This window comes from Acartia tonsa, chromosome 2, assembly GCF_053477335.1.
Source record: "Acartia tonsa isolate MP-2025a chromosome 2, ASM5347733v1, whole genome shotgun sequence".
NCBI classification, from domain to species: domain Eukaryota; kingdom Metazoa; phylum Arthropoda; class Copepoda; order Calanoida; family Acartiidae; genus Acartia; species Acartia tonsa.
In genome coordinates, this window is record NC_137261.1 from 42,769,891 (window position 1) to 42,903,096 (window position 133,206).

The following is a 133,206-nucleotide window of genomic DNA, read 5'->3' on the forward strand; positions in this document are numbered from 1 at the left end:
AATATTTGCTGAATATTCATATAGACCAAATAATTTTCAAGTACAAACAAAACGTTTTCATGGAGGATGGTGTTGTAGGTTTTTCATTGCTTATTACTTTATTTGAATACTAGTAACTCTAGGGGCACTTGAGGGTTGTTGGCTATTTTGGAAAGTCGACCTCTACCCCCCCCCCCCCAATATTAATTTTGTGTTAATATGAAAAAGTAAAATAATTGTGTTTTTTTTTTTTTGGGGGGGGGGGGCATTTTTTCTAGGTCTAATTTCTCTTTGGGGGTTGGTGGTACTCTCCCCCAAATAGTTCTAAACCTTCGCAGGACCTATGAGAAGTTACACTGTTACACAGAATCAGACACTGATCCCGTTACTTTTGTATAGTATATTGGGTACAAGGTAACCCCGAAGGGTTAGGGCACCGCAGGTATAAGCCCTAACGTTTTGGGGGTAAGGGGTGTTTCAGTTGTCGACATATATATATTGCTTATTAATTAAAACTGCTTTACTACTGTTGGACACAATCGTTTGTGTTTAATATAATAAATTTTAAGTAAATAAAACAATAAATCTAAAAATATTTTTTATAATGTTTATATATTTTCTTCTAAAGTATCTCTTTGAAAGTTGACTAGAAAACTATTCTTGGAAAGATTTTCATCCCAGTAAGGGAATGGTTTTGCATCTTTGTGAACAAACAGAACATCATAGTAACAAACTTTACTCATCTCCTAAAATATAAAAGGAAATTATTTAATCAAGAATGACTCTCTAAATAAGTAGCGAATAACAAAGAAATAAAAAATGGACAAAATAATTTAAAGGTAAGATCGTATTGGGAAAAAATCACGAAACCTTTACTTGTATTTTTACAGAATACTTAAATTTTGTTTTATGATTGAAATATCGATGTACAAATTAAATTACATACTAGATGCTAGTCGTAGTTATCATTTATACGCCTTAAGTTATGACGGGGTTTAACAAGAAGCGTATACTGCTGTTAATGTGCAGTAGCTTAAGTTGTAGGAAAAGCTTACCTGAAAAGAAATAGGCCAGGGAACATGTGGTATATACCCATTCCTCTCCAACAGAGGTAGAAACTCAGTGTGAAATGTCTTTACACAAGGACTTGCATATCCAAAATTAGAGTACTTATTATCTGAAATATTTTATATAGTAACAGTGGCGTGCACAACAATTCATCAAAGGGATGTGAAATTGTAGAGCGATGAAAAAAGGGAAAGTCCGACATTCATTATCAAAGCTATGAGATTAGAAATTTAAACTTTTTGGATGAACTATAGGACTGCCACTTGTAGCATCCAGTCCAAAAGTAATTTTATTGGTTTAAGTCAATTAAAAGTATAATCTATAATCATGCAATAAGCTAAACTATTTTTCTAATTAGTTTGCTTGTCGGTTGTACCCTACTTATGAATCAATATACAGAAAACTTCACACCCACTGTTTTTTTTTAAATTGGACATTCCTTTTATTGTAAACAAGGCAATAAACTGATATATTTTAGAGTGTATTAACTTGAAATATTAATGAACTTAATTTGGTCATAAAATTTGTTAAAAAGAATACTTACTTTCTTACACATACACTTATGTACATATGTATAAAAATCAGATTTTAAATATAATTATAATCATATTTGAAGAAAAATGAGACTCTTCTCTATAGCCAGAAAAAGTACGGATAGGTAGAGTAGCTTCGCTTTTCAATATTGAGATTACCTTTTTCACAATGCATTATCATTTCCATTTGAATGTAAGGTACAAATTTAGGTTTAGCTTCCATCTCTAGAAATTGTCTCAGCACCTGTAAAAGAGTTATGTATGTATTTTAGCCAGTGTCAAAATCAATTTTTAAAGGTTAGTTCAAGGAGATTTTTACAGGGCAATTATATACATCGAACAACGTTGCAATTTTACAAAAAAAAACTTATAATAGGTAAACCTTTTAAAAGATCTTACCAGAATATGTAGGTTTAAAAAGCAACCAATTTTTATAGTAAATACTAGCTTATAGCATCTAAGCGTATTGTAAGGTGGAAGTAAGCGGACAGCAAAATAGCCCTAAAATCATTCAAAGATTTTAATCTAAATATAGCCTTGAACCAACCTGGAACCTATGTGACACTTTCCTAAAATGGAGAACACAATATAGGGTCAGTCAGTGTAAGCGAGACCTTAACCAACAAACTAAAACAACCTACTTTATGTAATAGAATAAGAATTTGAAATTTTCTTAGAGCCATACATGTTATGGGATATTAACTCCGAAACCTCTGAAAACCTAATAACTTAGAATAAAACCTGATCAAAAGAGGAAATAAAAAGAGCTTTTACCTTACACTCAAACCCTTGAATATCAAGTTTTATTAAAAAGGTATCTCGATCTGTGTACAAATTATCTGAAACAAAACCAATATCATTAGATGTTATCAAAAGTTATACTTTAGAATTTGTATGTTATTATGAAAGTACTTTTTACGGAACATTTTATTCTTCTAGATTTAAGATAAAGTTTTCCTATATCTAAGCATGGTTACTAAAATTCAGTAAAAATATAGAAAGTTGAGCATAAAAACACTAAAGAAACAAATCTAAGTACACTCTGAGTTGACACCTTTAACATTTTTCAATTTTCTATACAAGATTGATTTAGATTTCTGTGAGTTATTGAATGGTAAATTTTCTTGATCTTAGAATAGCCCTTGACTTTTACTTTTTTAAAATTTGTTTTCAAACTTATTCTTTAAAAGGGCTTAATTACATTTTTCATATTCCAACTATACAAAGTAATTAAAAATACATTTTAGGACAGCTGGCATCATCACTGCATTTTTTATACAAGTTTTCGCATCCATAGAATAACTTACCAAATATATCCAATATTGTAATGGATGTTAAATCAAGATTCAAGGATTCTGACAATTCCTAAAATTGTTACTTGTATAGTTGAAAGGGTACATATTTATATAATTCATATATGTATTATCTTATATATGTACTAGAGATGCGCCCCCTGACCTAGAGGCTCTCTAATGGAAGATAATAGAATAATAATAATAATGAAATAGCCCAAAAACCATTTATAAAATTCAAATATCATAAAACCATCCCTAAACTGGAGAACTCAATCAGTTCGGTAGATATTCAAATACTAAGCTTCAGACAAAAAAAACTTTATTACTTTATAAAATAGGATATATTTTATAAACTTACAAACAAGGATGAGAACACATATAAAATACATAAGAAGCGAAGCTCATGTGCATAAATCAAAGACAGGTACAGAGATTGTCAATCATAAGAAGATTCAAAGTAGATCTTTTTTAAATGGCATCCAAAAAATAATATTCCCTTTTAATATAGCATAAAATCAGACGGTCTTACATTCAAAATTATGAAATATACTTAAGTTGATACCTCATTACTTTTATCCGAAGGATCCATAAGTGTGCCATGTCTATTTGTTTTACTGTATTCATAATTACCATCACTGAAAAAATTATCAATATAACAGAAGGGTTTTCAAGAGTCCCATGTTTATTTTATCACTTTCAGGGAAACAGCTTCAAAAGCCAGTAGACTTTAAAAAAGTGAAATCATAATGTTAGAAAACTTGTTAAAAAACTTAAACTAAGGATTTCAATATTCTGTCTTCTTTGTGACAAAATGAATTTGGACAAACCTCCAATATCCAAGGGTTCCTTGTTAATTTACTTTATTGTGCTCATAATTAAATTTGTCAACAGAGATGACAACATCCATTAAAGCAAAGATATCTTAAACAAACAAACAAACGAACATTACGCTGACAATGGTTATGAAATTGTAAATTTAGATAGAGTTGAAAATACCAAACGGTCAGTTTAAATCAGCGCATCTTATTTTTTAGATGTTGAGCATCTCTGTAAATATCAGCTCTTGTTACTGACTGACTAAATAAAAAGTGTTGTATTCTGCTTTAGAATGAATGCTATAAGAGTGCCTATAGAATCATATAGAATCAAAGCTATTAGAGTATATTAGAATATTTTCTTATTATGATCTTCTTTTATTGTTGACAGAATGAATTTACTATTTTGTAATGTCTATTAGATTGTACACTATATTATATAATAATAGATCAATACCTGATAGGATTTAAAAGTTGAATATTGTCATCACTAAGCTCACTTAACACTACATTAATATTTAGATTATTTCCTATTTAAGAGTTAGGGTTAGGAGATCCAGGTAGGGGTAATGTAACACAGGGTCAGAGCTCAATATAGGGGCTTTATAAATATTTATAAAAACGCCATAAAAAGTATAATTAACAAGGATGACAACATCCATAAAAGCGAAGCACTGAAACGGTAGGACAAACGGACATTAACACTTATATAGTGTCAGAACTGAATAATCAGAATATAAATGTATAAGAGTCGAAGCAAAATTGTAAGTTAATTTGTTAAAAAACTGCTCGATACAGGATAATGTGTATGGACATATTTACATTTTTAGGACTTGATTATAGAGTTGCTTCGCTTATAACATTATGCTTTGTTGTCCCAGGAATAAGTATACCAAAAATCAGATCAATCGGAAGATTATATCACATAAAAATTTGTTGTTAAAAAAGTAAAAAATCAACATGTTTAAAATTGACATACGGACATTCTTGTAATGATTATAGAGTTGCTACGCTTTCTAAATCGTACCTAACTACTAAAGGAATCACCATGCAAAGTTTGAAATCGATAGGACAATTCTAACATGCCTAAATTAACGAAAAAGCTATCCGTTTGTGGCGGACGGACGGACCTACCCTAATCATAGAAAAGCTTCGCTTTTAAAAACGTAAAAGTAGCATCATTTTGGAAAAAACAAGAAAATATTTATTACTACATAGCTTCTAATATCTATATAGTAATCTTACCTAAACTATTGAATAGTAGAGCCTGATTATGTGGGTCCATATCAACAGATATTACAGGATTATCCATAGCTCTGCTAGCCAAAGTATAGGCTCCTATATTACTTCCAATATCTGAAAAAGATGAATGTTTGCCTGCATGAAAAAAATTCAGAAGTTTTTTTATAGTGCCTATAAAAATTGACGTCATACTGGCCTACCATTGGTCCATTAATAATTTAGTCTGTGCATTGGCCTATCTTTGGTTATTTGTATTGTATGACGTCATTTTTATAAGCACTATAAACAGCTTATAAATTTCATATTCTTTGAAGAATTTTATCCATGAATTATTTAAAAGGTTTAAGTTAATAAGAAAAAAAAACAGTTTAGGTCATTTTATGGTTCCAATAAATTTAAATTCACTGGAACAGAAATTTATTTGTAGTTATGACTTCATAAAAATAGACAATACATTTCTAAAAACCACAAGAGAGAGAGAGAAAGAGGGAGAGTAGAAAAGATAGTTAGCATTTTGCAGTAATGACGACAGAGAAACACGATTACTTAAAGAACAGTTTCAAGAATTTTAAAAAAAAGTTACCCTCTCCCAGGGGCGTCCAAGCTTTTTAATTTGGGGGGCGGGGGGGTAAAATTTTGAAAATAAAATTTTTTGGGGGGGGGGTAATCTTTATTTCATAGAGGCATTTTTTTTATTTGGGGGGGTAATCACCCCTTTACCCCCCCCCCCCCCTTGGACGTCTATGCCCTCCTCCAAAATAATGATAACCTTTTCTGGACAGACAGGCATATATACAAACAAACAAATTATTCCTGATACTTTTATACAAATGATTATACAGTTATAGAATAGCTATGCTATTAAATTAACATACTTACCAAGAACAACTGCTTTAGGATAATTATGTAGCAAAGTCAACCAAACATTTATCAAATGCTCTTCAAACCTATAAGATTATAACAATATTTTTCCAATTACCAGTAAAACAATTCCCTTTCATCTTTCAGAATATAAGTGAAATTCTGCCTCTCAAAGCTGATTTCACTATTTCGCTAATTTTTACTATCGGGAGGAGGGTGGTATACATAACTTTTAACGAAAGATGTAATAACCCCTGTAGGATTGGAGCTCAGTATGGCTATGGCTCAATGCAGTAGATAGAAAAAAAAGATGATTTAAAAAGAAATTTAAGGATAAAAAATTCGAAGTTGCATTTGAACAGTACATATTATATTTAAAAATCAGAAATATGAAAAAAATAAAAAAAACTTATACCTTAAAGAAGTGCCTGTATTATTGGATTCCGCAAATCCTTTCATTGCCATATCTAACACATTTTTTAATTATGAAAAAGTATTACATAATAGTTTTAACTTTGGTTTATCCCAAGCCCTCGGTACTCTTTCCTTAAATTTATTCTTCAGAACGTGAATATGGGTTGGCCAATCCATCTTGAATCTCAAGTTTCTATTGCAAAGTTTAAGTTGTGACCACAGTGACAGAAGCAATCAAAGTTTATTTAAATCCCGGAGGATTATATCTTATATCTTGAATTGGCCTTTATCTAGGATGTCAAAGGTTTAATTTTTTGGGGGGAGGGGGTACGAAAAACCGCACAAAAATTATTAAAAGACCTTCCTCTACTAAAAGTGGCTTATATTTTTATGGAGGGACAGGGATAATTTATAATTAACCTCAAAAATCTGTTAGGGAACATTAATATCTACACAGTGATTCAGAAAAAAACTGCGTTTTCCGTTTTTCTGACACAACCAGAAGGAATACAGAAAAAAAGGGTATATGTCCTTGTTCTCTGTAAAAAAGTAAATCAAATTTATAAAGGTGTTTGTCGTTATCTCTAAAAATGCGGCCTCTATGATAGGTACATAGTTTCCAAAAATGCTTTATGTGAAAAATGTTGTGCAAGAAAAATCAGATAACTTTTCTATTATGTATAAAAAAATCCTAGAATTTCAATATTATTTTAGAAAAAGGTCCAAGAAAAGTACCTTAATGAGTTTTAAGGTGAAATGCTTTTTAGCTCTTCACAAAAGCATTTTTAATAAACTGTAATTTGTCATTTTTTCACATTACTTGATTGGGATGCTTTTGCAGAAAAAAAAACTTTAATAACATAGCTAGTAAAAAGAAAAAAAAATTTTTATTTGACAAAAAAATCTCTTAAGACAAAAAAGTTATTGAAGTATGAATTATTTTTTATAAAAAACATTTAATTACAAATCATGGATAAATTATGAGATTATATTTTAATCTGTCAATCAAATTAAAGGATTATAGGAATAAATATAGATAAATCGATAAATATAACGCCAGGAACCTATATAAAGCTTACCAAAAATAGGGAATGTGTGAGTGGTGATATCTTAACTGTTTTAAGTTTTTTTCCATGTTAAAAAATGCCATATTTACTATGAAAGAATCAACAAAATTAACTTCCGCTCCATGCCATGTGTCAATTTGTAAACAGGACTTATAGAAATTTAGGGTTTTGGATTTTAAATGTAATGTTGATCTGTCAGTTCAAAACATTTACTAATTTCAATAAAGAAATAAATGAGTTTCTCATTTTAATCCTAATACTTTTAAAAAGGGTAAAGTTTTTTCCCTCCTATTGTCTACTCTTTATAATTTCTGCCAATCGATATATTATTACTTGGATGTTGCACCAGATTTCCATGTACTATGATAAAGACTAAAGTAATGCTCGAAGTAGGCTAAAACAACGATAATCACCATCCACCCCTTTTACCTGATCCTCCTAACTCCTGCTGGATGAATAAACTGGCCAAAAAATGAGGTGTATAATAGCAAGCTAAATTGACGACAAATACCCTGTCAATACAGGGTGTTTTTTTTTAATGGAACAAAAGTATTGCTTAATATAACCCACTTGCCATTGACAGAAATTAATAATCTATATCTTAATTTCTTCATTGGGTTGGGGCATTTTGTATAAGAAAAAAATATTTAGCGATTTTCAACAAATTATGCCTTAAAAACCGGTTTTTTCAAAGTACCTATTTTTGGAAGATTTTTGGATCATGACCAATTTAAAGAGTGTGCAAAAATGCGTACATTTTTAAAAATCAAATTGTGTGGCTTGTGTTAATAGTAGAAAAATGTTATGCATACCGTTAGAATTGTCATAAACTCTAGTTTTTGGAAATATTTATATGTATTTTATTCATGCATTTTGTAGTATAGAAGCTACGTTGGAAAATGTGAGAAAGGTTGAAAAGTTTTAAGTAAGTTGGGACATTTTACCACGTAGCTCCTAAACTATACGTAGCACAGGATTAGTTCTTAAACACCCAAAAAATAGAGTTTATGACGATTCTAACGATATGCATAACATTTTTCTACTATTAACTCAAGCCGCGCAATTTGAATTTAAAAATGTACGCATTTTTGCACACTCTTTAAATTGGTCATGATCCAAAAATCTTCCAAAAATAGGTACTTTGGAAAAACCGGTTTTTTAAGCATAATTTGTTGATATTTTTTTCTTATACAAAATGCCCCAACCCAATGAAGAAATTAAAAAAAACACCCTGTTTATCCACGAACTTATATACTAAATTCATATCCCTGCCTATTCAAAAGGGTTAACGACAACTTTATCCAGACAAATTGAAAACAAAGTGTTTGTGTGGGTGTGCGTGGGTATTAGTAGGTGTGTGTGTGTGTAAGTCAGTGGGTGCATGTGGGGATAAAAAGATTATCGTGTGTTTTATTTGATGTCTTTAGAATATCAATATTGTGTTCTTTTAGAGCGTTTTCTTTTAGTAGTTTAAACAAACTAAAATGATATCATTTATATAATAAAAAGTTTGGCGATTATTTATAAATTAAATTCGTAGCACTCGATTGGAGAGGGAGGGTCGACTCTCCACTTAACATTTTAGTTTTAAGGTGAAAAAGTAAAAAAAGGATTTTTTAGGGGAGAATTTTTTTTGGGAGGGTGGAGGTACCATAAGAAGCTTCACTTTAAAGAAGAACAATATCGGTAAAGTTGTTAGCGAGATTTTAGGTAATACATATACACAGACAAACATCCTGTTAATTTCATATAAGGATAAAACCAAGAAATTAAAATCATATACTTACATCCATTTGCTAGAAAATATGTAGACAGCATCTAAAAAAAACATTAGTCAGTCGTACAAACATCTAACATTTTAAGCTATACAAGACTACATTAATAACTTTTTTTAATGTATATGTATAACATAATATTTTTTATAAATTATTGTGTTAAAAAGTGCTCTATTGAAAATAATTATAAAAAAAGAAGTCCAAACCTACAAATACCAAAAAAAGATTACCGGATCAACTGCAGGATCTTTGAAGCAAATAATGAATGAAACATTAAACTGGTGCCTGCTGTAGGGAAGTGTTTCTTTACACGCGTAGGCCTTGTAGTTATCAAGTGCTTCCAGTAGTAAATCTAAAAAAGTAAATATTTCAAGATATTTCAAATTTAAAATATGTGAAGTTAAGGATACATTTATATATACAACCGAGCAATTACAAAATTGTTAAAGTACTTGTTGAGCACTGATAAGCCTCCCCCCCCCCCCCTCCCTCCTGTTAATTCTGAAAATAAGGGAGCCCTGACACTGTAAGGTCTACATCTGCGGTGCTCTAACCATGCTGAGCTACACAGTACTCGTCAATATTACATAATTTAACCTTACATCAATTATAAACAAATAAAAAAATCACCCTTATTTTCAATTAATTTTAAAAATAAGGAAGGCAGGAGGTGGGTTTAAGAGCGCAATAAGGTACTATAAAGATACTACGCAAAATCATCTAAGATTTAAAATTGATAGAAAGATTAAAATATTTCTAAAGAAGTTGTATCAACTTTTTTGCTTTTTATTTAAGATAGCTAGCCGGTCCTTTCAGTAAGTAGTAGATGTAAAATTTTTCATAGAATTCAGATATGCAATCGGTTTTTTTGTAGACCTCTTATTTTTTAAGTAATTTAAGTTTTTAAAAAAAAATAATTAAGTCGGTTTTAAGGTACTAAAACGCAACAAAATAAAAGAAGAAAGTGGCCAGTATGAACAAAAATAGTAAGATCTTTAATTTGACACCTTACTTTTAAAATTCTGTTGAGTAATTATTGAAAAAATCAATTTTTTTAACCTCGGTTTAATAAAAACTTTAGACCTAAATATTTTCTCAAACAGACATAAAAAACATGGGTTCATATATACCTTTAGAATCAGAAAAATATTACGAATCTATTCTAAGCAAAATTGAAAAAGTTTTATAAAACTATAATAAAAAAAATAAGTTTATTTTAAGAATCATAATTTTCGGCTTTAAAGGGTTAGCTTGAACCAAACCTGAACCAAACCTAAACAAAAGACAATGCAATGTAGCAGATATTTTTTAAACACAAGAAACAATAATGTATTTTTAACTGCATTGTTTTGAAGTTTATAAACAGACTGATGCATATTTGTTCATAATTTTTCATTCTTTACATGTTCTTTAATATCACTATATTTATTGTAGTATCTATTGTATATATTGTATGAACGTTCTCCTTTTTTTCTGGCAATTCTATAGGTTAATTTTATAGATTAAGCTTCCCGATTCGTCAATTTTTGCGATTTGTGATTGGCTAGTTTAGTAGTTACAATTCTTAAAATAACTTTTTTATTTTTTCTATTTTTTATTACAATTTTTTAAAACTTTTTCAATTTTGCTTACAATGGATTCATATTATTTTTCTCATTCTAATGGTATATATGAACCCATATTTTTTATGTCTGTATGAGAAAATATTTAGGTTTAATGTTTTGATTAAACCGAGGTTAAAAAAATAGATTTTTTCAACAATTACTCAACAGAATTTTAAAAGTAAGGTGTCAAATTAAAGATCTTACTATTTTTGTTTATACTGGCTATTTTCTTCTTTTATTTTGTTGCGTTTTAGTACCTTAAAACCGACTTAATTATTTTTTAAAAAAACTTAAATTACTTAAAAAATAAGAGGTCTACAAAAAAACCGATTGCATATCCGAATTCTATGAAAAATTTTACATCTACTACTTACTGAAAGGACCGGCTAGCTATCTTAAATAAAAAGCAAAAAAGTTGATACAACTTCTTTTAGAGCATAGCTGTTTCTCTTTACGATCAAAGGTTTGTACATATCTAAATGTAGAGAAGCTCAACTTAAATAACAATAACAAAGACAATTACGTTCAAGAGCATTTTTTTTGTTGAAATCATATAATATAATAAACCCTACATTGAGAGCATTTGAGTCAACATTAATGATTGACAGGCAGGCAGGCAATAGATAGACAAAACTCCCCTAGAGTAGCTTTGCCACTAAAAACCTGAAGAAAAAAAATGTATAATTTACCCTTTCCATTTTTATGTTGTTTGCTTGTATGACTTTGTAGAATATTCTCTTTCCTATAAAAAGATAATTTTATTAGTTGTCGTTCAATGATATGTGTCTTAGAAGTAGATAATTATATTGCCTTATACTATTAGGGGCATTTAAAGGAATTGCCCCTAGAAAAAATAGCACTCCATATTTTTAAGTTAACTTTCCTTTCTAAAACTTATACTTACAGCGTCGGGTCAACCTCTCCCTCCCTCCTCCCAACCTCAAAGTTCATCATGGGCGTAGCCACTAGTTATTAAAATTGAAAGTACTCACCTTACAAGAAGGAACGTATTTATCATTAACAATAGGAAAACTGCAATGCACAGATTATATATTCCAGTAATTGTCATTTTTCTCTTTAAGTTCATTTTTTTGAAAGGTTTAATACAACTGAAAAAATTAAAATTATCAAAAAATCAGAAACATGACCAAAAGTTAATTTCTATTTTTTTCGAAAATGATAAATAAAAAAAATACATAATCACAGTAAAAATATTTTAAAATAATTAAACTACTTAGAAGAAGCTTTGCCACACTAATGATACATTATCGTTCTTGTTTACTTAACAATCGGGTTAACTGCAGTTTACGGTAAAATGTTCTTGGCAACGAATATTTCCAAAAATCTATGAACTTCTAAGGCTTCTAACGGCAAAACGGTGGAACGTATAAATTGTGCTACAATTTTAATATTACTCTACAATAGAAGGTCTACAAATAATCTGAAATATTCATTAATCAATAATCCACAATTATCTCGCAGTTCATTTAAATGCGCAAAAAAGACTCAATTTTACGCGTTTTTTTTCAATGTAGCTTTCCGTGTGCATCATAGTATCTTGGCAATTCCAGATTATTTTTAGACCTTTTTAGGCTTCTTATACAATGGTATGCGGGCATAGTATGTATGTTCAGCCGTTTGGCAGCTAGAAGCTTTTAAAAATTGAAGATATTCGTTACAAGGAACATTTTTCCTTGCACTGCGCTACTCTTTTAATGTTCAAAGAATGGCTGAAGATTTTAAAATTGTGTTTCTTGCACTGTGGTGTATCCAAACGAGGTTGTCATATTCATCCAACCTAAAATTCATAAATAACGAAGTAAAAATTAGTCAACGCCCATAAAAAATAATTGAATAGAAAATAGAAAATAACAAAACCTTTATTTATAAATCGGTCCATTTTTTCTTTCATGACCGACAGACCGACAGAACAAGTAATTTAATATACTGAATGCTTATTGGTAATAGGAATCTTCAAGTTTCCTCCATTTCATTTATTATGGACGTACTGACGGACGTTTCCAATGATAAGGTTGCTTCGCTTTTAAAAATTTCACATGCTAGTTTTATATCAGGGGATATAGAGACAATTGCCGATAAATTAATGTACATCCTCAATGATGATACACAAAGCTACACCTTCAGGAGATTACAATTAGTAGTTAAAATTTTGGACACTAACTTAATGAAAATACCATTCAAAATTAAATCAAATTCCCCAAAGTTATATTAAAACCGATAAATGTTTGGGGAGTAGTGTAATAAACAGCCCAATGTCCCCCATTCTCCCTCTGAAAAAACCGCCTTCGTTTTATATACAAGTCTACTGATATAATAATTATTATTTTAGATATCAAAATGATAATTGTATTACTTGGAAGTGTTTATTGGTTGCTGAAGTGATTCTTTTAAAAGTCCCTCGTTGTAAGCTGTATATCCAGCCAGCTCGAAATTCTAAAAAAAAACATTATTTTAATACAATACATATACATATTTACTGCAAACCAACAGAAAACAAGGATTACAACATCCATAAGTAGCGAAGCTCAAAAATTATGAATGGATATCGGGAAAAAATTACAATAGAGCAGTGTCATACAACAAACATTAAACTTGATAAAATAACGAAACCTTTAAAATCTCGCAACCTTTAAAATCACGAAAAATTAAAAATCTAGGAATCGATCTAGCACTGCAATTAATGGACAAATCTTATTGAAACTTGATGGATATTTGTAAAATATGGGCATAATCATTCCTTGATAATTTCATCCATCAATCCTGAATAGGAATAGAAAAAATCTTGAAAACCTAAAAATCTAGGAATCGATCTAGCACCCCAATTAATAAACAAATCTTCATAAAACTTGGTGAACATATGTAATGTAAAATCAATTTATCCCTGAAAATATCATCCCTTTATCTTGAAAAAGAATTGAGAAAATCACGAAAACTTAAAAATCTAGGAATCGATCTAGCACCCCAAATAACAGACAGATGGACAAAAAATGTACAGATTAGATGGGCATATGTCATAGGATCTTCCCTAAAAATTTCAGCTGTCTATCTTTAATAGGAGCCGAGAAAATCACGTTTCCCAATTCATTAATTACGGACAGGCGGACATTCGGACTTATAAAGTAGCTTCGCTACTAATAATCCACAAGATATTATATTACTAGTAGTTTTAAGGAGAAGCCAAAGACTTTGCGACTGGCTTTTGGAATATGTTAAAATTACCAAAGATGGATTTATGGCTTGCCCCCCGAAAATCTACTATACGTGTTGATTATTTCATTTTAGTTTAGAGTTCAGGGAATAATAAACATTTATTCAAGAAGAAAGGGATATTTGTATGATTTTTCAGCATCAAGCAAACCTAAATACAAATGACATGACTAAAGAGGAGGTTCATGAACAATCTTCCCATAAAAAAACACCTTAATTAATTGGCCGGGATTAGGGCAGAATCCATTGACATTAACCTTGACCCAAGTCCATTCCATCACAATATATGGCACATAGTAATTCTAAAAAAATAATTTATTATTAACAAGGATGATAACAAAATGATAACAAAAATAATGGATTAGACAAACGGACAAAGAAAGATATAGAGAAAATGTTCAGTAATTTAGTTGTCATAACAAAGAAAAAAAAAGATAGAGATTATATAAAATCTTAAAGTTAATCACGAAACCTTAAAAAAATATGGTTTATGTCTTTTAAAACATGACCGACATACAAAAAGGCAAATAAATGTATAGACTGGTTGCGCAGTTTTCATAGGAACCTGTCTTCAATAGCAGCCGAGAAAAGGAAAAAAAGACAATTAACTGCACATTGTATTTGGTTTTCAATAAAAAATATTTTTATCAATTTCTAAGAAACTACACATTTGTTTAAAGCAAGGATTATGTTAAAAGTCAGCTTAACCGTCAGGAAAAATAGAGAACTATGTCAAAAAGTTTAGTTTTAGCTATAGAAGGAAAAAAAGACAAAAAACTGCACATTTATATAGTCCGGAATTTTTTTCCCCAATCTTGGACGTAATAAAAATCGGCGGAAAAAGCCGTTTTTTAAGGAAACGAGAAACAGTTTTGCCCTATCTTTGAGATTATATGAATGAGAGGATGTTAAGGTTTGATAATCTGATAAGAAATTTTCTCGTTTACAGTCCCTTTAAGAGCCTACCTTGTCGGGAGATTCAAGAAAATTGTTGAGAACCTAAATTTAAAAAACATTTTAACTTCGAAAGGTTTATAAATTAAAAACAAAATATATGTTTTAGGTTTCATTTTCAATAATTAAATACTTTTTAAAATATAACTTTTTAAAATCCAAATTAAAAAAATATAGGGCTAAAATTAATAAGTTAATAAGTGCATATTATCTATTAGCTTAGTATACTGCATAAACAATTTAGATATTGCATTTGAAATCTGAGTTTAAGAACATTAGATTATGTTTGTATTACCTTGCACTCAAACCCTTCAACATCCACTTTAAGAATAACTGTGTCTTCCTGGATATGGTTTAACAATTGATTCAACGTGACTGTGCGGATACCAGGTAGGGTTTTTAGTTTCTAAAATTATAAATATTTTCATTTTTTTTCTAAAAAAAGGGTCTTCTACATGTAAAGTGAAATAGATTTAGTGAAGGGATGAGAAACGAAGAGCGACGGGGAAAGAAAGTGGAGGAAAATAGAAAGGAAATGTAAAAATTCTAAGAATTTGAATTTAAAAACCATCTCACATTACTGATAGACAAAAGGACAGATAGTTAAATAGACAGACAGACAGGCATTGAGGGCTTCCTGGTACTAAATTTAACCTAACCTACCCTGTAATAATAATAAGAAAGTAAAAGAATCTCTGCTAACCACTGAACTAAAGTGGTTCTCCTTTACAGGGTAGATTTTCATAAATACTAGGAAGGTTTATAACTATTTTGGGTGGAGGTTACCCCAATCCTCCCAGGAGAAATCGCCCCTCTAAAAAAAATGAGATACACCAAAATAAGATCTCATTGTGCATCCCGTCCACCATAAGCTATTTAAGGCAATGTATTAATGTTAAAACATAAGTTACCTCGTCATAAGTTAGCTTGTTGTACTGTTCTTCTGTTAGCATTGTGACCATACCTAATATACATATCTTTTATGAATTTATCAATTTTTATGAAATTTTAGTATATACATTGTTTTGTTCGTCTGCCTGTCGTTCATGCCCCAAAAGACAAAAATACTTATATCTAAAAAGTTTTTGTTTTTGTTTATTCTTTTTATACCTTTCTTTTTATGACAATTCAACATCTGCACTATAACTCACTTTGTCCTTTTGTCCATTCATTTATTTAAACTGTTACGCCACTTATGGATATTTTCATACTTGGTAATTTAGATAATGTTGAGGTTATGCTAGAATTTATGGCGTGTACAAGGTTTTGCTAGGAGCCGAGGATGTGAAAATTTTGACAAAATCGAAAGGAGGTGTAATACTGAATATAAGATTTGAATAAAAATTTTGGCCCCCAGCCATAATATGGTTGATTTATGCAAAATAATGACCCATGCAAAATAGTTTTTCTGTAATGTAAAAATTGCGATGGTACAAGCACTGCAAAGTTTTTAAAATTTGCCAAAAAAACCTGTTTTTAAAGCTCTTGTACCATCTAAATTTTAAAGATTTTTACAGAATTTCAAAAACTATTTTGCATGGGTCATTTTTTTTGCATAAATCAACCATATTATGGCTAAGGGCCAAAATTTTTCTAAAACGGGACAGGGTAATGAACACGCATCCGTTCATTTGTTGTTGCTCTCTTTCTTTTAGACAAATATGTCCATGTTTAATTAAAATCATGAAATCTAATTTAAGTATTATTTTTTTACCTTCATTTTCGTGAAATTGGTTGTATGGGATGACTACATTATTTTCGTCACTAAAATTAATAGAAACAAATATAAATCACAAAAATATTCTGGATTAAAAAATAGACAAAGCTAAGTAAATTAAAGAGCAAAAGCTCCATCCTCTATTCCCTTGGGCAATAAATGTTCCTCCCTTACCATTATATTGATAACTAGCGGCTTCGCCCCTAGCCTCTAGGGGCTTTGCCCCAAGAGGTATAATTACATATTCTATTACTTACCTAGCAGAACGGATTGCAAATTTTCGCACCTACCCAGCTGGAAAACATTTTCTCGTTTAAATAACGAATTCGCAAAATTCGTAAAAAAAATAGTCTAATGTGTTCTCAAGAAAATTACTACTGGTGCTGCTCATAGTCTAATGTGTTCTCAAGAAAATTTTTTTTTGTTTTTTTTTGGGGGGGGGGTAAATTTTCATTTTTGGGGGGGTTGGTGGTGTCCCACCCCCCAAGAAAATAGCTTAAAACCACCACAGGACCGATAGGTATATACCCTGAAGAGTAGAATTCAATCGGTTCAGTGGTTACCGAGATCTTAAGCTTCAGACGGACGGACAGACGGACGGACAGACATCAAGCTACTTTGTATTATAGATAAATAACTTTATTAAACCAAGAATGTTCTTTTTCTTCTTATAAACTATTTTGTTAACTTTTTATAATGATCTTGTAAAACTATGTTTACCTAATTGCGTTATTTATCAAAGTAATGTTTCCTGAAGTTCCACTCAATTCACCACTTTTTCTGAAACAATTAAAAGATTTCAAAGTATATAAAGATAATAATTATTATAAATATTATAAAATAATAATTTATATGTTTTATTACATAAAAGGAGGGAATGATGGACTTTAAAATATTCTGGTACCTAAATATATGGGCTCAAAATCTTTAGGTACTATTATTGAATTTTGATTGGTTGATTCCAAACTAGCAGTCACCAAATTTTTCAAACAATTATTTTTTTTCTATACAAAAGGAGTAATTTCAACATCATCTGGGTTATAAATAAATTTATTGTTCATTTTCTTGTCCCTTGTTCCTGGGTTAATAAACATGAACAAACCGATGCTACATGTAAAAAACTTAGCCTATGTTTCATATTTCATTTATATAATTATCTAAACCACTGTAAGTTTGTTAATGTCTTGTGATATAATTGACCTATTTAGAAAATTTTGCTAGTTAAAAGTAGTTACCTTATGTAAGCCAAATTCTTTAACACTGGATCTATTGCATAAGCTCTAAAAAATATTATCTCATGATTAATTGAATTATTTAATTTAAGTAATCAACAAGTCTAAAAACATCAAAAACTAACGCAGCATCAATAAATCATAGACGGAAAAACAGACAAAGTGATTCAAATAGCAGATGAACATAAAAATAAGACATGAATAAAATAGAAATATTCTATATTTGTTTCAAACCATTTAAAAATCATAAAATGGTCACTCATTCGGGCATATTAACAAAAAATAAGCTGTCTTCTATCTATAATAGAAACTGAGAAAATTCCATTTCCCCTTTAGCTGGACGGAAAGGCGGACTGACAAAGATGGTTATAGAGTAGGCTTGTAACTAAAAAAACTTTAGGATTATGGGGATGGAAATGCTAGATACCTGTGACCAATAGAAGCTGCCATCAAAGAATAATAACCCAGGTTACTTCCAACATCTCAATAAAAAAAATGTCCAAACAAATTTCAATTATTTTTGTGCCAAAACTACTCTATAATTCTTTTTTAACTGTTTGTCAGTCAGTAAAGTCATTCAGTTATTGTCTCAGTTGTTATTTAAAACAGGTTAAATTTTCTGTAGATTCCTATGACATGTGAGCCTCTAATCCATACAATGTTTTGTGGCTCCAGGACAAACGCAGGAGTCCCAAACGTCGGAGTGGACAAACACAGGAGTGTTAAAATATTAATTTAGTATTTCTATACAGATTAGGTTATGTTAAGATATGAACGAACAAATAAGCCCCCCGCATTTAGGCATTTAGGGTTAGGCATTTAAAAAACCTATAAGATGGTCTAAAATATGTTAGGTTAGGTTAAGTGTCCACTCCGATGTTTGTCCACTCCGACGTTTGGGACTCCTGCGTTTGTCGTAGGACCTCTTTTGTTGTTTTTGTAGCTGTCTGTCGTTCGAATGCTTCAAAAGACATAAAAACTTTTGTTAACGGCCTTTGAATTTCTTTGATTTTTATCTTATTATCTAACATCTTCTCAATAACTCACATTGTCTCTTTGTTCTTCCATGGTTTTATATGCTTCGCTACTCATTTACGTTGTCATCCTTGTTTCCATATATGTTACTACTGGATGTGCCTTTTCCCCAGGGCGAAATATATGTATATTTTCAATTTTTGTGTGTGGATGAATACACACATTAAATTTTACTTGTGGCTACGCCCCTAGAGGCTTCTAGAGGCAATTGAGAGAAGAGCGCAGGGAGATGTTGATCATCCACTTTTAAGTTATTATTTCTGGGTGTCATTTTGTTCTTCGGGCGATTTCTCTTAGAAGGGTAGCGTTTTTAAACCTTTTTTAAAATAATCATATTAATTCAGCGATAAACAATACCCTTCGCTTCATACACAGTGAACGACACCTGTTACTTTTATATTAAAATACTAAACTAAAACTACTATACCTAGAAAAGCTGCTCTAGGAAAAATAAGTAGAGCCTCATAGACAGAACAGGCTGTTCCTTCTTCTACAACTAGATAGATAGATAGATTGATAAATGGGTAATAACATGGGTAGAAAGATAGTGTCAACATACAATTAGACTTACAGGCTGAACTGTCAACTTTCCCACAAAATTTCATGATAATCTTGTGTAGAAACCACAGTCGTGTGAACCTCTAAACACACACCAATCCCCCTTTCTACCAGACGGACGGTTTAGTTAAAATATGAATATTCTCAAAAAAAACATTAGTCTGGTAACTGGAAAAATAACATTTCCCTCTTTAGACATGACAAATTATACAAGTTATAGAGTGGCTTTGCTACTAAACAGCGTATGGTGAAATGTTTGCGTTTAGTCTATACATTTTCCGTAACGTTAATACATCAATTATGTGTACTAGAACAAACAATTTCAAGTATAGCAGATGCACATAAATGTTACCCGCGTTGTTCATTGGTTGAGGAGTCATTTATCTTAACTTGCTTTGTCACCCAGTCTTACAGTCAGACGGATATTTATTATAGACAAATTAAAATGCAAAGAAATATATCTTAATTAGAACTTATGATCTATTTAATAGTGACACAATTGTCTTCCATCAATAAAATGTTAAAAAAAATAACCTCTGTGTTTATATATGTAAATACTTTTGTAATATAGTAGCTCCGCTATTAAAAAGTGCTGAGTCATCCTATATCTAAGATTTATGTATGATTTAGAACTTTTTTGATGAATTTTTTTTAAAAAAAGAAAGTTTTGTTTGTCTTTAGTTATCGGACTGCTTATTCAGTATTATTTCTTAAGATCTCGCTAAACACTGAACCAGTTTCAGGGAAGTTTTAAATAGGCCCAGAATTGTTTTGGGCTATCTTATTTTTAATTCCTGAGAAGGTTTTAGCATATATATTCATGTACACTCTTTGTCTCTCTTTGAATAAAAAGCCCTAGATTTTTTGGCGCAGCCGATAGTTTTGATGAATACTATTGGATGCAATTAAATAAACTGCTAAATTTTTCCATATAAACTATATTCATTGCTACTAACCTTCAAAATCTGCATATTGATTACTCATATGCTAAAATAAAGAAAACAAAATCTAATTATTAAAAAAAAATAACTTCCATAAAAAGCGAAGCAAAAATTAAGGAGGAAGTGAGTTATGGAGCATATAGCCAGTGGCCATGGAAATCTATGGAAATCATATATAAAGTAGTAAGCTTTTTTGTCTGTAGCTTAAGATTTTGATAAGGTATTAGGCTATTTTACTAATTTCCTTACTCCTTTAAATACAGAGCTCCTAAATGCTTGGAGCACAGCTGCTAGTGGAAATCATAAAGAAATAAAAAATATAGATATTACCTCATTAATATCTTTAACACAAATTAACCAATTTATATTACTGTATTTTCCCATTAATCTGGTTCTAAATAAAAACAAGTTTTAATATTTTGAATCTGAGAAATTTCACTCAAATTTTTTTTTGTATTTCATTATGAAGATTGAAATCTAAATTTGAAGTGGGAGGGAGAGACAAGATTTAAAAAATGCCAAGCTGTGGCGTGCACAGAGATTCATCAGTGGGATTTACAATCATTTAGGGGTAAAAAAGGGGAAGGTAGGCCTTCCAAATTTAAATTTTAATGGGGTATTAACACCACCTCCTGCACGCCACTGATTCCAAGACTTCAATTAACAAAAGACATTTGTCTAAAACAGTTACATAATAAGCTTACCTATAATTGAGACAAAAAAAGACAAACAAAAAACCTTACAACTTCATCTCTGGTCAGGTAAAGTTGGAATGAAATAATCGTTAAATTAACTGGTATTAATTTTATTATTTTTATTTTGTTAAAAACGCAGAAAATTGTTTATAATAAAATGTTACATGATTTTTTAGTATATCTGAGAACCGGTTCTAATCCAGCGGATATTAATAAGGTTTAAATAGTGTTACTTTAAAAAAAATGAATGAATTAAAAAAGATAAGTAAATTACTTGTCACATTTTCTAATTCTTCTGTTTATATCAGGAAGATCTTTTTCTAAAAAAATGAATAATATTAATAATTCATGAATGTTATATATGGCAACGTATTGAAAAAAATATTATTCAGACAAGAAGTTCTTTGTAATGCCTTAAAAAAATTACGTCATATTAAAATAGTCCATTATTATAATTTAACGTAATTCGGAATTTTTCGGCCAAACGTTTTTAAATTTAGTGCCTCAAAAAAATATAACTTTTGAACAGATAGACAAACGTCCAACTAATTCTTACAGAAAAATATCAGGTTTGCTGTCTGCTTGTACCGAAGGATCTAGCTAACCTCTCAACTGATATGATTCCCCTTTGCAGCGAAGCTCTTCATAGGTCTTGTGAAGGTTTATAGTAAATTTGGGGGATGGTAACACCTCCCTCTCACTGCGGCTCGCTCACTTATAGAAATGGGAAACTTATAAAAGTTTTACTCAACACACGAAATCGTAACAATTTTAATGAGAAATACGCATTTTATAAGGAATACAAAACGCTCTAATTTTCGTTCTATTTAACGTAATTTTATAATTTTTTTTGCTTTTTATTTTATTTCACATATACTTTTATCATTTTATCAAAAAAAAATTTATCTTTTTTCATCATTTTTTGGAGAAATTAATGCTTAAACTAAGGGTATCTTTAGACGCAAAATTGACGCACTTAGAATAAAAAATGCGTATTGAGTACAAAGGGGGGATAATTTCAAGTCATGAATGTTCTAAAAATATCTTTTTTTCCATAAAATTTTAATGTTTAGTCCACCCCACGTCACCCCGAAAATTATATATCAATTTAGGAAGATAATTTTTGTAGAATAATTACAGAATTTACAACTTTATGGACTCAGTATAGTTAAGATCAAAGGCGTGCAAAAGGTTGGTATAGGGGTTGTTTACACCACCCTTGTAAAATTAAGGGGGATGGATACACCTCCCTAGGTGTCCACCCATGTCCACCCTCTTGACAAGAGCCTACACCCTCAGATACACCCCTCTATAAATTCCAAGGGGGTGTAAAGGAAATAAATTTACACCCCTTAAAATAAAGTGGGGTTGGGGTTGTTTAAGGAGGGTGTATATAAGCAAGTCACAGATTCAGATAATTATATGCTATCTATTTTTAGATAAATTAATTACCAGACTTTACTAAAATAATCTTGCAATATTCTGTACAACTGTACTGTACAACTTTTAATTAGTAAATTGATACATGAGGAAGCTCTCATACATATGTAGGGGGGGGGGGAGTTAATGCAACCATCCCATAATCAATTAATCCAAATTTTGTTATGAAAATTGGCATGTGTAATCCTTGGTAGGTCTGTTTTTCAAAATGTAACAAAAAGTTAAGCTTAAGGGGGGGGGGGGGTTAAGGCAACCATCACGTAATCAATGCACAAATGGCACTTAGAATTCGAATTTCATTACAAAACTTGGCATGAGTAATCCTATTTTCCCAAAATGGAACAAAAAGTTGGAAAAGTAATGGCTAATGGCTGTTTGCTTAGCTGTTTAGCCGTTTTTGGGCTATTTTCAGGGCAAATCCATCAATAATCTTGTAGGAATCATCCATTAGGGATAGGTTTTAATGGGTGCTGAGCTGAAAAATACTACCAAAAATAGTGGCAGCTGGGTAATGGCTTATAAGGATATAAAAAAATGAATATTTCCATGGAATTAAACTTTTCTTAATTAACATTATTTACTAAGTATATTTGCGATAACTTTTATTTAATAGATTCTTCCAATTTTTAACATTTACAAAACAGCCTGCTTTATTGCTTCAAGATCCATGTCAGATCTATATAGGAAATAAATGTCTATAAATGAGCTCAAGTCTTCCAAGAAAGAAATGTTCAAAACTCATAGTGCTCCAATAATCCTCATTAAACTCTCATTGACCAAAGCGATAAAACCTTTATTCTATTTGTTTATGGAATGAATAAAGTTTTTCAATCCATGTTGATATTTGAATTACATTGAAGTATATAATCTTGATTTAATAAACAAAAAATATATGTTCATAATATAGAAAATCAAAGAAAACTCTGTTTTAAAAAAATTCGATTGTGGCGACACTTCCGTAGTGTTCAAATATTAAAACTAAAATTTTAATCATATTAACCCTTTGGTGATGGTAATGTAAATAAAAAATATAATTGAAGAAATCTTTTTCAAAATCATTTAAATTATTAAATATTTACTTCTTTCTTTTAGATAGTAATTGCGAGGGAGGAAAAGTGAAATAGATAAATAGATATGTACTTATAGAAAACTAGCCAATAGTGAGATAGTTATATCGAGCCAACTCTAGTAACTTTATGTCATGGACATATTACTAAAAGAACTTTTTTTAATTTCTAGATTTCGCTGTCATAACAGCTAAAAACTGCCAAAAATGGCCGAGAACAGCTGTCAACAGCCAAAAGTATATATTGTAGATTAAATCATCCCACCCTGGAAAAATTTTGATAAAAGTTTTGCCCCCAGTAAAAATTGGTTGATTTAAGCAAAAAAATGACCCATGCTAAATATTTTTTCTGTGATGCAATAATTGTGACCTCATGAGCACTGCAAAGTTTTTGAAATCTGCAAAAAAAATGTTTTTTTAGTTCTTTTGTGTGATCTCAATTTTAAAGATTTTTACAAAATTTCAATTCTAGTATGTCAATATAAACCTGAAATTTACCAAAAAAATGGAGCAGTCTCAATTATAACATATTGTATTTAGTATTTATAGTAAATTATGACCTTGAAAATTGAATTATATATGTATGCAATTTTGACTTTGGAAGATGTGACATGTCTAGGGTAGGTTTTTTTTAAAAACATACTTTTGCTTTAATGTATGTTAAATTATACCAATAACCATATTTTAATTTTCAGTACCACCCACTTAACAGCTAGAACTGGCTGGAAACAGCTGGGAGGGGTCAAGAGTATGATGAGTAGATAGGGCTTTTGATGTGTCTAAGGGTAGGTTTTTATGTGTGCTGAGCTCAAAAATACCACACAAAATCCATATGGCAGCTTGCTAACAGCCCCAGCTCAGCTGGGAGCGGCCAAGAGTAGAATGAGTAGATAGGGCTTGTGACGTGTCTCTAGGTTGGTTTTTAACAGTCTGTGTAACAGCCCCAGCTGCCAAATGGATGGACCCCCACTATTTATAGTAGTATTTTTGAGCTCGGTACCAATAAAAACCTACCCCTAGACATGTCAAAAGCCCTATCTACTCTTCATACTCTTAGCCGCTCCCAGCCTTTTTCAGCCAGTTCTAACCATTTAGCAGCTGGTACAAGAAATTTTAAAAATGGATATTTAAAGCAAAAATATGTTTTAAAAAGTTGATTCCTATGTAATTAATGACAGTTTTGCCCTGAATATAGCCCAAAAACGGCTAAACGACTAAGCCGCCAGCTGTTAGCCGTCACTTTTCTAACTTTTTGTTTCATTTTGGGAAAATAGATATACCAAGGATTACTCATGCCAAGTTTTGTAATGAAATTCGAATTCTAAGTGCAATTTGCACATTGATTACGAGATGGTTGCATTAAACCCCCCCCCCCAAAAAAAAAATTGAATTAATTCCTTTAATGATCTTGATAGATATATGTTTATAACTTTTAATATATTTTACAATAGTGCTCAAAGTTAATGTTGGGAGGGAGAAATATAATAGACAATTAATTAGATAAAATCCAATAGAGAACCTGTGAATGATCAGACAGACGGAGGGATAGACAGACGGACAGACAGAGGGACAGGTAAATAGTAATAGACAGTCTTTGAGGCATTAACAAATTACAATTAGGCTATGCTAGATGATTCATTGAAATCCAAAAGAGAGGCAGTTAGACAGATAGACAGACAAGTGGTGGGACAGACAGACAAAAGGACAGACATACAGATGGACAGACAGACAGACAGACAAATGGGTATTGCCTAAAAACAGTTTGGCTGCTATATGAATCATTAAAACCCACAATAGAAAAGAAATTTACATTAGTTTCTTTTTTCGATACTCAACGCCCCCCCCCCCCCCCTCCCCCACTCAAAGGGGTTTATTATTTCTTAAAATCAATAAGTGACTTCTCAGCATAATAAAATTGAATATACTTTTTATTTCATCAATTTATCTTAAATAGAACGAAAGTTATAATCAATTTATTGTCTACATGAAATATGCCTTGAGTAAAAATCAACCTAATTGTCAGTAAAAACGTCATATTTATGCATATTTACACAGTAAATAAATTTTAAAATTGTATTTTATTGTAATGAATAACTTAAGGGGGTTGTATGAATTATCAAAAACCTAAAAAAAAACTAATTTGGTTAAATTAGTCCAAGTAATGATTGATTTAGTACAGCACATATGAATATGTTGTCAATTTCCTATCAGAGTCGCAGTGCTCTCAAAAGAAATATCCCAATTAAAAAAATTACTCATTAAATAATTTTCATTTTTAATAAAATCTAGAGGGTCGCCTCCCCCCCTTTCTTCCTCTTTCAAGTGCACCTAGAGGCCTCTAGGGGCTTAGCTGCTGGTTCTATAGAAACTAAAAACGTGTTTTACCTGAATTTATTATATTTATCAGGTTGTTATTAACTGTATTGATCAACAAATCTATAAAGAAGGTGTATCAACTATTTTTTTTATAGCTAGCCGGTTCTTTTAGTAAGTAGTAGATGTAAAATTTTTCATAGAATTCAGATATGCAATCGGTTTTTTTGTAGAGCTCTTATTTTTTAAGTAATTTAAGTTTAAAAAAAAAAAAATAAGTCGATTTTAAGGTACTAAAATGCAACAAAACAAGGATGACAACATCCATAAAAGCGAGCACCGAAACGGTAGGACAAACGGACATTAACACTTGTATAGTGTCTGAATTGAATAATCAGAACATAAAAGTATAAGGGTCGAAGCAAAATTGTAAGTATATTTGTTGAAAAACTGCTTGATACAGGATAATTTTTATGGACATACTTACATTTTTAGGACTTGATTATAGAGTTGCTTCGCTTATAATATTGTTATTTGTTGTTCCAGGAATCAATATACCAAAAATCAGATCAAACGGATAAGGGGGGGGAAGTTTTGACACTTTCGCTTACTCCGTGATTATTGGGCTAGGTATTAAAGTTAGACTATAGGTTATTTGGGATAAAAGTTTACTTTTGGTTAGTACTTCACGGATTTTTAATCATTTTTTGGATAACCCCCCACCCTAGCCCCCCGGGGCTCAAAATCCCCCTAAAAATGAACCTAACCTTAATTTTCTCAGGAACCATTTGACCAACAGAGATGGTTTCTTAAACTTAAGCTTTTATGCTTATAAACTAACTTCTGATTTAGAAGTCACCCCCCTGCCACCAACCCCTAGCCCTCCGGGGCTCAAAAAACCCCTAAAAATGAACCTAACCTTAATTTTCTCAGGAACCATTTGACCAACAGAGATGATTTCTTAAACTTAAGCTTTTATGCTTTTAAACTAACTTCTAGTTTAGAAGTCACCTCTTGCCGCCAACCCCTAGCCCTCCGGGGCTCAAAAAAACCCTAAAAATGAACCTAACCTTAATTTTCTCAGGAACCATTTGACCAACAGAGATGGTTTCTTAAACTTAAGCTTTTATGCTTATAAACTAACTTCTGATTTAGAAGTCACCCCCCTGCCACCAACCCCTAGCCCTCCGGGGCTCAAAAAAACCCTAAAAATGAACCTAACCTTAATTTTCTCAGGAATCATTTGACCAACAGAGATGATTTCTTAAACTTAAGCTTTTATGCTTATAAATTAAGTTTAAGTTTAGAAGTCGCCCCCCTGCCGCCAACCCCTAGCCCTCCGGGGCTCAAAAAAACCCTAAAAATGAACCTAACCTTAATTTTCTCAGGAACCATTTGACCAACAGAGATGATTTCTTAAACTTAAGCTTTTATGCTTATAAACTAACTTCTTGTTTAGAAGTCCCCCCCTGCCACCAACCCCTTGCCCTCCGGGGCTCAAAAAAAACCTAAAAATGAACCTAACCTTAATTTTCTCAGGAACCATTTGACCAACAGAGATGATTTCTTAAACTTATGCTTTTATGCTTATAAATTGAGTTTAAGTTAAGAAGTCACCCCCTTGCCGCCAACCCCTAGCCCCCCGGGGCTCAAAAAACCCTAAAAATGAACCTAACCTCAATTTTCTCAGGAACTATTTGTCCAATAGAGATGATTTCTTAAACTTAAGCTTTTATGCTTATGAACTAAGTTTAAGTTTAGAAGTCACCCCCCTGCCGCCAACCCCTTGCACCCCGGGGCTCAAAAAAACCTAAAAATGAACCTAACCTTAATTTTCTCAGGAACTATTTGTCCAATAGAGATGACTTCTTAAACTTAAGCTTTTATGCTTATGAAGTAAGTTTAAGTTTAGAAATAGCCCCCCAGCCGCCAACCCCTTGCCCCCCGGGGCTCCGAAAAAACCCAAAAATGAACCTAACTTTAATTAAAATTTCTTATTTGAAGAGTTAGAGGTACACTTATTAAACCAAATATGCTTCTTTTTGGAAGTTATTGACATATCTGCTGAACAAAAATATAATCGGCCTCCAGGTTCAGGTGCTGCAGGCCTCCAGGTCCACTCAGGAGACAGGTAAAAATTTAAATTTCTTATTTGAAGGTTTAGAGGTACACTTATTAAACCAAATATGCATCTTTTTGGATGTTATTGACATATCTCCTGAAAAAATTAGAATTGGCCTCTAGGTTCAGGTGCTGCAGGCCTCAAGGTACACTCTCGACAGGTGAAAATTAAAATTTCTTATTTAAAGAGTTAGAGGTACACTTATTAAACCAAATATGCTTCTTTTTGGATGTTATTGACATATCTGCTGAAAAAATTTGAATCGGCCTCCAGCTTCAGGTGAATATCTAAAATAGTTAGTTTAAAATTTAGAGGAAATATATTTAAATAGAGTAAGGTTAAAGTAAACAATATAGTCAAATTTATTGTTTACGGCTTCAATATGTGTTCCTGACAGGCTCCAGGGGCCTGCTCAACAGGTAAAAATCCTTATGTGTAATGTTTGAATTAAGATGAAAGGTTACTAAATAGAAATAAAAAATATGTACAACAAGAAACTTAATCAAGGTATAAAAGATCTAAAGTTATCCTATATGATAGCTACTTATTTCCAGTGAGCAATATTATCGCCATTTTAGAACTCTGAAAAAAATACCTTGCAGATTAAATTATTTGTTAAAAAATACAAAAATACAACTTACTTAGGGTGGGTCGATTTTGGAATTTCACATTAGTAGACATTGGCAAGGGTTACTAGGCCAATATAAAACCCTGTGAAACTTGAAAGAGGTTTTTAAATTCAAAAACAACGGGTGCACGGAGGGTATAAAATGTGCCCAATATGAAGATATGTCAATAACATCCAAAAAGATGCATATTTGGTTTTATAAGTTTACCTCTAATTCTTCAAAAAAGAAATCTTAATTTTTACCTGTCTCCAGAGTGGACCTGGAGGCCGATTCTAATTTTTTCAGCAGATATGTCAATAACATTCAAAAAGATGCATATTTGGTTTAATAAGTGTACCTCTAAACCATCAAATAAGAAATTTAAATTTTTACCTGTCTCCTGAGTGGACCTGGAGGCCTGCAGCACCTGAACCTGGAGGCCGATTCTAATTTTTTCAGGAGATATGTCAATAACATCCAAAAATAAGCATATTTGGTATAATAAGTGTATCTCTAACTCTACAAATAAGAAATTTAAATTAAGGTTAGGTTCATTTTTAGGGTTTTTTTGAGCCCCGGGGGGCTAGGGGTTGGTGGCAGGGGGCTGACTTGTAAACTAGAAGTTAGTTTATAAGCATAAAAGCTTAAGTTTAAGAAATCATCTCTGTTGGTCAAATGGTTCCTGAGAAAATTAAGGTTAGGTTCATTTTTAGGGTTTTTAGGGTTTTTTTGAGCCCCGGAGGGCTAGGGGCTGGCGGCAGGGGGGTGACTTTTAAACTAGAAGTTAGTTTATAAGCATAAAAGCTTAAGTTTAAGAAATCATCTCTGTTGGTCAAATGGTTCCTGAGGAAATTAAGGTTAGGTTCATTTTTAGAGTTTTTTTTAGTCCCGGAGGGCTAGGGGTTGGCGGCAGGGGGGTGACTTCTAAACAAGAAGTTAGTTTATAAGCTTAAAAGCTTAAGTTTAAGAAATCATCTCTGTTGGTCAAATGGTTGCTGAGAAAATTAAGGTTAGGTTCATTTTTAGAGTTTTTTTGAGCCCCGGAGGGCTAGGGGTTAGTGGCAGGGGGCTGACTTCTAAACTAGAAGTTAGTTTATAAGCATAAAAGCTTAAGTTTAATAAATCATCTCTGTTGGTCAAATGGTTCCTGAGAAAATTAAGGTTAGGTTCATTTTTAGGGTTTTTTTTGAGCCCCGGAGGGCTAGGGGTTGGTGGCAGGGGGGTGACTTCTAAATCAGAAGTTAGTTTATAAGCATAAAAGCTTAAGTTTAAGAAATCATCTCTGTTGGTCAAATGGTTCCTGAGAAAATTAAGGTTAGGTTCATTTTTAGGGTTTTTTGAGCCCCGGAGGGCTAGGGGTTGGTGGCAGGGGGGTGACTTCTAAATCTGAAGTTAGTTTATAAGCATAAAAGCTTAAGTTTAAGAAATCATCTCTTTTGGTCAAATGGTTCCTGAGAAAATTAAGGTTAGGTTCATTTTTAGGGGGATTTTGAGCCCCGGGGGGCTAGGGGGTGGGGTTATCCAAAAAATGATTAAAAATCCGTGAAGTACTAACCAAAAGTAAACTTTTATCCCAAATAACCTATAGTCTAACTTTAATACCTAGCCCAATAATCACGGAGTAAGCGAAAGTGTCAAAACTTCCCCCCCCCCTTAGATCACTTAAAAATTTGTTGTTAAAAAAGTAGAAAAATCGACATGTTTAAAATGGACATACGGACATTCTGGTAATGATTATAGAGTTGCTACACTTTCTAAATCGTACCCAACTACTACAGGAACCATCATGCAAAGTTTGAAATCGATAGGACAATTCTAACATGCCTAAATTAACTAATAAAAGCTATCTATCTCGAACGGACGGACGGACGTACGGACCAACCCTAATTATAGAAAAGCTTCGCTTCTAAAAAAGAAAGAAAATGGTCATTATGAACAAAAATAGTAAGATCTTTAATTTGACACCTTACTTTTTCAATTCTGTCAGGTAATTATTGAAAAAATCGATTTTTTTAAACCCACGAGAATAAAAACTTTGAACTTACTTTTATTATTTCACAGGTAAAAAAATATGGGTTCATATATACCTTTAGAATCAGAAAAATATTACGAATCCATTGTAAGCAAAATTGAAAAAAAAAGTTTACAATATAGTATATAAACTACAATAAAAGGAATTATATGAAAATATCATATTTTATTGTACAGGCAACGTCTTAATTCTTGAATTGAGTATAAAAATAGGAAGGGGGTAAAGAGGGGGTAAAGAGGGGGTAAAAAAGGGAAGACGATAGTGTTGCCTGAACAAAAAATATAATTGGCCATTTGTTTATTTTTTTATTTTTTTACTTTTTTTCAATTTTGCTTACAATGGATTTGTAATATTTTTCTGATTCTAAAGGTATATATGAACCCATGTTTTTTATGTCTGTTTGAGAAAATATTTAGGTCTAAAGTTTTTATTAAACCGAGGTTAAAAAAATAGATTTTTTCAATAATTACTCAACAGAATTTTAAAAGTAAGGTGTCAAATTAAAGATCTTACTATTTTTGTTCTTACTGGCCATTTTCTTCTTTTATTTTGTTGCGTTTTAGTACCTTAAAACCGACTTAATTATTTTTTAAAAAAACTTAAATTACTTAAAAAATAAGATGTCTACAAAAAAACCGATTGCATATCTGAATTCTATGAAAAATTTTACATCTACTACTTACTAAAAGAACCGGCTAGCTATAAAAAAAAAGTTGATACACCTTCTTTAAGAATTTTAAAATTTTCGAATAAGAGTCAAGGATGACAACATCCATAAGCATATATCATTTTTATATCAGCTTAGCAGGCGGACTCACTCAAAAAAGTAATTGCCTAATATTTTTTGGCCTGACATAATGCTAAAATAAAGAATGATCAAATTAAAGCAAATGAAATTCAAAAGAAATATTTTCCAGCTATTTTCAGCAAAACACCTTTAGGATGACACCCCCTAACGACTCTTGCTATTTGTAATACACCCCTCTGTTCCCTCCCAAAATTTAATTTTAGGATGCACTTTTTACACCCCCCTCACAATACAGTGCGCACTACATATGAATTTTCAAAGTTCTAATTTTAAACAAATTATTGACAATTTACCTACTCTATAAAAAGGGCTGTCGGGTATAGTTTCTTTCGTGACAACGCCTCTTAAGGGGCGTTTCGTCGCATTTTTACAGTAGCTTTTTATAGGTTAGGTTAGGTTAAAAAAATGCCCCGTAGGGTTAGAAATATTAGAAAATCTACTGTGAAAATACTACGAAACGCGTTTTCTGAGAGGGGCGTTTTTTTGAGATAGGCGTTTTTTGAGATGATCCTAAAACGCCCCTTTAGAGGCGTTGTCACGAAAGGGACTACACCCAAAGGGTCTTTATGCTTTTAATAACATTCTTCAGTTTTGAAAAAAAATGTTTAATTAGATTAATTGTTTATATAAAATTATTGTTCAATATATAGTAACGATTCGTAGGTATATTTTTTGTGTTAAATTTACTTACATTGTGTTATAAAAAGAAATCCTAAAAAGAATGAAATTTTCTTAAAAATATTTAGTAAAACTGATCTTCTCATTTTTAATCTGAAAATTAAAATCAAATCTGGTAAAATATTATATATTTTTTATAAAAATTTTAATTGTCATCTCAAACTTTAAAGATTATCTTTGAAGTTAATCAAGAATATGTACAGGAAGGGTGGGTGGGGGGGGGGGGGCAGTAGGTTTTTCCCCTATATCTAACAATAGAGCCTAAACTTGCGGATGATAAAATCCCTGTGGGGCTACCCAGTACCCAATTTAAACTAACCTAACCTATCCTAAATGAAAAAAAAACAAGGAAACCAAAACTACACCCACCTCCCTATAATGCTTTCTATCTATTTTAAATATGAGAATTTGGAGGGGGAGAGGGGGTATTTATAGGGCGGGGGGTCGATTTACAAGCTTTTTGAGATTTTCACACTAGTACACATTGGCAAGGGTTACTGGGCCAATATAAAACCCTGTGAAACTTGAAAGGGGCTTTAAGATTCGTAATCAGCATTTCAATACGGTCATTTTGATAGGAATTTGAAAGAATTTAAATTTTTATTTTTTAAGGGGGTGGGCACATTTTATACCCCCCGCGCGCTCGTTGTTTTTGGATTACAAAACTCCTTTCAAGTTTCTCAGGGTTTTATATTGGCCCAGTATCCCTTGCCAATGTGTACCAATGTGAAATTCCAAAATCGACCCACCCTACAGTATTAAATACTATTTAGCTCAACCAGCCACTTCGAGGATACAAGTGGATACAACTTTCTAGTCTAAAAAAGAATAGAATCAAAACCATGAAAAAGATTATTTATCATCTATTAATTATCATATTATGTTACACAAGATCAAACTCACAATTATAGTTTGCCTGTCTATTATTATGTTGTAACATTGCTGATAATCTCATAAACATTAATCATTTTAAACCCATCTAACTTATCATGATTTTGTCCTATTGCGTTATACAGTTAGGGAGTTGAATCCATTTTTATAGAAGCAGAAATATAATCTATGATTTTGGTTTGGACCCTCTAAAAGTGTAATCTACCCTTCCACTTTCCCCTCTCTTGGTGAAGATATCTTCAACGCCGATACGATTTTTGAAATATAAGATTCCACTTTTGTCTCTCTTGTTGAAGATATCAGAAAATAATTCTATCTTATCTATCAGTAAATTAAATGATATGATTTCATTCGTAAAGAAACACCTTATACCAACAACAAAATTAATTAGATAAATCACGAAACCTATACATAATTTTTGCTGTCGCTGGGGGCTACCACTTATTAAAATTGACGACCTGTCATCTGTACCCCAAGTATTATTTTAGATTTATTTCGCTTGTCATGAACGGACGGAAAGAGACATATTGTAGCTACGCTAACAACATAAGAAAAAGTATTTATTGCGCTAAGCCAAGTTTAGAAAGTTAACCAAATCTCTTTGCAAATATCTGGTTTAGAAAGTTAACCAATTCTCTTTGCAAATATCTGTGTACGTGTCTTTCTCATAACGCTACATCCACGCTTTTCAATGTAGGCCAGTGAAATTTAATTAGTTTTAGAGTAAAATTTAAATATTTCCATGTAAAGAACATAGACGTCCAAGGGGGGGGGGTTAAGTGGGGATTACTTCCCACAAACGAATTTGGGGGTGCCGTTGGTACCCCCAAACATTTTTTTCATTTTACCCCCCCCCCCCCCCAATTTAAAATTTACTCTTACCCCCTAAACATTTAGGAGGAGGTATTTACCCCCCCCCCCCCAAACAATTTTGGGGGGGTAAATACTTTATGGTTGTTGTCACACTTGTTTATTTCATTCTACAGACAAACGGGCAAAGTTATGGAGTAGATGTTCAGTGTCGTAAAAAATAAATAAAATAAAAATTACATAACCTTTTTATATATAATATGTGTACTAATGTATGTGTAGTGGACTGACCCGAAATAAAGGCTAACTAAGCAATAATGATTTCCTTGTAAAAATGGGTCCTAGGACAAACGCAGGAGTCCCAAACGTAGGAGTGGACAAACGCAGGAGTGGACACTTAACCTAAACTAACCTATTTTAGACCAACTTAAAGCCTGCGGGGGGCTTATTTGTACATTCATAATCTAACCTAACCGAATCTGTATAGAAATACTTAATTAAATTAATATCTTAACACTCCTGCGTTTTTCCACTCCTACGTTTGGGACTCCTGCGTTTGTCCTGGAACCTAAAAATGAAGTTTACTATGTGATTCTTCCCAAAAAGAGAAGGAAATCGCAATTATTTGATTTAACCCAATCTATAAAATGATGTATTTATGTGTGTGTTCCCTGCCCTACAAATATACATAGAGCAGGGATCTAGTATAGTCCATTTAACCCACCCTAAAATAGTAATTTTTATATTTGTTTCATTTTTTCCCCAAAATATATGAAATGGAGAAAATATATTCCATTTTAACCTGTCCTTAAACTGTAAATGTTGGAGTTATCAGGAGAATTCCTTCCCCTAAATATGTAGATAGCAGGGATCTAGCTATTATGATCACCCTTAACCCATCCTATTTATGTAGAACTGTCCCCCAACTTATCAACTGTTAATACATAGGTGGTTTAGAATTTCATGAATTTTACAAATTTTGCTGGCCAAAGCACATCTACTATATAGAGGCTTCTAGGGGCACTTGAGAAGAGTTCGAAGAGGTAGGTGGTGGTCTTCCCCAAAATAGTCATAAACCTTCCCAGGATCTATGAGAAGCTATATTGTAAAGATATCGGTTAAGCGGTTAGCAAGATCCGTCGATACATACAGGGTGAGTCAGAAAAAACTGAGTTTTCCGATTTTCTGATACAACCAGTAGGAATATGGAAAAAAACAATTATAGGTTCTTGTTCTCTATAAAAATATACATTAAACTTAGAAAAGGTGTTTTTGAATATCTCTGAAAACAACGGCGCTTTTTAGAGCATAAAGATTTCAAAAAGTGTGTGTGATGACTTTTTCGGCCATTATTTTGTACTTTTTAGGTAGATTTATGAATAATAAAAAATGTCTACCATTCTAAAAAGATGAACAAACATATTTCTTGATTATCAAAATTTGTATTCAACAGATTGTAAATATTCAACATCTTAAAAATACAATTTATTTAAATTAAATTATCAGATTATAAATCAAACGTTTTGTTGTAATCTATTGTTAAGCTATTGTTAAGATTTAATGCTCCATGACCGGAAAACCAGCTCATGACCGGAAATATTTCATCTTGTTACCTAAATTCCTACCCCCTCCCCCTGAATTTCCTCTATATTTAGTGCATGACTGGATTTAATCTTTAAAATCTCCGCCCCCTTTTGACAAATTATACTTGTGTGTTATAATCCATCATAATAACTTCATTTAAATAGGGTAGGGTTTCTAAAAGGCATTTTCATTTTAAAAATTCAAACCTTGATAACTTTTTTATCTTAAGAGATTTTTTTGTCAAATAAAAAGGTTTTGTTTTCTTTTTACTATAAGCTACGTTATTATAGAAGATTCTTTTAAACCACATGCATCACAATCAAGAAATATGAAAAAATGACAAATTGCAGTATTCTAAAAATGCTTTTGTGAGGAGCCAAAAAGCATTTCACCTTTAAAACTCATTAAAGTACTTTTCTTAGACCTTTTTCTAAATAAATATTGAAATTTTAAGATTTTTTTTATACAAAATAGATGAGTTATTTTAATTTTTCTTGATCAACATTTTTCACACAAGGCATTTTTTGACACCATACACCTATCATAGAGGCCGCATTTTTAGAGATAATGAAAAACACCTTTTACAAGTTTGATGTGCTTTTGTACAGAGAACAAGGATATATAATTATTTTTTCTGTATTCCTTCTGGTTGTTTCTGAAAATTGAAAAACTCAGTTTTTTCTGACTCACCCTGTACATAGACAGATTAACACAGTTATAAACTATCCCAGAACCTATGAGAAGCTACATTGTAAAGGAGAAACATATTGGGTCAGCAGTTAGCAAGATCCGTCGATACAAGACAGACAAACATCCTGTTACTTTCAAATAAGGATTGTCTTATCCCTGATCAAACAATGATTGCAGTATTTGTGATAAGACTGCGTTAGTTCCTTTATCAACTTTGACTAAATTATCCTAATTAACCAATACAAGAACTTTCAGCAGCAAAGATAACCAGTTTCTGAAATAGAATGCGGCAAAAAAAATTGCTTAAAAGCAGTCTGTTCGACATGGGTATTTTATACTTGATGTAATATTAGTCTCACTATTGCCTTTTTTTGAACTGAAGACAAAAGACAAATAGTGCCTTTTATAGAAATTAGAAAGTTTTTTTTCGATTTACCTTGTAATGTGAACAGAATATTTAGAAACATACACAATTAAACTTACTATGTATCACGGATACGGGGGGGTGGTCACTTTTTAGTCACTATTGAAAGAAGTTAGTTTTCAGGCATACTGAAAAATCATATATAGCATCAATTTACAGACAATTTTTGTCGGCCCGGAATAAAACTGTGTATAGATTTTAGGAAGAAAGAGCATACATTTTTTCATTTCGTTAGCATAATGAGTCAGCTATAAATAGAAGCAACGCACAAACATATTAAAGATGTCAACAAATTAGTCAACATTTCACTTTGTCACTTAACAGTCGGGCCCCTTGCCGCACCTTAATCGGTTATCTCAGTGCCTATTAGAGCTAGAGGGCCTAACATTTTTGTGCAAGTCCCCTGTTTGATAATGAATTTCCGACCTTAAGAAAGGCAAAGTTAATTTTCGCTTCCTTCACCCTTTTATTTAACAACCTTTGTTTTCGGGTCCTTTTTCACTTAAAAATATCAAACTGCTGTAATTTTCGGGTACCCAAATTTTCTTATTTTTTAAGCTAGAAGAATTTTTTTTGGCAGAAAATGTTTATCTTTATGTAAAATTTATACTGGAATTATCAAACTTAAATTTCAGCGGCCGCAGCTGTACTTGGCAGCTGCCAGACGCCGCAATCGGTGGTCGGCGGGAAAACCTGCAGGAACATATCTGAAACTTGAAATTGACTTGAACACCTGTATTTAATATTAGGAGGTACTACTAGAGAATATTTTAGTATTTTGGAAAGAAAAAATGCTTTGTTTAAGGCAAAAAAATATTTTTGCTCTTTACCTGGATGACCCTGCCAGGTTTGTTGGCATCCTGTGCCTGCCAGGATCGAGATATTAAAAAAATCCAACTCTCAGTTATGTGTCATACTAATACTTAGAAAGTCACACAGTTTAAGCTCATTATCTTTCACACACAGAAAATGAGATAGAACCCCCCCCCCCCCCCACCGTTAAGGGTTAAATGTCACATTAAATTTATCACTAATAATTTTTATAACAACATTTAGATTTTTATATTCAATGAATTTAAAAGATCAAAACATGTAAAAATTGGCCTAAATATTCATGGAAATTGAACATTTAACAATCTACGTCCTATCAGCATAGAAAACCCTAACCCTTACAGATCGGGCCCCAATACCCACCTTAATAGATCGGGGAGGGGGGGGGGGGGGCTCTAAGAGCCCCCCATCTATCTCGGCTCCTGTTACATATAGAGATGTAAAAAAATGTTTCTAGTCATAGCGGTCAGACCTCTTTTTAGCGGCCAGCCGCTAAATATTAAAACAGCTGAAGAGCGACTAATTTTAAAGCTAGGATAACCAAATTTTAGGACGAACTTTTATTTTTAATAACAAAAAAATACTTTTTCTGACCATCATTGAAAAACGGTAAATAACGGAAACCGCCATTTTCGGCGGTTACGGCTGTAAAACGACAGTTGGCGGCGCCAATTGATATTTTCATCTGTTTCTTATTGCTCAAGGATTTACCAAAAAATTATTGGTCTCTAGCTGTAATAGAAGCCAGAATATTTATGATATATGTCCATAGTAAAAGCCGGACAAAATATCGGTCATAAAATCGGCCAGGGAGCGGTCAAACGGTCATAACACCACTTTTCTCAGATGTCTAAGTAAAAAAATTAGGTCTCTACCTTATACACAAATTATATTATATATTTAAAAAGATTTATTATCTTACCTAAAAAAAAGACATTAAAAAAAACTAAAGCCCCCCCCCCCCCCGATCTGTAAGGGTTAAACTTCTGTTTAACTTACTTTTTCAGAATTATTTTCTAGTTTTTTCCAGTTTTTATAATATTTTTTTGCCATTTTACCTTTGAGAATACTTTGTTTACAACCGTACTTTGTACATTATCCCTATATAAATGTAACAGGATGTCAGTGTGTGTGTGTGTGTGTGTGTGTGTGCAGTGAAGGATCTTGTTAACCGCTGAGCCTAGCAACTCTATAATCAAGTCCTAAAAATGTAAGTATGTCCATAAACAGTATTCTGTATCAAGCAGTTTTTCCAACAAATTTACTTACAATTTTGCTTCGATTCTTATTCTGATTATTCAGTTCTGACACTATACAAGTGTTAATGTCCGTTTGTCCTACCGTTTCAGTGCTTCGCTTTTATGGATGTTGTCATCCTTGTTTTCTTTAGTATTTATAAAACTTACTTTTACCCCCTTTCTTTCACTCAAGTTTACCTACAAGCTTATGGGCGTAGTGGCTCGTTAAAACTATTGTGCAACACTAATAAGTTATCAATCTTTTATCTTTCTCAGAATAAAGAATGCTTAAATGTTTTTTTTTGCAGATTTTGTGTGGTTATTTCTTTTATTCGAAGGTTAGCGAGATCTAAAGGGGAGAATATTACATAAAAGATGTTATATAAACAAGGACAATCATGTAAAGATGACAGTAAGGTAGTGTAAGTGTAATAATTTGAAACCTAGTAAATTTTAACGTACAAACCTTAAATATAGATAAGTCTCCTACACATTTAATTTAAAGCACATCATGAGAAATTAAAAGAAGTTGTATCAACTTTTTTTTTTATAGCTAGCCGGTTCTTTTAGTAAGTAGTAGATGTAAAATTTTTCATAGAATTCAAATATGCAATCGGTTTTTTTGTAGACCTCTTATTTTTTAAGTAATTTAAGTTTTTTAAAAAAATAATTAAGTCGGTTTTAAGGTACTAAAACGCAACAAAATAAAAGAAGAAAATGGTCAGTAAGAACAAAAATAGTAAGATCTTTAATTTGACACCTTACTTTTAAAATTCTGTTGAGTAATTATTGAAAAAATCTATTTTTTTAACCTCGGTATAATAAAAACTTTAGACCTAAATATTTTCTCAAACAGACATAAAAAACATGGGTTCATATATACCATTAGAATCAGAAAAATATTACGAATCCATTGTAAGCAAAATTGAAAAAAATTAAAAAATTAAAAAATTACAGAAATGGCCAATTATTTTTTTTGTTCAGACAACACTATTGTTTTCCCTTTTTTACCCCCTCTTTACCCCCTTCCCATTTTTATACTCAATTGAAGAATTAAGACGTTGCCTGTACAACATAATATGATATTTTCATATAATTCCTTTTATTGTAGTTTATATACTATATTGTAAACTTTTTTTTTCAATTTTGCTTACAATGGATTCGTAATATTTTTCTGATTCTAATGGTATATATGAACCCATATTTTTTTATTTGTGAAATAATAAAATTAAGTTCAAAGTTTTTATTCTCGTGGGTTTAAAAAAATCGATTTTTTCAATAATTACCTGACAGAATTGAAAAAGTAAGGTGTCAAATTAAAGATCTTACTATTTTTGTTCATAATGACCATTTTCTTTCTTTTTTTTGTTGCATTTTAGTACCTTAAAATCGACTTAATTTTTTTTTTTTAAAACTTAAATTACTTAAAAAATAAGAGGTCTACAAAAAACCGATTGCATATCTGAATTCTATGAAAAATTTTACATCTACTACTTACTAAAAGAACCGGCTAGCTATAAAAAAAATAGTTGATACACCTTCTTTACAAACATACTCCAATGCCGTGCTTTTATTCAAAAATAAAGGTACTAATAATTCTATTTATTCAAACAACTACAACCTTATAATAAAGTAACAGGATGTCTGTGTGCTTTTATGTTTTTACCGAAATATGTCGTTAACCGCTGGAACGATCGGGTTCTCCTTTACAGGGTAGCTTCTCATAGGTCCAAGGAAGGTTTATAACTATTTTGGGGAAGGGCACTACCACCCTCCCAAGAGAAATCACAAAAAATCAAAAAAAAATTCTGCGTAGAGACCTGAACGCAACATAGACAATTATTTCTCAAATTAGATATTTGAAATAAAAAAAAACATTTAAAGTGCCACAAGAGGCATCTAGGGGGCGTAGCAGCTACAGGCCTTAATAAATAGATTAATAATATTTACCACGTACTATTTAGATCTAAAAGGATGATTGTATAAAGGCGAAGATTTTCTTTAATAAGGGTAAGTAACACGGTACTTGATATCCTATTTATTTAAAACTTGAAAATGAAATAAACAGAAAAAGACAAAACAATTATCTTTATTTAACAATTAAATAATAAAACAATTACAAATTTTTATTATATTGTATATATAATTATATTTTTGTATGCCAAGACATCTTTTACTTTCTAGAGTATTTCTGCGCCCATAGCTTTTTTTATTCAAAGGGGTAAAAAGGGGACAGAAAAAAGCCTGAAACCATCCTAATGCTTAAAACAAAAACTAAAATAGCCCGAAAACCATCCCGGGATCTATGTGAATATCCCCTACAAAGGAGAACTTAATCAGCAGTTATTTAAATCTTAAGCTCTAGACAAAAATAGCTTACAACTTTAAAAAAAAGGCATATCTATAGTACGTCTGAGTGAGTTACAGACACATTTTACCAATTTATGGATCGTATAGATGACTTTAGTTTATAACCAACAAATATGTGGCATTCATTGGTATTAATTACAAAATCTTAATTACCCTAGAGTTAGAAGTGTCTCAACTTTATTAATAGTATCTATAATAATTATTATCATTAATAATTTGCAAACCGAAATTGACTAAAATTTAGCTGTAATTAGCTATAATTTATTGTTATCTTTATATTGCTTCGCGACTAATGGATATTTTTGTCTTTGTCGGGACCAGTGGCGAGCATGCTGTTTTCCCAAGTATAGTATATCTTTTTTTGGGGTAAAAAGGGAGAATGCCATTCAAATAAATTTTAAATGTGGCATTGACACCAGGAATCTAAAGGGATAAGGCAATGGCCGATAAATTGATGTACATCTCCATTAATGATACACAAAATAAACCTTTCTGTAGATTACATTTAGTGGTTAAACGTTTGAACACTCAGCTTAATGAACCAACTAATCAGAATTCACTAACCAGATGTGCCCGATGTTGTTAAGCCAACGAATAAGAAAACGATATTATAAAACTTTGGAGACTTTGGACCAAATCCCCCCCTTCTCAAAGCTTATTGGTTAATACTCTTTATGGATCTACGGTATCAGAGAACACGCTTTGACCATCTCTTTGTATTCCCCGTCTTTCCTTCTCCTCTCGTATGGCCGCGTAAAAATTCTCTTCTGCAGCTCTAAAACAAAACAATGATAACAAAATCCATGAAATCAAAGGTCAACAACTAAGACAGTAGGAAATGGGAATATGAAATGGTGACGGCGCTTTTATTTAGAATTGCATATGGACATACCCATTTTCTAAGAATTTATCTTACAGGCTAGTCGTTTAATAAATATTATGCCCAATAATCATATGAATCAGAATAATTATTCTAGAAGTTCAAGAAAAAGTTAACTTCGCTATTAAAACTAGAAGATTTCATCATATTGCAAATGAACCCCAAAATCTTCCTTGAAATTTCTTTCAAATGCTTATTTTAGGTAAAGTTTGTTAAGGGCTAGGAGCCTCTTGCAGAGAAAGCATCATGTACTAAAAACATGGGCCATATGGAAAACCTACTTACTGAATCAAAGGCCCGATGTCAGGTCCATCTTGGTTCATAGATGTAAACGCTGTGGTCAGTTTCTAAACAAATATTGTTTCTATAATCGCTTCAAATTAACGCTATGATTATAGCTGGCGGGTTGACATAATTTTGAACGTGTAGGCCTTCAGCTTGTTGGAATTCATCCAAAACCCCTAAGAGGACTATGTGATGGATGCACAAAATCAAATATTACCAAAGTACCAAAAGGCCAAACAAATTAACTGTGAGGAATTATTTATAAAACAATGGTTGACCACATCCATAAAAATTCATAAAAGCGAAGCTCTTAAACGGTAGGGCAAACGAACATTAACACTTAAGTAGAGTGCCATAACTGAATAATCAGAATATAAATGTATACAATTAGAAGAAAACAAAATTAAGCAAACTTGATAAAAAACTGCGCTAATACAGGATAATGTTTAAGGACATACTTACATTTTTAGGACTTGAGTACAGAGAAGCTTTGCTTATAACATTGTACTTTGTTGTCCTAGGAATCAGTAGGTATTTCAAAAATCAGATCAATCGAATAATTCTATCATATAAAAATTTGCTGTTAAAAAAGTTAAAAATCAACATGTTTAAAATGGACGTACGGACATACTGGTAACGATTATAGAGTTGCTACGCTTTCTAAACTGTACCTAAGGACTACAGGAATTACCATGCAAAGTTTGAAATCGATATGACAACTCTAACAAGTCTAAATCAACGAAAAGAGCTAACCGTTACGGACTGAATCTAATTATAGAAAAGCCTCGCTTTTAAAAATAAGGAAAGTTATGTCAATAAGCAGCGCAGCAATTGATGCCTAACTAACATACCTGCGTCGTTAGATGTCAAGTTACATACGTACGGACATAAACAAATTTGTAGCTGACTTTAATTTATAGTGTAACTACACTGTGTATATCAATATCATATTATTCAATCTAGAATTTGAATGCGTTACAGACATACAGTACGTCGATCCGATTGATCTTAATAAACGCACCTTAAATCTGCCAGTGTTAATGGCTGTTTTCAGAGTTCCCTTCGCCTTCTTTCTTAGCAAGTTCTCCTAAATAAAAACAAGAATGAAAGCACCCATAAGAACAGATTCAACGTAGCCAAAAAATATGGATGGACCAACGAGCAAAGTGATTCATTTGATTATTGGAACAGTTATTCCAATGACTATTGAGTAGAATGTTTTAAGCGAAGCGTTTCTGTAATACTGTTTTAATATTTAAGCATGTCCATTTAAACATCTGTCTGAATTGTTGAGATTTATTAAATATGATTATATGTTTACCTTATTTAAACTGCAAAGTATTCTCTCACGTTTAGACTCTCTCTCAAACATATTTGTTACCTAATAATTAATTATTTATTAAAGTTTCATAAAAAAAAACAAGGATGACTACATCCATAAAGCTCTGAAACGGGAGGACAAACTAACATTAACTCTTGTAGAGTCATATGAATGAAGTTTTAACAAAATTTTTCGAAATTTATTGCAAAACTGTTATATACAAGAATCTATCTCTAAAGAAAGGACATACTTACATTTTACTTCTTACATATAATATGAAATATACTATGAAATCCTCGATTTTAAAAAGCTCTATACTAAAGTAAAATGATATCTATTTATATCATTTACGATTACACATCGTTTCAACCTCCAATCCATAGACGTCCAAGCTATTTTTTTTTTTTTTTGGGGGGGGTATAAAAATTTAAGGGGGGGGGTAATCGCCCCCCCCCCTTTGGACGTCTATGCTCCAATCCCATCTTGTAATCAAGTTCTTTAAATATAAATAAATTTGATAAATATAATACTTACAGCCATTTTTTCATTTCGGGAACAGGTTGCTGCGATAAAAGAGAAAATTTTATAAACCAGGGAAGGAGGGGACAATAAGCTTTTACACTAGTACCCAAAGATTTGAAACTCTATTTTTTTTGTTGGATCGAAAACTTTGGGTACCGTTTAATTGATTTGGTTCTGAACTAGTATTGTACAAATCTTTCAACTAATAATTGTAATATAAACTACAATTTTGTTCATACTTATTGGGGAGGTATATCAATTTCTCGTATTCATTCGAATCCGGTGGATAGGAACCGGTTCTCATCCATACGAAAAAACTATGTCCCATGCCATGCCTTCGGCATCTCGGGGCTAAAAAACTGGTTTTAATCTTATAATTGTACATTCTATATCCGCGGAAAGCCGTTTATAATACGATGAAAGAAATAACTATTATCATCCAATGTCTTATCCCTGAAATAAAGATAATTGTCCCAGAATAATTTAATTTATCATAAATTGATTTTCTCATTTTCCTAGATTAGAAGATAATTGTTGAATGTGGACTAGTCCTTCATCATCTATAAATAATAATTGGATGTTATCATCCTTGTTTAGGGAAAAAATATACAGACTTTGCTTATTAACAAAATGTCTGATAGTTTTCAAAGCCTTTTTGCTATGTTTTAATTCTTCTATCCGTGAGATGATAAAGTTTTGATGTATTTTCGTTAAGATCTCTTTAACTACATAATTGAATAAGCTCTCAATAAAGTTTCATCAAATCAGTTCTGTCTGTTTTTGTATATATTTATAATAAAAATTTCTGTTGCATTTTTAAAGGTCTTTTTATGACACAGTAAAGACAACTTGCGGGGTTTTTACCTCCAACTGCTAGAAGTTCTCCATCTTCTTGAATAGCCAGTCTCAGCAAAGTGTTATCAGTTATCTTCTTGGTTATTGTGGGTATCTTCTGCTTGTATATTATATCCCATATCTTAATAAGATATAAAATTATCTATCTATATTGTAATTGTAGGTATCTTCTGCTTGTATATTACATCCCATATCTAAATAAGATATAAAATTATCTATCTATATTGTTATTGTAGGTATCTTCTGCTTGTATATTATATCCCATATCTAAATAAGATATAAAATTATCTATCTATATTGTAATTGTAGGTATCTTCTGCTTGTATATTATATTCCATATCTATATAAAATATAAAATTATCTATCTATATTGTTATTGTAGGTATCTTCTGCTTGTATATTATATCCCACATCTAAATAAGATATAAAATTATCTATCTATATTGTTATTGTGGTTATCTTCTGCTTGTATATTATATCCCATATCTAAATAGGATATAAAATTATCTATCTATATTGTTATTGTAGGTATCTTCTGCTTGTATATTATATCCCATATCTAAATAAGATATAAAATTATCTATCTATATTGTTATTGTGGTTATCTTCTGCTTGTATATTATATTCCATATCTATATAAAATATAAAATTATCTATCTATATTGTTATTGTAGGTATCTTCTGCTTGTATATTATATCCCATATCTAAATAAGATATAAAATTATCTATCTATATTGTTATTGTGGTTATCTTCTGCTTGTATATTATATTCCATATCTATATAAAATATAAAATTATCTATCTATATTGTTATTGTAGGTATCTTCTGCTTGTATATTATATCCCATATCTAAATAAGATATAAAATTATCTATCTATATTGTTATTGTAGTTATCTTCTGCTTGTATATTATATTCCATATCTATATAAAATATAAAATTATCTATCTATATTGTTATTGTAGGTATCTTCTGCTTGTATATTATATCCCATATCTAAATAAGATATAAAATTATCTATCTATATTGTTATTGTAGTTATCTTCTGCTTGTATATTATATTCCATATCTATATAAAATATAAAATTATCTATCTATATTGTTATTGTAGGTATCTTCTGCTTGTATATTATATCCCATATCTATATAAGATATAGAATTGATAATAAATAAGTTAATATATATTACGTATTTATTAGGAAACAAGGATGACAACAATTATTATAGAGTTACTACACTTTCTTAATCGTACCTATCTGTTATAGAAATCATCATACTCAACATATTAGTTCTAACATATCTAAATTTTTGAAAAATGCTAAACGTTTCGGAGGGACGGATGAACCAACCTTAGTTATAGTAAAGCTTCGCTTTAATAAATAGTAAACTTAACAAAGCTTATGAAAATATCCCTCAAATTTCAATTTTAGGGACGGATGGACTTATGGCGAATGAACATAACATAAATTAAATTAAAACTTTTAATTTTGATTGGTTTAAACTACCTGTAAATGACCATTATCTAGAGCTGTAAATAAGACTGAAGGCCTTGTCGAACTCCAACATCCATCTAAATATATAAACTAGTTGCTTCGTCCCTAAACTTCCGAGATCTTTAGCTTAATGTAAAAAAACCTTTCTACTTTATATCAAATAATAGGGTCATTTCAATAATCTTAATAATAAATAAAAACGTTTTCGTATGAAAAGACATCCACCTAAAAATTTTAAACAATTTAAATATATGATATTGAAATACTTATGATTATTCTACACAAACATTCTAACATCATAATAACGTTTAAAGGGAGTGTGAATGAAAAAATATCTCATCCTATTATCAAATCTTAACATTTTCTAAGCACCTTTTAATAAACTAATCAACCAAAAACGTCCTATTAACCCTTACAGATCGGGGGGGGGGGGGGGCTCTAGTTTTTTCATCTCATTTTTTTTGTAGGTATGACGGAGAGCTGTATTTTCATGACTTTTTAAGTTTAGTAATTATACGTCGGCAAGAGTTGATTTTATTAGGATATCTGGTCTGTGTCGGTCTTGGTGTCCGGTAAAAGTCGGTTGGGTAGCAAAAAAAATTTGAAAAAATTCTAAATAAATCTTAATTTCTACATTATGACTTTTGTGTATAAGGTAGAAACCTAAATTTTTATGGTGAATACTTAGATATCAATGACCTTCTGAGAAAAGTGATGTTATGACCGATTGACCGCTCCCTGACCGACTTTATGACCGATTTTTGTCCGGCTTTTACTACAGACATATATCATGAATATCGTGGCTTCTATTACAGCTAGAGACCTATAATTTTTTTGGGTAAATCCTTGAGCAATAATTAACAGATAAAATTATTAATTTGCGCCGCCAACCGCCGTTTTACCACCGTAACCGCCGAAAATGGCGGTTTCCGTTATTTGCCATTTTTTGGCGATGATCAGAAAAAGTAATTTTTTTGTTATGAAAAATAAAAGTTAGTCCTAAAATTTGGTCATCCTAGCTGCAAAATTGGCCGCTCTACAGCTGTTTTAAAATTTAGCGGCTGGCCGCTAAAAAGCGGCTAAGGAGCGGTCTGACTGCTATGACTAGAAAAAGTAATTTTCTCTAAAAATACACATGAACCACCAGGAGCCGAGATAGAGGGGGGGGCTCTTGGAGCCCCCCCCCCCCCCAATCTATTAAGGTGGGAATTGGGGCCCGTAAGGGTTAACAAAAATATCAAGGATTTAAGCCTTGATTTTTCGGTATTTTGGGAAAGAAAACTGGAAGAACAGGGAAAATCTGAACGTTTTTCTTTATTAAGAATTTTCTAGAGATATTTAACTTGTCATACATAGTTTAAACAATTTACTTACTGTTAAGCATTTATTTTATGACATAAAATTGTTAATTCATGTTGTAATAACATAGAAATTAGATAATAAAGATTTATTTTAAATTCGTATTATTGACAAAAAAAACCTCACTGTCTACAAAGGGTTGAATCTCAGAGGTTATTTGAAATGATAATATCCTTTTTTATTGTGTCGGACAATAAATAACCCACTCAGGAGATTTAGATTACACTTTTACCAGACTGTTTATATGAAATATTGCACCTTTATTATTTACAAATTTGTAATTAAAGGTGGGCGATATATGGGCCAATTAAAGTTACTTGGATACTTAAAACCTGTTTTTTGCTTTGTTATTGTATTTGATATTAAATAAAAAATATTGCTTATTTTATCAATTTCGAAGTAACTATACATTGGTTACAAGCAAGGATTGTGTTAAAAGTAGGCTTAACCGTTAGGAAAAATAGAGATTCACAAAAGATTTAATTTGAGCTATAGAAGAAAAAAAAACAATTAACTGCTCATTTATATAGTCCGGAATTTTTTCCCCTAATCTTGGATGTATTAAAAATCGGCGGAAAAAGCCGTTTTTTAAGGAAACGAGAGCCCGTTTTGCCCTAACTTTGAGATTATGCGAATGAGATACTGTTAAGGTTTGATAATCTGCGGAGAAATTTTTTCGTTCACAGTCCCTTTAATGATATCTTAGAGAAAATACAGTTATTGTCATACACTTTGTACTTTAGTATATACAATTGCTATCACAAGATTAGATATCAAAGCAACTTTATTTTTTAAAAAATACAAACGTTTATCAGCTTTATAAAAAGCATAGTACCTTATCCACCCCCTTCATATGATTTTAAATAAACTGAAAATAAAGGGTGTTTTTTTTCTTTATGCCTAACCCTGCGAAGCCTATACTTTTGATGCCTTATTCCTGCATGGCTACCCTGTACCCGATACTAACCATAGGTAGTGGTTAGCGCACTACGCTGTGGTTGGGAGAAACCGAGTTCAAGTCCCCACATAGACTTTGAACTTGGTTGACAAATGCTGTCGCAAATTGTCAGATTATGATCTCGCAACCTTCCCTAAGATGCCCTAGGGTTGTAAGGGAGAGATTTGTAGGAAGTTAGGATTCTACAAATCAAGCAGCTCTAACCATGCTTTCCCTCATCTATGCTCCTCGTATGGGAATGTCATTAATTAGGGTGGCTTAATATGGAACACCTGCCAAAACTCTAGGCCAGGGTGATGTAATAATTGAGTAGCTTCCACGAGAATTGCGGGTCAGCTTGTAATGCAACATAGAATACAATCAGCTGTGCGCCAAGCTTACCAATCTAAGATTGGCCAAAGGATTCTCACTTCCAGTCTCCGTGTGCATCTGAGTCCTAACTTCAGAGAATCATGGCTACAACAACAACAACCCGATACTACTAAACCTAATCTGACCTAAAGTAAAGCACAAACTCAAGAAAAACAACCTATACAATATAGATTTAAATTCAAAATGAATTCTTAGTTCGACTAGGTAATTTGAGGATACAAAGTAAAAAGAAGGAAATCATTATTAGATATAATAATCTTATAAATATTACTCAATTTCTACATAAAAAATATTTCCATATAACTATATAATCAAATGTACTTTGGTGGAATAATTTGCAATATTGCACATTTTTTCCATTTGTTTGAATCATTTGAAAATGATCCCAATTTGTTTAAATGTACTATCTATTTAAAATATATTCTTGTTGTCAAGTTAAAGAAACTCTTGGAAAGGGATATGGAACAAAATAAATCGCATGATTTGTTAAGTCTCCTTAAGTTTATTCTGTATATTTTTTGTTGATAAAGAGTAATAAAGGAATAATAATTAAATAGATCTAAAACTCATAAAATCAAGGAATTATTTTGTCTTTCTTCTTATATCTAGCGAGCCGAAATTCTTTAAGTAAAAAGAATTACCCAAGTGAAAATTTACATTGGCAGGGCAATGGTTAATTACCCGCATTTTTTTTGTGTATGTGAAGTTTGAAAAAATTCGCCTGATTTGCGAAAAGGGTGGAACCCGCCCAAAATATATGAATAGGGGTTGAAATCTAATATATTGGAAGGTAATACAAGTTTGTCTAATTCCTTATTTAGACGTATATATTTCAAATATAAATTTATTCATTCAAATTGAGCAATTAAAAATTGTACTGGCCTATCATTGATAATTTGTATTGCATGATGTCATCTTTTTTTGGCACTATAAGCTGCTTCAAGCGTAGATGCAAACCAAAAATCAACATTCAAAAATTAAGCAAGTCTTTACCCTCCCTATCAAGTGATAAGTATTTGCTATTCGAGCATGTAAATAACATTGCTAAGGTGATTTAAGGTGAAAATCAATTTGACTCTTTAAAAATCATTTACATATCTCTTGAGCTATTTAATTATTTTAGTTATAAAACTAAGAAAGTATCAAATTTACATTTATTCAGCATTGCATTTAAATATTTTCATCCACAGAAAGTTGTTTTAAAGCTTAAATTTCATATTTTAGATTCAGTCGCCTTCCAAGTTGCTAGAAAGTTGTTTTACAAAAAGGAAAGTATTCTAAGTTATTAATATTATCAATTGAGATGTACTACATAAACGGGCACAATAATGTTCAAAATTAGTTAACACACAGGGAGGAAGGGACATTTGGCTGTATTCTATACTGTACTGGTTCCCAAAGTAAAAAAAGCCTGTTATTTCTTTGGTCTTAATAAAAAAAAATACTTTGGGCCCTATAATTATGACTAGCGGCTACGCCCCTAGAGGTCTCTGGTGGAACTTGAAAATGGGAGAGTTGAATTCGATAACCAAATTTTCTATTTTAGATTTTTAAAAAAAGTACAAAAAAACATTGGGGCCTTTTTTTGGAGGGGGATCGACCACCCCCCTCTTTTTTAAATTTTAGTTTTTAAAAGAATAATTTTTTTATTTTTTTTGGGGGGGGGGGTGTTTCTAGGGTCGATTTTCCTTGGGAGGGTGTTGGTACCCTCCTCAAATATTGTTATAAATACCCCAGGACCTATGAGAAGCTACCCTTTAAAGGAAAATCATACCGATTTAGCGGTTAGCGAGATCCTTCGGTACAGACAAACAAACATCCTGTTACTTTATTATAAAGGATAATATATAGTGGAAGAAAAAATAAGAAAGTAAATTTATACAAAGAAAAAAGAAATCTCAAAAAGTGATAGGAAGAACGTAATGGTTATATAGTAGCTTTAAATTTATTAACCGCGATAAAATATATATCATTCATAAAAACAATGGCAAATCTATTACAATTTTTTTCAGGGAGTCAGTGTATATAAAAAAATACCTTTTCGTCCATTTAAATAAAGCCATCAATTAAGCATTGTATTTTTTATTGGTGATAATTTTTATATTTGACAAATAAGATAATTTCCCCCCCCCCAAAAAAAAAAAATTTACCCCGGGGGTAAAATTTACTTTAGGGGGGGGGGAGATAATTACCCCCCGTGAATTCTGTTGGCAGGGGTAAATCTTGTTTACCCCCCCCCCAAAAAAAAAATTTACCCCCGGGGTAAAATTTATGGGGGGGTAACTTAAATTTTATTAAATATTTAATATTAAAAATGCGCGCGTATTAAAAATGTTGGGATGTACATCAAATTATCGGCCATAATCTTATCCCTTTAGATTCCTGACTTTGTACAGATTTTTATTTAGGTTATTGATAATTATTGTATATTGCATAAATTTTTATTTTTATAATCAACAACATAATGTCGATGAGTGTAATGATTTCGAAATTATTAATTTAGTATTTCCGAACGGTTTGTGGACACAACATTGAAAATACTAAATATTTAAGTCGTTATATTTTTGTCTATATGTTTGTGTGTTTGTACCGAAAGATCTCGCCAACTTAAATTGTAATTTAGTTAAAATAGCAAATTATAATTTGAATGAATACAAACATTAAATGTTAGAATAAGCGAAGCCCAGTAAGTCAGACGGACAGTCATATAAACATTAAAAACTTTCAAATTCAACATTATCTAGAAGCCTGAGAAAAAATTTCGTATAAATCAGTTCCATTATACAGGATGCTTAATATGAAAATACTTAAATACTTGTAAGACTTGATCAAAGAGTTTATTGGTCCATAAAGACAAATAGATGTAAAACATTGTACAAAACAAAAGTAAGGACAGACGAGCAATAACACTTGTAGGGCGTCTGAACTTAATAATCAGAACATTATTTTTAAGTCTAAACATAAGTGTACATAAATTTGTTGCAGGAAAGGAAAAGGACATTCTTTTATTTTAATGGATTTGAAAATAAAAGATGCTTTGCTTATAATATTGTATCTTGATGTTCTAGGAATTATTATTCCAAAATTATATAAATAGGATAATTATATCACAAAATTTTTATTCAAAAGGTTAAAAAATAGCATCCTTTAAATTGACGTACAGACTTTCTGGTAACGATTACAGAGTTGCAACGCTTCCAAAATTTGTACCTAATTGTTATAGGAATCATCATGCAAAGTGTGAAATCAATAGGATAAATTTCACATGTATAAAATAACTTCTAAAATGTCAAAATTAGCAATGAGAGCTATCCATTACAGTCAGACGGACGGCCAGACTGTAGAAAAGCTTCACTAAAAAAAATAATTAAACGATTTGATTTTGCAATTCTAGGAAAAGTAAAGCATGATACAAATTTAAAAATGATTTGGTAATTGGAGCAAAGCACTGCGTTAATTACTTTAAAAAATCACAATATATATTTAACATGTCCGTCGGTATTGATGTCTTTCTGATCGTCTGTCCTGCTATCCGTCCATCCCTCTTTCAGTCAGTCTGTCTATCCATCTGTTTGTAAGTTTTTATGTCCGTCCGTCTCTGTTATTATCCTTTTCCCTTTTAAAACTGTAAAAGTTTGTGTCCAACACAACCCCCCCCCCCCCCCCCTCCACTCTAATTAAAATAGTGTCTATAGTGGCCTCTAAGGGCGCATCGAGATGTTTACTAAAAATACCCAATTTCTGACTTATTTTATTAATAATTTTATACTTGTTTATGCTGTTTTTATGCCTAGGACCCTAGATCCACGTTTTAAACAGACTTGGGTCTAGGGCCTGTCTAAATACAATAACATGCACTTACAAATACAATGTACTAACTATAAGGGATAGGATGATGAAGGATAAATTTATAAACATTCCGAATGATGATAAACAAAATTACACCTTTTGTAGATTGAAATTATTAGAACACAGTAATAGTGTCTGACTAATTATGACGTAACAAAAAAAAATAGCCAATGAGAGGCCGTTGTTGACCAATGGTAAAATTTATAGTGGCCTCTCATTGGCTAATTTTTTTTGTTACCTCATAATCAGTCAGACACTATTACTGTGTTACTGCTTTAAAATTATTACCAGATGGCATTCTGACGGTCCCACTTATTTTACGTTTACATGTTATTTAAGGCACTTTGCAATTGCTATTTCAAGGTCGATTAAGTATATCTTTATAAGATAAGCTTCACTGCATAAAGTTTAAAAATGTAAGTAAAACTTTACCCCCCCCCCCCCTGGAATAGAGTTAATCTAATTTATTGGTGTTTTCATTCTTATTAAAAACACACTAAAATGACATATTATGCAGTTAAGCCCCGATAGGCCTCTCAAACGCATTTACATATAGTTATATCTAATTTTTATTAACTCTTCAAAACAACATTAACAAAATTCAGTAGGATAACTACTCTTAAAGCTACCAACAACTTGTTGTTTTTATACTTGCTAAAAATATCTATAGCTCCCCATCCACCATTTAACCTAGCTCAACAATTTCAATTTTAAAAGCGAATCTTTTCTATGCTATACATAAAGGAAAGGTTTCATCAATCGTATTAAGTAAAGTAGTTAGGCTTTTGTTTGACTGTTTGAATTTAACTATATTGCTTTTTTCACATGTCCTGGATGGTTTTTATTTTATTATATTATCACATTAAAATTTTAGAAATTGATAGTTTTAGGCTATTTTCCTGCCCTTGCCCCCCTCCAATCCGAAAACCGAGTTCCTAAATGCGAGGGGAGAGATCGCTAAATTTTTTATTAACCTAATCATTAAATATTTTAGACTGAAAAATGGCTGAGTTGAATTTTGATGCTGTAAAAGCTAGATGGCAAAGATTAATGGTTTGTATGTTTGTTGGTTACAAAGCTACTCTATAATTCAGCCTATTTCTATGTCGTGCACATCAAACAATAATAATAGTACGTCTTACAGCAAGATTTTTTCAATAAAATGTATGTTTAATTGAATTGAATGATATAATTCAGTGATCTCACCAAAGCGTTTGATAACGTTGATATAACTAGAAACCTAATTCAGAGTAAATTTGGAAAATTCTCTATAAAATCAAACATGATTTCAATAAATTATTTTTAAAAATGTGAATTTTTCTCAGTATGGCCTCGAAATCGATTGAAAAATCATGTATCGTATCGTATTATAGACTATTTTCTTCAGGATCTTTGGATTTTGTGAATTAAGGATTTTGTTTAGAATGAAATACCAACGCCTGACAGAGCAGCAGACTATGCTGTACTTAGAAAGTTAGTTTTAATTTTTATTTACACTAGTGGCTTCAGGATCAGGCTATTCTATCATGTCGAGAGACAAGGGATTAGGATTATGACAAACAATTCTAAGTGAAATTTTTCCAACAACCCACTTCCTTCTTTACCACTTTCCTTTAGTTACAGCACAAAACAAGTTTTACGCCAAAATCAAAATCATCAATTTCAAATGGAATTACTTTGCTGAATCGCGGCCCGTGATAGTGATGAGGTCAAAAATACCCTAACTGTCTATTACATAGTAATTTACTGTCATTAAGACTAAAAATTTTAGTAGAGCAAGCGGTTTTATGGAGATGTGTTAGGGTAGTGTAGAGCTAGGGGGGTGTAGGAAGGTTGACACCGAGGAGGATTTATTCACTCTCCTATATTTTGCCAGTTAGGGGGGGGGGTAGATGGTGACCTGTAGGGGGCTTGGTGTCGCCTTGGGTTGTATACCTCTTCAAGCACCTTGAAACATACTTCGTGTATTATAATTGTGTATTAAGTCTTAACTGTGCATAGTAATGAGTTGCGTCTGTTTATGGGGCATGGCCTTCCCCCTAATCTTAACATTAATGTAACTCTCCTGATATAGCAGCAGTAGGTATTATTTTTAACATCTGGAACCTGACACCTTCCCGACAGCAAACCGACTCGTTATCTTGCATACACACTCCCCTTCTACACTCTTCTGTTTGAAACATCAACTATTATTTAGTGTTGATGCATTCGCAGAGTATGCGCATAGTCTTGGTACCTTCAAGGCAAAACTAGAGCATTTAGAGCCCCAGGTAAACAATTTACTAACAATAATTTATAAATGGTGAAGTAAGTAGAAAAAAACCATAGGCTGGGATTCAACTTAAAAATTTGTCACGGTAAACTTGATAAACAAATAGGAAATGATAATGCAAATTCAAAGAAAATGGTTTTAAAACTTTTTGAAACTTTGTTTAAAAATTATGGATTCATGACATGTGATAATGATAATATTTTGGACTATTGAAATATAATTTTATTATGTTGATATCCATAAGGATGTGAAAGGGATATAAAATTCTAAATAGTTATTTATCGCATCGCAGCTTTTCTTAGATATTAAATGGAAAATTATAATATCATTTTTTATCATATACCTTACTTTAATTAGGTTGGATGTGATTTGGAGCGGGTAATGACTGATCTAACAGTTTATGAGCAAGAGTGGAATCAGTTCAAAGCACGGGTAATTCTAGTATAATTAAAGATAGGCATAGTAAGGACTTTAAGAAAATGTTGTGCAGTCAAGAGAAAGGTTCAGTCAGGGAAAAGGTCAACTTTCTAATGTAAATTAAGCCTATACACCTAATAGAGGTGTCTCAACTTTTAAACCATCAATTTTAATCTACAAATGAGGGAAATTTTGTTTATCATTATTGGGGATATACATCCATTTGTAGCTGTCTATAGTGCACTAGCAAAATAAGTATAGATGTCACTGCTTTTGGCCTACCTATTCTATTGACGACAGGAAATATCCTATACCCCATTTCTTTTCTAGGGGGTTTCTTCTACCGTTCCCTTTCTCTCTATTATGACGTCAATAGAAGAGGTAGGCCAACAGCTGTGACTTCTATCTGCATTTTCCTAGGGCACTAAACACAGATACCATCCGTTGTCTCACTCATTAAGATCCCTGGGTTCATACAAACCATAATTATGTATGGCCTTTTAGTTATAGTCATCCTAATTTATAAAGTATGTAGAATTTTAGTCTATTCATTTTTTTGTCAAGGAATTTACAGGCTCCTAAGATAATTCCTGAATATTAAAAATCCACTTTTCAAGGCACACGCATAAAACAATCAAATTTTAATTTGAGTAAATTTTTTTTTAGTTTGGAATGGTGGATGCAGCATAGAGGTTGACAAAATTCAGCTGCATGAAGACCTCTTCCTTTCAGCTGCAATCAAACCTTATCGATCTTACATGTCTATTGTTAACGTTATAAATAGAATAAAAGATATGTACATGATTTATCAAAATTCAACGTTCTTTTTATTCTTTTATTTTTAAGGGACCCCGATTACTTTAGTTATAAACTACATGGTCATACGAAAAAAATCTTTTCTTTCTAAAAAAAAACTAAATGTAGTTTGGTCGGGCGCTACATGTGCTAGGGACAAAATCAGAAGTGTAAAAAACATGACTAACAAATATGACAAAATCCATCAAAGCGCAGCTCTGAAACAGGAGGACAAACGAATATTAACATTTGAAGAATGTCAGAACTGAATAAGTAAAATATAAATGTTTTGTATAAGGCTAGAAAATTGTAAGTAAATTTGTTGCAAATACACAGGGATAAGGGATGGGAAACGTAGGAAAATATTATTTCAGGCCTATTTCAAGCCTAGGCCTAATAAACCAGTTTTGGGATGACGCAGTGGTTCGTCCTAAACGCTAATGAAAAAGCTGTGTGTGTGTGTGTAGATAAAGTATAGAATCAAATTCAGGTAGCTAGTTTAAAGTAAAAAACATAACTTTTTATAAACCTATATATTAATGGCTTTTGTTAAAATGAAGTTTTTTCTCTCCCAAAATTGTTTTATCTTTTACTTTGGAAATTTGAACTGTCAGAAAGCTATCGTTGGGTTTCCCTCTGACAGATTTTAGTTTGTATTATTTGCATTTTTATTAATGAGTAAAAATTTTATTTGAAAATTTCATTGCTAATTAAAATTCAAAATAAATAAATAAATATGCACTTGGGTAACATTCTACCAAGTTCTTTGGATACTATAATGTAATGATATATCTGTACTGTGTTGTATTGCACAAAAATTAGGGTTAAGGTGTTGTATCAATTCCGTACTAAATTTTTAAAATTCAAAATACAACATCTAATTTATAAACTACCAAATGAAAATTCGTAGCTACCTTCTTTCCAAAAAAATAATCCCGTTATTTTTGTTTTTTCTATATGGCCCTTTTTTAATGTTTAACTCTAAGCAGATTTAATAATTAAACTAATGTGATCTAACACCATTTATATTTATTTTTTCGTAGCAGACAAAATCATTATTTTTTCTAGAATTGTCTGCTTCTAAAATTTCCGCCAATTGGTGATTGGTTGATACAAAACAAGCCCAAATCACAGAACACTATTGGTTTAGAGCGGTAGCCATTATGATCCGTCTGCCAGTAAGGTCATTAAATTAGGCAAATGGTAAAAGTTGCATGATCCCTTTCAAAACCAAGCCGAGACCTAATTTATGGCCAGGTTTCCTATCCCTTATCCCTGCAAATACAGGATACTGTTCAAGAACATACATACATTTTAAACCGTGATTATAGAGATGCTTCGCGTATACCATTGTATCTTCATAGGAATCATTTTTCAAAAACCGTACCTAACTAATCACCATGCTAAGTTTTAATTTGATAGGATAATTCTAACATGCCTAAATTAAAAATTAGAGCCATCCGTTACGGATGGGCGTTTAAAAAGAATACATGAACTATCATTATCTACCTAATAAATTCTAACCTGTAACTTTATCAGTGCCACAGTTTAGAGTCATCAAAGGTGATTCGTCTATATCCTCACACCAAATCTAAGAGATATATATTAAGGTATAAAAATTGGAAAGAATTTTAATGAATATAATAGATTTGAAATCTGCATAAAATTTTAAGGATTTTTTTTATAAAATTCGTTTTTTATATAATTCATTATTTAAAAGCGCAAATCCAATTTAAGTTAATAAATTTTGACCAATAGGATAGGTGGATTGGAAACTACCTGCGCTCTAATTGGTTGAATGATGTACGTCACTTAAGCTTCTCCAATCAGGGCGCAGATAGTTTTCAATCCACCAATCACAGATGTCAAAATTATTTAACTTAATTTGTATTTGCGCTTATAGATAAAGAATTATACAAAAAACGAATTTTATAAAAATTCCTTAAAATTTTATGCAGATTTCAAATCTATTATATTCATTAAAATTCTTTCCAATTTTTATAGCTTAATATATATGAATAACGAATATTTAGACATCTAAATAATTATCAATGATAACTAATATAAACAATCTATAATACAAAGTAGAACGATGTCTGTCTGTCCGTCTGTCTGTCCGTCTGAAGCTTAAGATCTCAGTAACCACTGAACCGATTGGGCTCTGCTCTTACCTACTGGTCCTGTGATGGTTTTAAGCTATTTTCTCGGGGGGTGGGACACCCCCAACCCCCCCAAAAAATGAAAAATACCCCCCCCTCAAAAAAAAAAAAAAATTTTTACTGTTTCTTTTTAAATCTAAAATACAAAAATTAGGTTGATCAAACCTCTTGGGGCAAAGCCCCTAGAGGCTAGGGGCGAAGCCGCTAGTAATAAATATAGAGATAGAAAAAATCTGAATTCAAATCTTCAATGATCAATTGTAGGAACCCATGGCATTTTGAGTTCACGACCTTTGGCTGGTCGTTCCAACCTGCCTGGTATTTAGTTTTGCCTGTTCTGGGCTTTGGCATTCTGCTTGTTCTTACTATAAATTAAATTATATCGTAATTTGGTAATCTGATATTTAAACCTGTCATTTCTTTAGAGCTTTTTAACGCTACAATCGCTTTTTATAGATATAAAAATAAATATAAATTTGATGATAAGTAATTGAAGGAAATCTTAGTAGAACATATTTCCTGGTTAAAATTTTACCTTAGCTGTCCAATCTCCAACTGATAGAAAGCATTTTGTGTAAAATGAGTTTCTTTCCAAGGCCATCACAGTTCCATGGTGTGCTTTGTATCTATAATAAAGGACTGATCAGTTGCGGAGCTAATCTATGAGTGGTTAGTTTATATATATATTAGGGTTGGGCCGGATATCCGGTGTGGCCGGATATCCGGCCATTTTCAATATCCAGCCGGATACCGGATATTGAAACTATCCGGCCGGATATCCGGCTATATATTTTTTTATGCTTTACACCAAAAATCTCTGCTTTTTACAATTTTTAATGGTTATAACTTTCTTATTATTGAAGCTAGAAGAACATTTTTTATCTTTATGTTTATCTTTATGTAAATTTATATAAGATTTCTGAAGAAATTTTTTTTGCTACTTTAATATATGGTAATTTAGCCGGATATCCGGCCGGATAACCTGATATTTGCCGGATAGTCGGCGTTAACCGGATATCCGGCCAGATAACGGATATCCGGTATTTGAAATCAGCCGGATATCCGGTATCCGGTATCCGGCCAAAAAAGTATCCGGCCCAACCCTAATATATATATATATATGTCCTTCAGTACGTCTGTATTTGCTAGGGGCCTGATTTCTAATATGAGAAGTGCAGATAGTTAACTTTTCTTTCAAATTTCCTAGTCTTTTCCGGGGGAGGGGAGGGGACTTTCACTTCATCATCTCTCATGTTTTCCTTTCTTTTACCTTCCCTAACCCACCACTGAAGATTTCCAGAAAAAAATTTTTTAATGCCATAGCTGTTTTTTTTAGTAGCGAAGCTACTTTATAATTCGAAATATCCGCTTATCCGGCGGTAAGACACGTTTATGTAAATCGTGATTTTTTTGCCTACTATAAAGATAGATGGCTGAAATTTTTTGTAAAGATTTCTTTACCAATGAGCATCTAGCATATAGTTTACTTGGTCCGCTAATCTGTTTTTCATGCTTTAGAATATTTATTATCATTATCTTATTATTCTTTTTATTTCTCTCTCTTTTTCTTTTACTCCCTTTCGTTTTCATGACCACTGATAATCTGCACTAAAACTCAATTTACCCGCTTGGATAACAATGATTTTGTTTGTTCTTTGCTACTTATGTATTTTGTTCATCCTTGTTTAAATTAAAAATGAAGTTACGTGCTAATGATGGCTTCCTTTGGTGTCTTTCCTTTCTTGTTACAATTAAATATCAAGCCCTGAAAAGTTATCTCATAAATTAAGAATATTTTTGATAAAAAGCTGCATTTGAAAAGTGGCTGCGGCTGCAAACATTTATTTAATAGGATTATGTGCCATTCGTTGGCTCTGGCTTTCCTTTAAGATTTAGATTTCTTTTAAGTGGAATTTGGCAAAATAAAATAATAAAAAGTAATGAACCTTCCCTTTGACTTATGAGAAGCTTCTCTGCAAAGGAGAACCACATTGGTTTAACAGTTAGCAAAAATCTTCGATATACACTTAAAACAGACACACAATCATCATGTTACTTCTACATAAGTATAAATAACCTGTTCTGTTCCAATCATATATTTAGCAGGAATAGTTGATTCATATCCAATAATGCTGGCTCCTCTGATTAGGACAAAATTAATATGACATAATTAAAAAAGGATAATTACTAGTTGACATGAATTTTTAAAAATAATCACTTTAGACGGTAGAATTTGTTTAAATCAACATGATTAATTTTTATTCATTTATTTTCATAGAATAAAGGAGGATAATAGTCAGGGGATCCTAAGGGATAAGCCAATGGACGATAAGTTAAACATACTCAAGGATAATAAACATAATTACTCCTTCTAAAGATTACGATTGTTTGTTTGACATTGCCGGTTTGTATAACACATTTACATGACGTTATAAGTATCCAAAGTTTTGAATCCAATAAATGATAGAACGTGATTATAAAACTCTGGGTACCAGACCAGTTTAATCTAGAGTCCTATGTCACTCCGTTCCTGGTATTAATTCTCAAATTTTAAATAGTGATTACTGCGCATAAATTCAAAGTCTTTTTTGAATCAGGGATTTTAAGGAATAGGACAATGGAGATATATAGATGTACAGCCCCAATGATGATGAACACTGCTATTTATTAAACCAACCAATCAAGATTTAATAAAAGTTATTTCTTTCATCGTATTATACAGCTTTCCGCGGTAAATAATATTAATCTTATAATTGTACCTTTTATATTAGTAGAAAGCTGGATATAATACGATGCTAGACATAGTTTTTTCGTATGGATGAGAACCGGTTCCTATCCACCGGATTCGAATGAAAACGAGAAAAGTACATAAAGTTTTAAAGCCAACGAATTTACAGTCCAACATCCACTTCCTTCCTGTGTTTTAATACATTATTTTGATGTTTTCATATTCAATTTTCTAATCTATTTCTCCTTACCTGGCTCTGATTAATTTGCCATGTTTCTTAATGTCTTTTTCTCTATCATCTATAATCAGGGATTCCTTAAAAGTTAGATTTAGTCACAAATTTAAGGAGTGAAAAAATCACAAAAACTTTTACATGTGTTTTTACTTATTTCAATATTTTTTTGTAGCTTGACTGGCAGACCAAAATACCAAGTAACCAACAAACGGAATGTTACTCAGTATAGGAAATATTCACGAAAAATTCCATCTCTCTATCTTGAATATCAATCAAGAAAATCATAGCGTATTGATTAATGGATTGACCGTATAGTCTGAATTGATTGATGTATGGACTGATGGACGAACAAAAGGGCGGACAGTTAAACAAAGTTAATTATAGAATAGCGTAAAGCAAGATCTTTAAATATGCTTGTTCTCCAATTTTAAGACGGATTCCTGGGCAAAAACATTTTATTAATAATATAGGTTCGAGTTTGTACAGTGCATATTCAATAAATTATGAAAAAATGCCTTGGTCCATAAACCGATCTGTCTAATTTTCATGCACAGTAGGGACTTTAGGACAAACTTTGTGCTATAAAAGGGTTTGATGTCTAATGGTTGATGATTAACCTAATATAATGCAATACGCTCAATCAAAATGAACGATGCCCTAAAGATCACTAAAGATCTTTGGTCTAATAACCTTTGCCATGTTAAATTTTCTTGTATCCCACCATTTTACAGTTCCATCTGTACTACAAGTCATAAGTTCAGTTCCTAAACAAATATTATGAAACATTTAAATTTTAAATATGGAAGTAAGGTTTACTTATCTTCTATTGACCTATCCAGGCCACAACATTAGATTTACTCTAATTTTTCTGCAGGTATTTGTTTAATTATAAAATCACATACAGTTTGCTTTCCCCCAAAGTTCTTAGTTGAGCAAAGCAAACTCTCCACGTATTTTGAAAGAAACTCAAAATATTGGGGATAGGGGAGTGGGGTGGAGTTGTTGTTTGTATATTTAATACTTTTGGTCATGATGGGTTAGGTTGAAAATAATAATACTGGTTAACCCTCCAGCGTTAGGGCACTTCAAGTTATACTCCAAACAGGGATAGGAAAAGGAAAGAAAATATAATACCCAACCTTCTAATTTTCTATTAATTTTAATACTCAAATTTCTTTTGTCTTATTAATATTATCCTCTACAACAGATACTAAACTGGTATGCTAGGTACTATGAAAGGAATATTACCTGTTTTAGAGTTAGGCCAGACCACTTTGTAGACAGGTTCTACATGTGAAGTGTCTACTGGTACCACATTCTGGAGGCCTCCAGGAACCCTCAGGTCCCACCAGCAAACCTGTCCATTATGCCACCCACCTAAATGTAGTTAATAATTAGCTATAAAAATACCTATAAAAATGCCTATGAATATTTATAACTACTTTTATATATCTGAGACGGTTAAGAACAGCGTAGGGCAAATTGTTGCTGCGCAAATTTTTGACCAAGGAATTTCCCCTCTACTATAACTATTAATTTTGCACATGTGATATTGCAATAGTAAATTTTTATATTTTATCTTTAAATTTTTAGCGGTTTGAGCCGAAATTCGAAACCACCACATCCTCATCGACTTTGCAATATGTGAAACAGTTTAAGCTTAAAGTGTCTAACACTACAACTAAAATCTAATAATAATACTTGGTATTATTTATTCAGTTTTTCAGTTTTTTTTTTCAACTTGCCTGCTATACAATCATTAGTTTTCCCATAGGCGATAGATGTCGTAGGAAAATCTCCCTCAAGCATTGTCTACGAATATATAATTTATATAAGTATTCAACATAAAATCAAAAGTATACAGGGTGAGTCAGAAAAAACTGAGTTTTCCGATTTTCTGATACAACCAGTAGGAATATGGAAAAAACAATTATAGGTTCTTGTTCTCTATAAAAATATACATTAAACTTAGAAAAGGTGTTTTTGAATATCTCTGAAAACAACGGCGCTTTTTAGAGCATAAAGATTTCAAAAAGTGTGTGTGATGACTTTTTCGGCCATTATTTTGTATATTTTAGGTAGATTTATGAATAATAAAAAATGTCTACCATTCTAAAAAGATAAACAAACATATTTTTTGATTATTAAAATTTGTATTCAACAGATTGTAAATATTTAACATCTTAAAAATACAATTTATTTAAATTAAATTATCACATTATAAATCAAATGTTTTGTTGTAATCTATTGTTAAGATTTAAACTCCATGACCGGAAAACCAGTTCATGACCGTAAATATTTCATCTTGTTACCTAAATTCCTACCCCCTCCCCCAGAATTTCCTCTATATTTGGTGCAAGACTGGATTTAATCTCCAAAATCTCCGCCCCCTTTTGACAAATTATACTTGTGTGTTATAATCCATCATAATAACTTCATTTAAATAGGGTAGGGTTTCTAAAAGGCATTTTCATTTAAAAAATTTAAACCTTGATAACTTTTTTATCTTAAGAGATTTTTTTGTCAAATAAAAAGGTTTTTCTTTCTTTTTACTATAAACTACGATATTACAGAAGATTCTTTTGAACCACATGCATCACAATCAAGAAATATGAAAAAACGACAATTTGCAGTATTCTAAAAATGCTTTTGTGAGGAGCCAAAGAGCATTTCACCTTTAAAACTCATTAAAGTACTTTTCTTAGACCTTTTTCTAAATAGATATTGAAAATTTAAGATTTTTTATACGAAATAGATGAGTTATTTTAATTTTTCTTGATCAACATTTTTCACACAAGTCATTTTTTGACACCATACACCTATCACTTTTTTAGAGATAATGAAAAACACCTTTTACAAGTTTGATGTGCTTTTGTACAGAGAACAAGGATATATAATTATTTTTTCTGTATTCCTTCTGGTTGTTTCTGAAAATCGAAAAACTCAGTTTTTTCTGACTCACCCTGTAGGGTTGAAAGAAATATCCATCCTTCCCTCAAGAACCCCATAGGTCCGTGGATGGTTTTAGATTTTTTTTTATAAATTTATATCTTGGGAAGCTATTTTCATGGCTATATCTCTGCCCCCCCCCCCCCCTCCTGACCCTTCATTTACAGATCTCCTGAATACAAGTGATAAAAAAAAACTAGACTTACATGATATTTAGTAGGGTCTTCAATATTGAATATATAGCATTCGCCTCCTGGATTATCCCTAAAAATAAAAAAATAAATGAGGAGAAATTGTTTATAATTGAATGTCTTTTTTATAAACATTACAATCAAATCTTTAAACTAACAAGAGTTGATTTTAACAAAACAAATCAAGAAAATTTATTGGAATAAATTTTCCTAATTCAAGATACGATAAACACCTCTTGCAAAATTAAAATTTACCCCTCTGGTTAAGCTCTTTTCACGCTACTCTTATGAAGTTTTTTTTAACTTACTTTGGGGCATGATAGTCAGGATCACAGTAGGAAACTGCCATTCTAAAAAAGAATAAAATGTGCAATAATAACAAGATTCATTTAATAACTTTATCGTTTTTAATTAATGCATCATATTCTGGACAGTTTTCTGCGGATAGTAGAATGAAAACATTATAAGATAGATTCCAGTTGTATTAGCCCAGAGATAAAGAAGAACCTCCTGTTAAACAAAACATGATTAATTCTATAATTTTTATTTCGTTTTTTCGTGGAATATTCTTTATAATCGTATACGATAGTAGATTAGAACCGGTTCTAATACAGTGGAAAAATAATTTCTCTACTTACTTTTCACCTCCGTCGGGAGACCAAGATATGTCACTAAAAAAATTACATTTTTATGAATCAAAATGTTTAATTTGTTTGATAAAATCTTACATTTAGACAATAAATAGGATCTTTTTCTTAAAGAGCGTGTCGATAACTAAACCCCTTACCCCGTTATTTTTTAAATAGTTGAAAAATAAGGTGGATAAGGGGGGTAGGTGGTAGATTAGATACCAAACATAGAATGACGTAGTGTACTAAACAAACAAACGAAAACGACCCCCCCCCCCCCCCACTCCTTAATTCCATTTATTTTAAGAAAAATGGACAACAAGGAACTTTGAGGAAAAATACCAAAATATTTTTAAAAGATATTTTAAAAGTTTACCTTACTGCTCTACCTCCAGAGAAATCCTTGAAAATAAAACTCATTAACATAGGTATGTAGAATATTATTGTAATTAGTGTTGTATTTATTCAGTGAAATATTTTATGAGATACTAGCGTAGATACTGAGACCTATGTTAAGCTTCATTAAAATAGAGAACCTAATCAATTATTAATAAGTAAGTTAGATAACAGAACAAAAACTTTACTTTACTCTACCTTACTCTAATATATCAAAATGCCTAAAAGATAAAATTTGATTATGACATACCCTAAAAACCGCTGCTGTACAAACTGCATGATCCTCGTTTTCCATCTCTTCTCCTTCCTAATGAATATGAAATAAAGTGGCACACCAATCCACCAGCAGGTTAAAAAAGAAGGAAGGCCTTTCTTCCTTACTAATTTTAATTTTTAGGGGGATGTTGCATCCCGGCCCTCTTAACGCCCCCACCCAACGCCACTATATTTGAACATGGTTGTTTTTCCCTGGTTCTAAAATTATAATTGCCTACAACTACTTATAATTATTTCTATTTTCAATTTATTTGTTTATAATAAATTTTTATAATTTGTTAACTTGTATTATAATCCTAGCTATTTCTAAGCTCTAATGTTGTGCTGCTTTTAAACACAATGGTCCTTGTTTTTTAAATATTCAATAAAACTACTTACAAGAGGGAAATATTCTGAGAAAATCTCCAAAGCATTATTCTGTTTAACCTTTTCCTCAGCAGAAGCAGCTAGTTAGATTAGGTTTATTATGATAAATGGAAGATTGATTACATATATGTTTATCAATATTTAAAAACTATAAAGTTATAAAGTTTTTATCTGAAGCTTAAAACTTCAATGAATTGGTTGAGTTATCCTTTTTAGGGAAGCTTAACATAGGGGTCGTGCTTGTTTTAGTCTATTTCTTTATCCCCTTCTTTCCTTTTAAAACAGATCCTTAGATGCTAAGAAGTAGTCGCTGGTATAAAAAATTAGAAGGAAACGTATAATTTAGAGGAACAAAAATATAATTGTAAACATATCATTCCCTTATACTGTACCACTGAGTGAAATAATAAAGATAATTGCCATTTATTAAAGTATTGTTGACTTTAGAAAAGTAATTGACATTCCTTGAGGGTTATCAGTAAGGAGAGGGAGGGGACCCAGCGGACAAATTTGCGATTTCGCCAGGCAAAATCGCGAACTTTAGCAAGGGATTAAAGCCGAATTAGCAGTTTTTAGCAAAATTTTTGTATTTTTTGCGAAAAATTTCGAATTCGCGAAAATTTTGCGAAATGTAAAGGCTAAAAATTGCGAATTAGCAAGCTAAAAGTTGCTAAAAATTGTGAATTAGCAAGCTAAAAGTTGCTAATAATTGCGACTGTGTTAATAAGATTTTTGAGAGAACGAAAATATGCAAATTCGCTAATTTTTAGCGAAAAAAAATAGAGAAAATTCGCAAATTAGCATTTTTCGCAAAATATTTGCGATTCTTTGTCATCACCTTTAATAAATTCGCCTTTTATAAATCGCAAAAAATTCGCAGATAAAACTAGCGAATTCGCGGCTTTTTTTCAAGAAATCCTTGCAAATTCGGGGATATTCTCTATATTTTTCCTCAAAATTCTTGCAAATTCGCGACTTTTATCTTTTTATTTTTGCGGCTATTCTCTTTTTTCCTCAAAATCATTGCGAATTTGCGGCTTTTCTCTATTTTATTCCCTCCAAATTCTTGCTAATTCGCGAATTTTGTCTATTTATTTTCGTGGCTATTATTATAGCTCTAGCTTACGTATCATTGCAAATTAGCAGTCATTCTCCTAATCTACCCAGCGGATCCGTATGTTTATTTGCAGATTTTTCACAAAATTTTACGTCATATTTCAACTAAACATTGTAAGCTCTGGCTCAAGAAGTATTGCAAATTCGCCAATGTTTTTCTAATCTTCCTTGCAAATATTGGCGGATTCATATTACTTTACTTGAGATATGCTTAACTTTAACCTCTGGTTCAGAAGTTAAGTATTGAGAATCTCGTATACTTATTCTTAGGTGATAAAGGCTATAAAACTTTCCATCGTATGCTGAAAATTTTCAAATTTTGTATACTGTTGTCTGTTCTTCAGATTTTGTTATTCTTTCTTACAAAAAAATTCAAAATACCGGAAAAAAATGAAAAAGAAAATTATTATAAATATGATATACTTATTTAATTTTTAAACAACCATACTTATATCAAAAATACCAAAAAAAATTATGATTTTCTAAAATGTTAGAGACATCTAGCGGCAAAAATTAAAACTATATAAAGTATAAATTTGTTGAAATCCAATGTAAATGGCAAATTGAAAAAATATAAAAACAACTCGCCACAATTTTATACACAGGGAGGGAGCGGACATTGTTTTTTACACTAGTCCCCAAAGTCTTAGTATTTTTCGTTGGATTTACAACTCTGGTGACTTTTATTGAACTTTTATTGGTTGCCTTAATAAGTTAAGTGTTCAGACATTTCAATCACTAATTCTAATCTACAGAAGGGGTAATTTTGTGTGTCATCATTGAGGATGTACATGAATTCATTTGCCATTGTCCTATCCCTTTAGATCCCTGTTTTCTACACCTTATATTAAGTGAATTTCAAATTCAATGTCAATTTTAATTATCCGTAAATTTCCATATACAAGAACAGACAAATATTTAACCGGTATGGTATTGAATCTGATAAATTTATGCTGGATTAGAACCGGTTCTTGGGTCATGTATCACAATAAACACTTTTCCGCATAGGGTAAAATAAAATCAATAACACTGGAGTTAATCTTACAAGTTTTCATTTTACTATCCGCGGACAACCATCTAACGATGAAATAATCTATTCCTTTTAGGATTTGATGAAAATAAAGATTTCAACCTATTTTCTTTTTTTTTGGGAGGAGGGAAGTGAAGACACCCTCTCCAAAAATAGTTTAAAACCTTACCAGGACCTATAAGAAGCTTCACTGTAAAGGGGAACAATATCAGTTTAGCGGTTAGCGAGATCCTTCGGGACAGACAAAAAACGCTTACTACTTTATTTAGGACTAGCGGCTTCGCCCCTAGCCTCTAGGGGCTGTGCCCCAAGAGGTTTGATCAACCTAATTTTTCGTATTTTAGATTTAAAAAGAAAAAGTAAAAAAAAATTTTTTGGGGGGGGGTAATTTTCATTTTTGGGGGGGGTTAGGGGTGTCCCACCCCCCAAGAAAATAGCTTAAAACCATCACAGGACCAGTAGGTATATTCCCTGAAGAGTAGAGTCCAATCGGTTCAGTGGTTACTGAGATCTTAAGCTTCAGACGGACAGACAGACGGACAGACAGACAGACAGACAGACATCATTCTACTTTGTATTATAGATATATAAAGCCTCTAGGGGCTTTGCACCAAGATGTTTGATTAACCTGATTTTTCATTCGGTGGGGGTGTCCCACCCCCCAAGAAAATAGCTTAAAACCATCTCAGGACCAGTTGGTATATTCTCTTAAGAGTAGAGCCCAAACGGTTCAGTGGTTACTGAGATCTTAAGCTTCAGACGGACAGACAGACATCGTTCTACTTTGTATTATAGATTTAAGTAGTTAGAATTGTCATATTTTTCGTCAATTTAGGCAGGTTAGAATTGTCCCATCGATTTAAAACTTTGCAAGGTGATTCCTGTAGTACGTAGGTACAACTTAGAAAATTTTTAACTATATAAGTTACTTTTATTGAATTTTCATTGAATGGTTCACTAACTTGAATATCATTTATTTGTTAGTTTGTTCTTCCAGTAGGAGGGGAGGGGTTGGGTAAAGTGGGTGGATAAGAGCGTTTGTTCTTTTAGCCAGCTAATAGTTTCAATTTATTAAAGAACATGATAATCTTGTGTAAAATCCATGTAATAATAATCCATTATATAATACTAGCGGTTACGCCCCTAGCTTCTAGTGGCTCTGTATTCAAAGGGGAGAGTTAAAAAGCCTAAAACCTTCCCAAGACTTAAAATAGAATAGCCTAAAACCAATCCACGACTTAAAATAAAATAGCCTAAAACTATCACAAGACAAATATTAAGCTTACCTAAAATAGAAAGCCCAATCGGTTCAGTAGTTATTGAGATCTTAAGCTTCAGAACATAGAACCGGTTCTAATCAAGGGGATAATAGTCAGTTTTTAAGCCAAACTGGAAAAATTTTAATGAACAATTGAATAAATGCAACTATTCTATGATTAAGTGTATGTTATACAGGGATAGGAAAATGGCCGATAAATTGATATACAAAATTACCCCTTCTGTAGATTAAAAATTTGTGGTTTAAAAGTTTGAACACTCAACTTAATAAACCAACTTATCAAAATTCACTAAAGTCCCCAAAGTTTTTAAGTCAACCAATAAGAAAACGTTATTGTAAAACTTTGGGGACCAGTGTAATATAACCATTGTCCCCTTTCTCTCTCTCTGATATTTATTGTTTTTTTTATCAGTAGCGAAGCTACTCTATAATTGGAAATGTCCGTCTGTCTTAGTTTGGGGGAAACGTGATTTTCTCGGCTCTTATAAAAGATAAAAGATTGATTTTTTTTGACAATTACCCCTTATGAACAATTAGATTATTTGTTGGAAAAGTTTGAAGAGAAAGAGGGGACAATGGGCTGTTTAATGTACTAGTCCCCAAAGTTTTATAATATTTATAGTAATATTTTTTTTCTTTGGAGAATTTTGATTGGTTGGTTAATTAAGTTAAGTGTTCAAACGTTTCAGCCACTAATTTTGATAATATAAGGGGTAATTTTGTCATTCAATGTCTTATCACTTTAGATCCCTGAGTTTGCATTAAATTTTCAATTGCTCTTTAACAAGGATGACAACATCCATAAAAGCGAAGCACTGAAACGGTAGGACAAACGGACATTAACACTTGTATAGTGTCTGAACTGAATAATCAGAATATAAAAGAATCGAAACAGTCGAAGCAAAATTGTAAGTAAATTTGTTCAAAAACTGCTTGATACGGGATAATGTTTCTGGACATACTTACATTTTTAGGACTTGATTATAGAGTTGCTTCGCTTATACTATTGTTCTTTGTTGTCCCATGAATCAATATACAAAAAATCAGATCAAACGGATAACTAGATCACATAAAAATTTGTTGTTAAAAAAGTAGAAAAATCAACATGTTTAAAATGGACGTACGGACATTCTGGTAATGATTATAGAGTTGCTACGCTTTCTAAATCGTACCTAACTACTACAGGAATCAGCATGCAAAATTTGAAATCGATAGGACAATTCTAACCTGCCTAAATTACCGAATAAAAGCTATGTATCTCGGACGGACGTACGGACGGACGGACCTACCCTAATTATAGAAAAGCTTCGCTTTTAAAAATATATAAATATACATACACAACTATCTCTCTCTATACACAACTTATGTTACATACGTAAAATCATTCTTATATGATGAATTTCCCAAGTTTTAAGATTTTTTGGATAGTCCTCCAGTTTCCGGAGCTCCAGGCCTCCAGGTGGTCTCTGTACAGGTAAAAGTTAAAAATCAACTTTTTTTGATGAGTTAGAGGTCAACTTATAAAACAAAATATGCATCTTTTTGAATATTATTCACATATTGGAAGAAAAAACATAAAGATTTTATTTCATAAGCTAACATCGTATTATAAACAGCTTTTCGCGGATATTATAATGTACAATTATAAGATAAAATTAATTAGCCCTGAGAGGCCGAGGATCATAAATTGATATACATACATTCCCAATGTTGATAAACAAGATAAGATGATAAACTAAAATTGCTTAAAAACGGACCTATGGAAGCTTCCCTAAAATGAATTACTTAATCAGTTTAATGATTACCGAGATCTTAACGAACAAACACAAAGTTATCAGCGAAGCACCACTGTTTTTTTAATTTTCAAATGTTAGGCATCCTGTATTTGATTTAGTTTGAGATAAATATTTATATAAATTTTAGAAAAGTATCCAACTTTTAAAAGCCAACCAAAATGAGCAAACGTTTTATAAAATTTGGGTAGCAGCATATTTTAAATTCCAATCCCCAATCCCTCCCTGTTTATTGCGTTTCCAGTTTGACCGCTCATATGCTCTCACATGCACCTCATGTAACTGCTATTGGTCTAGTGCGCATATTTGACCGACAATGCTCGTGCGTTTTCATCTTTGAACTAAATAATGGGTATATAAGAAAGACAATTCACATCATCCCTATTAATACCCAAAAAACATCAATTGTCTATCTAACGGGAAATGTTCTCAATAAAATCTAAATGGATTTGCATATCCTCAATGGTGACACACAAAATTACCTCTTCTGTAGATTAGTTTTCGTGATTGAAATGTTTAAATACTCAACTTAATAACACAACCAATGAAAATTCAATAAAGTCCCTAAAGTTGTTAAGCCAAGGAACAATACTAAGACTTTGGGGACTAGTGTAAAAAACAGCCCAATGTCCCCTCCCTCCCTTTGTATAAAATTGTGGAGAGCTGTCTTTTCCATTGCACATTTAAAATAGAGTTAAACAAATTTTTACTTTATATAGTTCAAATATTTGCCGCTAGGTGTCTCTTACTTTTTAGAAAAACTTTTTTTTTAGGCGTTTTTAATATATGTATATGTATGCTAATTAGCTAGATTGAAAATTTTAAAAAATTGGCAAAAATATGCAAAATTGCACTAAATCTTATATGCTAAACTTGCTAATTAGGGAAATTGGGAACTTTAAAAAATTTGGCTAAAATATGCAAAATTGCACTAAATCTCATATGCTAAACTTGCTAATTAGCAAAATTGGGAATTTAAAAAAATTGGCGAAAATATGCAAAATCGCACTAAATCTCATATGCTAATCTTGCTAATTAGCAAGATTGAAATTTTTGAAAAATTGATGAAAATATGCAAAATTGCACTAAATCTCATTTGCTAAACTTGCTAATTAGCAAGATTGAAAATTTTAAAAAATATGCAAAATTGCACTAAATCTCATATGCTAAACTTGCTAATTAACAAGATTGAAAAATTTAGAAAAATTTTAAAAATTGGCGAAAATATGCAAAATTGCACTAAATCTCATATGCTAAACTTGCTAATTAGCAAGATTGAAAATTTTAAAAAATTGGCGAAAATATGCAAAATTGCACAAAATCTAAACTTGCTAATTAGCTTAAGATTAAAAATTTAAAAAAATTGGCGAAAATATGCAAAATCGCACAAAATCTCATATGCTAAACTTGCTAATTAGCTTAAGATTGAAAATTTTCAAAAATTGGCAAAAATATGCAAAATCGCACAAAATCTCATATGCTAAACTTGCTAATTAGCAAGATTGAAAATTAAAAAAATTGGCAAAAATATGCAAAATCGCACTAAATCTCATATGCTTAACCTGCTAATTAGCTATCTTAAAAATTTTCAAAAATTTGCAAAAATATGCAAAATCTCACTTAATCTCATATGCTAAACTTGCTAATTAGCTTAAGATTGAAAATTTTCAAAAATTGGCGAAAATATGCAAAATCGCACTTAATCTCATATGCTAAACTTGCTAATTAAGATTGGGAATTTTGAAAAATTTGGCAAAAATATACAAAATCGCACTATAAATGTGATAAACTAGCTAATTAGCAAGATTATAAATTATAAAAATTAGGGAGAAAATAAGCGAAAAAGTTTTTTTTTTGGCAAATTTTTAGGGTTGATAAAGTATGCAAAATCGCAAATATAAATCTAAGATAAAAGTTGCAAAATCGCACTATATCTCAAAATTTTCTAAAACTTGCTAATTAGCAAGATTTGGAATAAATCTAATTAGTGCTAAATTGCAATCATTAGCAATTATTAGCAAGATAGATAATTTGGAAGTTTTCATTTTAAGTGAATTAGCAAGTTTTAGCACATTCTAAGATTTATTGCGAATTTGCAACTTTTATCTAATTTTTTTTTTTGCGATTTTGTATATTTTAGCAACCCAAAAAAATTCGCCAAAAAAAAGCATTTTCGCACATTTTCGCAAATTTTTTTTTGCATGTTTTGTCGTGATTTCGCAAGGTTTCGCAAAATATGCGATTTTGCAAACTTTCGCTAATTTTCGCAACATATAATCGCAAATATTTCGCGAATTCGCCATTTTTTCGCAATTTATTTGCGAAAGTTGGCGAAAATTTCGCAAATTTGTCGGCTGGGGACATTGTACTGTAAATTAAACTAGTATCCATAGATTTATTGTTTGGTTAGTTTAATTAAAAATTTTCTATCAATAATGTTTTTTCTACCAAAACTTTTGTAAATCATTCATTGTCTTAACTTTGGTAAAATTTGTCATCGAGTAAAGTTTTTTTTTTAAATTTCAATTAATGTATTTTTTACTTTAAAAAGTGACGAAGCCCAATCTGCACCACTTTTGATTCCTGTGACATCATAAAAATGAGGAATATGAGAGGAGAAGTGGGAAAGAAAACCCCTAAAAAAGAGATGGAAAATCATTTGTATCACAGGAATCAAAAGTAGTACAAAAGTAGATTGGGCTTCGTCTAAAAAGTTATTTAAATTGATATACTGTACGTAGAGTACAAATCCGGATTTTAAAAATTTATAAATCAAAATGGAAGGAAAAGTGTTATACAAAAATTACTGAATAATTCAATGTTTTTATCAAAACAGATTTGCCTCAAAAAGTTTTGGCTTGCGGAATAGTTGGAGACTGAATAGTTTATTTACCTAAATTGAGAACTGTGGTTGTATAATTTTCATCCTTTTCAATTTTCTTGACAAATCTTGCAACCTAAACTTTTAAATTGTGATTGTATTAAATATAATTTGTGTCTTAATTATACTATATTGAATGGGACAGGGATGAGTGTACTTTAATGTTGTTACACTATATATAAACTGCTTTGTTATCTTTATTATTTGCAGGGATCTCAAAGGATAAGACAATGGACGATAAATTGCTATTTATCCCAAATAAGGATTAATATTACTGGTTAAAATGTTTGAACACTCCTAAATTTGAAACAAATATCACAATTTAGTGATATGATATGTTGATAAAACTTTGAGTACCAGTATAATTTACAGTCTATTGCCCATTCCCCTTTTTGAGTATTTGGCTTTTAAAATATGGGTAAGAATTATCAACAAATTTTATATCATTAATCTATATTTTGTCTTTCTTTCAGTTCTATTTCTCACTGTCCCTATTCTAATGATATTTATTTTTATGAATTATTCTGAATTGATTACAGTACATTAAATACTTTACATGAACCTGATCTGGATCCCCTGTATCAACATCCTTTGGCCAGCCTCCAGTCCTAAATAATGATGCAAAGTTTGAAATATCCTCTATCTACAACACATACTCAAGTAAGATAAAATATTATGTAAATGTTTTTAGATCAATACCTCTCATTATATACTAGAGGTTGCGCCCCTAGTTTCTAGGGACTCTGTATTTGATTAGTTAGTGAAAGACTGAAAAATAGCCTAAAACCATGTCAACTTTTAGATCTAAAAATAAATTGGCCAAAAAAAATCTTTGGACATATGTGAAACTCACCTAAACTACGGAACTCAAAAGTTTTAGTAGTTATCTAAATCTTAAGCTATATACAAAAAACCTTATCACTTTGGTTACTTACCAATGGTTGACATCTTTTTCTACAAAGACCTTCTGGTCAGAATTAATTTCGTTGATTGAATACACTAAAGAATTCTGACAAACTAAAACAAACAAGATTTTTGAGTCTAATAGTAGTAAGGCATTTGATGAAAATAAAATTGTGTAGTAAGATAGATATTTAAGGTTTAGGTAAGTCTATTTTAATTAAAATAATAAATTCTATTCATACTTTGTGTGTTTGTTAAATGGTTAAAATGTTTGAAAAGGTATGTGAAGGAGAGATTAAACATTTAATTTTCAGAATGTTCGTAATTGGCAAAGTGTCTCAAAAATCAGCCATTTGACGTCTTAATAATAAGGAAGATGAAAGGAGAAGTGGGAAAAAAAGAGATGGATAATCCCTCATTTTTATTACGTCACATGGCAGATTTTTAAGACACTTTGTCCAGATGCAAAACTTCTTACCTCTATCCATTTTCTTTAAAGTTATGAAGTTTTTATCCAATTCTAAGATATAGTAAAGTTTATTTATTTGATAGCCTTTTAGTAATATTTTAGTATTCTATAACAGAACAAATAATCTAAAAAATGAATATAAGATAGTATCTAATTAATAATACTTAAATATAGACTTATACTGTTAATTCATAAGTTTACCTGGATTTTGCCTAATTTCAGCATCGATAAGTCCCGGTTTATCCACCAATTCAATTGTCTTGTTAATTTTCTTTGCTTTCTTGGTTAAGTTAATTTGAATAATCCTGAAAAAAAGTATGACAAAATCCATAAAAACGACGCTCTTAAATTAGATGAAAAGACAAACGAATATAAACACTGAAAATGGTTGTCAATGGTTGTTTAAAATCAATATGATTTTTATACAGCTACGGACTTACTGGTAACAAGTTTAGAGATGTTATTTATAATTTGTTGATCCTAATTATATAAAAGCTTCAATTTTAAAAATGGCGCCTTGGAAAAGAAAATGGCGCCAATACCTCTGTTCCACGTGGAGTTCATCATCGTCATCGGCTGGAGCAGACTTCCTGTGAAGAGCAGACAAGAACTGATTATAGATTTTATGTATGTGGGACTCAATAAATCAGTTGGATCAAAATTAAAACTCCACTAGAGTTAACTAGAGTTATCCACCCATAGACCCTTATTAATGGTTCTTTTTTAGATTGGTTTTAATGAAAAAATAAACTACTACTGTTCCTATTAAACCTAATCAATATGTTATATATGATCAAAAGTACATTTACAACATATTCTGCTACTTCTATCTTTTTTCAGACAGTTTATATTAGTACCGGTTAAAAAGATTTTAATATAAAGACCTATAGCTATAATACAATAAAACACACATTCAAACATTCGAAGTTGACTTTTAACAAATCTGGGCTTTTAGGTCAGTGTTTTCAAAAGCTTTACAAAATATATTCACTTCATAATGTTTTTGAGTCACAGTTTCCTTATCAATAGCATGTGTGAGAGATTTAATTTTAAGAATTTTCTCAGCAAGTTCATTCTATTCAAAATAGCAGATAATGATTTCTAATTCTTAAATTTGCTTTTTCACATTTAAAAGTTCAGGCCAAGAAGTGCAATTAGACAATATATTAATTACAATATTTAGGATTAGCTCTGATAATTTAGGGACTTCGCCCTTGATAGAGAATTTGGGTTACATTAATCAAGCAAACATTAAAAATTAGTTGTAAAAAATACTTTTCTTCAACATCTTCAACAGCAGCCCTTTTTTGGTTTGATTGGGTGTCCCATTCTAAAATTCTAACCCATTGTATTACTTGTAGAGATATTCCTAGAAAAGCAGAGCCAAATACATCCAGCGGTGAGTACAAAATCTTAAGCTTCATCATATTGGCTGGACAGACAGACATTAGCCCCCCCCCCCTTAAGGTCTTAAGGGACAAAAAAAAACATTCTGATATCAATAAAGTGTACATGTAAATTGATTTTTTAAGCTTATTGTTGGAGATCAGAATATCATTATCTCCTTGGCCTTAGTTTCTAATTCATTAAGATTTTCGTTGTTATCATTATCGTTTTCTTCTTTTTCTTCCACTTCCTTTAGTGCATAGAAAATACCAATAAAGTATGCAAAGGAAAAGATGATTATTTAAATAATAGACTTTATGGGGTTATTTTAATTTTGAAGTTATAGTGTCCAAACTTTTCCACCAACAATTTCAAGTACATAAAGATAAATTTTGTAATTCATAATTGGAGATTAATCTGTTTTTTAATAAACTTGACTTTAGTGTTATTGGCTTATTTCCTTTTCTTCGGTAATCGTTTCAAAATTATTTTGTGGATTATTATCAACCATATTATTTTAATTATACTTTAATTTATGATTTGTAGTTCACTACTAAACCAATTTATAAACACTACTACCCTCTAAAATTATAAAATGTACAATTAAATAACTTTTTGATATTTGAAGAAAAGAAAGTTCTTAGCTAAATTGTTTAATCCTTATAGAAACGAATCAGAATGTCTATCTGTTAATAGATTAAGATCTTAATAACCGCTAAACCAATATGGTTCTCCTATCTTCTTAGGTCAGGGGAACTTCCTCTAAAGTGCCCTTGGGAGTGTAAATATATACTAGCGGCTATGCCCCTAGAGCACTTGAGGAGGAGGGAGTCGAATTCGTTAACCAATTTTCTTGTTTTAGATTTAAAACGAAAAAGTAATAAAAAATATATTTTTTTTTTTTTGGGGGGGGGGAAATTTATTTTGAGGGGGGGTCTCCTCATTTTCAATTTTAGCTAAAAAAATTTAAAAATGAAATTTTTTTTGATGGGGTATTTTTTTCTTCAAATTCTATTATCTAAGAACTTGCAAATATCAAAAGATTTACAAATAATATGCAAAAATTAAATTACTTGCAAAGTTCAGAGAAATCTTCTAAAATTAGCAAATAATTTGCATATTTTTGGAAACTTAAATGGAATTATGTTTTTTTTGTACACACATTAAAAGGGTCAAAAAATGCAAAGTATTAATTTAATTAAAAGAATCTACACAACTTTAGTCAAACTGTCCTTAAATCACCACCTAATGCTAAAGAATAAAATTAATTGATGATAAATATGTCTACAAAGGTTTTACTACCTTTATGTTTTATTACCTTTCTCGCTTTATAATCATTTTCTCCGTGAATTTTTTCATTTTGATTAATTCCATTTGAGTTTTATTCTTCTGAAATAAATAACTAGGTATAAAAAATGGAGGTCTGATTTTTCTATTGTAGATTCGCCTATGGGCTATGATTATGTTTGTATATTCATTACAATGACAGACTGATAGATCCCAACATTTACTCAGCTTCTTTCAATGATAGCCCCTTAACTTTTCTGCAGGGGTGTATATTCTGCACAAGATTCACTTTTTTATAATTTTTATATTTTTTTCCCCTCCAAAGTTTTTCCAGCAAGGAAGGAGATAAAATGGAAAAATATTTTCTGAACTCTTTATTTTATTCATATTATGCCTCCATCCACATATTTTTTAGTTTTTTTTCACCAAAGAGGGGAAAAAAATGCTTTCAGTCCTCTTAATTTTTACATAACCCCCCCCCCCCCCCAACCACACAATTTTTATTTTTTTACCCCCCCCCCCCCCCCACCCCACCCACTCAGCTGGGTCAAATTTGCAGAATGTGCACCCCTACTTTTCTGTTAGATTTACCTAATTCATGGGCATGTTTTACTATTTTACAAATTTAGCTGCGATATCAATCCTCTACTGTTTTTTTGCCGAAATATGTGGGCGGTTTTAACTTAAAACTGCTTTCAATAAATCTGATCAAATGGTTTGAATATTTATTTAACGCATCTTTTCATAGACAGTTTTCCGCGTTTATGAAAGTTTTGTTAGCCCCAAAGGGCCGGAGGTACGGCCTAACAAAACTGGTCTTAATTTTATGATTTTTATTTCAATATTCGCAGGGCATACGATGCTATACAATATTTTTCAGTATGGCAAATATTAATCGGATTCGAAACCAGACTGAAAAGATTTTATCATTTACTTCATATCTGTACATATTATTTTAATTATGTGTCTTTTTTTTCTCCAATACTTTTCTTCAATGAAATATCTAGCTTTGTTTTGCCGCTTTTGGTGTAAAAAGATCAAACTATTTACTTTTAAAACGCTAGAAATAATAATTCATTATTATTAAACTGAAAATATAATAGTTTCTTCGCAGTTAGACTTCAACTTTTACATTGCGACTAGAACCTAATCTATCCTTTTTACTCTCTATCATTCATTATCATTCTCTCTCTCTCCCTCCCTCTCTCTCTCTTTGTGATCCACTCATTTTTTTGTTTCCCTCTTCTTTCTGTAACTCTTCTTCTTTTGTTGTAATGTCTTGAACTTTACTGGAGTTGCACCAAATTTTAAATATATTCTATTTTATTTTTGTTAATTAATTACTTCCAAGCAAAGACAATCTTTTTGCAAACAAAGCTAAACATAATCGAATTAAAATGAATAAGAGAATAGAACTGTGAGATTGAGTTAGTGGGATGTTACAGAAGAACCATTAGATACGGTTAACCATACAATAACGAGAAAAAGACTCATTTTGCGCGTGTTTAATTCATTCCCTGTGCATAATTGGATCTTGACTTTTATATTATTTTTAGGCCTTCTCATGCCACTTATACCGATGTGGAGACAAAATAAATTCGTTAATTCGTTTAGCAGCTATCAGTCCATATTTTCAGAGATAATTGATCCAAGGAACATTTTACCGTGAAGTGCACCAGATCCATTATTTTTATTGCCACAATAGTCTCTTCCTCATATAAATAATGTATGTATTTACATTTTTTTTTTTTGGGGGGGGGGTGTGGGGTTAGAGGTCAGATAATATTTAAACTGAGAGAGTGTTCTTAACCATGATATAATAAAAATAACGAATCCTAAAAAGCTGATCTTAACAAGGTTCAGTGGTTGCGTTTATCTATTTCATCAACTTGAAATACATTTTTGTACTATGAATTGCAAACGATATAATTTACAAAATATAAAATTATTTTCTAATTGTAGCAACCCTACCTTGTACAATTAGCATAAATACAGCAAAGTCAGAAGTCATAAAGAAAAACACCAAAGAAGGTCTCACAATAGAGTTAATATTGAGATACAAAAGAAAAACACAGAAGAAGGTCTCACAATAGAGTTAATATTTAGAATGAATAGAAAACAATGAAGAATTTCACACAATAGAGTTACAATTTTGATAGAATTAAAAACATTGAGGTAGGTGTCACAATAGAGTTAAACTTTAGATAGAATAGAAAACACTGAAGAAAGTTTCACAATAGTTATCTGAAAATTATCCAGCAAGTTTCATTCTGATAAATTAAGCCTGTTTTTTCTTATAAAGATTTAATTTTTTATGCAATATTAATATAGCATTTTATTACTGCAATGATCCAAGATGTCTGTCAAATTAGTTTATGTATTTATGTTTTGCTCTTCTTTACTATTCTTACAGATTTCTCGAGGTATCTAATAATTTAAAATCACAGTTAATTTTTATTTTTTTTCTTTATAGATAATTATGATCTTAGGAGGTAAAATTAACCCTTTCTTTAATTCCTTAGATATCCTCTCTGTAATGAGAACCCCCTGAGGACGGAGGGATGGACCGACCCTAATTATAGAATAGTTTCCTTTTTAAAAACAACTAAGCAATACATATAATCATGTTAAAATTTGTTGATTATATCATTATTGGTATACTTATATATATTGAAATACCGACATCTAAAATATTGTTAGTTTTATGGAGTCATATTTTTGGATATTCAGGTATTAAAATAATTGGGGTTTCAGAACGCTTCTTTACTATGATTCTTCTATGTCTATCTACTGTAAAATCTTAGTATATGACACATTCTTTGCCTAATTATAATTTTATTTCATGTTATTTGTAATTGTACTAAAATAAATTAAGCTAATAATAAATAATCTACTGTAAAATCACATCGAAGCAACAACTTGGCTTTAGAATATGCTTTCTAAATATCTGCAATAATAAACTTTAACTTTGGTTAAAGGTGGCACAAAAAATATAAAGTTAACCAAATTCTTAATGATTATTCTATAAAATCTTTCAAAAGGAAATAGTAAATATTTATGACTACATTTTTTTATGATAGGAATTCATTTGCTGCATAGGATTGAAATAATCTTTTGTAACTAATAATAAAAAGTCAGCTTCCATTCAGTATAACTCCCACCTCCGCTATTTTCCATTTCTGAAGAAAATTTAAGTATTTCTAGCTCTTACTGAATGTAATATAACCATACAGGTTCCTATATCTACATGATAATGTCCCAATACTTTAACCTAACCCCAACTAAGTATAAGGTTCTATAAAGTAGGGCCTACCAAATGATAAATTTCCCTTTTAAACACTTTTTCTAGAAAATTGTAATTTGAATAAAACCGCCTATATAAAAGCCCAACCAAATATATATTTTCAGTAGTACATCTTATGTGTTTTTGAATCACTCTTTCTTACAAATATAATGAAGTTGAAATATTACAATGAATAACAAACTAACAACAAAAACTATTTTTTTGAGTTGCTGCATTTTTAGAATATCACATTTACTTTATTTTTTATTATTCTTGAACATTTTATTGACATAAAAGGATGAATTTTTTTTATGTTTTATTTAAAATAAAAAAATTCTTGCTAATTATTTTTGAGCTGGATACTTTTCAATGTGACGGTTTTCCACTCGTTAAAAAATGTGGTAAATATGTGGAGGGTGGGGTGAAAATATTAGCAAAGCCCTAATTAGAATGTAAGAGATAAACAAAAAATAGGGACGTTCAAGCTTTTTATTTGAGGGGTAAAATTAAGAGGTTTCTAAGTTTGTTGGGGTTAAGCACGCCTTCACTCTTACCCTTGGACGTCTATAAACAAATAAAAAGCTTTTTAATTATAAATGATATAACTCATACATATAGAAATTATAATTAGTTAGGAGGCAATATTTATTGAATTAATGTATGACAATATATAATCATTGACCATTTGTATATTTATTCCTATATTCTTTCTTCATGTGTCCAGCTATAACAACCTTCTGAATCTCTGATGTTCCTTCGTAGATTTCAGTTATTCTAAACAAAACAAGGATAAGTATGTTTTTAAGTTAACAAAAGAATTTCAAAGTTAGGCATCTAGTAATCAAGATAATTTTTTCCCCAAAAAAAGATTGGTTTAATATTAAATATTGGTTAAATGCTACTCCAAAGTCAAAACTACCTTAAATATATTATTAGAAATTATAAAATTTTATGTCTAATTTATTTTTCTAAACCCTTTTTCTTAGACCTTGACGATAAATTGATGTCAATTGTGCATCCTTAATTTCAATAAACAAAATCATCCCTTAAGTAGATTACATTGTTGATGGAAAAGTTAAGACACTAAAGGTTTAATAAAAGTTCATTTTTTAAAGTAAACAAATGAAATATCATTTTTATAAACTTTGGGAACCACTCTAATTTACTGACTAATACTCCATCCCTCTCTGATACATAAAATTGAAGAGGATTTTCACAAATTTTAATCTGGTATGTCTATAGTTTCTTTCAACCCCGCCCCACTTCATTTTCTAAACTCAACTTTTTACATCTAATTTTAAATATAAACCTGGCCTCTATAATTTTTTTCCACTCCGCCTCCTTTTCCTAATCTATCTACTCCCATCTAATTTAAAATATGAACCTGGCATCTCTGTAGTTTCTTTTTACTCCACCTCCCTTTCTCAACTTTTCTTCTCCCATCTAATTTAAAATATAAACCTGGCGTCTCTGTAGTTTCTTTTCACTCCACCTTCCTTTCTCAACCCTTCTTCTCTCATCTAATTTAAAATATACAACTGGCCTCTATAATTTCTTTCCACTCCGCCTACTTTTCCTAATCCATCTACTCCCATCTAATTAAAAATATAAACCTGGCGTCTCTGTAGTTTCTTTCCACTCCGCCTACTTTTCCTAATCCATCTACTCCCATCTAATTAAAAATATAAACCTGGCGTCTCTGTAGTTTCTTTCCACTCCTCCTCCTTTTATCAACCCATCTTCTCCCATCAACTAAAAAAATGATTTTTTTTTTAAATTTTTAAATTCTTTTATTAATCTAAGAGAAGCTAATACAAATATATAAAAAGTTCGTCATTGGCTCCTTTGGAACTTTGTATTCGAACGGACAGAGAGAGGGCAGAAAAATAGCTTAAATCAATTATAAAACTATAATACTAAGTACTTAACTAGTAAAAACATTACTGGAAGCCCTATGAAGCTTCCCTTAAATTGAGAACTCAATGGCTTAAGTAATTAACGAGATCTAAAATATATGTTATGTTAGACTTTCTATTATCTTTGTTTCTAAAAAAAATATCATTATGATTGTGTAAATGTATGATTTAAAAATGCCAATAAACCTGAATTGCTTTATGAGAAACAGATGTAGCCACTTCACTTCCATATAATTTTGCCATTGCAGCTATTTTACCTAAAATAATTTGTCCCTTTAGTAAATTTAGGCAAAATAAAATTGGCTAATATCTTTTATTTGGTCGAAGAAATCACAACAGATAAATTCAGCGGTCTATCTAGTTTTATAAGCAGACTAGAAAATAACATTTCTCATTTATCATGATTTCAAAGATAAAAAGACGAAACCTTGTAGGTTGAAGTACTTTTACATGGTATCATATATACTGAAGGACGTACAGGTATAACCTAATTATAAAGCTGCAGTGCTATAAAAATATGAGAGAATTGTCACCTATAGGTTTCCCCTCATCTTTCATCCTTGCAGCCCTGTAAATTAAAAAATAATATTATTATTAATTTAAAAGATTTATTATCAAGATGAAATGGTGCTGGTGACCATTACCTGTAGGTGAGTAATCTGGCAGTAGTGACCATTACCTGTAGGTGAGTAATCTAGCAGTGGTGACCATTACCTGTAGGTGAGTAATCTAGCAGTGGTGACCATTACCTGTAGGTTAGTAATCTGGCAGTGGTGACCATTACCTGCAGGTGAGTAATCTAGCAGTAGTCACCATTACCTGTAGGTAAATAATCTAGCAGTGGTGATCAGTACCTGTAGGTAAGTAATCTAGAAGTGGTGGCCATTACCTGTAGGTGAGTAATCTAGCTGTAGTAACCATAACCTCCATTTCTGCCAGTAGTTCTTCATCATTCTAACAAGGTTGATATCGTTAATAAGTATTAAAGTAAAAAAAGTAAGAATTGACATACGGACAAAGTTATTTAAAAAGCATATTTTCTGCCAATAGTTTTTATTAATTTTTACAAGGTTGACATCATCAATAAGCAGGACAAATCATAGATGGAAATTTAGATAAAGTGTTATGATAAGGCAGATGTTCAGTAACTATTAATAAAAAATAGATGTAAAGAAACTGGGAATTAATGTGTTTCATGTTTAATTTTTGGAGCATGACTGAAAGATTAACGGACCAAGTAAATTATACACTGGAAGGTCATTGGTATAGGGAATCTTCAAAATAAAATTCAGCTGTCTATCTTCGATAGAAGCCGAGAAAAGAGTTTCTGAGTCTACACTGGGATGTGACATTCCTTGTAAAAAGAAAAATATTAATCCGCTTAATTAATATTAGTTCAATGCTGTTAAAAGTACCTGGCTTATAACTGGCTTTTTCATCACATAATCTAGCGCTCTCTGCAAAGCATCTAGAATATAATTATGTTTGAATATTTCTGTAACAATAAGGTATGATCATTACATCGCAGTAGTCAGTTGATGTCAAAAGATTTGTACATATAAATTGATTTGTTGCAGAAATTTTTTATAAATCGAATTATTCATGTGTGCTTTCCAGATATATTCCTTTTAAGCATTGACCTCAGCCTATATTTTTTAACAATAATCAAAAAAAAGTTCCATTTTTCCTTCCTTAAGCATTACACCTGCAGGGGGTCTAACCATGCAGGTATATTCTTGCGGTGCCCTAACCCTGCAGAACTACCTAGTACCCAATATAATTGAATATTACCAAACCTAAGGTAATACACAAACAATAAAAAAACTATCCCTTCCTTATTTTTGATAAAATCATAGGAGGGAGTTCAGTGCTCGATAGGTCAATTGAGGTAATACATAATAATCAATTTTATAATTAGTTTACCTGCCGCTATGCCAACTCCCTGAGCTGCAATTGGAATTCTGCCTTGGAATTAAAAATACTAATTTGAAAAGTTAAATATTGGTATAAGACAATGGACAAAAAATTTATTGATAATTAACAAATTTTCACATTCTATAGATTCAAATCATGAGTTGAACACTGATAGTCTAAACCAATTAATCAATATCTAATAAAAGTGTATAAGCAGATAAACGAAAAAGCTTTTTGATAAAACCATAGGTACCAGTAATATTTACAGTCCAATGTCATTTCCTTCCTTACTATCTTTGGATATAGGAATCACAGTTGGACGTACAGACATCAACATACCCTAAATGAATAATAGCTTTGCAACAAAACCTGTTTTACCTGCATCTAAAATTTGCATGGCAATTTTAAATCCTTGTCCACTCTCTCCTAAATTTTCAATATTATTTTCAGTGTTTGATATTGATCATGCGTATTAAGAATTTTATTTTTTTTATTTATGGCTAAGCTACTCAAATTTATGAGTATAAGTTTTTGTGTTGGTCAGTCAGTCTGTCTGTCTGTCGATGGCACTCCTCTCCATTTGGTTTTCTCAACCTATGCAGTAAAATTTAAATTCTCACATAATCTCATATTTTTTGTTTTGTTTTTTACTCTCCCTATCTCTATTTTCCTCACTTTTCTTTCCTGTAGTGTCGCTTATTATTTGTATATTCGACATGTTACACATATCGTTAACTTTGTATTTTTACCTATAAGATTTTCAGAGGGTATTTGACAATCATCAAAGATAACATTTGCAGTTGAGGTACATCTAGAATTTTTTTAATATCAAGATTATATAATGCGTATTTAAAAGTGACAGGATGTCAGTCTTTCACTATCTGCCAGTAGTTTTTTTCCTTAAGTGCTCCGAGAGGCCTCTAAGGTTATGCCGCTAATGTAAAATAGCATGCTAGTGACTAAAACAAATTGAAAAGTATAAATGTAACCTGGAGGGAGTGGACATTGGACTGTAAATCACGCAAAGTTTTATAATAATTTTTTTAGGGGTGATTTTTCTTTGGAGGATGGAGGTACCCTCCCCCAAGATAGATTTTACCCATCCCACGACCTATGAGAACCAAATCGTTTTAGTGGTTAGAGAGATCCATTGGTACACACAAACAGACAACATAGATCCTGTTACTTTATTATAAGAATTTACTTGACGTAGTAATGAACTAATAGAACCTTGTTGTTGAGCAGCTGTTTAAAATGTTACCTTATTCCCATTTTACTTTCTTTATTGCCAAGGCTCAGTCCATCTGATGGAAAGGGAATGTAAAAACAGCTATGAAGAGATTAAATTGTCTTTTTTTACAGATAAAGTCAAAGAACCTAAATTTTACAAAAAAAAGAACAACTTGCAATTTTTAATACAAAACATGATCTATTAAGCTTTATTTATGTAACTTTAAAATTTCTGTTGTTGTGTAATTATGAAAAAAAGGCCGTTTAATTTGTTCATCCCTATTTATCTATTTAATATTCTAACCTTAGTTTTTTTTCCCCCAATGTATCCTTTATTTTCACCTATACAGGGAGTGAGAGAACGTTGGGCTGTAAATTATACTGGTTCCCAAAGTTTTACAAACACATTCTCTTTTTCATTAACTCAAAAACTTTGGGTACTTTTAATGAATTGTTAAATATTCGGAGGCTTTAAAAATTTTAAGTTTATTTAATCTTTATAGGGTTGTCAAAACATTTTCATCAAAAATTTTGATGAGTAAGATTCTAATATAAGACAATTTCCTGATTCCTTTATGCTTCGCTTTTCTGGATAAATAATAAATTATATGAAATCAAAATCTTTTTCACTAACTTAAAATTGACATATGCGAGCCCTAAAAGTTTTTTTTCAAAATCTTAATTGGGTGGAACATACTAGCAGTGTCCAAACTTTTCCGCTATTGATTTTGATATGATGAAGAGTAATCTTATTTATAAAAATTACGAATTTATACGTTGTTATCGTCCATTGTCTTATCCCTTAAGGTCCCTGATTGCATATAATTATATTCCTGTCAGTTGTAGCAAATAAAGAGCCACCACTGGATTCCCAACTATTTGTTATCCACGCCTTGGTGCCTGTGATCTTGTAATGGTCATCCTAGAAAAATGTCTACTATTCACCTTAGAAGATTAAATTTAGGCCTCGGCAGCTGCGCGTAAGGCACCTGTAAGCCTCATGGAAATCAACTATTTACAAATTTAAAATTTAGCTGGAAGTCTAAACCTGACCATAAATGTCAATATCTCTTATAAAAAAAAATTAAAGCATCCAGACGGGGTTTTATTTCAGGCTTAATGCTGCTGACAACTTGGCTGCCGAGCCCTGGTTAAATTGTAGTATATATCACACAGTTTTATAATCAAGTTGTCTATTTCGATGGCTCAAATATTATGCATTCTTTTATTAGATTTAAATTGGTTTTAATCTAGCTGTGACCGAACTTTAAAGCAATAAGTTTTATCTATAGGAGTGGTATCTTTTAAAAATTAACATTATCAATATTTTTTTTCAAACTGTAATTTAACTGTTTAAATGTTTTGGTAGAAAATCTTTTAAACTTTTGACTGAATATTGTTTCTCATTGGCCATCTAGGATGATACAACAATTGTCAGTACCTTATAAACTGCCAGGGTAGAGGCTGCGCCAGCATCGGACCCATTCCCAGGTTCTGATAACATGAAACAGCCTACTCTCTCTCCTTCATAATATAAAAAAATAAAATACTTTAATATTTTTAATGATTTTTAAGAATATGTGTTTTAATCTGCAACAAAATAAAATTTTTTTTATATCAATATACAATAATTTTTTATTTAGATTTTTTTTATAATTTTATGAGTATATAATAATAAATTGAAAATATATGTTTGTCTGTCTGATTTGTTTAGCTTTACGTTGTATATGTAGTCATCCTTGTTTTACTAAAATTTACCTGTGACAAAGTTTGGTAAAATCTTCTTTTTTTGTTGATCTGTTCCAAATTTATTGATGGGTCCCATAAAGATACTATTATGTGCTGTCATGATTGTTCCTTAACATACAGTGACAGGTTAGTGCAAACCAATTTAACCCAGGAAGAAATTGGCTAATGGGCTGTTTATCAAATTAGTCTCCAAAGTTTTTAAAACGTTTTCTTATTCGTTGGCTAAACATTCTATGGAAATTTTATTAAATTTGATTTATTGGTTCTTTTAGTTGAGTGTCCAAACGTTTCAATCACTGATTGTAATCTCAAAAGGTGTAACTTTGTGGGATATATATCAATTTATCGGCCATTTTCTAATCCTTTAAGATCATTGAATTTATCCTAGTGTATCTTAGTAGTGAGGCTTATCTATAGATCATATAAGGTTTAAATTCTTGTTAAATACACAAATATAAGTACCTTCATAACAAAAATATTGTTAAAAATCCATTGAAAATATTTGATTATTGTTGAGGGATATGTGATTTTCTCAAATATAAAGATTCAACCTTGAGACAAAGGATATATGATTAAAGTTACCTGTCCCCCCGCAGGCCCTGCTTATTTCCTCCATGGCAATTGTATAACTTAATCCATCCAGTCCTGCGCCTCCCAAATCTTTGTTTATCTGAAATTAAAGCTTTTACTTTAATAATTTCTCTCATGCTTATCGAATTCTATAAAGATTAGGCTTTCAAACTCAACTCAGTATCAAATAATGTACAATGTAACGTATTTTGAATCTGCCGAAAATTCTCTGCTGTTTCTGAACGGGACGAAAGAAACGTGAAATGGGTAATTTCTTGGCATCCCTAATTTTTTTTACTATCTCAATGTATATTTGACAAAATACACTTTTTTAAAATTTAATTCTTTTGCTACCATAAAAAGCTACTTTAGGGCCTAAAATACATATACAAAATTTTATCTCTTTATCTCTACTGGCTAACCATCGCCAGGCCTCTAAAAAAAATCCCAAAAATCTTTTGTCAAAGTCTACTCTACAACTAGCGCCAGTCGGAAAAAAATCGAAAGAAAGAAATCATCAGTGATAGTCTCGGTTCAAAGATAGCACCTGTTCTAATCCAGGTGATATTAATCGGTTTCGAAAATAAGCTGGAGAAATAAAACTGTAATACCTCGACTCCCATAAGACCAAGCTGACCCATTTTCTTGACCTGCTCCCTCGGAAACTTTTTCTTAGAGTCTAACTCATCTGCTATTGGTCGCAATTCCTCCTGTTTTAAATAATTATAGAGTTGATGCGATTGTTAGAGCATCATTTTGACCCTACCCAAATTCAAATATGAAGATTCTAGTGAAATAGATCGGTACATTCTCCATTTTCTGTAAATGTATGATCGAAATTAATCAAGTAACCTATAGTCTTGGATTTAAAGGAAGCATGCAAGAAATAAACCGTGCTAACTGCTGAAAGACTGCCACAAGTAGACTCTATACCCAAAAATTTTAAATGCCTACAACTTTTTGCTATTAAAGCTGAAGGCTTCAAATTTAGAGTAAAGTGTTTTTCAGCAGTTAGAACGGTGTATTTTTGCAGGCTTACTTTAAGGAGTGGAGTATTCCAGGAATAAAGTATAACTAAAAAGCAGAAACAAAATTTATGGGTCCAGGCAAAAAGGGTCCTCATTATCAGTAAGTCAACCCCACCAAAACAGCTTTAATCACGAAATATTTTTATTCGAATTCATTCAATTATTGGGGTTTTACTATTTTTGTATGGAGGGAGGTTGTCCCATGCCTAAAACCTTGACATAAAAAGGAAAACATAATAGGTCCAGTGGTTATTATGATTTTTACCTCTATCCAGACTGATGGACATAATTGGAGGGATATAACACCCAAATAAAACTATTTTACAGAGAAAGAAAAAAGATATCCTTGATAAAAAATATATCATCTCTTCAAATTATTTAAAATCTAAGGAAACCTGTGCAAATTCTCTGACCATTGATTGAAAAGCTGAAAAAAATTGTTATTTATAACATCGTATTATAGAAAGCTTTACACATTAAAATTAAAAATTATAAGATTAAAACCAGTTAACACGAGCCTTCGACCCCTCGGTCTAACAAAACTGATATTAATGTTCCGATTTGTATTTCATTATTCGTAGAAAATTGTCTATATTACTTAGCTATACATGCTTTTTCAGTATGATTGAGAACCGGTTCTAATCCAGCGAATATTGATCGGTTTCCAAGGCATACTGGAAAATTATTTCTGAAAATAGGGACTTTTAGTCCCAATTATAGAAAAATATTTTTAAACCTAAGAAATTAAATTTAAAAGGTTAAAATATTTAACTTATCTAGGTTAGTTTATTGATATGTTACTTTCTAAACCTGTATGTTGTTCACTTAGACCCATTTCTGTAGCATTACTAAAACTAGAAAATGCTCGTTGAACTAGACATCTAGCGGTTGCTTTTGGTAACATTTTTCCCTATATATCACAAAAACTTACTAAATTATTAAGTCTTGTATTTGTTATATATTTTTTATGTACATGAATACTGTAAAACTATGGGTTAACTGTAAACTAATCTAAACTTGAAAGATAAGGGCTATGTAAATTTTAAAAGATGTATAATCCTGAAAAGTAAAATGATGTTAGTCTGTAGAGAACAATCTCGCTGATCGCTATAACCGAAATATATAGATCTACTTCTTATAGGTCTAGAGAAGGTTTATAACTATATTTTGGAGAAGAGTAACCTCTCATAAGAAATAGCCCCTGGGAAAATATCCCCCCCCCCCCCACCATTTCCCAAAAAAGGTCTTTAGGTTTATAGCCGCTTAGCCGCTAATAAATCTATTAATTACACCAAATATGTATATGATTTAAATTTTATTTTTTTCTTCTAATTTTTTTTACTCTACCATACGATATAGGCTAAAACCTTCTTTAAATTTTGTTTAAATTACGAACAGCAGTTTAGGAGATTTTGCTGAACCTACACACATACATGCACACATCAATATGATTTAGTATAAAAAGTTGATAGTGTGGACTGTTTTTAACTTGTTTCTTGATCCAGCGCGAGCCATAAACTACAAATGACGGCTTTAAAAAATCACATGGTTTTTAAACTAAATAGTTTTCCATATGGTTAGAACAAGTTTGCTTTCATAGTATTTTATAAGTATACAATATACGCAAACTAGCGGTTGCGCCCCTCGTATCTAAGGGCTCTATATTGTATGATTTATGAAAAATAGCCGAAAAACAATACCCAAACTTATTTATAAAAATAAAATAGCGTAAAACCATCCCGGAACAAATAAGAAGCTTCAATGTAAAGAACAACCATATCGGTATAAAAAACTTGCTACTTTTTATAATAGGATAATGAAGAATACTCTGGTCAAAAATTGTGCCGTTAATATATCAACATAAGTATATTGTCATAATATCATTAGACTATCGATAAGTCGAAATTCTATCAGCCACGACCACCCTTTAATATATTTGCTGAAATTATAAATAGGTTAATCCTAACTTATGAATATACATATATTCATCTCCATACAATATAATTCAATGGTTTCCAATAGTCAAACATAAAATTTGAATATTGCCTTAAAAATATTTATTTAATCAATCCTTTTCCTAGTGACACATGTGCTTTCGCTGTGTTCTGTTTTCCATATTTAATTAATTTTGGAATAAAAGTGTTTTGCAACTTTTTTCATAATATCTTTAATTAAAGTCTATTAGAATGTTTTTTTCTTCAAAATTAGCAAGAAAAGGAAAATTAAAAGATATCTATTTCTTGTACAGATTAGTCCAAAAAACAGAGAGAAAAATAACATTTTCGTTCCTTCTAATTGTATTATTGCATTGCCGACAGACAGATGCTTATTGCGTAACATCTCTCCTAAAAACAAGGACGACATTCATAAACAGAGAAACACAGAACCATGAAACAATTCATTTATTGGATATATACAAAGAAGATTATAGCGCAGATGCTCATTAACCATAGTTATACTTTCCATGCATATCATAAGCATTTTTTTCACCATGTAGATAAAAACTTTGTTAACACACAGAAATTATATAATTTATTTCAACTAATACATAATACATTTATGGAAAGTTTTTTTTCATAGAAACACAAATTAAAATAAGTTACTTAATTAAATAATAAATTGAAAATTTTCTCGTATTTTAAATAGGGTCTTCCATATCTACCATCTATTTTCTCCAAAGTTTTCAGAAGTGTTTCTCCTTTAAGAAAAGAAAGTATATTTAAAGACAGAATATCATGAATGTGCTTGACAATCTCTGTATGTCTGTACCGAAGGATATAGCTAACCGCTGAACCAATATGGTTCACCTTCTGGAAAGTTTAAAACTAATTTGGGGGAGGGTTCCACCAACCCCACAAGAGAAACTATATTTAAAAATGGAGGTTGGTTGGCTTTCCAACCCCAAAAAAAGTCCCCTCCCCCCTAAAATTATTCTTTAAAAATTAATCTAAAAAAAATAAGATTATCGAATTCACCCCCCCCCCACTAAAGTGCCCCTAGAGTGCGCATCCGCTGGTAAATATAAAGGAATAATAGACTATAATATTGATAAGATTGTCAAAGTCTTTATTCTTAACCCCTATCTTGTGGAAATTGAAAATCATTAGCATATTTTTATTAATGAATATTTTCTTTTCCTTGAGTTACTAGCTGCTTATTCTTGTAATTATTTGCTTCTTCTAATTCAACCAATAGATCCAACATCCTGAAATTTACCATATATAAAAGTACAGGATCTGTGTGTGTGTGTGTGTGTGTGTGTGGGTCTGTCTGTACCGAAGGATCTCGCTAACTGCTAAACCGAAATGCTGATCATGAGATCAGAGAGTATATTTTATATATTGACGGAAAAGTTACAAAAAATATTCCAAAATATCTAATATTTGTTTACCTCATAACATATCTACATGTGACTAGATGAGAATAATGGTAATTTGCTAATATCGTACTCTAAAAATATTATCAATTTAATATAATTTCTTCTATATGATATAATTCTAAAAATTAAATTGTTTTTTTTTACATTTTGCTTAAATATTATTAAAAGATAATACTTGTATAAAAATTAAATTACACCTCTATTTTTTGTAGAGTGGTCAATGGTGCTCTGTTGATTAATTGTAATAGTTCACTTTGCTGAAAACAAACAATAATTATTTATTATTATTATCAAGAAAATTAGGAACTAAGTTATAATTGTAGCATTCCCAGAAATATATAATATATATATTCCAGGGTTCGGAAGCCGCAGCCGCAGCCTCAGCCTCAGCCACCATCAGCCGCGCGGCTTACGAGAAGCCTCAAAATCAGCCGCGCGGCTTCCTCAGCCACCCAATAAGCCTCAGCCTTAGTCGCAGCCGCGCGGCTTAAAGAAAACATAAGCCACTGTAAGCCTCAGCCGCATTCAGCCACTGTAAGCCTCAGCCACTGTAAGCCTCAGCCACAAAACTCCAATTCAGCCACATTAAGCCTCAGCCGCACTAAGCCTCATTCAGCCAACGCCCCTCTAAGCCTCAGCCGCAATCAGCCGCGCGGCTTATAGTTGGGGAAGCCTCAGCCACACTCAGCCGCGCGGCTGTTAATAATTTGAAGCCGCAGCCGCACTCAGCCGCGCGGCTTCAAGAAAGCCTCAGCCGCAGCTGCAAAGTTATGATTATGCCGCAGCCGCAGCCGCGCGGCTTGATATTTGTAAGCCGCAGCCTCAGCCGCAGCTTAATTTTTTAAATTCAGCCGCAGCTTTGACACAGCCGCGCGGCTGAGATATTGTAAGCCCCAGCCGCAGCCGCAGGTGCTAAATTAGTACAAGCCTCAGCCGTCAATTCAGCCGCGGGGCTTAATTTTCATTTAATTTTGTCTGTCTGAAGCTTAAGATCTCAGCAACCACTGAACTGACAATGTTGTCCTTCTCAGGAATCCTTTTACTAAAGTAACAGGATGTCTGTGTGTCTGTGTATCTGTGTGTCTGTACCGAAGGATCTCTCTAACCGCTGAACCGATCGGGTTCTCCTTAACAGGGTAGCTTCTCATAGGTCCTGGGAAGGTTTATAACTATTTTTTTGGGGGTGGGACACCCCCAACCCCCCAAAAAAATTAAAATCCCTCCCCCTCAAAAAAAGAAATTTTTTTTAAAATTTTTAAAACTAAAATTAAAAATGAGGGGGGAGGCCCCCCCCCCCTAAAAAAAAATTCCCCCCTCCCAAAAAAAATTTTTTTACTTTTCTTTAAAAATTTAAAATAAGAAATTGGGTTATTAAATTTGACTCTCTCTCTTCCTCAAGTGCCCCCTAGAGGCCTCTAGGGGCGTAGCCGCTAGTTATATATATATTGACATTGGATGGTTTTGAGCTAATTTTGGGGTGGGGGTCAGACATTTCCATCGCCAAAAAATAATTTTTTTAAATGTTATACTTTTAAATTTTTTTATATTCTTTTATAAAAATTTTATCTTAAGTTTTTTTTAAAATTACAACATAAAAACTACCATCTCGAACAACTACAAAAAGTTTGAACCTGTAATGTCTTCTACACTGTTATGCCGGGGTTATAAGTTCGAATTTCACCAGGAGCAATACGTTTTTGAACGTTGATACTTATGAATATTATTGAATACTATTTATAGGGTAACTGCCCTACTGACGTACGTTTGCCTAATTTTATTGTTTTTAAAAGATACAAATTTTTCAGAATTTACTTAATATTCACTATGAATTTGTATTATCTTAAATTTTTTTTCTTGTACAAGTGGCCGATTTAGCTCAATGGTAGAGCACTCGTCTTTTAAACTAGGGACCGTGAGTTCAAACCTCACAGGGGGCAATCAATTTTTGTGATACTCAAGTTATATAGTAGCTTCTCTATTATTTTTCCGTTTAGGTACACAATACTTGTTCTATATAATTAAGCTTCTCCTACTTAGATATTTCTTCAATTTTAAATGTATTTAATACTTTGTGGTTGATGAGAGACACTGAAAAAGTTATGCAAAAAAAAGATTTATACATATTTAATTTTTTATAGTATTTTTAAATTAATGAAAATAATTAAATTAAGATTTAGGGAGGGGGGAGGGTGTGTGTGTGTGTTTATTTTGAACACAAATTATCCTAATATGTTTTCTAACAAAAAAAATTTAAACAGCGATGTATTTTACTTTTTAGAGTTGGTTAAAAAAAGGTCTGTAAAATGCAATAAATTGTCCTGTATAATATGCAAAAAAATCTACATAAGAGAGAGAGAGAGAGAGAGAGAGAGAGAGAGAGAGAGAGAGAGAGAGAGAGAGAGAGAGAGAGACTGAAAAATATTAAACTCATCTATCATCACCAGGATTTGAACGCATGATTATCATAACTGGAAGCCAGCACTTTGACCGCCATACCACAGGAGATAATAGATTTCCTTCAAATTAATAAGATACATAGAGAGAGATAAATAAATAATAAACTGAAAAAATTTATTTACATCTATTATCACTGACATACGATAATAAACTGAAAATTTTTTTAAATTTCTAATGTCACCAGGAATTGAACACATGATCTTTATATCTAATAGCCAATGCTTTGACCAGCGTACCGCAATAGACAACACATGGCATTTAAAAATTTTAAGATGTACTCAAAGAGAGAGAGGAAAAATTGAAGGCAACCAAATATGTTAATTGAAAGAGGCAATATAGACAATATTTAGATTTTTTTATAATTGTTTAAATTGACCATCTCTGTAGCTTAGTGGTTGAGTGCATCAAATAATTTTAATCCCAGAAGTCCGAAGCACATCAGATCAAAACCACTTCAGTGATCAAAAGAAAAAAAATATTTTTCTAACATTGCATTGTAAACAATACTGATAAAGAATAAAACAAATCTAAAAAAGCAATTTAAAAAAAATTATTTTCAACAAGATTCGAACCAGCTACTGTTGCCCTACATCATTTTGATCATTTAATCCTCGAAATCTAGACAACGGGAGAGAGAGAGAGAGAGAGAGAGATAGATAGAGAGATAGAGAGATAGAGAGAGAGAGAGAGAGAGAGAGAGAGAGAAAGAGAGAGAGAGAGAGAAAGAGGGAGAGGTTTTGAAGGTGTGAATTATTATTATTTTTTTTTTTGGGGGGGGGGGGGAGTCGACCATCTGCTATTTTTAATTTTAGTTTTTCAAAAATTATATCTTTTTTGTGGGAAAAAATAGTTAGAAACCTTCCCAGGACCTATGATAAGCTACCCTGTAAAAGAGAACCATATCGGTTCAGTGGTTAGCGTTTCCTTTGGTACAAACAAACAGACAGACAAACAAACATCCTGTTACTTTATTATATGGATGATATATAAAAATGTTTAGTTTACTTGCAGGGAATTAAACTAGAATTTTTAAATAAGTCATGTCGTAGGTTTGAACCGGCGACGTTCGCGCTACGTAAACATCATTTTAAAATTTAACTTTTGGGGATACTTCTTATAAGAGGATAAAAAACAATAAAAATTTATAAACCTTCCCTGGACCTATTGGATGCTTCACTGTAAAGAAAATATTTTGGTTTAGCAGTTAGAAGATCCTTTCCTGCAGATAAAAAAAGCTTACTACTTTATATAATGGGATATAGTTAATAGATTTAAGTTTTTTTTCGCGGGGATTAGAACCGGAACTCTATATGAAGTTGTTAAAAATAAAAAATAAATAACGTCAAACTTTACCCACTAAACCACCCAGTACTGTTTTATATCTGCAATTTTAAACAATGCGATGTAAGTATCGTATATGGGCTATATTTTGAAATGGCCGAATCTTTTGTTCCAAGGTATGGTTTATACTTTATTATGCACTTTTATTCAGGGTTGCCATTTTAGAGTAAAATTTATTCTTATTACTAATAGTATATAACCACCCTGAGAAATTTTAAAGATTAGTTAGATATGACTTCATGAATATTTCAAATTAAAAAAATTATACAAAAACTATTTGACAACCATTACGGTTTCGAGGTTTGTTGATTCTCTTCTATTTAGTTCAACTCATTAAGATCAAGGTAGTGTCCACACAACATATAATCAAGTTAGTGTCCACATAATTTTTGAGAAAATTTTTCATGGAAAATGGGAAACTAGAGTGTAAAACACTAAGGCATGCAGGATACATATTTCAGTGCAATTTTTTTTTAATAATACATAATAAAATTTGTATTTGATATTCCCTGACCCTAAATACATTCTCACTTAATATTCCAGTATCGCTTCGAATCCGAATTAGAACCGGTTCTTAGCCATACTGAAAAATATATATATGCATCCTATTGTGGTAAGCCGAACGTTTCAGCTCACAGGGTTGCGAGTTCGAGTCCAACGAGCCTTAGCCTTGAATTATTCTACCAAAACAAACTAGCAGGATTTAGTCATACAGAAATTATATATTTAACTGAATAATATTTACAATGAATGTTTACTATTTATATACAACAGATTATAACAATGGTTAGGTTTGAAGGGGGTGTGGGACACAAGGGCTTAGCCCACGGCGGTAGACAGGCTGCGGGGGCAGCTGTGGTAAAAGGGGAGGCAGCGCCTCCCGGTTGTATAATTGCGTGAGGGGCGCGTGATAGCTGCGTGTTCGTGCCCCTCCCCATATTTAGGCAGGCCAGTTTGACCGCTGGATAGCGGGGTCACCGTCGGTCATGAGGTAAATGGTGATATAATGGGATTAGTGCAGAGGGCTTGTTATGATAAGTCACAGCGTAGCAATTCTGTAAACTGCCCGTCCGTCTGGTTGTCGTATTACCACACTATCATATCCAGTTTTCTATGAATATAAAAATGTACAATCATTTGAGATTAAAGCCAGTGTTATATAATAATAGTTAATGATACGATGCTAAATAAATATTATATTACTCCCCCCTCTCCACCCCCCTTAAAATATTTTTGATTCATAAATGAATTAATCGATTCGTGAAATTGTTATGTAATAAGGAAAGATTACTTTGTTGTCAACGGAATTTTGGATAAAAAATGTGTAACTTAGCAAGACTAGAACCTGGATTTTAAGGATGACAAACCAGCGTGTTAACCCATGCGCTATTTAGGAAAGGAATGTTCATCCAAATTTTAAGCTGATAATTAAAAATTCTAATATAGAAGCTTGGAAGCAAAATGCTTTTTAATGCATCTATAGAAAATATGTTTTTCTATGAATATGTTAATATTTATATTTTTGATGGATTTTATAGATGTAGTTCTCTAAGTCATACGCAGTCATATTCAATGTTGAAGGGTGACGCAAATTCAGATTTCAGTTTTCATGATTTGAGAAAAATTCACCATTAATTGAAAAGTTGATATTATAAATTGAATTATAACAGATTAAATTTTGCATGTTGCATTTTCTTGGCTGCTGGGTTTCCTAGGATATTGGCATTTTAATGGAAAAGGATATATATATTTTTAAAAATATCTGAAAAACCTGATTTGAATCACATTTTTTCTTAAGCTGAGTCGATCCTGAGTTTTAAGATATGAATTAGATATGAAGAGAAAAAATTAAAATAACGCCTTAGCCCACTCAGCCATAACAGAATTTACGTTTGTGAAGGAAATTTAAACATATTTTAAATTGCAACAAGATTTGTTTGTAGACAAATTTTCCTTTTGTTAAGCTGAGAAGCAATAAAGATAATTCCTAGAATAATATAATATTTAAACTTTTTTTTATAGTATAAAGAATAAAATTACTTTTAGTATACATCTTTGTAAATAAATAAAGATTGATTTTGACTCCATAATAAGATTCATTTAAGTCAATATATCAAATACTTAAACATTCTGAAGATATTAATACATTACTGGGCAAGTTATGGAGAGTTTAGTTTTGTAGATTTAACAATCACTTTTTTTTGTAAATAAAAGACAATTCATTGTGTTATGCGGACTTCCTATATTTAGACAAAAGTTTATTTTTTGTTTGAAACAATAATAGGAGAATGTATAATGTATATCTATAAAGGTATTTATTATTGTATATTCAAAACCCACCCAACCCCCCTTAAAATCCTTTAAAATGATGGACAGTTATAAAATGCCATTTCCCGAAGTTGCACGCGGTCATACACAATGTTGGAAGGTTAGCTAAAATTTCAGATATTTTTTTTTGCAATTTGATTTACTTATTTTCTCCATAAAATCTAAGGGATGCTTTCAGGATTATCTAATTTGTGCTATGATATAAAGATGAATTTTTCTCAAATCATGAATACTAAGATCTGAAATTTGTGTCACCCTTCTTTTTTAAAATGGAATCTTTACAGATTTTTTTATTTGATGGTAAAATAAAATCAACCACAGAAGAAATAAAACAAAAAAGCTAAAGCCCCTTTTTTTGTTGAAAATAATGTTTCAGGATGATGATTTTTATAAGAATCAATATCAATAATGTATCATAACAGAAGGAAACAATTATTTTCACCAATTTATCTAAACCTGGATGGTACATCCAGGCATTTCTAGTTTGTAATATTATTAACTAAATTTTAATATAAAATTGCTTTACACCTATGTTCTAAGGGTTAGTGCACCATAATGTGTAAGAAAGGTTTTCTGTTCAATTCCACCAAGAATTACATATGATTATTTCTAAAACCTTGTATAAAGTATGGAGAGTTATTTTGTCTGTAGATTAAGAATTCGATAACTACTGAACTAATGAAAACTTTTTAAATTGCCTTTTCCAAGTTTTTGAATTTTTTAAAAAACTAAAATTAAAACTAAAATTTTTTTTTTCTTCTGGGATTCGAACCCGGATGATAGATGGTTCAAAGCTGTTACCGTACCAAAAAGCTATCAGAGCTCCAATATTTCAAAATGAAAATTTGTCTTATTTTTAGATCATTAAGTATTATGATGTCTGTTTGTTTGTCTCTCTATATGTTTGTACTACAGGATCTCGCTAACTACTAAACCGATATGGTGCTCCTATTCAGGGTAGTTTCTTATAGGTACTGGGAAGGTTTACAACTATTTTGGGGGAGGGTACCATCACACTACCAGAAAAAAATTGCCTTAGAAAAAAAATTAAACATCACCCCAAAATTAAAAATGGGATTTACTCGCCCCGGCCCTCCCCACCCAATAAAAATCACCCTACCCCCCAAAAAATTATTTTAATTCAGTTCTTCTTTTTCCAGTACCTATTGTTTAGTATTTTTTGTAATAACTTCATAATTACATTGTCATTAAGATTATGTGACATAAAAAGTTAGTCATAAAAATTATACCCATGAATAATTGTAATGAAAAGCACTTTTGTAAAAAAAACATTTTTCATAAGAGGTAAGTTTTTATGACAAATACATTTATTGCAAGTGTACATATGATAAGCATTTTAAAGACGATTATTTTTAAGACAAATTTAACCTGCGTACCATGGCTCAACATGTAGCGCATCTGCTTGTCATCATGGAGGTAATAGGTTCGAATCTTGGTGTGAAAACTGAAGACGTTAAATGGTTCCTACTGCAGCTATGCCAGGTATACAACATGTAAAGTTAGAGTATGAGAATTTCCTTGGCTCGTAAACAGGCGTAACTCATTACCATAGGACTTTCTGGCAGGTAGTTGGTTGCTGGATAGATGTCACTTAAATTGGAAAGAATTGGTTCCCCTTAATTATCCAAGGTTCAACAAGAAGCGCATCTGCTTGTCATCAGGGAGGTAATAGGTTCGAATCTCGGCCAGACACTGCGTTATAACTGAAGACATAAAATGGTTCCTACTGCTGCTATGGCAGGTGTGCAACATGTAAAGTTGGAGTAGGAGGATTTCCTTGGCTCATAAACAGGCGTAACTCATTACCATAAAACTTTCAGGCAGGTAGTTCCATAAAAAAAAGTTGGTTGCTGGATAGATGTCACTTAAACTAATACAGAAAAGGAAAGAATTGGTTCCCCAAGGTTCAACAAGTAGCGCATCTGCTTGTCATCAGGGATGTAATAGGTTCGAATCTTGCGCAGACACTGCGTTATAACTGAAGACATTAAATGGTTCCTAGGTGCTAGGTGTGCAACATGTACAGTAGCAAAGGAAAGATATAATTCCCCTTAGTTATCCAGGGTTGTTGGACCTTGAGTTAATGTCATAGAAACCCTCGACCGTGGCTCAACATGTAGCGCATCGGCTCGTCGTCTGGGAGTTGATAGGCTTTGTACTGCATCATAACTAAAGATGTTGAAATAAATTCCTACTGCTAAAAAACTTGTATAAAACTTTGGGTACCAGTATAAAACTTTGGGTATCAGAATAAATTTTTGTCTATTAGTATAAAACTTTGGGTACCAGTATAAAACTTTGGGTACCAGAATAAATTTTTGGCTATTAGTATAAAATTTTGGGTACCAGTATAAAACTTTGGGTACCAGTATAAAACTTTGGGTACCAATATAAAATTTGGGTACCAGTATAAAACTTTGGGTACTCGTATAAAACTTAAGGTACCAGTATAAAACTTTGGGTACCAATATTAAAACAAAATTTTAGGTATTAGTATAAAATTTTGGGTACCAGTATAAAACTTTGGGTACCAGTATAAAACTTTGGGTACCAGTATAAAACTTTGGGTACCAGTATAAAATTTGGGTACCAGTATAAAATTTGGGTAACTGTATAAAACTTTGGGTACCAGTATAAAACTTTGGGTACCAGTATAAAATTTGGGTACCTGTATAAAACTTTGGGTACCAGTAAAAAACTTTGGGTACCAGTATAAATTTTTAGTACCAGTATAAAACTTTTGGTACCAGTTTAAAACTTTGGGTACCAGTATAAAACTTTGGGTACCAGTATAAAACTTTGGGTTCTAGTATAAAACTTTGGGTACCAGTAAAAAACTTTGGGTACCAGTATAAAACTTTGGGTACCAGTATAAAACTTTGGGTACCAGTATAAAACTTTGGGTACCAGAATAAAACTTTGGGTACCAGTATAAAATTTTGGGTACCAGTATAAAACTTTGGGTACCAGTATAAAACTTTGTGTACCAGTATAAAACTTTGGTTACCAGTAAAATTTGGGTACCAGTATAAAACTTTGGGTTCTAGTCTAAAACTTTGGGTACCATTATAAAACTTTGGGTACCAGACTAAAACTTTGGGTACCAGTATAAAACTTTGAGTACCAGTATAAAACTTTGGGTACTAGAATAAAACTTTGGGTACCAGAATAAAATTTGAGTACTAGTATATAATTTTGGGTACCAGTATAAAACTTTGGGTACTAGAATAAAACATTGGGTACCAGAATAAACTTTGGGTATCAGTATAAAACTTTGGGTACCAGTATAAAATTTGGGTACTAATTCTGAATCAAACATTTGAAAAAATCCTGCTGTCCTCCCCCCTCTTCCCTCCACTCTTATTCTCACAACCCCTAACCACCCTCAACTCTCCAAAAAATGTCCTAGAATGCATTTAAAAAATCCAATTTAGCCGAAGCCTCAGCTGCAAAGCTTATTTTATAATCAGCCATAAGATCAGCCGCAAGGCTTAATATTGTATTCAGCCGCAGCCGCATTCAGCTGCGCGGCTGAATTTAATTCAGCCACAGCCTCAGCCGCACGGCTTTCAGTAAGCCGCAGCCTCAGAATCAGCCGCGAGGCTTAATTATGTTATCAGCCACTCTCAGCCTCAGCCTCACTCAGCCACGCGGCTTAATTTTCCAATCAGCCACTGTAAGCCGCAGCCGCTATGAGCCGCGCGGCTTTCAGTAAGCCGCAGCCTCAGCCACAAATCCTTCAGCCACTGTAAGCCTCAGCCACCCTCAGCCACTGTAAGCCTCAGCCGCTCGAAGCCTCAGCCACAAAATTCCAATTCAGCCACTGTAAGCCTCAGCCACCCCAATTCTTATTAAGCCTCAGCCGCATTCAGCCGCAGCCACTCTCAGCCGCACTAAGCCTCAGCCACTCTCAGCCTCAGCCACTTCCATAACTTTAAGCAGCCGCAGCCGCAGCCGCAGCCGCAAATTAGGATTCAGCCGCAGCCGCAGCCGCGCGGCTGATAGCGCGGCTTCCGAACCCTGATATATTCTGATTTTTTTGAGAATTTATTCAATGTTAAAACTAAATCATTGTTGCTTTCATTGATGCTGTCATTCTTGATAACAAACATTTACCTCAGAAAGCGGAATTCTTCCACCATGTTTTAGACATTTGTCACATGTTTCTTCATGAAAATATCCACCACAATCACACTAGATATATAGATAAATAAGAATGGAAAGGCAAGAAGAAAGAAAGAGCTAAAGGAAGATACAGATAGATAGATAACAAGGATGACAACATCAATAAGTAGCGAAGCTCATAAATTATCGGGAAAAATTTACTATAGTGTAGTGGCATAAATAAACGTTAAACTTGATAAAATAGGGAAATAACGAAACCTTAAAAATCATGCAACATTTAAACACACGAGAAAAAAAAACTAGGAATCGATCTAGCACTGCAATTAATAGACAAAATTTAATAAAACTTGATGGAAATATGTACAATAAGAGCCTATTCAATCCCTGATATTTTCAGCCGTCAATCCAGCACTCCAATTATCTCGAAAAGGAGTTGAGAAAATCACGAAAACTTGAAAATCTAGGAATTGATCTAGGACCCCAAATATCGGACATGTGGACAAAACAAAGTATAGATTAGATGGGCATATGTCGTAGGACTCTTCACTAAAAATTTCAGCTGTCTATCTTGAATAGGAGCCAAAGTAAATTATAGACTAGCTTCGCTACTAAAAAGGTTGGTGGATATAAACAAATAATGTTTACCTGTTGAGTTGTAAAATTTGTTCCAAATTCTGTAGGATCTAGACATCTAAACAAAGTATTTTCAAGAGATACATTTTTGAGCCTACGTTAGAAGAATGGGACTTTTAACTGTTTAAAAGTAGTAATTAATGATTGAATCTAAAGAATAATCTGAAAAAATATTGATGGCTTGAAAATATAAACTTATTTTTGTAATACCTTTCACAGGTACACTCAAAGTTCCAGACAGTCCTGAGTTGATTCCTTATTACTGGCTTCAAATCCAAGATATTCGCATAACTCCATGTCAGTTCTTCTCCTAATACACAATTAAACATAAAATGCTTCGTACAAAATTTATTTCTTTTTTTGTTTTTCTGTCCACCCGTATTACCAATCGTATTGTGCTTTTTAGGGAATCAACATTCTGGTCCTTTGGTTTTTAAGCTTTTTCATTGAAGGTGCATGTGTGGTATTCGGCAACCGTGAGCCAGGCCGATGGCAACCCTGACCTGGGTTCGGGGAAGGGCCGAGGGCCCTCCCCCGAGTCCTGGGGAAGGGGTCTGCCGACCCCCTCCCTATGCCTAAAATTAATGATAGATTCTGACAGCCTTATTATGGTTAAGCTGTATTGTTAATTCCCCCCACCCTTTCCAGGGATGGGGGATCATTATTGCCCAAACTGACTATTGTATATGTATTATATTGATTCTGTTTATGATTACTTATTCCTATCTGTGTATTTATTGTTTGTTGTATATAACTTTAGTAAACCTTAGACCCTGAATAAAGGAACAACTGAATAGACTCTGTTTATTATTTAGTGATTGCTAGAGAAGCGTAGCTTCTCTATAGTATAGGTGTCCACGTCTGTTCGCACTGCCGTAGTCATTTGAACTCTGGTGTCTGGCATTTAACCTAGGCGGATACCAGGGGCATCCAAGCTTTTTTTTTTGGGGGGGGTAAAAAATTTTAGGGGGGGGGGTAATTCGTGTTTGGGGGGGGTAAAATGGCGCGCGAAGCGCGCCGAAATTTTTTTTTACCCCCCCCAAAATTTTTACCCCGGGGGTAAAATTTGATTGGGGGGGGTAATTACCCCCCCTAAAGTCTGTTGGGGGGGGTAAATACTCCCCCCAAATCTGTTGGGGGGGGTAATTACCCCCCCCAAACTAATTTACCCCGGGGGTAAAATTTTTTGGGGGGGTAATTTAATTATGTAAAAAAAGCACCTACCTAATCTATTAAGTTAATAAGTACTATCCTATAACATAAAGTAGTAAGTAAGGTTTATTTGACTATAGCTTCAGATTTCATTACTTTTAATACTGAGTTCTCCTTTTTAGGAAAGCTTCACATAGATCCCATGATGGTTCCACACTATTATAGGTCAATCCTTTGAATGGTTTTAGGCTATTTTTCTCCTCCCTTTTTACCCTTTAGAAAACACGAGTTCTTAGATGCTAAGGGCGCCACTACTATCCTTATACTAAAGTAACAGGATGTCTGTGTGTCTGTCTGTGTGTCTGTGTGTGTGTCTGTGTGTCTGTACCGAAGGATCTCGCTAACCGCTGAACCGATCGGGTTCTCCTTAACAGGGTAGCTTCTCATAAGTCCCGGGAAGGTTTATAACTATTTTGGGGGAGGGTACCACCACCCTCCCAAGAGAAATGACAAAAAAATCAAAAAATTTTCAAATTTAGAGGAGACTTCAACGTCAAATAAGGTGATATCGTACATAAAAAATTAACTTTAACAAACAACAACATTTAAAGTGCCACTAGAGGCCTCTAGGGGCGTAGCCGCTAGTTCAAATATATAGTAGTATCTCATTCTTTAGAACATAAAAATACAATAATTAACTCACTAACCAATGAACTAATATGATTATACTTTAAAGTGAAGCGTCTTATAGGTCCTGGTAAGTTTTATAACTAGTTTTGAGACACCCTGACATCCTCCCAAAAGAAATCGCCTATAGAAATTCTTTTTCATTATTTAATGAAATATTTAATTTAGTTAGGTATCTATTTTATGGAATCTTCAGTGTTTTACAATTACATCATAGATCCCCGGGATGATTACTCCCTCCCCCCCCAAAAAAAAAATTTTCAGTAAAATTTTTTTAAAGAACATTCAATTTGGGGGCGGTAAATACCCCCCCCAAAAAACATTTTTTTAAAGAACATTTATTTTGGGGGGGGTAATTACCCCCCCCAAAATGGTTTGGGGGGGGTATTGTTCACAAAATTTTGGGGGTGCCTACGGCACCCCCAAAATCGTTTGGGGGTGCCAAATGGCCCATTACCCCCCCCCTTGGACGCCTATGGCGGATACCACAACTTTTGGTGACAGCTGTGTGAGATTACGGCAAACCACAAGTGTAGAGCAGACGCGCAGCTGAGGCTAAGGTACTCCCAGCAGTGAAACTGGCAAAACTGACACAAGCAACCTGAATTACCCACCCTGGATAGCAAGGTCTAACTCTGTATCCGGCAGTTGTGGAAGCGAAACCTAGCGAAAGACCACTAAGTGTGGCGGAACCCGAGCTGCGGAGAGTAGCGAAATCGGATGAGAGACTGCGGAGAGCAGCGAAACTTGACGGAGAACCGCGAGAAGCGCCAACATCTAACGGAGGATTGAGCGCTCAAGGGCTGAAACAGGCCTGCGGACGGGCTGAAACAGGCCAAATAAGTGCAAACAGCTGAAAATAGGCCAACATTTACTGCAAGAGATAGCAGGATCCGAACCAGCGGCGCTGCAGGAAGGGACATTCCCTGCCGCCACCAGCCGGATTCGGATATACGGCGCTGCAGGACGGGACATTCCCTGCCGCCGACAGGCTGAAACAAGCCAAATAGCTGCGAGCTGCGAGCGAAAATACGAGTGTAGTGTACCAAGCAGAAGAAAAACTCCAAGTATCCTGAGAGGCTACAGCGCAGCCACCCATCTAGAAAACAGATATTATATCACATTTTAGGGATTACCACCCTAGTGTGAAAGCTGAACAATAGATTTATGAGCAAGGCTTGGTAAACAAATTTGTTGTGTATTGTGATAAAGCCAAAAATAGAACAGGCTTGGTAAGCAAATTTGTTGTGTATTGTGATAAAGCCAAAAATAGAACCTAGATGTAATATAACAATGTATTGATAAACAATCTAACCCCCCAAGCCTTCAGCACAACAAATCCACCCCTTATCCCAACGGAAGGGGAGGGGCCCACCATAAACTGAAGCAAATACAATTGAGGTGACATAACAATAAGCTCAGGATTAAGGAAAAGGCACAATTACCTCACCATCCAGTTACTTCAAACCTACAGCACCCCCCTCCCCACAGGGGGGAACGGATGGTTTTACCCCGTCCCATCACGCGCTCCCCCTCCTACCCACACTTGAATAAGTCCGCCCACGGTGTGGAGATAGCGACCGGGAGAACAGAGCGCCATTTACGGGTCGCGCAGCAGAGCTTGGGACGCACAAAAAAATTCAACGGACGAATAAGACAAAGCGGACCAATGAGAGAGCAGATTGAGGGATAGGTGCGCGTTTTACCTGTGTGCGCAAATCTGACGGCGCGTAGGCGCGTTACAAGGAAAGGAGATTTCACGCACACACACACACACAGGAGCGGAGCTACTCCATAGCATCCAACAGAGATATTTTTAGAAAAAAGACTTGCAAGCTCCTCCCTCCTATCTATAGTGTGATAAGGAAAACCAAATCAGTTCCTGACAGCAGTTCAGACCCTCAACAACTATCTACACCTACCAGCCTACTCTACAACTCAGAAGCTAGTGACAAGTACTCTAGGTACACCTAATTTAAATCTTTGTAGTTAAACTACCAACCTAGTGATAAACAGTGTTGGCTGCTAGGCTAGAAAGCCTCAAGTGTAAACCACTTATAGTATTGACTTAAAACTTCATGTCCCACCGCTGAACCTTGACCCGATGGAGCAGCCACAAGCGCCAGGAGGCGACCAGCTCCAAGGATGGCTCCAGGATGATCCCCAACCGGCTCCAGCCGAGTACCGCAAGCTGATGCTGAGTAACCTGCCGGAGTATCGAGGACCGCCCAAGCAATCCTGGAATTCCCACATCAGGAGATTAGAAATGTCATGGGCGGCTTACCGTGTGCCCCCCCATGACACACTGAATCGCCGCAACGCCCTTTTACTATCCCTGGCGGGGCAAGCGGCGGAGATGGCCTCTCATCTGTTTGGCGAGGCAGGCCAAGCCTGGACATACGAACAAGTCAAGGCCGAGTGTGAAATGTTATTTCGTCCAGCCTATGAATCTCAGACCCTGAAGCAAGCCTTCAGAGATTATAGGCAGCACTCGACAGAACCTATACAAGCATACATATCCACAAAGTGTGCATTGTATAGGGAGGCCTATAGCCATGAGGATCTTGAATTATTGATCAACAAATTAAATCGTGGCATTCGTAACGCTAATGTGAAACGTGAAATGATGGGACATGAGATCGCCTCGGTACCTGAGTACACGAGGCGAGCCATGTTTACCGTGACCATGATCACCAAGCAGCTGAAGGAGGGTGTGTGCCTAGTGGACGCCACCGACGGGCTCACGGGATCGGCCAGCGTCCAGTTGCCCCAATATGATGAGTCGGAGCCAATGGAGATTGGCGCCTTGGCTCCGGGTCTCCACCAGATGGGGAAGGTCGCCCCAGATGACAAGATTCCAGGCCGCTGCTATCGCTGCCATGGGAAAGGCCACCGAGTCCGAGACTGTCCTACGCCTATGGAGGTCAGCCTAGAAGAGAGACGCACCCAGCCACGCCATGACCGTCCTGCCAAATGTGACTGTTGCCATTACGCAGGCCATACGGCGGCCGAGTGCAAGGCTGACTGGGACCAGGTAGCCGGCCGGAGACGCGTCGCTGACAAGGGCGCTCCCTCAGGAAAGCCCAGCAGAGTAGCCAACATGGAAGGGAGCGCGCCCCCAGCCACACTCCAGCAAGCAGCCGCCCCCAACGCAACGGGCCGAGCCGAAGGAATGCCGCAGTTTGGAACCATCCCAGCTAGGATCAACGTGCTGGGAGGGGCGGCTGAACCCAACCGGGTTGGCCTGGGCTTCAGCCTCAACCACTTGGGACCGGAGTTCATGCAGCCCACCAACATTGCAGAGCCAGAAGTCCTGAGGCCTCAACCCTTCAGCCTCAACATGATGGGGCCTGCCAGACCGAGTCTACCCAGCAAGAGTGGAGGGGCGCTACCCAGCGCCACTGAGACAGTGTACGGGGAGGCCCTGGCGGCCGCTGAGCGAGAGAGGCAAGAGGCGCTAACCAGCGCATCGGAGTCGATGTATGGGGTGCCATCCGGCGCCGCCACCTGGGAAGGACGAGAGGTGCGCCCCCACACCCCCAAGCTGATGTCTGGGGCGGCAACCGCTGCCGCCACCTGCGATGACTGGGGGGTGCTATCCAGCGCCCCCACCCTGGTGCCTGGGGCGACAACCGTCGCCGCCACTGAGATACCTAGATCCTGGAACGAGCCAGCAGCCCCAGAGGGAGGGGTGACATCCGTCACCCCCAGTCAGCCAGCGCCACCAGCCAGCAGGGAGGGTCCAGCTATCCATCAGCCAGCGCCACCAGCCCGCAGGGAGAGCCCAGCCATACACCATCCAGCGCCCCCTGCCAGCAGAGGGAACCCAGCTGCCCACCATTCCCAACTGAGCCAGGATAAGTTAAATTTGACAAATGTATTGTATCCAAAGTATTGTAACCCTCCAGCCTTGCCTGTGCCTCCCGCACCAGAGGCTGGGGAGATTGAAATTTGGGATTATAAGGACTTGCCTGTGCCACATGCACCTGAGTTCCTAGGGCAGGGGAGGGATGTAATACAGGGCGAGCCTGTGCCACACGCACTCCAGCCCCATGCCACTGGGCATGCCATGGACAAGGGAAGGGACCCCTTGGGGCTAGGGGAGCTGACACCCAGGCAGGCGCCAGTCGCCTGTCAGTCTGTCATTGGGGAGGGTATCGGGATGCCCCGGGCACCCAAAGATAACGCTCAATGGAAATTTATATCTAGCCAGGAGCAGCCTAGCAGTGTCCAGCCCCAAGAAGCAGCCGTGGCCCGAGCCGAGGATCCCCAGATGCGTGCGCGAGGTCGATGGCTGTCTGGTAGATTCTCACACTGGTGGATGGTTCTGTGGGGCCTACTGCTCGCAGCCATGTGGCCTACAACTAGCTATGTCCTGGTAGGGTGGGACTGTGCCAACCCCACCCATGTCACAGCCTACAACAAGGAGAAGATGTGTAGCAAGGAGCCGCTACACCAGGAGGTGCCCTTGGGCCATGAGATACATGTCCTGCAGCAAGTCAAGATTAGGGAAACAACGGGATATAGCTGTCAACTCACCGTGTCCCAGTGGACATTTAGGTGTGGAGTATGGGGCCACCTCAAGGTGACCTCGGTCCCCACCCTCATGCGGCCAACCAAGATTGATCCAGAAACGTGCCGAGACCTGGCCAGGAACCGAGTCTACAATCTGCCAGGCAAGACCCAGCCATTGACGTTTCAGCTGAACCATCCCCTGTTCTTCACCCTCGATATAATGGGCGCCTTGGTCAACAGCCCCGAGGGGGTGGGTTGTGAAGGGGAGGACGTCCATTTCGAGGGCCAGCTGTACCGCAATGAGTTAGTGCTCCAGGAGCGACGGCTGCTGGTCAAGGAAGAGACCTATGTAGTCAAGAATGGACGGGTGGAGTCCCAGTCTGACCACCTGACCCTAGAGTGTCCCCATTCCGAGCTGTCCTGCATCACTGGAGAGGCCACCTACGTGTGGGACCACCTGGGGAGAGATTGCCCCTTGAGGCTGATCCGCAGCCTCCAGCCTAGCCTGGTGATGGATGCAGGTTACATCGGATTTACCCTGGAAACTCGAATGAGAAGCACCGCAGCAGAAGAAGTAGCGGCCAATTGCTGAAAGCTCCAGCAACTAGACCCGGCCCATCCGGTGCGTGTCCAGGGGAGCACGTTCTCTGTGTTGAGGGGAGATGTATTGCTCCAGCTTACCTGCCAACGCAATAAATATGTTGTCAGGGAGAGCAATGAATGTTGGGACAAGGTGCCGGTGGAGCCCACAGGATTTGTAGATGCCGTGACAAAGGTGTATAGCGGCCGCGCCACCAAAATTCCCTGCTCCTCCACCTACCCCCTAACTGTACACGCTGAGGAAGGATGGATAGAGCTAACCCCCGCACCTAAGAAGAGGCCACCCCCGCTGGATACACCCAAGCAGCTGCTGACAGAGCCCTTGGATGACTTCAGTTCGGGAGGCTTGTATTCGCAGGCTGAGCTGGACGACTGGCAGCAGCTGCTAGCGTTCCCAGCGTATAAGGCTGCCATGCTGACCGGCCTGTCGTATGGCTCATGCGTTCAGCAAGGTAGCTGTTCAGCCACCGGAGACCATGGGATCGTGTCCTACGATATTGACCGACTGGCGGAGGAAGGAGAAGCAACCCTGGATGTCTGGGCTGGGTTCAGACAGGCTATTCACGAGTGGGGAGATGGCGGAGCCATACTGTGTCTGCTGTTGTTGATCCTCAAGCTGCTGGGAGACTTAACCATCATTTCCCTGGCAGCCGCACAAGGAGGTGTACGGGCCGCCATGAACGTAATGTCACAAGTATTCCTGTACCACCCAACCTTGTATCGCAAGGCCTTGGCCAGAGCCAGGCTCACCCATGCCAAGTCCCGGGACTTTTCAGTAGACTGGGATGCCATTCCTATCGGCCGGGAAGCAGCCGAGGAAATGGTATCCATGCAATCAGCCGATAGTGGGAATGACCGCCCAGGCAGGCCTGGGCCACACTCTGGAAAGCCCCGCGGCCCCTCGGGAGGCCAGGCTGGCGCTCAGACGGTCAACCTGGTAGCCAGTGCCCCAGCCGCTGCCAACAACAACCAGAATGCCCCGTTACTGACCGGCCCCGCAGCGGCTGTGCCCCACGCCAACCTGACACCTGCTGGCGCCGAGCTACGTGTCCAACAAAAGCCAGCCTCTACCTTCTATCCCACGTTGGGGGCCCATCAGCCCTGAAAATCACCACTAGGATTTCATTGAATCATTATCGCTTGTATATAAATTAGCCCTAAGGAGCGGGCCGAAGGCCTCAACCACTGTCGGAAGTCTGGCAGGGAAACCCCCTCCCAGCCTTCCGAGGGGAGAGTTGTGGTATTCGGCAACCGTGAGCCAGGCCGATGGCAACCCTGACCTGGGTTCGGGGAAGGGCTGAGGGCCCTCCCCCGAGTCCTGGGGAAGGGGTCTGCCGACCCCCTCCCTATGCCTAAAATTAATGATAGATTCTGACAGCCTTATTATGGTTAAGCTGTATTGTTAATTCCCCCCACCCTTTCCAGGGATGGGGGATCATTATTGCCCAAACTGACTATTGTATATGTATTATATTGATTCTGTTTATGATTACTTATTCCTATCTGTGTATTTATTGTTTGTTGTATATAACTTTAGTAAACCTTAGACCCTGAATAAAGGAACAACTGAATAGACTGGCGGATACCACACATGAGTGAGTTAGTAACCCCAATCCTATATGTGACAAATCCCATAAATGATAGGGACGGACGAAGTATATTATAAAAAAAATAAATGATTTTGAAAAAAAGTATCTATACCTGCTTTAATAAGCTTCTTTGACCGAAATGTTACCTTAAACAATTTAATTAAATTATTTGGTTATTTTTAAATCCTTTGGATACATCACAGTAGATAAAAAAAAGTAGCCTGATAACTATTTTCAAAAGTAGCACTTATTAAAAATACGACTAATCGCCCCTTATGGAGGGATGTCGTGGAAAGGACTATACCCCACTTATTTAATAACATTTTAGATGAAAAGTATTTTTATTATGCTTTCCTTATAATGCAAACATACCCCTGCCAACATACTTTAAATTAAATTGAAAATATGAGAGAGGAGTGGTTTTTCGCGTGTGAGTATTTTACCTTAGGCTGGGTCAGGTTATTAAAACTTTATTTCAAAATGAAGTATGGGGATTTGCTCGCTGAAACTTTAAGAGTAGACACCATATTTTGAATACCTGAAAGTTTGGGCTGCCAACAATGTCTAAGTTAGCAGAGCATGAATGTGAGAGTAGGCAAACAGTTGGGTACACAAAACACGATCTATTAACAACTTAATTAACAACTTTTAAATTAAACTATTAAAATATTTAGTTTAAGGTACTTAGATTAAATATATCAAAAACTAGAATAGTGTTGCAGGCACATTTCCTTAGGCAAGGCTACTATCTCAGTCAATCATATCTGACTGTCTGTTAAGATTACTTACTCCATATATAAAAGTGACAATATGCCTGTTTGTCTGATTATAGCAAAGGATCTTGTTAACCTTTGATCCGATACGGTTCTCTTCTACAAAGGACTTTTGAATAGGTCCATAGGAGGTTTATTTCTTTAATGAGGGAAGGGTATTTAAACCTTCCTAGAAGAAATAGCCCATGTAAGAAAATTTCCTTAACAACCCCTCCAAATTTTCTTTTTCTTTTTAAAATTAAAATGAAAATTGAAAAATGATCGTCTCCCACACCTCCCCCTCTCCAATTTCCTCAGAAACATCTAGGAGCGTAGCTAAAAGTAAATTGTAAAGTAAAACTGTTTTTATAAAAAAAAATACTCTAATACCTGCCCCCATGACCAAGACCATTAGTCTTGAGAACTCCAAACGCATGTTGTACATCTTTTAATGGAATAATATACAATATTGAAATCAGTAAACCTGGATATAATTGAATAATATTCGTGTATCTTAGATAGGTATTTATATAATGTCTACTATTATTATATATTATAAAGGAAGATTATTCTGTAAAGTATAGTGATAACAAAAATTTATGATCACGTTGACCCTTTTGATGGCTAAAAAACTTTGAGTACTTTTATTAAATTTTGGTTGGCTGGCCAAAAATAAAATAAATTGAAATCATTCCATGATCAGTAGGTGATAGACTGATGGACATTGGTTTCATAAGCGTCCAAGGGGGGGGGTAATGGGGCGATTACCCCCCCCAAATGAATTTGGGGGTGCCGTAGGCACCCCCAAAATTTTTTTCATTTTACCCCCCCCCCCCATTTAAAATTTACCCCTACCCTGGGGGTGCCGTAGTTACCCCCACCCATTTAGGAGGGGGTATTTACCCCCCCCCAAACAATTTTGGGGGGGTAAATACTCCCCCCAAAATAGAAAATATCTAACAAAAAACAATTTTTGCGCGCTTCGCGCGCATTTTTAATACTAAATTTTTGATAAAATTTAACTTAACCCCCCCCAAAAATTTTACCCCGAGGGTAAATTTTTTGGGGGGGAAACAAATTTTACCCCTGCCAACAGATTTCAGGGGGGGTAATTACCCCCCCCCCCCAAGCAAATTTTACCCCCGGGGTAAAAATTTTGAGGGGGGTAAAAAAAATTTGCAGCGCGCTTCGCGCGCCATTTTACCCCCCCCCCAAAACCGAATTACCCCCCCCCCCTTAAAAAAAATTTTACCCCCCCCCAAAATAAAAAGCTTGGACGCCCCTGATTGGTTTATATTATAGTATTGTATAATAACCCTGATCTGAAACCCAGGATAGACCAAGCTGTTTTCGGAACATAGCTGCCATATATTTGACCAACACTGAATATTTATATTATTTAAGAAACATAGCTGCCATATACTTAACCAGCACTGAAAATAATATACATGAATAAATTATGAGCTGTCCATGGAACCAGGCTGCCATATTTTTCACCAGGCTTCACAATGATTACAAGAAACATAAGTAGTTTCTGGTTTCAGTGTAATAAAAGATAAATATATGCCTAGAAATTCAAAAAAACACAAAACCTTTAGATAAGATCTTTTTGAACAAGTACATAATGTTCTGGATGGTCCATAACAAAGTAAAAATACACTAAAAATTTCAGCCATTTATCTTGAACAGTAGCCGAAAAATTCCGTTTCTTACAGACGGACTGATTCAAATTGTAGAGCAGCTTTGCTGTTAAAAATATTATCGTACTGATTGTCTGTGGATTTTCCTGAAGATCCTCCCAATGGTCCATTAAAGATTCTATCACAGACTGTTTCTTCTCACAATTTTCTAATTATCAAAAAATGTAGAAATCATATTCTGCGCTTAAAAAACCTGAGAAAGATGAAAAATTATTGAAAATCAAATTTTAAATATTCCATAATCTTAAGAAGAGAGGTTTATTCTGAAGCTAAATATGTTGAAAAATGATGATTCGAATTTATTTTCCTTTTAGAGAAGTTTTATTAATGTCTTGGGATGAATTAAGGTCATTTATCTAACTTCATCCTACCTTTTCTTCAGACTAGGGTTGAATTAAATAGTATTGATAACATAGTTTTTTTGTTGACCCAAAATAAGATTTTCTCCACTACTTTTAAATCTATTAGCGGCTGTGCCTCTGACAAAGAGTAGAGAAAGCAGAAAAATAGCCCAAGACCACCCCAAGCTTTAATTAATAAAGGTCAAATTAAAAAAAAATATATTGACTGTAGGAATGATTATTAGCTAAGTCTTAGCCGCTTAACATTGGCATTTGAGAAATTAAACATCGTTGTAAACTTTTTAGATAATGTATAGTTTGGCTGCGATTCTTAAAGACATAGTTTTTTTGTTAAACTTATAAAAAATACCTTTTAAGAGAACAATTTTCAGAACAGGTACAATTGAATATATCATGTGTCTTTTTGTTAAATCTTCCAATTTGATTTTAAACTTGCTTTTTGTAAATACCTAAAATAAAGGATATAATATAACATGACAATGTGATCAAGCATTATTGTTGGTAAATCACGAAAGTATTTTTTAAGTCTTAAGTTATGGTTAAGTTTGTTAAAATAATTCAGATCTTAAGCACATAAAAACTATACTATTATTTCAAAAGAATTACTTCACATTCTAATTGATGATTTTCAATATAAGGACAAGTGTTGTCACAAAGCAACCATCCACAAGACTGACAAGGGATAAATTTCTCCGTAGCAGGCTCCAGACATCCCAGACAGACCGGGTACCCATCTGGTAAACTAAAATGTATCGCATCATATTAAAAAAACGCTTTCCGTGGATATTAAAATAAAAAAAAAATTAAAACCATTTTTGTTATTTTGTTACAAACCTAGTATTTTTTCATGACTTTTTATTTTGATATTAATGAAAAATGGAAAAAGTGGAATATTTATGGTGTTTTTTTTTCCTATTCAGTAGACCCTTATTTTTAGGGGCTTTCAACTTCGGTGTCCTAACTTAACATGAACCTACTGAACCGATATGGTTCTCCTTTACAATTTAGCTTCTTTTAAATCCTTGAAGGTGTATAACTATTTTGTATTTACGGAGAGTGTAGCACTACCCTTGCAAGAGAAATAGATAATACAAAAATTATATTTCTTTTACAATTAAAAATTAAATTGGGGGTGGGGGTGGAGGGGGGGGGGGACTACATTCCCCCAAACTTCAACTACCCCTATAGGCCTCTATAAGGCAATATTTATGTTTAAATATAAAAAATTTAAGCTCTAAATTGATTTTTTTTAATTGTTTGATTTTCCTGGACAAAGCTGGGTGTAGGGTCCCCATTACCTGTCTGTTCTTTTTATATACTTACCCTAAAATAGCTTGATCTTGTAGGACTATAGTATTAGGTTGAATATCTTGTGTAGCCACTAATATTCTACCCTTTGCATCACATGTAGATTCTTTGAACATTTTATATCAAAGATTTTTATAATTTCTCTCTGAAAAAGTTTTACCAATTTACAATACCATTCAAATAAAAACTATGATAACACTGAAGTTTTTTTTATTATTAAGTCTACTAATGACATTGATTCTTTATTAAAGTTAGCGTCTGTGCCCTTAGAAAATTTTTTTTTTATGTTGCATGATAAGGTTTTTGTGTTTTTTTTTGAGAATTTGGCTTTTAAATTAATATATAACAAATTTTTTATTAGAGATTTATTTCCAGTTTAATGTTTGTTTTATCTAAAATAAACAATTTTAGCTTGTTCGCATCAAACACATTGTTAAAGTTAAAGTTACATAAATTTTTGTCTTTATAAAAAAAGTATTGAATAAACTAAATGCATATTGGCTGGACAAAATTAGGGTGTATGGATTAATCATTAATTAGAAATTTACAGAATAAAAAATATAATTCGTTGGGCCTACAATAAAAAAAAGGTTAATCAAAATTATTCTTTACAGAATAAATATAAAAAGACACTAATATGAATATTCAAAATTTTCGAAAATTGGGGAACATTATTTTATCTTCTATTTACCTATCAGTTTATCTCTAGTTCTATATACTATGTTGTTGCAACGCGTTTTAGTTAAAAATATGTGGATAATAAGTGAAAAGTATTCTAAAACTTTTAAATATGTTAGGAACTTGTATACAGTGTTTTTGTATTAATGTTAAAATTAAAATTACATAATAAAAAGTTGCAAATAAAAGTTTTTTGTCTGAAGCATAAATTTCAATAACTATTAAGCTGAAAAAGTTCTCATTTTAGAGAAGTTTCATTTAGGTCCTGGGATTGTTTTAAGCTATTTCATTTTTAAGTTTAAGTCTAAAAATATAGAGCCCCTGGATGCTAGGAGCTATAGTATAGAATATTTATATAAGAATATGTTTCGCAGCAATAACAAATAAGATTATTATTAGCTTTTCTCTAAATAAAGAATTATTTTTTATATAATCCATAAAACCTTTGAAATTCATGTTAAAACTTTTTAAATCTATGTATTTGCTTTTCGAATTATCTGCATATATCAAGAAAATATTTTAGTTTAAAATGATACAATCTATTTTTTTGTGTCTTATATTATGTCAATCTATTTGGACTAGGGAGTATGTTCTTTGAAATTAATTTAATGTTAAGTCAAACTATAGCATTTTTCATATTTAATTATTAATACTTTTAAAAAAATTGCTACTTTAAAATATTAACATTCACTGTTTTTAAGTAATTTTTGACCCCCACCAAGCAATGAATATCTATATTAATAAACAGACTCAATTTGTCTTCACAAATTTTAACAAAAACTCATTCCCCCATATTAGAGTGTAATGTCTAAAATTTTAAAGAAAATATCAACATTACGTTTGAGTTGAAAATTACTATGCAATTATGGTCCTGAAATGAAAGGAAAATAAAAAAAATATTTAAAACTTTTTAGACTGACCTTACTTAGCTGCGTTATTAGAAACTCTATAACTGTTAACTCAATTGGCAGGGAAGTTAAAAAGTAATTATGTTGGTCAAGTTTTGAGCAAAAAATGTAACAAATTAGTACATTTTACATTTTATGAAGTGTCTAATGTTCTAAGATTGAATTATGAGTTTCTAAATTTTTGTCTAAGGTGAAAAATTTTTTTTTTGGTGGGGGGGGGAGGTACTTTCCTATGATTTATTCTTGTATGTAAGCTAATATTTGTCTCTAACCATATAAATATAACCTAACAAGGATGACAACATCCATAAAAGCGAAGCACTGAAACGGTATGACAAACGGACATTAACACTTGTATAGTGTCAGAACTGAATAATCAGAATATAAATGTATAAGAGTCAAAGCAAAATTGTAAGTAAATTTGTTGAAAAACTGCTTGATACAGGATATACTTACATTTTTAGGACTTGATTATATAGTTGCTTTGCTTATAACATTATACTTTGTTGTCCCAGGAATCATTATACCAAAAATCAGATCAATCGGATGATTAGATCACATAACAATTTGTTATTGAAAAAAATAAAACAATCAACAAGTTTAAAATGGACGTACGGACATTCTGGTAATGATTTTAGAGTTGCTACGCTTTCTAAATCGTACCTAACTACTACAGGAATCATCATGCAAAGTTTGAAATCGATAGGACAATTAACGAATAAAAGCTATCTATCTCGGACGGACGTACGGACGGACCGACCCTAATTATAGAAAACTTCGCTTTTAAAAATTGTGGTACTTTACGTATAGTTTTTAAATAGATCTTACTGAACAAACCTTTACATATATCCAGCTATAGAAAATAAAGATGACATCATCCATAAGTAGGAAAGAAAAAAAATGAACAGCAAAGAAAAATTGAGCTTTACAGTCAGGTCTTACAGAGGAACGGGTGAATAGACGGAAGAAAGGATATTTTAAATTATAACTTCGCTACTAAAGACTCTAAAAATATTTTAATTTATGACAGACGTAAAAGTCCTACAACGCTAAAGTTAAAAAAACTTTATAGTTATATCTAGAATGAATTTTAAAAATAAAAGTCAACTCTCCCTTACTACTGGATGAACGAAGTAACCAATAAATGAGGTATATGTTAGCAACAAAAATTGACGAAAAATTTTCCCCTTTCAATGTAACCACATATTCTATATCCATTTATGAAATGTGAGGGATCGCTGAAGATTTTTTGCTGAAATATTAGCGACTGCGGCACAATCATCTAGGGGATCTGAAAGTTATGGTCTAAGAAGGGGTAGAAAAATATCATAAAACTATCCCATTGCCGAATTCAAAAAAAAACCATACTGGGACCTATAAGTTTAGTAGTTATTGAAATCCTAAGCTTTAGCCAAAAAAAAAACCTTACTTTTAGTACGGAAAGCTAAAGTTTATACAATATTCACAATTTGAAAAATAGTTAGAAATATGACATTGTAATGCTCTACTTCTCAAAACTTAAATTATTCTTAATTAATGACTTTTCTTTAGCTCATTTGAAGGACAGGGGTGTGCACAGAGATTGCAATGGGGAATATTTATACAGAAAAATTCATGAAAGATCTAAAATCATATTCTATTACTTAAGGCTTTTAAAGGATGTAAATGAAACTACAAGAGGTTTTAATAGGAAAAGGTTTAAAGATTTATAAATTTTGAAACTCTAGGCTTAAAACATATTATCCATGTATAGATACATTTAGAAATTGTCGAAACTAGGATTCTTCGACAAACAATCCTTTTGGAAAATTTCAATCAATCAATATAATTCTTAAATGTTGGACTCGTCCTGTCTGTCTCTTTTAGCTTATCTGTAATGTTTTCATTCTTGCTAAAGGTTTAAGGTTCTTATTTGTGAAATGTAAACAAGTATTATCATGACAAATACACTATTTATATATATTTGTATATATACTTAATTTTTCAAGTCACATTAATTTTTATAATGGAAACAGTTTTGAAATATGTATCTATCACATATAATAAAACTCATATATCCTTAATAAGCCTCTAATTCTAACTAACTTAAGTAATAACAAGTTTACTAGGTCCGAAGGGAGTATTCTTTAAATGTTGACTACAAAACTAATAAAATATCCGCCAATAAAATAGCAAAATTACAAAAGTTGAATAAAAATGGATTAGAAAACTGTATATTTTATTAATCTACATCCTTCTATCCCTACAAAATTTTCATTGTATCAGGCATTTCACTTTATTCATATTCAATAAGAGTCCCTCTCAGACATAAAAAAGCTTACTACTTTATTTAATACTAGCGGCTTCGCCCCTAGCTTCTAGGGGCTTTGCCCCAAGAGGTGAAGAAAAAAAAATTATGGCGAAAATCGTAAAGGACCATGGAAATCTCCTTCAAAAAAAAAAAAAAAAAAAAATGGGGGGGGGGATTTTTTGGTTTTTGGGGGGGTTGGGGTTGTCCCACCTCCCAAGAAAATAGCTTAAAACCACCACAGGACCAATAGGTAGATACCCTGAAGAGTAGAATCCGATCGGTTCAGTGGTTACCGAGATCTTAAGGGACAGACAGACAGACGGACAGACAGACATCGTTCTACTTTGTATTATAGATGATTTGGCAATCGAGAAGTATGAGTACTTAAATTTTTTGGTTGAATTGTTGGACTACCGACGTTCTAAATTTTCAGGGGCGGACCCAACACCCACAGCCAGGCCAAATATAAACAAACACACAACAATTCATACACACAACTGCACACACACACACACACACACACATATATATACAAAAACAAACAAAAAACTTTTAGTGTTATAACTCTTATTTTCTCCTTATAAAACATCTTGAAAACAAATACAAAATAAAAGACGTTTCTTTTATTTTCAAGCTTAAACTTAAATATTCACTATGCTATAACTCCGTGAGTTTGTAAAAAATTCAAGTTTGGATATTTTTGCTATTTTATTACATTATAAAAATGATTGATTATACATTAACTCTTCAGTCATAACATCATTTTTTCGATTTTTATTTTCTATCTTTGATAAAATCAAAACTTTTCTGAAATTCAAGACTGACTGTCCATTCATTCGTAACGTATATCTCTTATTGTTAATTTCGGCATGTTGGACTGCCCATAGATTTAAAACTTTTCATAATGATTTCTGAAACAGTCAGGTACAATTTGGAAGCGTAGCAACTCTATAATCATGTTGACTTAATTTTTGTACGTCATGCAATTATTCTATTATCATGATTTTTAAAATGGTGATTCTTAGGATATTTAAGCACCATTTATATACAAAGCATCTCAAAAATCAAAACTACAACATTAATACGTCGATTTTAAATAGCCTATATTTTAGCCAATTAACAAAATGCTACCTAACATTTGTTTAGATTTCGAAGAAACAAGGATGACAACATACATAAAAGCGAAGCCATAAAACGGTTGAAAAAATGAACAGTAACACTTTTAAAGTGTCAGAAATGAATAAGTAGAAAATTTATGCTTAAGTCTATACAAAATTGTAAGTATTTTTTTTTTGCAAAACTTCCTAAATACAGGATACTGCTTATGACATACTTACTTTCATAGGACTTGATTATAAAGAAGCTTTGCATTGTACCTTGTAGTGATAGGAATTATTATTCCAAAAATCAGATGAATATGATAATTATAACATACAAAAATTTGTTGTCAAAAAAGACTTCCTGGTAACGATTAAATAGTTGCTAAGATATTTTGTTTGTTGCTAGTGTCTTTCAGTGTAATTTCGAAATGTCAATTTTACATAGAGACCCTGTAGTGCGTTTATTCTCTTTCTTTTGCTTTCAGTGAATTCTAAGATAAGAATCTTTGTGTCTTGTCCGTCCTCTAATGGCGGTTTCCACTTTAACCTGTACATTAAATTTACAGCTTGAAATCAACTCATAAAGTTTCTATCTATGATGTGATTATACATTGTTGTTAAGTTAAAGAAGCAGTAATTTAACTTTCTAACATTTTTTCATCAATTTCCTTGTTTATGTACTATTATAGTATGCAATAGTTCTAAAACATATCAATTAAAGACCTAGATATTTCTATTCATTTATTTAATCAAATGCGTATAGCTTTCAAATAAAGCCTTATCAAATGTTTGTTTTTGTTTGTTTAAAATAAATCGAATTTGCAAATTAGGGTAATATTTTGTCAAAAAAATGAAATCATGGTTTTAGGCTATATTACAACTCTCCTTCCCCTAGAGGTTAAGGGGGTAGCCTCTAGTTAATATTTAAAGTAAAAGGAGTTGGTGGTTCTGCTTGCTAAAACAGGGAGGGAGGAAACAATAATTAATTGGAAAATGCACTGGTAATGGTAAAGTTTTATAACATTAACCATTTTATTCATGGGCTCCAAAACGTTTATGAATTTTAATTGTTTAGTTTCACAATAATAATTATTGTGTCTAAACTCTCATTCAATAATTAAAATCTACAGAAGCGATAATTCATTATTAGAACTGAATAATAATTTATCGTCCATTGTCTGATCCATTAGGTGCATTATTTGCCAAATGTACCACTTTTCTGCACTACCTCTCCGATTTTGTTAATACTCTATATTTTGGTCCATTGGGTCATTCAAGGATGCTGGATGGCCAAAAAAAAGTTTCAGAGTCCCTGGATGTCTAGATATCTAGCTATCTATGAAGGTAGGTAACAAAAATGTAAAAAACACCCATTTTTTCACAATTTTAAAAATTAATTTTTTCATCAATCTTACATCCAATCTATACATTTTATACACCAAAATGATCGTTTATTCATGTAAAAAGCGCACATAATGCTATTTTGGCCAAAACTCTAATTTTACAGGGTGTCCAACAAAAAGTGTATTTTGGATATCTAGCGTAATACCCGAAATACCTGTCCGAAAAAAATCATTTTTTTTGGCTTAAATCCTGTGTTTTATCTGTGTGCATATGTGGTATATAACGGTTCGGACCACCCGGGACTATAAGGTTGTCAAATTTCACTTTGGGACACCCTGTAAATGTGATTTTTGCGTCTGTAGAGCTAAAACTTGGTCCAAATTGGCTATTTTTTTCAAATTACTCTAATATGTGTCTTAGTATGTTTGGCCATAGTGTTTTCTGACCAGAACAATATTTTCATATTTTTTGGACACCCTGTATTTTCAAAAAAAGAGAAAAAAAATTTTGTTTTTTTTTAAATTTTTTTTCTATTTTTAAGTTACTTAAAACTGTCATATAGATACAGATTTTGACTAATAACAATAATATTTGCCTATTTTACAATTTTTTACACTTTTGGGACACCCTGTGCATGTTTTTGAAAAATGATGGTTTTTGCCCATTTTTAGGGGGAAGGAGTCGTTTTAGGGCCATAGACTATTTCTTCATTTTAGTAGAACTTTTCAAGACACATCATTTGTTATTTATGCAAAAACCGCAAAAACCGAACCGTTTTGCCGTTATTCACCGCCAAAGGCGGAATTTTTTTTACGTTTTTGCCGTTTCGGAGGTTGTAATGGGCATTTGTGGTAAGAAGACGTTGATTTATCAAGATAACTGTGAAATACTTTTAGTTAGGCATTTTAATTTACTAAATTTCATGTAAAGTAAATTTTTTTGTATATCCAACCGATTTTTGTCAAAAGGAATTTCAAATGCACATGATTTATGTTTCTTTTATCACTTATGTTACAGCAATTATTTATGTTACATTCACTTCATTTTCTTGTTTTAACAATTGAAATCCATCTCGGCGAAAAACGGTTAGCTGCACAAAAAATTTTACTTAATATGAAATTTAGTAAATTAAATTACCTAAATAAAAGTATTTAATTGGGATCTTGATAAATCAACGTTTTCTTACCACAAATGCACATTACAACCTCCGGAACGGCAAAAACGTAAAAAAATTCCGCCTTTGGCGGTGAATAACGGCAAAACGGTTCGGTTTTTGCGGTTTTTGCATAAATAACAAATGATGTGTCTTGAAAAGTTCTACTAAAATGAAGAAATAGTCTATGGCCCTAAAACGACTCCTTCCCCCTAAAAATGGGCAAAAACCATCATTTTTCAAAAACATGCACAGGGTGTCCCAAAAGTGTAAAAAATTGTAAAATAGGCAAATATTATTGTTATTAGTCAAAATCTGTATCTATATGACAGTTTTTAAGTAACTTAAAAATAGAAAAAAAATTAAAAAAAAAACAATATTTTTTTTCTCTTTTTTTGAAAATACAGGGTGTCCAAAAAATATGAAAATATTGTTCTGGTCAGAAAACACTATGGCCAAACATACTAAGACACATATTAGAGTAATTTGAAAAAAATAGCCAATTTGGACCAAGTTTTAGCTCTACAGACGCAAAAATCACATTTACAGGGTGTCCCAAAGTGAAATTTGACAACCTTATAGTCCCGGGTGGTCCGAACCGTTATATACCACATATGCACACAGATAAAACACAGGATTTAAGCCAAAAAAAATGATTTTTTTCGGACAGGTATTTTGGGTATTACGCTAGATATCCAAAATACACTTTTTGTTGGACACCCTGTAAAATTAGAGTTTTGGCCAAAATAGCATTATGTGCGCTTTTTACATGAATAAACGATCATTTTGGTGTATAAAATGTATAGATTGGATGTAAGATTGATGAAAAAATTAATTTTTAAAATTGTGAAAAAATGGGTGTTTTTTACATTTTTGTTACCTACCTTCATAGATAGCTAGATATCTAGACATCCAGGGACTCTGAAACTTTTTTTTGGCCATCCAGCATCCTTGAATGACCCAACGGACCAAAGTATAGAGTATTAACAAAATCGGAGAGGTAGTGCAGAAAAGTGGTACATTTGGCAAATAATGCACCATTAATATCTCTGTGTAAATATGTTGACCAGTACAATAAGAACAACACATATGTCTGGAAAATTGCAAAAACCTTAACTCAGCTGCGCAGGATGTAATTTTATATGTACTTGTTCAGTTTTTGTGCACATATTTTTGAGAAAACGAAAAGTCATAGCTTTCTGAATTTTTCAAAACAAGACATTATTTAGAGTAACAAAATTGAAATAGAAATTTAACACTCCCATTTTATTTGTTTGTTCTCAAACTCGAAAAACTTGTCGGGGTTTTTAGTTTTACAATATACGCCTTGATTTCAATTTTTCATATAGATTATAGAACAATAAGGCCTTATAATTGTTAGAAAAAAGTTTTACCTTTCTATAAAATATCTTATATTTGCTAATTGTGAAGAGATATGTGTTCAAATTAAGAGTTGGGATAGTCCCCCAAACCCACAAGTGAAACAGGGATAGTCCCCCAAACCAACAAGTGAAACATGGATAGTCCCCCAAACTCACAAGTAAAACAGGATAGTCCCCCAAACCCATAAGTGAACAGGGCTAGTCCCCCAAAGCCACAAGTGAACATGGATAGTCCCCCAAAACCCCCAAGAAAAACAGGGATAGTCCCCCAAACCCACATATGAAACAGGGATAGTTATCCAAACCCACAAGTGAACAGAGATAGTCCCCCAAACCCACAAGTGAAACAGGGATAGTCCCCCAAACTTACAAGTGAACAAGGATAGTCCCCCAAACTCACAAGTAAAACAGGATAGTCCCCCAAACCCATAAGTGAACAGGGATAGTCCCCCAAAGCCACAAGTGAACATGGATAGTCCCCCAAAACCCCCAAGAAAAACAGGGATAGTCCCCCAAACCAACAAGTGAAACAGGGATAGTCCCCCAAACCCACAAGTGAAACAGGGATAGTCCCACAAACCCACAAGTGAAACAGGGATAGTCTCCCAAACTTACAAGTAAACCACCCCCTCATCCAATTTTTTATTCATTGAATTTGTGTCAAGCGGGATTTTTACGATACTTCACTTCTCATACCTATAGATAAGTATATAATAAGTAACTATTTCAATTTTTTTGTCTTGTGTTCCACTTTCGGTTAAAGGCGAAAATGTCAAAGAATGTTTTTTATCTTTCTGTCAGTTTTAAGTACGATATACAACAATAACAACAAATATTCAGAACAAGGATACATATTTGTCTGAAATTATCAAATTAAAATCTTTTTAAAAGAAAAGTAATCCAAGTTCTACGCTTAATAACCACGATAAATAGTGGAATCTTCAAGACAAATTTATGTGGCTATTATTTATATTTAGAAGCTGAGAATCTATAAAAAATATTAAATCTGAAAGCGGTTAAACAATGAGTGGTTTGGCTGCCTATTTTACAAAATTTTCAAACATGTCCTATAGTTGGAGGGAATTCCACCATCCTCCCAAGAGAAATCGCTTCTAGAAAAAAATAATCCTCCCTTCCATTAAAAAAAATTAAAATAAAAAATAAAATTGTAAATAAAAAAAGATAGACCAAAAGAAAAATAAAAAAGATTGTTTCTAAAATGCTTAAAATAGTTTAGTTAAATTTATTACATCTAGATTGAGAAATGAAAGACTAACGCGGGAGAAAATTGTTTGTTTATATTCCTGGACAGAGATGTTTTTATTTCATGCATTTTATCTGAAACACTGCTCTATAAGTATGACTTGTTCGTCTTTTATTTATTAATGTATTGTTAGTAAATTCAGGAATAAAATAATCTTTCTTTTAAATAAAATATATATTTTCCAAAGCAAAGCTTTTCTATAATTAGGGTCTGCCCATTAGTTTCGGATAGCTCTTATCGTTAATTTAGGCATGTTAGGATTAGGATATCGATTTCAAACTGAAGCATGTTGATTCCTGTAACACTTCAAATCAGAAAGCGTAGCAACTATATAATCGTTAGGTATAAGCTCATAAGTCCATTTAAAACATGCTAGTCTTTAACTTTTCAAATGTGAAGTCAATATCCTATTATTATGATCTCTGGAACAATGATGCCTAGGACAATAGTACGATTTTATAAGCAAATCAATTTCATAACCATGTACTATAAAGATAATATGTAAGTATGTCATTTAAATTAAGTTCTGACACTCAATAAGTGTTAATTGTCGTTGTTTATTACTGTATAGCAAAATACATAAATGTTTGAAATAAATTGATTAAACTTTTAAAGTACATATGAAAATGAATGGAAAGGTTTAAAATATTTGGCTAATACTATGTCAAAGTCTAATTTTGTCACAAGACATAAAAATATTATAGTAAATAGTCTTTTGTTTACCTAAGAGGATACTATTACTCATGGCTTATAAAATTCACAATTAACTCATTTTGTTCTTATTTGGTGCTTATAGGCAGGATTTTCATTATTGTTATATCAATTTAAGTTCGTTAAAACATATATTTATAAAAATAAAATATTTAGGTAAGGGTGTAGGCCATACTGTGCAGTCTTAATAGGACTTAATGTTATCATAGAAAATGTGAAAGTTTACAATTGAAATTTTTTCTTTAAAATAAAAAAAACAACTTAAGCGTTACATTTTCCTTTAAAGTTTATTTTTGTGCCACGTATTATTATGTGAAAAGAATCCAACATAAGGTCACACCTTATATGAGGTCATTTAAGGTTTTAAGTACGATTTTATATTCCTATTTATGTTAGACGAGGAATTATTATTTTCTCGTCTTCATTCGAACCCATTAATATCTATTGGATTTTAGCCCATGCCTTCGGCATCTTGGGGCTAAAATAACTGTTAATCTTATAACTGTCATTTAAATCCGCGGAAAGCTGTTTATAATACGATTCAAGAAATAACTATTCTGTTTTATTAACCCTTTACAGTCGGGTCCCCTTCCAGCAGCGGATTTTAATTAAATTTAAAAATGTAATGTTGACATATGAGATAAACATATATTAAAACTTGAAGTTTCTAAGTAAAAAATTGCGTTAACAGGAGCCATTTCAAGACTGCTAGTAACCTAAAGAATCAAACATGCATGATCATACCTGGAACCTTAGATTGACTTGAACACAAATATTTAAAGGGAGTGTGAACGTAAAAATTTCTCATCTGATTATCAAATCTTAACATTTACTAAGCACATTTCACTACACTGATCAACCAAAAATGTCCTATTCACAAAAATATCCAGAAATAATGCCTTGATTTTATGGTATTTTGAGAGGGAAAAAGGAAAAAACAGGGAAAATCTGAACGTTTTTGTTTCTTATAATGTTTGTAGGGATATTTAACTTGTCATATATAGTTGAAACAATTTACTTACTGTTAAGGATTTATTTTATGCTATAAAATTGCCAATTCGTTTTTTTATAACGTAGTAATTAGGTAATAAAGACATATTTTAAATTCGTATTATTGACAAAAAAATACCTTACTGTCTACAAAGGGTTGAATCTCATAGGTTATATAAAATAATAATATCTTTTTTTATTGTGTTGAACAATAAATAACCCACTTTGGAGAATTAGTTTACACTTTTATCAGACTGTTTATAAAGAAATATTGCGTCTTTATTATTTACAAATTTGTAATTAAAGGTGGGCGAGAGATGGGCCATTTAAAGTTAATTGGATACTAATATAAACCTGTTTCTGGCTTTGTTATTGTATTTGGTTTTCAATAAAAAAATATTGCTTATTTTATCAATTTCTAAGTAACTATACATTGGATTAAAGCAAGCATTATGTTAAAAGTCAGCTTAACTGTTAGGAAAAATCTAGAACTATGTGAAAAAGTTTAATTTTAGCTATAATGGGAGAAAAAAGCAATTTAATGCACATTTTATATAATACGGAAAATTTCTTCCTTTCCCCGTACCTTATAAAAATCGTCAGAAAAAGCCGTTTTTTAAGCAAACAAAAGCGCGTTTTGCTCTATCTGTGAGATATTATGAATGAGATAATGTTAATATTTGATATTAAGATGAGAAAAATTTACGTTCACAGTCCCTTTAAGATTATGTTGAGCTTTTACACAATATTTTAGCCAAGATTGAAATATTTTTAAAAAGTCAACATAACATAACATTATTACTTTGCCCGTTTATTCATCTTTGTTTTTATGGGTGCTTTGCTACTCATGGATGTTTTCATCCTTTTGACAGATATTTAGTTTAAGCCAGGTGTGAATTTTCTATGCTGTGACTAATGTTGCGGTCTATTGACACTTTTTACCCCAAACAACAAATGTAGTTTTCCCTCCTTCATGCAAAATGTATATCACGGGTAAAGTATCAGCTAATTAATAATAGTTATTTCTTGCATCGTATTGTAAACGGCTTTCCGCGGATATAGAATGTACAATTATAAGGTTAAGGTGCCGTAGGCACGGGCTAAAAAACTGGTTTTAATCTTTTGATTGTACATTTTTATATTCGTAGAAAGCTGGATATAATAAGATGCTAGACATAGTTTTTTCGTATGGATGAGAACCGGTTCCTATCCACCGGATTCGAATGAATACGAGAAAATAATATCTTTATTAATTCACTGCTGTTTTAAAATTTTTTCTCTCAAAGTGTCTAGCGATCACATGATGATGCCGAACTCCTTTAGGGTCTTTAAATGCGGTGCCCTTATCACGTGAGCTTTCCTATATTCTACATAACCTAACTTGATCTATTATGAAACACAACACACGAAAAGCTACCACCAGAATATTTATCTTTAGTCTTCTATTATAACTTCATCTTGAGATAAAAATTTTGGTTTAAATATTTGATCAGTAATTTACCTTGTTTAAAGAAGCAGAGGGTCAACATTTATACAGCCAATTAATTCTTTTACACAAAAATAGATGAAAACCTGCCTAATTTTCATGTAAATGAGATTCAAATTAAGTCTCTAGCTATATACTAGCGATTTATCTTGATACGAACAAGTTATTTTTCTATCTAAGTTTTATATAAATAATATTTTTTTTCCTACCTATATCTTTATCCCTGAAATATAAAATAAATGAGCTGCCTATAACAGAAATAAAAATAGTTTCTAAACAGCGTATAGCTGTTGAATGTTTATATCTGTTTTTGCATAGTTTTAAAACAGGGACGTCCAAGCTTTTTTATTTGGGGGGGGGGACAATTTTTTTAAGGGGAGGGTAATTTGTCTTTAGGGGGGGGGGGGGGGGGAAATAGCTCGCGAAGCGCGCCGCAAATTTTTTTTTCACCCCCCCCCCCAATTTTTACCCCGGGGTAAAATTTGCTTGGGAGGGGGGGGGGGTAATTACCCCGGCCCTGAAATCTGTTGGCATGGGTAAATTTTGCTTACCCACCTCCAAAATTTACTCCCGGGGTAATTTTTTTTTTTTGGGGAGTTTTTATTTTGGGGGGGGGGGGGATTTAATTTCTAGAAAGTGTTTAAGAAAACGAAAGGATATCATTAAAAGATAGAAAATCACGAACCTTAAACTTAACAATAATATAAATTTATTTTGTTGCATTACCTATGGACCATGTAAGATGTATACTTAATGTTCTTCTAAAAGAATCTACCTTTAATAGAAGCTGTGAAAATATTTTTCCCCCATTTGTGTTAACTGTAACATGCCGACATGAACGAAGAGAGCTAACCGTGACGTTCGTCCGGACGAATGTATACATACTAAATATAGAAAAGCATTTCTTTTTAAAAGTGGTACATTTACATTTATTACAACCTTTATATGTCCAAAATTTACTTTAATCTCTAATCAGATGACCTAAAAATTTAAATTTAAAAATGCAAACATACTTAAATTACTCCTAGAACCCCTACTAATTTATTGTCATATTATGATTGTTTCGCTTACTTCCATGGTTAAAAGGACTGTCCGCAAGAAAACCAAATTTGGTATAATGAAGTAACATTAACTGTCTGCCTATCTGTACTGTATGTATAATTTACTATTTTCAAGAAGTTTAGCCCTAGTCTAGGAGCTAAAAATGCCTGTTGAACAAAAGGTTTATGAAAAATTTTAGTTTTTTAACAGCTCAGATGAGGAATATTGTACACTTTCCGTATTATTACTGATTCTTAATTTTATATTTATAAATACAATCAGAAAAAAATATGACACTTTTAGGTTTAAAACGTTTTGTTACTATATGTGTTACAATTAACTCTTGAAATCTTCGTAAACCCGTTGCCTCAGGCGTTTTGTACACTTTTAAAAAAAGATATTTCATAAAGTAAAACAACCCTTTAAAAGACAGCAAATTTGCTGTTGTATTAAACAATAGAATACTTTTACAATAAGTACATGACCCTTTTTAGAGAAGATCCACTAGTAATTGTATAGATGGTCTAGTAGTATATAGACTGCGCAGATACTGTGGAGTCTAAATTATGTTGATACTATAGAGAAATAGACCGCGTAGATTATATTTAGAGTCTATACTATGTAGATAATGTAGAGTATTAAAATGTGTAGATACCGTCGAGTATAGACTGAGTATGAGTAGTTACGCTACTAAAGAAAACATTGCTACTCTTATAAGAAGTAGATATCTCTCTTGTCTGATACAAACACTGACGCACGGTGGTACGAACCAAGCGCGCATAGGATCAACAGCGAGCACAAATATTTGATGTTATGAATGAATCAACATCAACATCAAATATTTACTTCAGTCAATATATTAAAATACAATGATTATGACATATTCTGAATATTTACATATAGCAAAGTTTTATATAAAACATTTATACTAAATAATTGAAACAAGAATATGTTGCTAGAGGCAGGATCTAACTCAAACATAGAGTGCAAGATAAAACTAGATAGTAATAAATATATATTGAATTAGTAACGTTAGGAAAATGCGGTGAAAGGTTCAAGCCCTATACAGAATTTGAATTTAAAATTTCGACTATAACTAAAACTTTTTTACTTTCTTCAACCTTTTTATGAAACAGAGAGGATCCCACTCCTAACGAAAAAAAGCCGATTTGTTATGATGGTACAATGTATTCCCTGCACACAGTACACAATCGGTTCAGTGTTTAATGACGGACAACCATCAACCTTCTCTGTATTATAGATCAAGTGACAGTACATATTATTGATGCAAAGTATTGATCATGTTTAGAATTTCTAAATATACATACATTTATGTCCATGCGTAAGAGCTAAAAAAAATAGCTTTAAACCTTTTTTAGCCAATAATACCTACTTTATAATTTAGATATTTTATTTTACAAATTCTATAATAACACATTTTCTTTTTAAGATAAAAAAGTTTAGCAAAAATTGTGGGCTTGCATTTAGTGCGAAGTAGAAAGAGTGAGAGGGGTAGGGGGAGGTAGAGTGAAAAAAAGATATAAAGAAAGATAGATGGAGAGAGATAGATAGATATATAGATAGATGGAGATAGAGATTGAGAGATATTTAGATAGATAGAGAGAGAGAGATATATAGAAAGAGAGAGAGAGAGAGAGAGAGAGAGAGAGAGAGAGAGAGAGAGAGAGAGAGAGAGAGAGAGAGAGAGAGAGAGAGAGAGAGAGAGAGAGAGAGAGAGAGAGAAGAAAAGTGTTAACCAACCATGATTAAGTAAATTAAGCAAATTAAGTAAGATAAGAATGCTAAAAGGCCAGACAGACAGCCAAACATGATTATTTATAGTGAATCTA

The 133,206-nt window shown here is 32.8% G+C and overlaps 5 protein-coding genes and 2 long non-coding RNA genes across 10 annotated transcripts; 1 reads left to right on the forward strand and 6 right to left on the reverse strand.

The window, feature by feature from the left end:
* Nucleotides 1-279: 279 nt before the first annotated feature.
* LOC145311904 (uncharacterized) lies at nucleotides 280-11,767 on the reverse strand. Its single transcript, XM_080150942.1, has 14 exons — nucleotides 11,646-11,767; nucleotides 11,343-11,395; nucleotides 9,280-9,401; nucleotides 9,062-9,092; nucleotides 6,209-6,260; nucleotides 5,812-5,879; nucleotides 4,936-5,046; nucleotides 4,148-4,196; nucleotides 3,438-3,510; nucleotides 2,888-2,945; nucleotides 2,355-2,419; nucleotides 1,740-1,824; nucleotides 1,035-1,156; nucleotides 280-725 (listed from the first exon to the last, which is right to left on the reverse strand). Exons 1-14 carry the CDS (start codon nucleotides 11,738-11,740, stop codon nucleotides 588-590), a joined length of 1,122 nt encoding a protein of 373 aa, XP_080007068.1. The 5' UTR covers nucleotides 11,741-11,767; the 3' UTR covers nucleotides 280-587.
* A 4-nt stretch (nucleotides 11,768-11,771) lies between these two features.
* LOC145311905 (uncharacterized) lies at nucleotides 11,772-32,169 on the reverse strand. The gene is made up of 16 exons (XM_080150943.1): nucleotides 32,094-32,169; nucleotides 25,905-25,955; nucleotides 21,288-21,333; nucleotides 20,649-20,712; nucleotides 20,334-20,364; nucleotides 19,247-19,315; nucleotides 18,212-18,266; nucleotides 17,788-17,832; nucleotides 17,273-17,332; nucleotides 16,550-16,599; nucleotides 15,747-15,799; nucleotides 15,131-15,241; nucleotides 14,848-14,880; nucleotides 14,094-14,183; nucleotides 13,028-13,107; nucleotides 11,772-12,451 (listed from the first exon to the last, which is right to left on the reverse strand). Exons 1-16 carry the CDS (start codon nucleotides 32,164-32,166, stop codon nucleotides 12,373-12,375), a joined length of 990 nt encoding a protein of 329 aa, XP_080007069.1. The 5' UTR covers nucleotides 32,167-32,169; the 3' UTR covers nucleotides 11,772-12,372.
* An 8,450-nt stretch (nucleotides 32,170-40,619) lies between these two features.
* On the reverse strand, nucleotides 40,620-44,009 carry LOC145312809 (uncharacterized). Its single transcript, XR_013877128.1, has 5 exons — nucleotides 43,939-44,009; nucleotides 43,405-43,464; nucleotides 43,105-43,170; nucleotides 42,084-42,145; nucleotides 40,620-41,693 (listed from the first exon to the last, which is right to left on the reverse strand). It is a non-coding gene; the product is annotated as an uncharacterized LOC145312809 (long non-coding RNA).
* Nucleotides 44,010-44,366: 357 nt separating this feature from the next.
* LOC145312565 (dynein intermediate chain 3, ciliary-like) lies at nucleotides 44,367-78,468 on the reverse strand. Its single transcript, XM_080151821.1, has 24 exons — nucleotides 78,402-78,468; nucleotides 76,240-76,287; nucleotides 75,899-76,002; nucleotides 75,707-75,748; nucleotides 75,261-75,342; nucleotides 74,888-74,933; nucleotides 74,338-74,401; nucleotides 66,239-66,306; nucleotides 65,835-65,891; nucleotides 65,565-65,590; nucleotides 65,198-65,230; nucleotides 64,868-64,909; nucleotides 64,575-64,632; nucleotides 63,165-63,231; nucleotides 62,668-62,796; nucleotides 62,110-62,183; nucleotides 61,435-61,499; nucleotides 60,534-60,597; nucleotides 60,163-60,221; nucleotides 58,992-59,082; nucleotides 57,822-57,888; nucleotides 46,288-46,352; nucleotides 44,791-44,902; nucleotides 44,367-44,486 (listed from the first exon to the last, which is right to left on the reverse strand). Exons 1-24 carry the CDS (start codon nucleotides 78,455-78,457, stop codon nucleotides 44,434-44,436), a joined length of 1,572 nt encoding a protein of 523 aa, XP_080007947.1. The 5' UTR covers nucleotides 78,458-78,468; the 3' UTR covers nucleotides 44,367-44,433.
* On the forward strand, nucleotides 50,201-56,316 carry LOC145312810 (uncharacterized). Its single transcript, XR_013877129.1, has 6 exons — nucleotides 50,201-50,230; nucleotides 53,806-53,866; nucleotides 54,237-54,286; nucleotides 55,011-55,083; nucleotides 55,443-55,517; nucleotides 56,169-56,316. It is a non-coding gene; the product is annotated as an uncharacterized LOC145312810 (long non-coding RNA).
* A 3,551-nt stretch (nucleotides 78,469-82,019) lies between the features above and the next one.
* On the reverse strand, nucleotides 82,020-90,986 carry LOC145312811 (short-chain specific acyl-CoA dehydrogenase, mitochondrial-like). Of its 4 annotated transcripts, none has more exons than XM_080152050.1 (19): nucleotides 90,871-90,986; nucleotides 90,456-90,487; nucleotides 89,644-89,742; nucleotides 89,045-89,132; nucleotides 88,472-88,570; nucleotides 88,155-88,237; nucleotides 87,547-87,635; nucleotides 87,278-87,301; nucleotides 86,745-86,813; nucleotides 86,233-86,294; nucleotides 85,862-85,909; nucleotides 85,493-85,534; nucleotides 84,985-85,037; nucleotides 84,494-84,523; nucleotides 84,249-84,283; nucleotides 84,103-84,137; nucleotides 83,756-83,826; nucleotides 83,344-83,405; nucleotides 82,020-82,427 (listed from the first exon to the last, which is right to left on the reverse strand). In XM_080152050.1, exons 1-19 carry the CDS (start codon nucleotides 90,962-90,964, stop codon nucleotides 82,328-82,330), a joined length of 1,215 nt encoding a protein of 404 aa, XP_080008176.1. In that variant the 5' UTR covers nucleotides 90,965-90,986; the 3' UTR covers nucleotides 82,020-82,327. The 4 variants fall into 4 exon arrangements, with proteins under 4 accessions (XP_080008176.1, XP_080008177.1, XP_080008174.1 ...); XM_080152051.1 differs by lacking the exon at nucleotides 84,249-84,283 and adding an exon at nucleotides 84,319-84,353 and having other exon boundaries at nucleotides 82,268-82,427; XM_080152048.1 differs by lacking the exon at nucleotides 84,249-84,283 and adding an exon at nucleotides 84,284-84,318 and having other exon boundaries at nucleotides 82,269-82,427.
* A 1,593-nt stretch (nucleotides 90,987-92,579) lies between these two features.
* LOC145311908 (uncharacterized) lies at nucleotides 92,580-117,156 on the reverse strand. Its single transcript, XM_080150947.1, has 15 exons — nucleotides 117,025-117,156; nucleotides 116,308-116,443; nucleotides 116,051-116,150; nucleotides 115,407-115,487; nucleotides 114,956-115,021; nucleotides 114,030-114,084; nucleotides 113,426-113,510; nucleotides 113,000-113,033; nucleotides 104,555-104,654; nucleotides 104,357-104,402; nucleotides 103,703-103,780; nucleotides 93,637-93,696; nucleotides 93,452-93,510; nucleotides 93,196-93,265; nucleotides 92,580-92,756 (listed from the first exon to the last, which is right to left on the reverse strand). Exons 1-15 carry the CDS (start codon nucleotides 117,123-117,125, stop codon nucleotides 92,664-92,666), a joined length of 1,164 nt encoding a protein of 387 aa, XP_080007073.1. The 5' UTR covers nucleotides 117,126-117,156; the 3' UTR covers nucleotides 92,580-92,663.
* Nucleotides 117,157-133,206: the final 16,050 nt, after the last annotated feature.

Bases quoted from the DNA above. Each gene is read 5' to 3' on its own strand.
- LOC145311904 (XM_080150942.1), bottom strand. From the start codon at position 11,740: ATGAACTTAAAGAGAAAAATGACAATTACTGGAATATATAATCTGTGC. The intron at 2,420-2,887 runs GTAAGTTATTCT...GTTTTGTTTCAG, and splicing joins TACAATATTGGATATATTTG to ATAATTTGTACACAGATCGA. The intron at 1,157-1,739 runs GTAATCTCAATA...AAAATATTTCAG, and splicing joins GATAATGCATTGTGAAAAAG to ATAATAAGTACTCTAATTTT.
- LOC145311905 (XM_080150943.1), bottom strand. From the start codon at position 32,166: ATGAGAAGATCAGTTTTACTAAATATTTTTAAGAAAATTTCATTCTTT. The intron at 25,956-32,093 runs GTAAGTAAATTT...CCTTCTTTATAG, and splicing joins ATTTCTTTTTATAACACAAT to ATTTGTTGATCAATACAGTT. The intron at 20,713-21,287 runs GTAATTTACTTA...GTTTTTATTTAG, and splicing joins AGAATTAGAAAATGTGACAA to AACCAGATTAATGGGAAAAT.
- LOC145312565 (XM_080151821.1), bottom strand. From the start codon at position 78,457: ATGGAATTAATCAAAATGAAAAAATTCACGGAGAAAATGATTATAAAG. The intron at 60,598-61,434 runs GTAAGGAGAAAT...TGTCCTAATCAG, and splicing joins GGCAAATTAATCAGAGCCAG to AGGAGCCAGCATTATTGGAT. The intron at 44,903-46,287 runs GTAGTTTAAACC...TATCTTATTAAG, and splicing joins TAGATAATGGTCATTTACAG to ATATGGGATATAATATACAA.
- LOC145312811 (XM_080152050.1), bottom strand. From the start codon at position 90,964: ATGTTACCAAAAGCAACCGCTAGATGTCTAGTTCAACGAGCATTTTCT. The intron at 87,636-88,154 runs GTACTGACAATT...ACATTTTTCTAG, and splicing joins CTACCCTGGCAGTTTATAAG to GATGACCATTACAAGATCAC. The intron at 85,535-85,861 runs GTAAAACAGGTT...TTTAATTCCAAG, and splicing joins CATGCAAATTTTAGATGCAG to GCAGAATTCCAATTGCAGCT.
- LOC145311908 (XM_080150947.1), bottom strand. From the start codon at position 117,125: ATGTTCAAAGAATCTACATGTGATGCAAAGGGTAGAATATTAGTGGCT. The intron at 113,034-113,425 runs GTATTCAAAATA...AAATTGTTTAAG, and splicing joins TTGGCAGCCCAAACTTTCAG to GTAACATTTCGGTCAAAGAA. The intron at 93,511-93,636 runs GTGTAATTTAAT...TAATATTTTTAG, and splicing joins CCACTCTACAAAAAATAGAG to AGTACGATATTAGCAAATTA.